Source organism: Lithobates pipiens, unplaced genomic scaffold (genome assembly GCF_037356315.1).
Source record: "Lithobates pipiens isolate NorthernLeopardFrog02 unplaced genomic scaffold, aLitPip1_a1.2 Scaffold_18, whole genome shotgun sequence".
In the NCBI taxonomy this organism is placed as follows: Eukaryota; Metazoa; Chordata; class Amphibia; order Anura; family Ranidae; genus Lithobates; species Lithobates pipiens.
Genome location: NW_027507758.1, coordinates 572,660,121 through 572,804,299, shown reverse-complemented (window position 1 = coordinate 572,804,299; position 144,179 = coordinate 572,660,121). Strand labels below are relative to the sequence as shown.

Genomic DNA, 144,179 nt, shown 5'->3' with positions numbered 1-144,179 from the left:
CCCTCAGCAACCTTCAGCACTCCATTCTGAAAATATAGCATAAAAACTTTGATATAAGCTTTGCAGTTTTTATACTAAAAATGTATTTAAATGAATTAAGTATAATAAATAAGCCTTATACATATTTTATTATATTTATTGTATACTAGTTTATTTTGTTATAGTAAATTCTTTTGCTATACTGTAATTAAGGTTCATAGTCCCCAATTTATGTCTACAGGCTATTCACACCAATTTGACGTGACAATGCATACAATAGTGTAGGTAGCATTCGCTGTTGTGCTGTGATGCTATTCATTGTAAAGCCCCATACACACTATCAGATTTTCTCCTGATGTTTTCCTTCAGATTTACCAAAAAACATATAATATGAGGTCAAACCTTAGGAGTTTCAATGTGTATGCAATCAGGCAGGCCCTTGCACTACATGGTTTTGGTAAATCCGAAGACAAAAATCAGCAGAAAATCTGATAGTGTGTATGGGGCTTAAATGACACTGAACTATAGAAAGTTTGGAGAGCATACCCAATGCTGTGCTGTGCTCACCAAACTTGCTACATGTTCAGTCTTCAGTTCCTTGTGCTGTGTTGGCAGTCCATTCAGGTGAATGGGCTGCCTTAGCCCTTGTACAGACGGTCCGACATTCCAATGGACAATGTCCGATAGGACCGTGTTTTCGGATAATCCAACAGTGTGTGGGCTCCATCGGACTGTTTCTGTCTGAGTATCCGACGGATCAAGTTTTCCAGCTGGGCTATAAAATTGTCCGACAATATGATCCGATCGGACTTTGTCCGATCATGTGTAGAGAATTCCGATCGGACAAAGTGCCACACATGCTCAGATCAAATTCCTAGACCAAAGCTATTGGCTACTAGCCTGAACGTAGTCCCGTCCTAACGAAATAACGTCATCACATTAAGTACGATCGGATTTTCTGACAACTTTGTCCGACTGTGTGTATGCAACAGTTTCGGACAAAATCCGTCAGACAAAATCCGACGGATTTGGTTGTCGGAATGTCCGACCATGTGTACAAGGGAGGAAGTAAACCCGCAACAAAAAAATGAAAAAAAAAAACCCTGCAAGAAAAAGGCATAATTAGCTGGTATGCATAGCATACAGGGGCGGACTGACCAGTCGGTCACTCGGACACCGCCCGAGGGCCCGCGGACATTAGGGGCCCGGACTCGGCATATGAGAGGCCACTTGCAGCAGGTGAATTACATGCCGCGATGCAGATGCTAACTGTGCGCTGATCCCCGCCGGCCCCTCCTTCCCCCCGTCCATCCCAGGCCAGGTGCTTGTACTGTATGCGTCGTGACATCACCTGGGACGGACGAGAAGAGTGGAGGGGCCGGCGGGGAGCAGCGCACCATTAGAAGTGTCTCAGCATCCAGTGACTCGGTGAGTGAAGCCGAGACACCAGGGCCGCCACACGTGATGCGGGGGGGGGGGGGGGCACAGACAGATGCATGGGCCCTGGGTCCCCCCATCCCACAGTGTCCTCCTGGCTGTGTGCATGTCCCCCTGTGCTGTGTAAGTGTCCTGTGTGCATGTCCCCCTGTGCTGTATAAGTGTCCTGTGTGCATGTCCCCCTGTGCTGTGTAAGTGTCCTGTGTGCATGTCCCCCTGTGTGCATGTCCCCCAGTGCTGTGTGCATGTCCCCCTGTGTGCATGTCCCCCTGTGCTGTGTACATGTCCCCCTGTGTGCATGTCCCCCTGTGCTGTGTGCATGTCCTCCTGTGTGCATGTCCTCCTGTGTGCATGTCCTCCTGTGTGCATGTCCCCCTGTGTGCATGTCCCCTGTGCTGTGTGCATGTCGCCCTGTGTGCATGTACCCCTGTGCTGTGTGCATGTCCCCCTGTGTGCATGTCCCCCTGTGTGCATGTCCCCCTGTGTGCATGTCCCCCTGTGTGCATGTCCCCCTGTGCTGTGTGCATGTCCCCCTGTGTGCATGTCCCCCTGTGCTGTGTGCATGTCCCCCTGTGTGCATGTCCCCCTGTTCTGTGTGCATGTCCTCCTGTGTGCATGTCCCCCTGTGTGCATGTCCCCCTGTGCTGTGTGCATGTCCTCCTGTATGCATGTCCCCCTGTGCTGTGTGCATGTCCCCCTGTGTGCATGTCCCCCTGTGCTGTGTAAGTGTCCTGTGTGCATGTCCTCCTGTGTGCATGTCCTCCTGTGCTGTGTGCATGTCCCCCTGTGTGCATGTCCTCCTGTGTGCGTGTCCCCCTGTGCTGTGTAAGTGTCCTGTGTGCATGTCCTCCTGTGTGCATGTCCTCCTGTGCTGTGTGCATGTCCCCCTGTGCTGTGTGCACGTCCCCCTGTGTGCATATCCCCCTGTGTGCGTGTCCTCCTGTGCTGTGTGCATGTCCCTCCTGTGTGCGTGTCCCTCCTGTGTGCGTGTCCCTCCTGTGTGCGTGTCCCTCCTGTGTGCATGTCCCCCTGTGCTGTGTGAGTGTCCCCCTGTGTGCATGTCCCCCTGTGCTGTGTGCGTGTCCCCCGTGTGCATGTCCCCCTGTGCTGTGTGCATGTGTCCCTCCTGTGTGCATGTCCCCCTGTGCTGTGTGCATGTCCCCCTGTGCTGTGTGCATGTCCCCCTGTGCTGTGTGCATGTCCCCCTGTGCTGTGTGCATGTCCCCCTGTGCTGTGTGCGTGTCCCCCTGTGTGCATGTCCCCCTGTGCTGTGTAAGTGTCCTGTGTATATGTCTCCCTGTGCTGTGTGCGTGTCCCCCTGTGCTGTGTGCGTGTCCCCCTGTGTGCGTGTCCCCCTGTGTGCATGCCCCCCTGTGCTGTGTGAATGTCCCCCTGTGCTGTGTGCGTGTCCCCCTGTGTGCATGTGTCCTCCTTTGTGCGTGTCTCCCTGTGTGCATGTCCTCCAGTGCTGTGTGAGTGTCCCCCGTGTGCATGTCTTCCTGTGCTGTGTGCATGTGTCCCCCTGTGTGCATGTCCTCCTGTGTGCGGATTCTCCCTCCAGTGTCCCACTGTGTGTGTGCATTCTCCCTCCAGTGTCCCCCCATGTGTGCGTTCTCCCTCCAGTGTCCCCCTGTGTGTGTGCTCTCCCTTCAGTGTCCCCGTGTGTGTGCTCTCCCATCAGTGTCCCTGTGTGTGTGTGCTCTCCCTCCAGTGTACCCCTGTGTGTGCTCTCCCTCCAGTGTCCCCCTGTGTGCGCGTGTCCCCCTGTGTGCATGTCTCCCTGTGTGCATGTCCCCCTGTGTTGTGTGCATGTCCCCCTGTGCTGTGTGCGTGTACCCCTGTGTGCGTGTCCCACTGTGTGTGCGCATTCTCCCTCCAGTGTCCTACTGTGTGTGTGCATTCTCCCTCCAGTGTCCCCCTGTGTGTGTGCGCATTCTCCCTCCAGTGCCCCCCTGTGTGTGCGTTCTCCCTCCAGTGTCCCCCCGTGTGTGTGCGCTCTCCCTCCAGTGTCCCCCTGTGTGTGCGCGTTCTCCCTCCAGTGTCCCCCTGTGTGTGTGCGCGTTCTCCCTCCAGTGTCCCCCTGTGTGTGTGTGTGTGTGTGCGTTCTCCCTCCAGTGTCCCCCTGTGTGTGTGCGTTCTCCCTCCAGTGTCCCCCTGTGTGTGTGCGTTCTCCCTCCAGTGTCCCCCTGTGTGTGTGCCTTCTCCCTCCAGTGTCCCCCTGTGTGTGTGTGCATTCTCCCTCCAGTGTCCCCCTGTGTGTGCGTTCTCCCTCCAGTGTCCCCCTGTGTGTGTGCGTTCTCCCTCCAATGTCCCCCTGTGTGTGTGCCTTCTCCCTCCAGTGTCCCCCTGTGTGTGTGTGCATTCTCCCTCCAGTGTCCCCCTGTGTGTGCGTTCTCCCTCCAGTGTCCCCCTGTGTGTGTGTGTGTGCGCGTTCTCCCTCCAGTGCCCCCCCCTGTGTGTGTGTGTGTGTGTGTGTGTGCATTCTCCCTCCAGTGTCCCCATGTGTGTGTGCATTCTCCCTCCAGTGTCCCCCTGTGTGTGCCTTCTCCCTCCAGTGTCCCCCTGTGTGTGTGCCTTCTCCCTCCAGTGTCCCCCTGTGTGTGTGCCTTCTCCCTCCAGTGTCCCCCTGTGTGTGTGCCTTCTCCCTCCAGTGTCCCCCTGTGTGTGTGTGTGCGTTCTCCCTCTGGTGTCCCCGTGTGTGTATGTTCTCTCTCCAGTGTTTCCCTGTGCAGGTTTGGCTTGAGTGTGGAGACCAAGGGGGCCCCATGATCTTCTATTGCCCGGGGGCCCCATGAGTTGTCAGTCCGCCCCTGATAGCATACTAGCTAATTATGTATCACTTACCTCAGATCGAAGCCCCAGATCGGTCCATGTCTCCCCCTCTGACCGCCGACATGTTGTCCCGGAGAGACTTCCGGGTATCGCGGATTAACCGGAGCAGCGATGACGTCACTCCGCGCATGTGCGCGGGAACGACACAGTACAACTGAAGCAACGGCATATAGCTCCATTACTTCAGTTGTCTTAAGTGCGCATGTGCCGCATGACGTTGGCACATGCAAATACAGGGATGTCTTCTAAACCATGCAGGTTTAGGAGATATCATTGTTAGCTATAGGTAAGCCTTACTATAGGCTTACTTATAACATAGTTGTACAACCATTTTAATGCAATGTACTCATCCCCCACAATTATAACATTTTGTACCACTTGTCCCCCTGTCCCCCTGTGCTGTGTGCGTGTACCCCTGTGTGCGTGTCCCACTGTGTGTGCGCATTCTCCCTCCAGTGTCCTACTGTGTGTGTGCATTCTCCCTCCAGTGTCCCCCTGTGTGTGTGCGCATTCTCCCTCCAGTGCCCCCCTGTGTGTGCGTTCTCCCTCCAGTGTCCCCCCGTGTGTGTGCGCTCTCCCTCCAGTGTCCCCCTGTGTGTGCGCGTTCTCCCTCCAGTGTCCCCCTGTGTGTGTGCGCGTTCTCCCTCCAGTGTCCCCCTGTGTGTGCGCGCGTTCTCCCTCCAGTGTCCCCCTTTGTGTGTGCGTTCTCCCTCCAGTGTCCCCCTGTGTGTGTGTGTGTGTGCGTTCTCCCTCCAGTGTCCCCCTGTGTGTGTGCGTTCTCCCTCCAGTGTCCCCCTGTGTGTGTGCCTTCTCCCTCCAGTGTCCCCCTGTGTGTGTGTGTGCATTCTCCCTCCAGTGTCCCCCTGTGTGTGCGTTCTCCCTCCAGTGTCCCCCTGTGTGTGTGTGTGTGCGCGTTCTCCCTCCAGTGCCCCCCCCTGTGTGTGTGTGTGTGCATTCTCCCTCCAGTGTCCCCATGTGTGTGTGCATTCTCCCTCCAGTGTCCCCCTGTGTGTGTGCCTTCTCCCTCCAGTGTCCCCCTGTGTGTGTGCCTTCTCCCTCCAGTGTCCCCCTGTGTGTGTGTGTGCGTTCTCCCTCTGGTGTCCCCGTGTGTGTATGTTCTCTCTCCAGTGTTTCCCTGTGCAGGTTTGGCTTGAGTGTGGAGACCAAGGGGGCCCCATGATCTTCTATTGCCCGGGGGCCCCATGAGTTGTCAGTCCGCCCCTGATAGCATACTAGCTAATTATGTATCACTTACCTCAGATCGAAGCCCCAGATCGGTCCATGTCTCCCCCTCTGACCGCCGACATGTTGTCCCGGAGAGACTTCCGAGTATCGCGGATTAACCGGAGCAGCGATGACGTCACTCCGCGCATGTGCGCGGGAACGACACAGTACAACTGAAGCAACGGCATATAGCTCCATTACTTCAGTTGTCTTAAGTGCGCATGTGCCGCATGACGTTGGCACATGCAAATACAGGGATGTCTTCTAAACCATGCAGGTTTAGGAGATATCATTGTTAGCTATAGGTAAGCCTTACTATAGGCTTACTTGTAACATAGTTGTACAACCATTTTAATGCAATGTACTCATCCCCCACAATTATAACATTTTGTACCACTTACCCCACCCTATTAGATTGTAAGCTTTTATGAGCAGAGCCCTCTTAATGCTCTTGTATTTTTTTTGTATTGTAACTGTACTGTCTCCCTTTAGATTGTAAAGCGCTGCACAAACCACTGGAGGTATATAAACCCTGTATTATAATAGTAATAATAATTAACACACCACAGAACAGGAGCCCTGGTGGAATTAAGCATTTGGACATTCAGTTTCCAGTTGTCAGTTATCTGAAATAGTTTAGGTTGCGATAATGCAAAGTAAGTTAAAGTAGCAGTTGAAATGTTGCTATGCAAGAACTCTTACATGATTGCACATACCTTGGTCCTGAGTCTTCAGAACCTGGAGTACTCCCAAACCTTGAGGAACACTAATATCCTTTATTCAGTCAAGAGCTGCCATAACCCCTCCTAGTTTACTCTGCTCTTTTTTTGGCATTGGCCATCCATATCCTCAATCGCAAATTAACCACTTTCAGACCGGACCAATTTGCTGGTCAAAGACCAGACCACTTTTTGCGATTCGGCACTGCGTCGCTTTAACTGACAATTGCGCGGTCGTGCGACGTGGCTCCCAAACAAAATTGACGTCCTTTTTTTTCCCTCAATTTAGGCCGATACGTATTCTTCTACATATTTTTGGTAAAAAAAATCGCAATAAGCGATTATTGATTGGTTTGCGCAAAAGTTATAGCGTTTACAAAATAGGGATAGTTTTATAGCATTTTTATTAATAATTTTTTTTTTTTTTTTTTTTTTACTAGTAATGGCGGCGATCTGCGAATTTTATTGTGACTGCGACATTGTCGGGGACCCATCGGCCATTTTTGACACATTTTTGGGACCATTGTCATTTATACAGTAATCACTGCTATATAAATGCAGTGATTCCTGTGTAAATGACACTGGCAGTGAAAGGGTTAACCTGTGGGTGGCAGTGTAGGGGTTAAGTGTTCCTAGGGGTGTGTTATTAACTGTGGGGGGGTTGGGCTTTCATTTAGTGTACACTGATCTCTGCTCCAATCACATGGAGCAGAGATCAGCGTCACTAGTTGCTAGGCAGAATGAGAAAATGTTGTTTATACAGCATTTCCTCCATTCCGCCGCTCCGTGAGACGATCGCGGGAATGCCCGCGCGATCGAGTCCGCGGGTCCCGCGACCGGACTCACGGAGGTCCCGACCAGCGCGGGAGCGCGCCGCCGGCGGCGCGCTCCCGATGGCACGGCGGCAACGAATATTGGACGTACATGTACGCCAATATGCCTGCCCGTGCCATGCTGTCGACGTACATCGTCGTGCGCTGGTCGGGAAGTGGTTAAATTTGCAAGAGTTGGGATTGGGTCAACCCCTTTTGCCCCATACACACGGCCGGATTTTCCGATAGAAAATGTTCGATGGGAGCTTTTTCCATTGCACAAAATTTGAGATCTGGTTCTCAGATTTTCTGACAACAAAATCCGTTGCCGGAAATTCCGATCGCGTATACACAATTCCCGAAGCACAAAGTTCTACTCATGCTCGGAATCAAGCAGAAGAGCCACACTGACTATTGAGCTTCAATTTTCTCGGCTCATCGTACGTCACTGTGTTCTTGATGTTCAGAATTTTGGACAACATTGTGTGACCGTGTGTATGCAAGACAAGTTATAGCCAACATCTGTCGGAAAAAATCCCATGGATTTTGTTGTTGGAATGTCCGATCAATGTCCAATGTACGGGGCATTGTAAATTTTGAGATTAATTTATTTAGAAACCCTGGGTTTAGAGGCTCTTGGGGTGCTGAATACACACGACTGAGGTATGTGGACAAGCCTTGGATTGCTACAAAACATTCCAGCTGCTAGTTTACATTATGTGAAGTGTCAAGTCCTTAAGGCCAGTTCCTTGCAATGGAAGAGACACCTCTTCAGCAGCCCATGTCTCCTACCTTCCCTGCATTCTCAGCTCTGCAGCTTCAGCCAATATCTTCAACATTCTACTCTTCTGGGAGTGTCCAATGCCTATGTCCCAACTGTATGTTTGGATCCATTCTTAAACACCCACGTTACTGCTATGTCTTGTTGTGACAGAGGGGTCAGTATGAAGAGCCACCAAATGCAGTGTGGGACACGAGAGATTGTCACCTCCAAAAGTGTTGGTTTCTGAAGAAGCTTCAGTCGACAAACCTCTTCATTAGAGCATATGTTCAGCAATGGTCTTAGCCGAAGAGGCAAGTCTTAATTTTCTCCTTTTCAGGGAACTTTGCTATGTCCCAATGGGAACACATACAGCAGTAAAAATCTGACAGAGAATGATACATTTTTGGGGATTTCTTCCACATGAAGAAACTTTCAGGAGTTGGATGTTCTAGTATTTCTGCTGCAATAATATGTAATGCCTTTTTTTGGACTCTTTTGTGCTAATTATAAGTATCATCATTTATTCAGGTGATTGCAGCAATGGTATTATTGATTCATACAGCACTTGATGTGTTCTGAGTGGAGGAGAAGTGAGCAATCTGCATTCCGCACCCTTCAGTTTGGATGGTTTTGGACCATTGCCCCCATGCCAATGTTTCTGAAGGTTACATCTGCTCTGGAATGTGCCCGGTGTGTGCCAGTGCAGCTTAAGAAAGTGTCTTTTCAGCTCAAGCGTCAATGAATGCTTATTGAAATGGTTCTTACAATACAGGAGCTTGACAGAGTCCATATAAAAGCCCACGGAGGGGTTTAGACCATGACCAGCTGAGAGATGCAACACAAAACACAGTCTGTTGTTGTAAAATCAGAATTGTCTCTTTCCCTAGAGAAACTTATAACATTTACTGAACATTTAGGTGGGGGAGAATTTTAGTCACAGTACCTTGGCACAGTACCAGTTAGTGGATTAAGACTTTATTGGGGTCATCATCAACCTCATTTACTTGTTATGTGAATGTTAGTGTTTAAAAATAGGAATAATTGTGGTTGTGTAAAGATTATGTGATATTCTTGTTCTTAAAGACATACCATCATCCCTTTATTTTAACTTACTATATTAGATAAATATAAGAATAAATAAACAAGGAAGGAAGGAAGGAAGGAAGGAGAAGAGGGTGAAATGGAGGAAGGAAGGTAAGATAGAAGAAAGCAAGAGAAGAGAGGGAGGGCGACAAATGAAAGAATAAAGGAACAGAGTTTGTAAGAAAGCAATAAAGGAAGGGAGGAGAGGGAGGAAGGAACACGAAAAGAGGATGACAGGGTGAAGAAAAGTAAGAAGGAGAAAAGAAAGGAAAGAAGAAAATAGGTACAAAGGAAAGAACAAATTAAAGTGATTGTAAAGTCTAGATTTTTTTTCCTTTAAAAATAATAAACATGTCATACTTACCTGCTCTGTGAAGTGGATTTGCACAGAGCAGCCCAGATCCTCCTCTTCTCGGGTCCATCTTCTGCTCTCCTGGCCCCTCCCTTCTGGTGAGTTCCCCTCCACAGTAAGAGGCTTGCTATGGTGACACCTGAGCCGAATCACAGCTCCCTGTGTCCATTCAGATGCAGCCCTGACCCAACCACCTCTCTCTCTCTCCTGATTGGGTAGCTGACTTTGATTGACAGCAGTGGCAGCCAATGGCGAGTCTGCTGTGTCTCAGCCAATCAGGAAGGAGAATTTCGGACAGCTGAGACACATCGCTGAACAGTGATGGACCTCAGGTAAGTGTAATGCCCTGTACACACGGTTGGACTTTCTGATGGAAAATGTGCGATCAGATCATGTTGTCGGGAAAATCCGACCGTGTGTGGGCTCCATCTGACTTTTTCGGTCGGATTTTCCGACGCACAAAGTTTGAGAGCAGGATCTAAAATTTTCTAACAACAAAATCTGATCGCATAAATTCCAATCGTGTGTAGACAATTCCGACGGACAAAGTGCCATGCATGCTCAGAATAAACTAAGAGATGAAAACTATTGGCTACTGGCCCGTTTATAGTCCCGACATACACGTTTGACGTCACCTCGTTCAGAACGATCGGATTTTCCAACAACTTTGTGTGACTGTGTGTATGCAAGACAAGTTTGGGCCAAAGTCCGTCTGAAAAAATCAGACAGATTTTGTGGTCGAAATATCCGACCGTGTGTACAGGGCATTAGAGGGGCTGAGGGGGGCTGCTGCACACAGAAACCTTATGCCTTTACAACCACTTTAAGAAAGAAAGAGAGCGAGGGAGGGAAGGAGGAAAGAAAGGAAGAAAGGAAGGATGGAGGAGGAGTGTGTGGAAGAGAGGAAGGAAGGGGTAAAAGGAAAGGAAAGAAGAGAGAGAGAGGGAGGGGGGAAGGAAAGTATGAAGGAGGAAAGGAAGAAAAGATGAGAGACAAAGGAAGGAAAGAATAAAAGAAGGGAGGAGGGAAGCAAGGAAGAAAGAACGAGAAAATGAACGGGAAGTAGGAAGGATATATCATATCAATATCATGAAATATATATAATTTTTGGCACCTGTTTCAGGGGTTGCTCCACTCAAGAAGAAATCCTCCACATATGGTGAACATCCCCTATGCTCTCCTGGTTCTGGACAAAAGTCCTTAACCACTTCAGCCCCGGAAGAATTTACCCCCTTCCTGACCAGAGCACTTTTTGCAATTCGGCACTGCGTCGATTTAACTGACAATTGCGTGGTCACGCGACGTTGCACCCAAACAAAATTGACGTCCTTTTTTTCCCACAAATAGAGCGTTCTTTTGGTGGTATTTGATCGCCTCTGCGGGTTTTCTTTTTTGCGCTATAAACAAAAAAAGAGCGACAATTTTGAAAAAAAAACATTATTTTTTATTTTTTGCTATAATAAATATCCCCCAAAAATATATAAAAAAAACATTTTTTTCCTCAGTTTAGGCCGATATGTATTTGTTCAGATCTTCTTGCAAGGTCTCCACATCCTGTGGAGAAGTTATTGCCCTGCTTAGCTTAGTATCGTCCGCAAATACAGAGATTGAACTGTTTGCCCCATCCTCCAGGTCGTTTATGAACAAATTAAATAGTATTGGTCCCAGCACAGAACCCTGTGGTATGCCACTACCCACCCCTGACCATTCCAAGTATTCCCCAATTATCACCACCCTCTGAACTCGCCCTTGTAGCCATTTTTCAATCTATGTACTCACCCTATGGTCCATGCCAACGGACCTTATTTTGTACAGTAAATGTTTATGGAGAACTGTCACATGCTTTTGCAAAATCCAGATACACTATGTCTACGGGCCTTCCTTTATATAGATGGCAGCTCACCACCTCATAGAAGGTTAATAAAATGGTTTGGCAAAAATTATTCTTCATGAATCCATGCTGATTCTTGCTAATTTGTGTAATATATATTGAAGCCAATTGACCTGTGATCGCTGTTTCCTAAATTGCCCCTTATTTTCACATCCGTGATCAGGTCTGTGTTGTTGGTAATCAGTAGATCAAATAACGCTTTGTTTCTAGTTGGTGCATCTACCATCTGACCCATAAAATTCTCCTGCAAGACATTTAGGAACTGGCGAGCCTTAGCCCTTGTACACACAGTCGGACATTCCGATGGACAGTGTCCGATAGGACCGTGTTATCGGATAATCCGACAGTGTGTGGGCTCCATCAGACTGTTTCCGTCGGAGTATCCGACAGACCAAGTTTTCCAGCAGGGCTATAAAATTTTCCGACAACATGATCCGATCGGACTTTGTCCGATCATGTGTAGAAAATTCCGATCGGACAAAGTGCCACGCATGCTCAGATCAAATTCCTAGACCAAAGCTATTGGCTACCAGCCTGAACGTAGTCCCGTCCTAACGAAATAACGTCATCACGTTAAGTACGATCGGATTTTCTGACAACTTTGTCTGACAGTGTGTATGCAACAGTTTTGGACAAAATCCGTTGGACAAAATCCGCCGGATTTAGTTGTCGGAATGTCCGACCGTGTGTACAAGGGCTAAGACGAATGCGTGGTTCTCTCCGCCCAGTCTATGTCTGTATAATTAAAATCCCCAAGTATGATAACACTTCCCATCCTTGCTGTTAATCCATGCTTAATGTGCTCTTTGTCATGTTAAATGTTTTGTTGGTTGCCATCATTTCTCTATTTGATATACAACTGCTACTGACTTGCAAGTCATTGATGATAAATTTTTATCCCTATATCTGATTGCAGTTACAAACTGTATTACTTTAAAAAAAATCAATAAAAATGTATTGAAAGAGTAAGATATGTAAGTTATAAGGCATTCTTATGCCATTGTTACTGCCTCTATGGTGCAATCTAAGGAAAGCTGTTGTTACAACTTACCACCAAGTAACATGTAGAATGAGCTACTGTCATGCTACAGGCTAGAGAGAAGAATATAGAAAGTAAGGTCTATATACTTACCACAATTGTGTATTATGTTTTGCAATAAGATGTGTCTTGTTTGACAAAATAGTTTCAGTTTCAAAATTATATTTCACTTGAGGGGAAACATCGACTGGGGGTTCTTTTATCTTTCAAGGAGCCCAACAGAGGTATATCCTCTCAACTAGGAATCTGAAACCTCTGGAGGTAGATTCCATAAAATACTGCAAAAAAAGTGAAGATGAAGCGAATAAGACATATATGTAGAATATATATATATATATATATATATATATATATATATATATATATATATATATATATATATATATTAAATTGTTGGACCAGTTCTAGAGACAGTTTGTCATATTCACATCCCTAGGAAATATTTAAGAAGAAAAAATTGGGAGAACACCACTCTACCGTAAGATGATAGGACTTTAACGGATATGTCACTGTCATTGAGATAAGCACATGCACAGTTTATCATAAAAATATAAATGTATTACAAAAAGCATAAAATATTTTTCACGTTGAACATCACACCATATGGAACCTTGACCACAATTGATACTCAATCCATAAAAACTTGAAAGATGCTTGTGCATGCAGTAAGCCGACATGTTTCGCAGAATCAAAGACTTCTTCTTCTGGGCAGCTCTACATACATCTTGATTGTCAATCAGATTTTAAAAAAAATCATTCAAGTAACGTTAGTATTATTAAATTTTTAACATGTATATATACAGTACAAGACATATATGTAGTTCTGATTAGGAGACCCTGGATGATAACACAGGTTTCCTCAATAGACGCCATGAAATTAGTGATTGTAGCCACCCAGGGACAGAAAGTGTGTTTTTTACAGTATCATCAGGTGAAAATAATGGGAAAAAATAATACAGCCTCCTCATCTAAGGACTGTTAAGCTGCAATATATTGCATTTTTTTTTTGATTCTAAACATGCTTTAATTGCTATTGAGCCCCCTGAAGAGATTTAAAACAAGTATATGGGAACAAACAAGTGTATGAGGAAAAGAGAATGAGATGAGCGTCTATGCACAAAAACATTGTCATCAGATCTAGTTATGGATAACCAATACATGCAAAATGTTCTTATTTTATTGCTGTCTGTGTCCCCATTAAAGAGATTTTTTTATTTTCTGTTGTGATGACACTCTTTACTGGGGCAGGAAATAGGTGAAAGTATCTCCAATGGGGGGGGGGGGGGGGGGACAGGTGTTTTGTTGCTTCCCTACTCTGTCCAAAACGAAGTTTTTGGCTGAAGTAGGGTTTGAAAGCTGACATCTTCAGCTGAAGGGTTGAAAATGTTCATTGTTCCATGGTCTTCTCATTTCAGTGTGAGACCACAGGATTGTCAGTAATATTGGTCTTGGCTACAGCTGGAGTCCCATCACCAGGAGGGAAGGTGCAGACGTTACGGTTCTCTGACTCATGCATTCCGCCGGGGTCTTGTTTGGCAGTGAAATAAAAGATTTTGCATCAGGATGTGAAGACAAAAGCACTTGGGGGTTTTTGCTGTCCTTTTGTTTTTATGACATCATGAGTCACCTCTTAGATTTAACCAGCTGCTGTTAGAATTCAGAATATTTCTATTTATGTTTCTGAAAGAAACGGCTTATTACTTATTAATTAAAACCAAAAAAAAAAAAACACAACTGATCTTAAAGAAAGATCATTACATATTTTCAAAATATTACTGTGACATGATTAATAGTTGTACATGCATGCTGTGCTGTATTACCCATGATATCTCATAACAGATCTGCCTTCTGGGAGATTTCTGTTTGTCAGCCAGTGCACTCAGCATCCTTAACCTGTTGGCGCCAAACGCAAGCAAATATGTGGCTCTCAACGGCCGTGCCTCGCCGCCTGAGTGGCCCCATATTTGCGTGCAACGGCACCAATAGAGCTGTACCGAGAGTGCACGCAGTCAGGTCTGTTTTTAAGGCAGGGCAAAAGGGGCAGCTGCCCTGGGCCCTGTCATTGTTGTGGGGCCCAAATCAGCTGCCTCATATTTGCCAACTACCCCAGTTTAAATTCCCTTGCCCCTTGAAGTTTTAGTCCCGTGCTGTATCCTAATATCTCAGTGTGAAATGCTGCTACTAATGCTGCCCAGCTCTGCTCTATTGTTTTGTACAAATGACTCATTTGCAGACCCTGTGTTTAGATTTAAATAACCGGCAATCATGTATATGTAAATAGCTGCATCCAGCGGCATAGATATGTAAATTAAGGCGGCATTCATATGTATATCATGCCCCCTGCAGTGAGGAGATGATGTGCTGTAATCTCTAGCAACCAATCAGGGAGCAGTATTACTGTACAGTAATCTCTAGCAACCAATTAACAAGCAGAAATCATGTGCTGTAACCTCTAGCAACTTATCAGCGAGTCATAATGTGTGCTGTAACCTCTAGGAACCAGTCAGTGAGTGGTAATGATACAATGTAACCTCTGGCAAACAAACGCAGCCGCTGCCTGATCTGATACAGTAAACTGATTTTAAGTCTAGCTGCTATTTATTGTATGTCTCAGAGCAGGTGGAGAGCAAAATTGTATGGTGGGAGGGCCCAAGAAAATGTTTGCCCCAGGTCCAATCAATATTAAAGAGGGCCCTGCACGCAATGCATGGTCCTGCGACAGTCACTGACAGCTAACGGAATCACTTTTCCAATCATGTGACTGTTGTGACAGCCAATCACGGCGGTCACATGGCCAAGAGCCCTGCCCCGCCTCCTGGAATTCTAAAGCTCTTAAAGGGGTGGTGAGAGCCAGTGCAAAGGGTTTAGAGAACAACAGCACAACGGGAAGCTTGCTATGTGTAAGGTGGAGAGATGAGCTCAAGGTTTGTACTGAACCTTGGCTGTTCGGGTGTTCTGCCATTTTGCTCATTTGGCAAGAACCAAACTTCAGATATATACAGTGTCTTGAAAAAGTATTCATACCATTCAACATTTGCTGAATTTTGTCATGTTACAACCAAAAAATGTAATTGTATTTTATTGGGATTTTATGTGATAGACCAACATAATTGGCACATAATTCTAAAGTGTAAGGAAAATTATAAACAGTTTTCATAATTAAAAAAAAATATCTGAAAAGTGTTGCATGCATTTTATAGGTTATAAAAAAAATCCCAAGCTTTGAACATCTCAGAGAGCACTGTTCAATCCATCATCCAAAATTGGAGTATGGCACAACTGCAACCCTACCAAGACATGGCCATCCACCTAAACTTACAGGCTGGGCAAGGAAAGCATTCATCAGAGAAACAGACAATTGGCCCATGGTAACTTTGAAGGAGCTGCAGAGGTCTACAGGTGGGAGAATCTGTCCACAGGACAACTATTAGTCGTGCACTTTACAAATCTGGCCTTTATGGAAGAGTAGCAAAAAGAAAGCCATTGTTGAAAGAAAGTCATAGGAAGTCACATTTGCAGTTTGCGAGAAGCCGTGTGGGGACACAGCAAACATGTGGAAGAATTGTCAGGGCTGGGCTCGGCCCTTCCTTCTCTGAGCTGGCGCTCAGCTGTCGGCTAATTGCCATTCTCATCTCTCTCCACTAGAGATGGCCTTGCGGTTCGCTCGACGGTCAGTTCGCAGTGAATTTTACTCATTCTCAATTCGCCAAACCGGCGGACTTCTGCCACTGTTCGCGGCGGCCATATTTGTTTACATTGTGAAGAACTTTGATCCATGACACATCCATCATGGGGTACAGGACAGCCAATTGAGACATTTCAGCACATGGACAATTGGACATACCCCCTACCTTATAAATAGACCTGATCTGGCGGCCATTTTACATTCTGTCTTTTGTCAGTGTAGGGAATGGACACTGTGTGGAGCAGGGACAGTCAGTCTATCACTAGCTATTACTATTAGGTCCACAAAAGTCCTTTTAAGGACTGGTATAGGTGTACAGTATATAGGGTTGTAATATACCTATAATATACTTTCTTTCAAGTATATTATGGTGCACTACTGACTGCTGTGCTGCTGAGTGCTTGCTGAACAATTCTGCAGCTGTCTTTTATCAGTGTAGGAAGGGACACTTTGGTGTTTGGAGCAGGGACAGTCTGCAAATCACTAGCTACTAGGTCCACAAGGTCCTTTTAAGGACTGGTATAGGTGTACAGTATATAGGGTTGTAAACGTATAATATACTTTCTTTCAAATATAGAAAGCATATTATACTTTACCGCTGTGCTGCTGAGCTGATTGCTGACCGATTCTGCAGCTGTCTTTTATCAGTGTAGGGACTGAGGGACAGTTTGGTGTTTGGAGCAGGGATAGTCTGCAAATCACTAGCTACTAGGTCCACAAAGGTCCCTTTAAGGACTGGTATAGGTGTACAGTATATAGGGTTGTACACGTATAATATACTTTCTTTCAAATATAGAAAGTATATTATGGTGCACTGCTGACTGCTGTGCTGCTGAATGCTGACCGATTCTGCAGCTGTCTTTTATCAGTTTAGGGACAGTTTGGTGTTTTGGAGCAGAGACAGTCTGCAAATTACTAGCTACTAGGTCCACAAAGGTCCTTTTAAAGACTGGTATAGGTGTACAGTATATAGGGTTGTACACGTATAATATATTTTCTTTCAAATATAGAAAGCATATTATACTTGACTGCTGTGCTGCTGAGCTGAGTGCTGACCGATTCTGCAGCTGTCTTTTATCAGTGTAGAGACTGAGGGACAGTCTGCAAATCACTAGCTACTAGGTCCACAAAGGTCCTTTTATAGGTGTACAGTATATAGGGTTGTACACGTATAATATATTTTCTTTCAAATATAGAAAGCATATTATACTTGACTGCTGTGCTGCTGAGCTGAGTGCTGACCGATGCTGCAGCTGTCTTTTATCAGTGTAGAGACTGAGGGACAGTCTGCAAATCACTAGCTACTAGGTCCACAAAGGTCCTTTTATAGGTGTACAGTATATAGGGTTGTACACGTATAATATACTTTCTTTCAAATATAGAAAGCATATTATAGTGCACTGCAAGCAGTGCTGCTGACCGATTCTGCAGCTGTCGTTTCTCAGTGTAGGGAGGGACAGTTTGGTTTTGGAGCAGGGACAGTCTGCAAATCACTAGCTACTAGCTAGCTACTATTAGGTCCACAAAGGTCCTTTTAAGGACTGGTATAGGTGTACTATTTGGTGTGCAGTATATAGGGGTATAATACACGTATAAAATACTTGCACATATAGAAAGCATAGTATAGTGCATTTCCACTGTGCAGCATTGTGACTGCTGAGTGGTTCTACAGCGATGCTACAAAGAGTGACAAACTCAATAAAAAAAGTATTATAACTGGTGTGATAGACCAGTGGCCCCCAAAAACGACAGATTGAAGCGGAGTGTTATATACCTTCTTCCACATACATACTGCACTTCTCTAGAGACTTTTGTCACAGGATCATTTAAAAAATGACAGGCAGAGGAAGAGGCAGGCCTTTCCGCAGGGGTGGTAGGGGTTGGGCAGGAGCAACAGGCTTGAGCCAAAGTGACTCACAGATCCGGTGACGTCACAGACATCAACGTCACCGGACTCCTCCCCCCCTTCCCCAAGTGCCTCCGTCTGCTAACGAAGGGAAGGGGGAGGAGTCCAGTGATGTCAATATCCATGACGTCACCAGACAGCCTGGACAGTGATGGTAAATATGGATGTGGTTAACTGGGATCATTCAGTGAGCTAAGTGTAGGCAAATTTGTTAACCTTCGTTTTTAACGTTATTGTAAAAAAATAAAAATAAAAAAATTAAACACTCTGGTATGTCTGTGTGACTGGCTAAAGTGATGCCTACTTGCCTACTATAAAGTGACTGACAGTCAATATACTAGATATGTTTTATAATTAAAGTTAAACTAACTTTCTACATTTTTCTTAAAGTTTAATTTAAAAAAAATGACTTACGTCAGTGCTACAGTTTGAATTTAAAACGTATTTGTGTGAACTGTGAAGTTAAGTCATGGATTGTGGAAACTAACTAGTGTCGGGTGATTGCATATAGTGCAGGCCTCAAAATTTCAGGTCCTGAGTTACGAGCCAGGCCTTAAGAGTTACTCGCCACCTGTTGCCCCAACCAAACCCTACCCTGCTAGGCCCCTAAACACGCCCTTGTAAATGATGTCATGAAATAACACTGTTAAATGTTTTATTCAGAATTAGGTTACAAAAATAAACAACAACTTCTACCTCCAACGCCTCCTGCAGTACACCTCTACCTCCATCACAGTACACCTCTACCTTCAACGATTCCTGCAGTAAACCTCTGCCTTTATCACAGTACACCTCTACCTTCAACGATTACAGGCATACTATAGACACCCCCCAGGTACGAAATTTAAAGGAATATTACACTTTTATTGTTTCACCGAAAAAACGTCAGTTTTAAAAACTTTTTTTTGCATTGATACATGTCCCCTGGGGCAGGACCCAGGTCCCCAAACACTTTTTAGGACAATAACTTGCATATTAGCCTTTAAAATTAGCACTTTAGATTTTGAACGTTTGAGTCCCATAGACTTTAATAGGGTTCTAAAGTTCACACGAAGTTTAGGTCTGTTCGCAGGTTCTGGTGCGAACTGAACCGGGGGGTGTTCGGCTCATCCTTATTTACCACTGACTAATGCAGCATTGCAATGCAAGGAGATCAGCTAAAAGTAGTTGGATCTGTATGTGCATTATAATTAATCAAAATTAGTTGATTAATTGATTTAAAAAAAACAATTAATAAAACACGAAAATTTTAATCAGTAACAGCCCTAGAAGCAATGCTAGACTAGACAAACAAATTACAAACCAGAACCAAGCAACAGATTTGCTTTATCCAGCTTTATCCAGTCAAGGCAACAGATTTTTAGACTTGGGATTTACCACTTGGGGTTGATGGTAAAGAGGTTGGCTGGGCATGTCACCCTCCAGTTGTGTTACTTATGCCGCGTACACACGATCAAATTATCCGGTGGACCAGAGTCCTCCGGACAATCCGCCCATGTGTGGCCTCCGGTAGACTTTTTCTCCCCAAAAGTCTGGCGGACTTAGAAAGAAGTTTTGGCTCGAAATTGTCCGCTGGACTCGGCAATCCGGCGGACAATCCAGCCGTCTGTGTGCTAGTCCACTGGACTTTTGAAATGAACGGACTTGCCCACACACGGAGAAAAGTCAGTTCATTTTGAACGTGGCTTCAGGTAGACGGGACGCCAAAGCATCTTGTCCCCATGTTGATGAGGACAAGGGCCTCTTCCCGACAACCCTTGCCATTGCTTGTCGGGGTCTACGGGCGGGGGGCTTTAATAAGGGGGCCCCCAGATTCCAGCCCCCTACCCTATGTGAATGAGTATGGGGTACATTGTACCCCTACCCATTCACCTGGTGAAAAAAAAGTGTACAGAAAAAAAACACAACACAGTTTTTTAAAATACTTTATTAGACAGCTCCTGGGGTCTTCTCACCTGACTCCTCCACTATCTTCTGCTCTTTTGCTAGCTCTTTTACTAGCGGAGGAGCCCGGCTTTCTCCTTTGTCACCGCCGCCGTCTTCTTCTGACTTCGGGGGTCTTGTCCCGGTCTCCGGGGGTCTTGTCACGCTCTTCGGTTCTTCTTCCCGGGCCTCTGGTTTCTTCTTCCAGCTCTTTTACTAGCATTGGCCCAGTCTTCTGTCACTGCCGTTTTTACCCATTTTGGTCTAATGAGGACCTCCAAGGCTAAAGATAGCTGACATCTTTCAATATGTTGTGGGTTGTGAGGCATAGTGGGTGTAAATATGGTGAAAGTCATTGGGCGCCAGACACTTCTTGGATGCAAAAGAGGTTTTATTTCTTTTCACAGGCCTTTTTATATATGTTGGGGGAAAGAGGGTTAGGGCCAGGACACCCTTAGATAGTTGAAAACTCAATTGGCAGACTCCAAGACTTCAACAGAAGGACAGCCATGCAGGGAAAGGCCCCAGTAAGAAGCCACATCTGCACTTGCAGGAATGCTGTCTTCTATGGTAACGGTCCTTTAACAGTTCCTAACTCAAACGTAACAGTTCTTTCAGCTCGACTACAACTGCTCCTTGTAGTTCTTCAATACTGAGCACCTGGTCTCTCACTAGACCCACTGATTCATTGACTATGAATCCCTTTAGCTTCTCCAAGGTCTGCAGTGGTATCCCTCAAGCATCACCCCTCTTCTCTGCTGGGTCCCTAGGTTGGCACTCCAGATACCTCTCAAGCTTCACCCCTGCTAACTGGCTTGGTCCCTGACTTGACACACAAGGCTGCTCTGCAAGCATCTACTCCGCTGGTTTGGTCCCTGACTTGATCACAGCCTGAAGTTTCCCGATTCTCCACCATGCCCTTTCAATGAGAATATGGTTACAGTACTTACTTCAGTCACCTGGTAAAGGCGATTGATCCCTTTGTGGCGACAGCTTCCCTTCTACGTCTGACCACTGACAGGTTCTCCGGCTGGCAGAACCGTCACTTCTGGTTGGACTGTAAGCCGCAGTCCCAACCCTGTGCTGCTCTCTCACTTCTGGATAGGCCTTCACACAGCCTAGCAGCCAGATGTCCCCGGAAAATATGTCCAATCTCCAACCTAGCAGCCGGGGGGGGGGGGGGGGGGGTATGACACACGTCCACCCAGACAGCCGTCTAGGTGGCACAGAACACAGATCACCTGACTCCACCCAAATATACAGGCTCTCCCAGCAGGCCAAGGGATTCAATTAAACCCCTGCCCATTGGCTGAGATACCCCATATACCCATACCCTGACCTTGAGTTGTCTTTCTCATATCTAGTACCATCAAGTGCCCGGCCACCTAGTGGTAGAAGAGAAAGGTACAACAAGGCCAAACTTAAGGAAAAATCAATAGATCCCTGTCAATTGACCAAGATAACTACTCTTGGCAAGTAAATTTGTCAGCAGCTCCCTGACTAAACTCCAGGGTACTACATAAATTATAACTCAACACACAGCCATTAATGTCTAAATCGCTGGCTGACAAAAGTGAGTACACCCCTAAGTGAATATGTCCAAATTGGGCCCAATGTGTCAATATTTTGTGTGGCCACCATTATTTTCCAGCACTGCCTTAACCCTCTTGGACATGGAGTTCACCAGAGCTTCACAGGTTGCCACTGGAGTCCTCTTCCACTCCTCCATGATGACATCACAGAGTTGGTGGATGTTAGAGACCTTGCACTTCTCCACCTTCCATTTGAGGATTCCCCACAGATGCTCAATAGGTTTTAGGTCTGGAGACATGCTTGGCCAGTTCCTCACCTTTACTCTCAGCTTCTTTAGCAAGGCTGTGGCTGTTTTGGGGGTGTGTTTGGGGTCATTGTCATATTGGAATACTGCCCTGCGGCCCAGTCTCCAAAAGAAGGTGATCATGCTCTGCTTCAGTATGTCACAGTACAAGTTGGCATTCATGGTTCCCTCAATAAACTGTACCTCCCCAGTGCCGGCAGCACTTATGCAGCCCCAGATCATGACACTCCCACTACCATGCTTGACTCTAGGCAAGACACACTTGTTTTTGTACTCCTCACCTGGTTGCTGATTTTAACCTCTGGATATGATGCTGAGCATGTGCACTGACCTTCTTTGGTCAACCATGGCAGGGCCTGTTCTGAGTAGAACTTGTCGTGTTAAACCGCTATATGGTCTTGGCCACCATGCTGCAGCTCAGTTTCAGGGTCTTGGCAATCTTCTTATAGCCTGGGTCATCTTTATGTAGAGCAACAATTCTAATCCTCAGAGAGTTCTTTGCCATGAGGTGGCATGTTAAGCGAGTGAGAGCAATAACACCAAATTTAACACACCTGCTCCCCATTCACACATGAGACCTTGTAACTCTAACGAGTCACATGACACCGGGGAGCGAGACCAGGAGTACCTAGCCACTCATCCCATATATGTGTGAACTTAATTGGCTGTCCTCTGTGTTGGTACACTCATTTTTTCCCTTGAACCAAGATGTTGTTAACACTAGTAACCCACTTTTTATGAAAAGGAAGTGTTGTAGAGAGACATTTTTGTGCTATAAGCCAGTGTTTCTCAACTCCAGTCCTCAAGGCGCACCAACAGGTCATGTTTTCAGGTTTTCCATTATTTTGCACAGGTGAATTAATCAGTTTCACTGCCTTAGCAATTGCCACAGCCATTTCATCTGCGGGAAATCCATAAAACATGACCTGTTGGGGCGCCTTGAGTACTGGAGTTGAGAAACACTGCTATAAGTTTCCGAACAATAAACAGAATTTCGGATGATAATAAGATATGTATTAGGTGTGTATAATTCTTCATCTAGCCAGCCTAGGAGGCAAAGTTAAGGGCCTAAAGAAGGGTAAGTTTCCATATATTGTTAATAGATCTAATAATATTTGTCCAATATCTTGTCAATTTTGGACACTTCCATAACATATGAATGAGAGTGCCATTGTCTATTTCACATCTAGGGCAAAGGGGAGTGTCTCTTATATGCAATGTATATAACTTTTGGGGAGTTCGGTAAGTACGATGTAGGATAAAAAGTTGGGTGAGCTTCTGGGATGGAGATGGAGATAGAGATGTGTGAATCAAACGTTACTTGAAAAGAATCAACAGTACAGCAGGAACAAAGTCAAATCTGGCTGTGGCATTTAAATCAGTCTCTATGGCTCTAAACACTTGAACTGAGAATTTGGAGACTGTTTTAAGATTTTGATTTTGAGCGTATATAAAAGCTATCTTTAGACTTCAAGACAGAAGCATTTGTAAGCAGGTGCTTTTGGGGTGTCATTGACTGTATTTTTGCTGTTGTATTAATTGCACTGTGCAGCTGCTATATGTAGTTAGTTCAGGCTGCACAAGAAAGGAAGGTGTTAACTGTATCTTCACTGTTTCCCAGACTTTCCAAGTCCTGCCCACTGCTGCAAGACACATAAATACCAGGGGAAGACTCAGAGCACTCTCTCTTCCACATAGGATTTACAGAGAAAGGTCTGCTGTGACATGTAGTCCATCTGAAGCATGTGGTCCCCCTGCTGGGATTCGCTCTAGACTAGGAAACTACCATTACTGGACTCTTGCTTAGTGAATTTTGGTTAACTGGAAGGTATGAACCTGGGCAGTCTGCTTTCGATAGTTAGGGCTGAATGCTCAGTAGAGTTGAATTAATTGTTCCAAGCCTGATCTGAAGTTATTCAAAGGGGTGCATGGTGGTACATGGAGTAAGAAGAACAGGGCTTGTAAAGCATCACAGAGTACAAGAGGAAAGTCACTACTAATGGTTAACTCGACAGATGAGCCAGAGCAGAAAAGTAGTTGTCACACGTAACCATGAACTGGTAAGAATATATAGCAGCTGGTCAATAAAGCGTAACAGTTAGGGGGGTCAGTGTTCTGCTTCCCTCCCTAGTGTCTGGTTCCCCAAAATCAAACAGGACCGAACCCATGGTACATCACCGGGACATCTTACCAAAGGCTGATATCCTTTACATTTAATTCATGAGGACATTTGGTATGTTTAGTCCTTTCTTGGTTGATGGTATTCTGGTTATATCCCATATGTAGGCTGACATGAGGAGGCCAGGAATAAGGAAAATAGTTTAACTAATGCCACGTACACACGACCGGACTTTTCGAAGGACTAGGTCCGACTGACTTTCGGCAGAGTTCTGACGAGTTCTGATGGACTTTCCGAATGAACAGACTTGGCCACACACAATCACATCAAAGTCCGACGGATTTGAACGTGATGACGTAAGACCGGACTAGAATAAGGAAGTTCATAGGCAGTAGACAATAGATGCCCTCGCATCGGTTTTTGTCCATCAGACTAGCATACACACAAGTGGATTTCTCGGTAGGAACTGGGTCCGGCGGATTTTCCGGTGGAAAAATTTAAAACGTGTTCTATTTCCAAAGTCCGCCAGATTTTTGGCAAGCAAAGGTCCGATGGAGCCCACACAAGAACAAATTGTCCGATGGACTCGTTCCGTCGGACCTTTGCTGTCAAAAAGTCCGGTCGTGTGTACGTGGCATTATACTTACCATCATTTTGCTTTCTGGCCTCTTCTCATGCCTGCATTCTGCCCCCCCCCCCCCAAGCGTTCTATCACAAGCCCAGATGGGAACATAACGGAGTAAAGTGGGAGAACTGATTTATTACCTAAGAAAGGGTTGTCCTGATGGGATCAAGAGGCAGAACTGACCCAATATATGTATTTATTTATTTTAACATTGAACCTGTGAGGTGCAGCAGAAGCCCCACTGTATGTGTCAATTTTTAATTTACCTGGAGTTTAAAAAAAAAAATTTTTTAGATACATAACATGTTAAAACTTAGCTTAATGACTGGGTTCACATCTACAAGTTAGGTACATCAGAACAGTCCTTCATTTCCTTAGTGCATATATAATAAGAAACTATATTTAGACACAGTACGGAAGTGTCCTGCTGAAGATGATTGTTCCTGAGAAATTGCCTCTGCGCGTTAGCAACGTGATTCACATGTTTTTTTGTACTGTACCCTTTGCCTTTGTACCATTTAATTGGTTTTGCATCTATTTGCGTAAAAGCTTCAACTCTTGAGCTAAACGTCTCTAGCCGTGAAGTATGTGCTTTCTGAGATCCATCGAGCAAAATTGCAATGGAAAGAATACATTTTGACTTTACATACATGAACAGTTTTAAAAAAATAAATAAAACAGAAATATGTTGATTGCTAATGTTAAAGAATCCGCTTTCTCAAAAGCTATTTTTTAGTTATCAGTAACTTGCAAGCTTCTTACATTCTCCTAGTGGTAAGATCTGCCACCTTGAAATTTCATTCTTTCTGATGCAGCATTTCTGATGTGTTTGACCACTTTGAATCCGAGAGTAATATTTTTTTTTTGTGATATCTCAGTTTTGCACTTTATACCTTTTGAAGTTTATAGTCTACCTAATATAGTATGCATTGGGGTTGATTTACTAAAATTGGAGAGTGAAACATCTGGTGCAGCTGTGCATCGTAGCCAATGAGCTCCTAACTTTAGTTTGTTCAATTAAGCTTTGCCAAAATAGAAAAACTGGACGCTGATTGGTTTCAACGCAGAGCTGCACCAGATTCTACACTCTCTGGTTTCAGTAAAACAACCCAATTGTTTTTTTTTTTTCAGGGCTCATAGGGCTTAAAAGTGGTATTAAACCCAAAGCCAAATATGTAAAATATGCAGCTTGCCAATCAGCTGCTAAAACCAATGGCCACTACTCCATAATCATACTAGACCTCTCTGCAGCCTTTGATACTGTTGACCATCCCCACCTCCTCAAAAAAACTCCACTCTCTTGGCCTTCAAGAATCTGCTCTCTCTTGGTTCTCCTCCTACCTATCACAGCGCTCCTTCAGTGTTAACTATAACTCTGTTTCCTCCTCTCCACTTCTTATTTCTGTAGGGATACCTCAAGGTTCTGTCCTCGGACATCTCCTCTTCTCCATTTAAACCTCCTCCCTTGGACAATTAATAAACTCCCATGGCTTCTAGTAGCATCTCTATGCTGACGACACAAATCTATCTTTCTACTCCTCACCTCATTTTTCCAGTCTCCTCTCACATTACGAACTTACTAACTGACGTATCAGCATGGATCTCACACCACTTGACTGGTCATTACAAACTTACTTACTGACATATCAGCATGGATGTCACACTATTTGACTGGTGTATGGCTGATGTAGTGTCTGCCGCCACCTACTACCACAACCCCTCTTACTGCCCAGCAATACCTTTGAAAGAAACACGCAACACTCTCTGGATTTTAAGTGGCCATCGCTGCCACTTTTTTTAACGACCATAAAAATTTTATATAAAACATATTCCATTTTATAAACCAACTTTTTTACCCAGCTTAAACTGACTGATTATGTCTCAGGTTGATGAAGGAAGGTACCGTATTTGCCAGCGTATAAGACGACCTTTTACACTTAAAAAAACTGTCCGAAAATCGGGGGTCGTCTTATACTCCGGATCAGCCCCTCCGATGCCTGCTGAGGGTTCGGTAATACTGTATGTAGCTTCGGCTACATACAGTATATACCAGTGAGCCAATCCCAGCAAGTGATGTATTCAAATGAATACAGAGCCTGCTCGGATTGGAGTAACAACCTCTGCCAATCCGAGCAGGCTACTCTGTAGCCTGCTCGGATTGGCTTTGAGAGTCAGAGAGGCGCGGGCTGATGATGATACAGCCTCTGCCAATCCAAGCAGGCTTTGTATTCATTAATAGAATACATCGCTCGCCGTGATTGGTTGCAGCAAAAGCAGGAAGAAGGATATGGCGCCAGCTCCTGCTCCAGCAAGAAGGATGGAATATCAAGCGTCGGAAACCTTGGAAGGGGGTCGTCTTATACGGTAAGTACAAGAAAAAAATGCTTAAACAACAGTAAGATTAGGGGGTCGTCTTATATGCCCAGTCGTCTTATACGCCGGCATATACGGTATATTTTTATTGCATCAGCTGTACCACCACCACTTCAGCATCCTGGCCTCTAGCCGCAGTTCCACCAGCTCAGGGACAAACTTTTACCATTTTCTCACCAGATGCAACCCAATGAATGATAGCCATGGTAGGGAAGGTACCCATACCAAGATAGGCCCAACCCGTTCCAAACCACATACTGTATTCCTTCCACCATTCCGACCTTCAAGAACCGAGACCCCAGAAACTACATATCAATGCCCTTCGCTGACAAGTGCACTCCGTCACCGCTCAAATACAGCCCATTATCATATTTAACCCCAAGGCGACTATCCAAATTTAGGACTGGCTACGATCCGACATGCCCTAAATGCGGTGATCCCCAGGCCACGTTCTACCATCTCCTTTGGTCCTGTCCTGAGCTGCAGGCTTACTGGAAACAGGTTGTTGACTTCCTCCACGACCAAATGGGCTCCCCGCTGACGCTCTGTCCCCGCCAGTGTTTGCTGGGGATTCTCCTTGTACCTGAGGAGACAAGGATTCTGACTACCTTCCTGCAGGAGACTCTATATCTTGCCAGACTGCAGATAGCCCGCACCTGATTGAGCTCAACATCCCCCACTGCCCGGCAATGGAAGGCGGCTGTTAACGCCACTCTCCCTTATAAAAAAATTGCTGTATAAGCACAGAGGCTGCCCGGGCAAGTTTGCCAAGATATGGGAGAAGTGGGTGGGGGATCCGGATACATGTACTGCCTAGTGTAACCTGTGGCTAATATGCCTCCTAAAATTATTCAGGGCCGGCCCGGCGAGCCCTGTTGACCCCTGTAGATGAAGGAGGGGTCCCCGCCCCAGGATGATGGTTTCCTGTTCCCCCCCCTCTGAACAACCTTGGGCAAGCTGTGGATTTGCCTGTGACTCCCAATCACTGAGGTCCTCTCTTCCCCCCCTCCCTGAACTCACCGCACCACTCTTGTTAATGTACTGTTAAACTTGTAGACAAAGGACTGTTTTCTCAGCCCATGCTATTGTTAACAGCTGTTTTATCCGTATATTTGGTGCATGTTGCACCCCACATGTGTTACTGTTATCCTATGTATGTTATATACTCAATAAACGTTCCTTTTAAAAAATAAAAAATAAATACAGCCCATTGTCTCCCTCCAACCCCCCATGGTGAACAACCAGCCCCTCATTGCGGACCACAAATTTGGCCACTGCTTTATTGGCCTTGATCCTGGCCTTGTTGATGCAATCTCTGTAAGAGCCCCCCTCCAAGCTGCCCTGCCAATGATATCAGACCATACTAGGACAGTTTCCAGAAAGGCCGCAAGCGAAGAAAGTCCCACTTGATGACCCGAATAAGCTCTCTTGAAGCCCTAATACTAATACTTAGGTCATTACCACCCACATGCAGTAGCAGCACATTGGGAGGCCTGTCCATCCTGGCGTACTGCTGAATTTCTGATAACACCCAGGACCACAGCATACCAGGGATCCCAATCCACCGAACCACTGCCTCTCTGCGAGGAAAACTGCCTGCCTTCCTGCCTAACCAATGCTCTCTTAGTCCCCCAGTGAACATATGAGTGGCCCAGAATCCACATCAGGCACACGAGACAAAGAGAAACCATGAACACCCCCTCCACACATACAGACTCTGATAGTTAACCCACCAGCCCAACAAGGTCACAACACACAAACACACAAACAGACAACACAGGACAAAAGATGCCTACCTTATTCCACCACCGAGAATAAACCCTGCTAAAGAGCCCCCCATAACCTTAAAGAAGTTGCGGACGTACATACAAGCAAAAGTGGTGGGATTCCCAATACACTGTAGGATCTGGATGCTCAAACTCCAACAAACTGCCTCCATGGCCGCCCGAATCCTGAAAGAATGCGAAGAATATTTCCCTTGCGAAAAACCTCCCTCCACCAAACACTTCCTGAACACTGACACAAACTGGTACCGTGGCAATGCTAAGGACCACCCTAGCCCCTTTTCCCAGCTGGTCAGGTTTTTGATTTGCAAATTAGCAACCTGACAGCATCACCCTGCACTGACATGTCCGCCACATCCAACCCCACAAGCACCGATTTGGAAGGACTAACCCACCCGCAAAGCTCAGAAAAAGGTCAAAACATAAGACGTCCTGAACAATTGAACCTCAAAGGAATGAAAACAGACACGGGAAAGAACTCCCACTAACACTTCCAGCATACCCAACAACACAGGTCACCGGGAATCCGGCCTAGACCAACCCCTCCTATAACCCCTCAGGATCATTCGCATCATAAAAGCCTTCGTAACATCCTCCATCCCCATCATTTTGAACAAAAAGGCCAGGCCTGACATCTTCCGGTTAACCCAAGCAAAAGATACCCCCTCCTCGCAGTTCTTACCTAGAAAATACAACAACACATGTAACCTATCCTCGTCGCTAAAACAACACCCAATGTTACTTACCAGATCATGCCACTCTCACCAAATCCGCTCATAGGCCTGATGACTTCCGAATGAACCCAGTTATGGTGGAAAAATGAGATCCCCAAATGACTGCGGCACGGGATTCCAAGCTACTCCGCACCCGGTGCCAAATTACAGAATCTGTCCCATTGTAGGCAAGAAAGCGCATCAACCACCTCATTCTCAACTCCAAGAACATGAACAGCAAACAAAAAAAATTCAATTGCAAACACAACAACACCAAATGACACATAAAGCGGACCACAGGCAAGGAGGAAGCTGACAATGAGTTTATGGCATGCACCACACCCATATTGTCACAGTGAAAGCGGGCCCACCGATTCCTAAATTCTGACCCACAAAGCTCCATGGCCAGCACTATCGGAAACAATTCCAAAAGCGTCAGGTTACGAATTAGATCAGACCCCCTCAATTCCTCAGGTCATGAGCCCGTACTCTGCCAGCCATGAAAGTAAGTCGCATAACCCGCCGACCCCGCCGCGTCCGTGTACAGATCCAATTCTGCTCCCGAGCCCGAGCCGAAGGCTCCATCCAGAAAGCCCTACAATTGGACTTTTCCAAAAACATATCCCACACCCTCAAGTCCTCCTGGTGCTCCCGTTGAATTCAAACAAATTGATGTGGTGCCTTGACCCCAGCAGTGGCAGCCACCAATCGCCGGCAGAACACTCACCCCATGAGACACACAAAATTGAGTTAACTCAACAAGGACTGCAACTCCCGCAACTGCACCTTGGAACGGAAAACCACCCCGGCCACTGACCCCCGAAGGTCCTCAAGCTTATCACTCGGCAACCGGCATTCCATAAAGTTTGTATAAACAATGATCCCCAAGAACTTCAACTCCTTAGTGGGACCCTCCGTCTTACCCTGCGCCATCGGAACCCCAAAAACGTGAAAGACATGTTGTAGCGTGGCCAACTATATGAGACAGGACCGATCCCCCAGAGGGCCCAACACCAAAAAATCATCCAGATAGTGTAAAATGGATCCAAGGACCGACAAGTCCTTGAGATCCATTTGAGAAAATAATTGAATATCTCAAAATATGAACAGGAAATGGCACAACCCATTGGAAAGCACTGGTCAACAAAGTAGTCCCCTTTCCAACGGCAACCAAACAGGCGAACACTGTCCGGGTGGAACAGCAACAGGCGAAAAGCTGATTCGATATCAGTCTTGGCAATCAACGCCCCCTAACAAACTTTTGAACCCACGAACCGCTTCATCAAACGATGCGTATTAGACAGTACATAGGGAGGGATCGATCGCATCATTCACCAATCCCCTTTTTGGGTGAGAAAGGTGATGGATAAGGAAAAACTGATTCGGCTCCCTCTTGGGGACAAACCCCAATGGTGAAACCCCCAGGTCCCCCACAGGCGGAACAGAAAACAAGCCCGACATCCTCCCCAATGCCACCTCCTTCCACAGTTTCTGAGAAACCACTTTGGGTTGAAAATAAGCTGACTTCAAGTTAGCCGAAACGGGGGGACACTGGCCAAAAAACTTGAAATTTGAAAGCCCTCCTTAAAACCCATCCACAAAGTTCTTGCAGCAGCCCTATTTGGATACCTACTTAGGTACGGTGCCTTTTTGTCCACCCTCACTGGTGTCTTCTTTGCTTTTTTTGAAGCACTTGGCCAAGGAATGTGAACCTCTGCACCCAGAGCACTCATGTCGGAAACAGCAGGAACCCCCGAATCTGCAGGCGCGCTCATTAAACTGCCAGCAGAATCCCTTGCGCTTTGTGGCCGATGGTGAAGAGGTAGTGGCACCCCCGGCCCCACCAGGAAAGGGGGATGGAGCGACCCTGGCCTGTGTCATGAGCTTCATCCACAAACTAATGTCTTTGTGATCCCACCGCATAGATGGTCTCACAGGATTCCGCTGCCGGAACTGCTCGTTGTAGCACAGCCATGCTATGCCCCCATAGACCCGCTGGACCCCACTGATGGAGTCCAAATAGTAAAATAATGCTGAACAATTCTCCGGTGCCCTTTCCCCTATGATGCTAGCCAATATGTTGAACGCTTGGAGCCAGTTGGTGAACGGCTGCGGAATAAGTCTATAGCAACGCTTCTCCTCTTCCTCCTTTTTGTTCTCATTAGGTTTAATCTTGTCCAGGTTAAACTTTTCCAGCGGTAGCAGCGAAAAGATCTCCATGTATTCCCCTTTCCAAATCTTTTCCCTAATCTCAGCTTTCAAATGAGACCCCAAGGGGCCCTCGTAGCACACATAAACTTCACACTGTGCAGCATCCGCCAGCCCATCCAATGACAACTCACCCAGGGGGGATACCCGTAACTTTACTCACTTGCGAGGACCCCGCTGACCCGGCGAGGACTGTGGCTGATCCATCTGATGCAGTGGGTGGCTGTTGAGCCACCTGCACCACTAGCGGCATCAAAGGCGCACCAAGACGGGCGTCCTCCCATCCCTGCTGCTGTCCAGGCCGAAACCATGAAGACCGAAGAAGCGGGGTTCCCGCCACCATTCCCCTCCCCAAAAGATCCCTGCGGCTGTATATCAATGCCATCAGCAAACAGGGCAGTAAAACATATCCAGCTCTCGCTGGCCCCTGGGCACCAACCCTCCCATTAGACCCAGGAGAGGAAAGCCCACCAACCAGAGCCCCCCACTTGTCCCTGGCCGCAGCGGCAGGCGCAGAAACAGGATCGGCCTCCACTTGCAACCCAGGAGATAAAGAGACACTAGGGACACCAGAGGCAGACAAAGACACAGGACTCACGGAGACATAGGACTTACCAGGCTACCTCGGGGAATCCATCCACACAGCCGCACATCCGGATCCCTGAAAAGGCCCCATTTGGACCACAGCCTCCATGACCTTCTCTGCATCTGACCGCTGATCCCCCTGCACTGCAGTAGATGCCGATGGGGTGGAGGGGAACGGTCAACCACGGGGGACGTCATCAGCCGATGTCCGAAGCACCACGTGGTTCTCTGTGACCAGACTCACCCGTTAAGCACTCTGCCGGCCTGCACCTGCCCCAGCTGCTTCCTCCCGCAGTGGCCAGAGCCACCCTGGAGGCAAGGCTCATGCCAGCAGCTGCTGTCCATCCATGCCAAGCCAGACCCCACCCGGCTGGCCACCAGGTGCTGAAAATGTTTGCTTTTCCTTCAATGGTAGAACATGAATGAACTTTTGAAGCTAGCTTAGGTGGAATAAAACAGAAAGCACAGACAACTGATTCTTTTAACACGCTAGAGTGTTTGTTTATGAGATGAGATAATTGTTATTAATAAACAAATACGAGGATGAGCCCATAATCGCATGTTACGACAATGTATTTGTCTGGCACCCAACAACTTTGCATTTATAAAATCAGAAAACTCATGCTTTGAAAACTCAGCCCCAGATCACTTGGGAATAGATTAAATCAACATTAGCTTGTCTCCAAATGTTGGAATCCAAACTTCTATTGCATTTTAAAATAATTTAATTAAAATAATTTAATGAAATTGTAAAGTACTTATCTTCCTCCCCTTCCAATATAAATTTTGTATTTTTTGCTTTCGTCACATATTCTGAGAAGGTCTGTGATGTTATCATTTCTAGGGAAAAAAAGATGCCCAGCCACTGGGAGGAGGGCGCTGACATTGCATCCTTGCTCTTTGCATAACCTACCAAACTATGCAGGCAGGTGTGAATGGGCTGGACAGACTGCGGGTCTCCTTACTGTTAATAAACCCATGCAGTCATTGGTGGGTGTGATAAACCAGGAATTTCCTTGCTGTCAATCAGCCATTGCAGGGATTGGTGGATGGGACCGACAATGAGTCTCCTAGCTGTTAATCAACCTTTGCAGTCATTGCTGGTGGGGCAGACCTAAAGTCTACTGGCTGCCAATCAACCCAGCAGCTCAGGTCCTCTCAATGTAGAATGAAAATTACAGATCGGTATTTACATGGCAGGTAGCCATAGATGGAGAGGCAAAAAAAAGCACCAGTCTTATGAAAATAACATCAGGGGGTGCAAGCACTAGGAATGAGAATATGAGGTAGGAATTATTCAATGGCCACTGCAAAAATTAAAAGAAGGGCCAAGAAGATAATTTCAAGGTAAGATATCACATTTGCAAAAGTGCTTTTACATTTCTGTTCATAGTTAGGCTTTATGTTGTGACTGCTGCAGATAAAAACAGAATGTTACAACTTGGCAGGGTAAGAACCTTGAAACGAGAGAGCGGATAAGCTGCAAAGTTGGACAACCAGTAGCGTCATGGAAGAATGCTGCACCTTAGAAGAACATTACAACTAGACATGAAAATGTTCCAATGGACTTAGGGAGCTCAACCTACATTTTTGAGTAGCTATAATTTTTGTCCAAGCTATCATCTTCCACAGTTGGTTTTTCTGTTTGTATTCTCCTTTGCCGGTATTCACTTCATCTTGTAAATCAGGGGTCTCCAAACATTCTAAACAAAGGGCCGGTTTACTCTCCTTCAGACTTTAGGGGGGCTGGACTGTGGCCATCGGGAGTAGAAAAAGTCCCAGCATCAGCTGGAGTAAACAATGCCCCATCTTTAGTGTCATTGGTAGGAATTGTGTCCCATCATTGGTATCATTAGGCCCCGTCGTTGGTGTCATTAGGCCCCATCGTTGGTGTCAGTTGTAGGAATAATGCCCCATCGTTGTTGTCAGTGAATTAAATAGCGCCCTAAGGGCCACATAAAAGCAAGCAATGGACCATATCTGGGCCCTGAACTGCAGTTTGTAGACCACTGTTCTAAATGATCCTGGATATAGGCCGATGTAAATTCAGGTCCCAACACTTCTCTAAGCAAACTTGGCCTCAATCACACAGTGCAGTTTTAAAGATGTGTTGCAAATGACAGAATCTTGTGACCAGAAATTTTAGTCCTACATAGCTAGCAGCACTGGCAGAAAATAATCATATAACGTAAATTGAGTGGACTTAAAGAGTACTTGTGGGTGTAAAGCTGGATATTGGTTTGGAACGTTGGTATCTCCAGGTGCCTGTGACTGAATTTAGTTTCTTTCTGAATCCGAATCCCGGGATGCCTTATAATGGAAATTGCAGACTGGGCAGGCATTCTCATTATGCATATCACCCCTCCTGCTACCTGTGCCTTTCTGTTGGCTAGTGAGGTCACCACTTGCATTTGCTGGCCAATAGGTTGGTGCAAGCTGTGGAACAGGTAAGGCAACATAGCAGCCATTCAAGCCCTCAGATATAGGAGTTCCTCCTTGGAATTTAGAGCTCTTGAGGCAGTCTTATCATTTTTAAGGCATGGGAAAGGTAAAAAAATCTGCCTTATTTTTATTTCTCTTTGTGTCCTTGTAGGATATATTATATTTACTTACCGTGTGGTCAACAGTATAGGAAGTGAGATGAAATCCTCCCAGACAGAGCCAAGACAGCATTAAAATCATTTGCGTCCAGGGGTCATTGATAAAGATAAAAAGCTTAGAAATGCACACAAGGCCGTAGCCTACCGGTTGTGTAGCTTTTCACTTGGGCATTGCTGCAGTATAACTGCCCACCCAATACTGTTTTTGGCAGTCTGGGAACCTCTTTTGCCTGCCTGTTTGTAATGCAGGCAAGATATTCACAAATACACCAAATCCAGGCCCAGTCACATACAGAAAGCCTTATGGATCAAAGTCTCAGTGCTAAGTCCAGCATAGCCACTTCATCACAACCACCAGTCAGATTTAAACCAACCGTGGAGGTTTAATCTGATTGATGATACAGAGAGAGAGAGGAGATGTACATCAATATTTTTTTAACAGTTCACTGGTTCACTGGTTTGGCTTTATTCATGACCAGACTTGTTCTTTAAATTAGAATTTTATTGTAGACTAACCTTGATCCTCACATACAGCCAGCTCTTAAGCTTGTTGATTGTATCCTGCTCTGGTGTATATGACCATAACAAGTCTATATATGGTTTTCTTCAAGAACATGTATTATTGTTATTATAGAACCATGGGAAGTAACTTAAATAGAAATTAAATGAAGTGTTACTGAGATGTATGGATGAGGACCTGGCCCATGTTTAACATATAATGAACTGTCATTTGCTGTATTCTACATTTTATACAATATTTGTGTAAACTAAATAATTGACATGAACAGGCACTATCGAATTCCAGATGTATTCTTCTGTATTTATGATGGAACTGTAGCATAATACTTAAATGTTAAAACCACATAGATCATAAAGATGAATGTCTATTTTGTAGTAAATACCTAACTTATATATTAAGAGTTTCATCTCTTCCTCTTATCTTTGACTTGCTTTGCTCCCTTCTAACCTGAAAGGGTTGTAAAGCTTTGTTTTTTTATTTTCTAAATAGGTTCCTTTAAGCGAGTGCATTGTTGGTTCACTTACCTTTTCCTTCGATTTCCCTTAACCACTTGCTTACTGGGCACTTAAACCCCCCTCAGTCCCAGACCAATTTTCAGCTTTCAGCGCTGATGCACTTTGAATGACAATTGCGCGGTCATACAACACTGTACCCAAATGAAATTTTTATCATTTTTTTCCCAAAAATAGAGCTTTCTTTTGGTGGTATTTAGTTACAGCTCGGAGTTTTATTTTTTGCTAAACAAACAAAAAAAGATGCAAAAAAAAAAAATCATGTTTTAATAGTTTGTTATAAAATTTTGCAAACGGGTCATTTTTCTCCTTCATTGAAGTGTGCTGATTAGGCGGCACTGATAGGCTGCATTGGTGGGCACTGATGGGCTGCATTGGTGGGCACTGATAGGCTGCATTGGTGGGCACTGATAGGCTGCACTGGTGGGCACTGATAGGCATAGTTAAGGCGGCACTAATAGGCACAGATAAGGGGGCACCGATGGGCACAGATAAGGCGGCACTGATGGGCAAAGATGGGCACAGATAAGCTGGCACGGATGGGTGGCACGGATAAGTGGCACGGATGGGCACTGATAGGTACCACTGATAGATGGGACTGATGGGCACTGATAGGTGGCACTGATAGGTGGCTCTGATAGGTGGCACTGCTGGGCACTGATGGGCGGCACTGCTGGGCACTGATGGGCGGCACTGCTGGGCACTGATGGGTGGCACTGGGGTGCAGCATCTTTGAGGCAGATTGTGGGCACTGTGGGTGGCACTGTGGGTGGCACTGTGGGCACTATGGGCACTGCTGGGTGGCACTGACGGGGGGCACTTACTTTTATTCAGGATGGCACTGCAGGGGGCAGATGGGCACTGGCAGGGGGCAGGTGGTCGCTTGTATTGCTGGCCGTGATCGGGACTGATGTCCCAATCACGGCCGCCGGTGATCGGCTTTTTTTTTTTCTCCTGTCAGCGCGAGGAGGAATAATAGCCGATTACTGGCTTCATTCTATCACATGATCAGCTGTCATTGGCTGACAGCTGATCACGTGATAAGGGGTCGGGATTGACCCCTTGCACGGATCGGTGATCAGGCGAGTCTCATGGACTCGCCGATCACAGAGCGCGCCGCGCGCGCCCCTCAGGGGGCGCGCAGGCCGCTCGTGCACGGGACGACGTCAATAGACGTAGTCCCGGAAAAGTAGGTCCGCGCTAATGCCGTCATTTGGCAATAGCGCGGATCCCAAGTGGTTAATAAATGTTTTTTTTTCTTTGTCTGAATTTCTCACTTCCTGTTTCTCCTCAGTAAACTTCACACCATCATCCGAGCTGGTGTTTAGTCAGCCAGAACAGCTTACTGAGGAGGAGCAGGAAGTGAAAAATTCAGACAAAGAAAACAAAGAAAAAAAACATTTAGAAGGGAAATCGAAGGAAAAGATAAGTGAACCAACAATGCACTAGCTTAAAGGAACCTATTTAGAAAATAAAAAACAAACCTTTTCAACCCCTTAAGCATTCTTCCATTTTTATTATTGCTTCCCCTCTCTTCCCTGAGTGCACTTCAGAGGCTGGTCTTCTCCTGCCATGTGATATCATATGACTAGGCCTTGTGCGACCATCAGAGGAGGAAGGACTGTGCTACTGAAGCGCTTATCATGGCACCTTGAAGATTTTGAAAGACAGCAGGACTCAAGAAGGTGAGGTCCAAAAAACACCTAAAACAGGACACAGCATAACTTTTGTCCCTGCAACAACTCAATAACTGTACATTTTATGATACCCTTTAAATTAATGTAAGGTCTCTACAATTTCACTTTAAAGAAAAAAATCTGTAAAATATAGAAAACACCTTCTAGTACGCATATGTGATCCTTCAAAAGCCATAAAGATTTTTGTTTTCTGTGGTGTTAGAATATCTACTTGATGCATATCTGGTCCCACACACTAGAAAAAAATCCATAAACCAGACTTGCAATAAGAGCGGATGCTCTTAAAGGCTAAGGAAAATTTTGAAGGCATTTTTCTCAAAGTTTCACACTCTTCCAAGGCTTCATACTTGTCTAATTCTGGTACTCTGTCTTGTTGTGGTTTACCTTCAGTTGGCTGGTCCTTTACTTTCTGGGACTTCTCCAGAAATATCAATGAAATCCCTGTGGAAGTCTATGGGTTCTATTATGCATGTGTAGGTAGTGGGAGGATGAAGTAAATCTTGTGGTTGTACACGGCCAGGCACAGCTGCAACACACTCCCAAATGCCACGCAGGCATGTGGAATGAGAGAGAGACGCCTGCGTGGCATTTGGGAGTGTGCTGCAGCTGTGCCCATATAGGTCTCCTTCCCTGGTGGCTGATCTACCCTGCTTTCTTTTCCTTGGACAACATGTACCACTTCGGACTACAGCTTTTCACATCTCAGCATCAGGTAGCACTCTGGCTTATGGTATTCACCAATAGTCTTTCCTGGTACACAGTGTAATCAGTTTTATCAGTTCCTCTTGGTGGCATAGTCCCTCATCTTTCACTATTTATCTTTTATCCTCCACTTCTTTCTGTTTGGGCTTCACTGATACTACTATATTTACAATTGCACTCACCCTGCTCTATTGTTGAGTACAGGATAGATTATACATTATGTACCAATACACATATCAATATTTTTCACAAAAGTTCTTTCATGACGGTTCTGTCAATTTCCCGATAATGATGCCCCTAGGGGGTTTTCCAGTTTTCAGTGCCACAGACAGCTCTTTTGTAAGTAACCTAGAGAATGGGGTCCCCCCAGCTCATTTTTTTTCTTCTTTTTTCTTTGACAGTGTCAGATTATATAGAAATCCATCCGTTTCATTACATATAAACACCACGTGCACGTGCCACGTGCCTGCTCCTGAAGAGTGGATCAATGCGCGAAACGCATCTAGATTTTTGGTATGTCGTGCTTTAATCCATCATGTGTTTATAAGATTATATGCAACCTCTCATTAAATCAATCATGTGGTTTTAAGATCCTACATGAATGTTTTGTAACTATGCTATTTATACGCTATTTAAATAGGTTACGTATCTACAACTTCAACTGTTATGCGTTATCAGGTTTTATATGCATGTATATACAGTATCTCACAAAAGTGAGTACAACCTCACATTTTTGTAAATATTTTATTATATCTTTTCATGTGACAACACTGAAGAAATGACACTTTGCTACACTATAAAGTAGTGAATGTACAGCTTGTATAACAGTATAAATTTGCTGTCCCCTCAAAATAACTCAACACACAGCATTGATGTCTAAACCGCTGGCAACAAAAGTGAGTACACCCCTAAGTGAAAATGTCCAAACTGGGCCCAATTAGCCATTTTCTCTCCCTGGTGTCATGTGACTCATTAGTGTTACAAGGTCTCAAGTGTGAATGGGGAGCAGGTGTGTTAAATTTGGTGTTATTGCTCTCACTCTCTCATACTGGTCACTGGAAGTTCAACATAGCACCTCATGGCAAAGAACTCTCTGAGGATCTGAAAAAAAAAGAATTGTTGCTCTACATAAAGATGGCCTAGGCCAGTGATGGTGAATCTTGGCATCCCAGATGTTTTGGAACTACATTTCCCATGATGCTCATGCACTCTACAGTGTAGTGGAGCATCATGGGAAATGTAGTTCCAAAACATCTGGGGTGCCAAGGTTCGCCATCACTGGCCTAGGCTATAGGAAGATTGCCAAGACCCTGAAACTGAGCTGCAGCACAGTGGCCAAGACCACTCAGCAGTTTAACAGGACAGGTTCCACTCAGAACAAGAAGTTGAGTGCACGTGCTCAGCGTCATATACACAGGTTGTCTCTGGGGAAATAGACGTATAAGTGCTGCCAGCATTGCTGCAGAGTAGGAATGAGATTTGAGTTTAAGTTGAACCTGGGGCATGACCCAGGTCCCCAAACACCTTTTAGGACAATAACTTGAATATTAGCCTTTAAAATTAGCACTTTTTGATTTTGAACATTCAAGTCCCGTAGACTTTAATAGGGTTCCAAAGTTCACACGAAGTTTAGGTCTGTTCGCAGGTTCTGGTGCGAACCGAACGGGGGGGGGGGGGGTGTTCGGCTCATCCTTACTGCAGAGGTTGAAGGGGTGGAGGGTCAGCCTGTCAGTGCATAGACCATACTCCGCACACTGCAAATTGGTCTGCATGGCTGTCATCCCAGAAGGAAGATGATGAACAAGAAAGCCTGCAAACAGTTTGATGAACACAAGCAGACTAAGGACATGGATTACTGGAACCATTTCCTGTGGCCTGATGAGACCAAGATATACTTATTTGGTTCAGATGGTGTGAAGCATGTGTGGCGGCAATCAGGTGAGGAGTACAAAGACAAGTGTGTCTTGCCTACAGTCAAGCATGGTGGTGGAAGTGTCATGGTCTGGGGCTGCATGAGTGCTGCTGGCACTGGGGAGCTACAGTTCATCGAGGGAACCATGAATGCCAACATGTACTTTGACATACTGAAGCAGAGCATGATTCCCCCCTCCCTTCGGAGACTGGGCCCCAGGGCAGTATTCCAACATAACGACCCCAAACACACCTCCAAGACGACAACTGCCTTGCTAAAAAAGCTGAGGGTAAAGGTGATGGACTGGCCAAGTATGTCTCCCCAGACCCAAACCCTATTGAGCATCTGTGGGGCATCCTCAAATGGAAGGTGGAGGAGCACAAGGTCTCTAACATCCACCAGCTCCGAGATGCTGTCATGGAGGAGTGGAAGAGGACTCCAGTGGCAACCTGTGAAGCTCTGGTGAACTCCATGCCCAAGAGGGTTAAGGCAGTGCTGGGAAATAATGGTGGCCACACAAAATATTGACACTTTGGGCCCAATTTGGACATTTTCACTTAGGGGTGTATTCACTTTTGTTGCCATCGGTTTAGACATTAATGGCTGTACACTCACTATTTTACATTGTACTAAAGTGTCATTTCTTCAGTGCTGTCACTGATAGAATAAAATATTTACAAAGATGTGAGGGGTGTACTCACTTTTGTGAGATACTGCATATGAATTGTACTGGGATGCTTTATATTATCATTATTATTATTATGTATTGAAATTTATACTCTGATATACTGTAATATACATTACACTTTGAGCTTTTTATTTAACTGCATGCTTCATTTAAAGTCCCACCCCCTCCTCTTTCTTCATATTGACAGAGAGGGAGGCATATGACCTTACTAGGTCACTGCCTCCAAAACCCTTCTCTTTACCAGCTATTTATTTGCTTATGATGCAAATGAGTATATTTATATATCAGTTATGTGTTTGCAGTGCCATCCTTTCTTTGCTAATCAAATATTACTGAACCCAGGATGATGCACAGCCTATTAGGTTGTATCCACAGTACCACCATGTGTTGACATAAAAATTGACATCCCCATTTGACAGTTATACCGGATCCTTTTTATTTGTGTCATCTGAGAATAAATCTATTTGGTGGGAATGGACCCACACAGGCTGAATCAGTGGCATCACTTGCAAAGAGTGTGCAGTGTATGGCCAGTTGGATACCATAATACAAAGCTGAAACTATGGGGTTGATCTACTAAAGGGAAATAGACCGTACACTTTGCAAGTGCAGTTGCACTCATTTTGCCCAGAACCTAGTGAATGTGGTGAAGCTCTGCTGATTTCCATCATCCAATCATGTGCAAGCAAAAATGCATTTGTTTTTTTTTTCCTTGCACCTGATTGGGAATTCTTTACAAAGTGAAGCTTCAGCACATTTCACTAAGCTCCGTAAAGAATGAGTGCAACTCCAAATGCACAGTCTATTTCCCTTTAGTTAATCAATACCTATATGCGCGTCACAGCTTTTTGCATACCCACATTTTAAGTTGGTTTTATGGCCTCTGCCTGGCATTAAGTGCCATGTTTTTAAATTTGATATTATTTCCAAGTCTTTTTGCCAATGCTATAATTAAAACGTCGTCTTTGATCTTTGTGAATGCACATTTTTTTTATTTTATTTAACACGCACAAACAATTATATATACATATTCTTAAAACGTTTTATAAAACAAGTTTAATTCTTACCATGTCTGATGAAAAATAAGTCTATTTTTTTCAACCATAATCAAAAGCATTTTTTTTTTTTACTTTTACACACAATTTAGCAAAAAATAAAAGCCACATAAAAAAAATACAAAAGAAAGCCCTCGAATGCTAGGAACACATGATTTTAATCATATGTTTCAGCAAAAATGAAAATACCTATGGCCTATTTAAGAATATAAAATAAAAGGCATCGATTGGCAGTTTTGCAATGCTAAAGTTTAAAAGTAAACAATGCAATCCTACGATGTACCTCATAACATAGTCAAAAAGGTAGGTTGTGCAAAAAATTCTAACATTGTGAACATAAGAACAGAAAAAATGGACCACCAGCGTTTCTTAAGGCCCGTACACACGGTCAGAAAATCTGAAGATAAATTTCATCTGATGAACGATCTGCTGATTTTATGAACGTTAGTATTCTGCTTTTGACAGCCGATTATGAACTTTCGGCATACAAAAACTGGATGTGCAGGCTTGAAAATTTTTGTCTGATGTGACCACAATGTCCGATTTTCTTTTCATTAGTACAGTTTTATGCCAAAAAGAAATCTGAAGAGCAAGACTAGGCATGCTCAGAAATGAAAGAACACATACAAAACAATTCAACACATTACGTCACTTCTGACGTTGAATTCTGTCAACAGAAAAATTTTCCGATGGTTAGTACCCTCTTCACTTTCGTCCAATAATCTGACCGTGTGTACAAGGCTTTAGTCATAAGTTGCACAGATCTTCCAGATGCATCTTGGGAAATCCGTTTCCAATTCAAGGGCAGGACAGATATGGGGAAAGATGCTCCTGGAAAGTCCAGGAAACGTCTAAGTCATGGGACACCATACACCATTTGGTCCAAGTTAAAGTATGTCATTACAATGATAAGGAAAGATAAGATATTTTCTTAAAGGGGTTTTCCAAAACTTCACAACCTGCTTACACAATAATATACAGTGGTGTGAAAAAGTGTTTGCCCCCTTCCTCATTTCCTGTTCCTTTGCATGTTTGTCACACTTAAGTGTTTCGGAACATCAAACCAATTTAAACAATAGTCAAGGACAACACAAGTAAACACAAAATGCAATTTGTAAATGAAGGTGTTTATTATTAAAGGTGAAAAAAAATCCAAACCATCATGGCCCTGTGTGAAAAAGTGATTGCCCCCCTTATTAAAACATACTATAACTGTGGTTGTCCACACCTGAGTTCAATTTCTCTAGCCACACCCAGGCCTGATTATTGCCACACCTGTTCACAATCAAGGCATCACTTAAATAGGAGCTGCTTGACACAGTAAGGTCCACCAGAAGATCCTTAAAAGCTACACATCATGCCGAGACCCAAAGAAATTCAGGAACAATTGAGAAAGAAAGTAATTGAGATCTATCAGTCTGGAAAGGGTTATAAAGCCATTTCCAAAGCTTTGGGAATCCAGCGAACCACAGTGAGAGCCATTATCCACAAATGGCGAAGACATGGAACAGTGGTGAACCTTCCCAGGAGTGGCCGGCCGCCCAAAATTACCCCAAGAGCGCAGCGACGACTCATCCAAGAGGTCACAAAAGACCCCACAACAACGTCCAAGGAACTGCAGGCCTCACTTGCCTCAGTTAAGGTCAGCGTTCATGCCTCCACCATCAGGAAAAGACTGGGCAAAAATGGCCTGCATGGCAGAGTTCCAAGGAGAAAACCACTGCTGAGCAAAAAGAACATCAAAGCTCGTCTCAATTTCTCCACAACACATCTTGATGATCCCCAAGACTTTTGGGACAACATTCTGTGGACCGATGAGACAAAAGTGGAACTCTTTGGAAGGTGTGTGTCCAAGTATATCTGGCGTAGAAGGAACACTGCATTTCATAAAAAGAACATTATACCAACAGTAAAATATGGTGGTGCTAGTGTGATGGTCTGGGGCTGTTTTGCTGCTTCAGGACCTGGAAGACTTGCCGTGATAAAAGGAACTATGAATTCTGCTGTCTACCAAGAGATCCTGAAGGAGAATGTCTGACCATCTGTTCGTGTACTCAAGCTGAAACGAACTTGGGTTCTGCAGCAGGACAATGATCCTAAACACACCAGCAAGTCCACCACCGAATGGCTGAAGAAAAACAAAATGAAGACTTTGGAGTGGCCTAGCCAAAGTCCTGACCTGAATCCTATTGAGATGTTGTGGTATGACCTTAAAAAGGCCGTTCATGCTCGAAAACCCTCTAATGTAACTGAATTAGGACAATTCTGCAAAGATGAGTGGGCCAAAATTCCTCCAGGACGCTGTAAAAGCCTCATTGCACGTTATCGCAAACGCTTGGTTGCAGTTGTTGCTGCTAAGGGTGGCCCAACCAGTTATTAGGTTTAGGGGGCAATCACTTTTTCACACAGGGCCATGATGGTTTGGATTTTTTTTCCCCTTTAATAATAAACACCTTCATTTACAAATTGCATTTTGTGTTTACTTGTGTTGTCCTTGACTATTGTTTAAATTGGTTTGATATTCCGAAACACTTAAGTGTGACAAACATGCAAAGGAACAGGAAATGAGGAAGGGGGCAAACACTTTTTCACACCACTGTAAGCTGAAAGAAATAAATACTTAATTGTTTTTTAAACAGCGACATACTAATTAAATTTCAATTACTGTTTGGCCAGCTTTATCCCTGTCTTATCCCTGTCTTTATGGTGCCACCAGAATTTTGGTTGAGAGAAAATCACTTGAAAAATGGAAGACCCCTTTAACACCCTGTACAACCGGTCGGACATTCCGACGACAAAATCTAACTTTTTTTTTTCCGACGGATTTTGGCCCAAACTTGTCTTGCATACAAACGGACGCACAAAGTTGTCGGAAAATCCGATCGTTCAGAACGAGATGACGTAAACCACGTACGACGGGACTATAAAGAGGGCAGTAGCCAATAGCTTTCATCTCGCAATTTATTCTGAACATGTGTGCCACTGCATCGGAATTGTCTACACACGATCGGATTTTGTTGTTGGAGAATTTTAGATCCAGAGCTCAAAATTTGCGTGTCGGAAATTCCGATGGAAAAAATCAGATGGAGCCCACACACGATCCGATCGCACATTTTCCATCAGAAAGTCCGACCGTAGTTTATGTATTTTATGCTGGTCGAATAAAAAAAATGTGACCCCCCCCCCTCCATGAGTCCCTTCCATGGAGCTATTGTATTCTGATAGCAAAGAGAGTTCCCCACCATCAGAATACAATGATCAATACCAGAGATTGACTTCTGTACAACCAGCTTGCCCATAGATGGATCAAAATGTGTCTGTTGCCTGCTGAAGCGGTTATATTTCGATTCTTCTATGGCTAGCTTAAGATTAACAACATTATTTAATAATAGTTTATATAATTGGATCTACACATACCGACAATTTTGCTCATTGCATGGTTATTGCTATCACAAAGTGCTGCAGGGACCAAACTGCATTTGTGCATTTACTGACTGCTATAAAACGTGATAAATTTTGAAATGAAATTCTTGCAAGTCATAAAAACTACAATCATCCACTTTCTTATCAGTACAGTCTCATAAAACTTGAAAAATGTTAATTTAATTTTAATGATTTTGTGGACCCAATTGTGTCTATTCAGTGTATCTTTATTTTCCAAGTGGGATTTACCTGACTACCAGGTTACCTAAAGGCTAAGTTAACCGTTATAGGGTTCTTTCACACTGATCAGTTATTTTTTTCTGTTTTTGGCTTAAACGATAAGTTCGCCTTTCTAAAAAAAAAATAATAATAATAAAATAAATAAATGCACATTTATTTGCAGGTAAAAAAAATGCATTTATTATTTGGTAAATAATAGGATAAGGTTGGCGCTATTTATATTCTATTATATGCATTTATTATTTATTTCTTTTTCTTTTTAGGAAACTGTAAAGCAGTGCACTTGTGATCAGCAGTCGCGGGTACAATCTCAGGCTTCTGCAAACTGTCTGTGCAGCTATCCTTCCCTACATCCTTAGGCTGCATTCCCACTTCAGCGTTTTGAATCGCGGGCAGATTTGCTGCGATTCTGCCCACGATTTGATAGCGTCCGATGTGTGAATGACAAATCGCGGGAATCACACTTGGGATTCCATTTATTTGAATGACATCTAAAATCGCGATGCGTGTCTGCGGTGATTGTCACGCAATAAATCGCGCTGCAATCAGGGCAACCCACATGGCGTGAAGCATGTTGCCCAAAAGTAGCTCCTCAACTTTTTTTAAGCGGCATGCTTCCCATGGTGTGGGTTGCCGCAATTGCAGTGCAATTCATTGCATGACAATCGCGGCAGAGCTTCACCACGATTTTAGGTGTGGCATTCCAAGTGTGAGTCCCGCAATTTGTCATTCACACATCGGCGCTTTCGCAGAATCATAGCAAATCTGCCTGCGATTCAAAACACTGAAGTGTGAATGCAACTGAATGACAGGAAGAATCAATAATCTACTAGAGTGCTCACCAGCTACCTGGTAGCTCAATTAGAACTACAAGCCATCAGCCGCAATGGCTGTCGGTACTTATAGTTCATTCATTTACAGAACTCTGTGAATGAATAATGCAGCTGTGTGGGCAGAGCCAAAAATGCACTTCCCTATTGAAATGAATGTAAAACGCACATGCGGTTGCGTTTTTTTTTTTTTAAGTCACATGTCCTTTTTTGACAGGTGCAAAATTCACCGGAAACTAGGCATAAACGCCTGTGTGTTTTTACCACGTTTTTGCAATAGAGCAGTGGGAAAGCAGCCTTAGTAACATGTTGCTATGCAGCACCTCCCCCACCCCACTCCTGACAGCGTTCAAGGGATCCTTTCTCTTCACCCACTGTCACATAAAAATAATAAATGCACATATTTTGACCTGCTAAAACATGTGCTATTATTCCTTTTTTTTTAAAGGCAAACTCATCTTTTAACCACTTGCCGACCAGCGCACAACGATATACGTCGGCACAATGGCATGGCTGCGCAGATGGGCATACAGGTAAGTCCCCTTTAAGAAGTGGCATGCTCCGTGACCATGCCTGCGAGACCCTCTGACTCGATGTCCACTGGTGTCCCGCAATCGTCTCATGGAGCGCCAGAATGGAGAGATGTCTTTGTAAACAAGGCACTTCCCTGTTCTGCCTTGAGACATGACAGAGATCTACTGCTCCCTGTCATCGGGAGCAGTGATCGATGTCATGTCAGTGGAAGCCCATCCCCCCCAGAGTTAGAATCACTCCCTAGGACACACTTAACCCCTTGATCGTCCTTAGTGTTCAACCCCTTCCCTGCCAGTGTCATTTACACAGTAATCAGTGCATTTTTATAACACTGATCGCTGAATAAATTACAATGGTCCCAAAATAGTGTCAAAAGTGTCCCATGCGTCCGCCATAATGTCACAGTCATGATAAAAATTGCAGATCGCTGCCATTACTAATAAAAAAATAATAATAATAATTAAAATGCCAAAAATCTATCCTCTATTTTGTAGACACTATAACTTTTGTGCAAACCAATCAATATACGCTTATTGCAATTAAAAAAAAAAAAAAATATGTAGAAGAATACATATCGGCCTAAACTGAGGAAAATAATTGTTTTTTTTGGGGGATATTTATTATAGCAAAAAGTAAAAAATATTGTTTTTTTTTCAAAATTGTCGCTCCTTTTTTGTTTATAGCGCAAAAAATAAAAACCGCAGAGGTGATCAAATGCCACCAAAAGAAAGCTCTATTTGTGGGGAAAAAAGGAAGTCAATTTTGTTTGGGTGTAACATCGCACGACCACGCAATTGTCAGTTAAAGAGACGCAGTGCCGTATCGTAAAAAGTGCTCTGGTCAGGAAGGGGGTAAATTCTTCCGGGGCTGAAGTGGTTAAGATCCATTTTATAGATCTAATATGATATTTGAGTGCAGCAGAGGCAGCATTGTGAGCTTAATACAGAAAGTTAGTTGGATTTCTGGGAGAATCAACAGGTATCTTTTCTGCACTTGAAGCATTTTTAAATTGACACGCGTAAAGAAATGTATATGTATTGCTGTTTTATTTGCGTGGGCGGTGGGAGTTTATAGTTAGTCATTTTAAAAGACCCTATTTGTGATATTCCCAAATCTTCTATTGATGGATCATTTTAATTCACAGGTTGGGTCATAGGTTAGCTCGCTGCAATACTTTATATGGCTAGAACTTCAGATATACAATGCAAAGCAATGAGTCAGGATTAGTGAAGGTATTTTTAAATGCTTCCATTGTGCCCCCGGCAATAAAGCTCAGTACTTCCCCTAATGTTCCAGCTCTTCAGTAAGTAACAATGGCACAGCTTCTGTTTATAGAGAAAAATAATCTTCCTAAAGGATTTCGAAATCCAGGAACATAAAATAAAAAAAGAATTGATTGCAGTTTATCAATCCTTAAATTTGATGTCTATATTTGCTTTTTCTTTTATCAGGCTAAGAACAAGTATTCTGCAAGTATGGATAAATATCTGCTTATCCCAACAAAGTTCCAGTGTCCTTGTAAGGCCCCTTACACACAGGGTGGGCTCCATTGGAGTCCTTCTGCTCAGCGGGGAAGAATCTGTCCGCTAATCCCCACTGAGCAGGTGGGTGACAGGTCTGTGCCCACTCCGCTTATGCAGAGCTGACACAGACACAGCCCGCTCTCCTTTATGAGCAGTTGGATGTAAACGGACCATTTACACCCAACGGACATCTGATCCACCAGATGGATGGGGAACGGATCCCCATCTGTCTGTTTTTAGCAGATAGGATGGATTTGAATGTTGGTGGGTGTCACCGGACACATGTCCATTGACACCCACCACTCCATAGTGGGTGTGATCGGGTTCACCTGAAAAACTGACAGGTGGAACCGATCGGTCTGCTAGTGTGAAAGGGACCTGTCTGTATACTCAACTGAGATCTTAAAGTGATACTAAGCCCTTGTTCACACTGGATTGATTTGTCCAGTGGTGGCTGCTCCATTAGGGGCGTGGGGGTGCTGCCCCCCAATCCATGCGCCCGGCCCCTAATCTACATGCATGGTGCCGGACGCATGGATTTCAATGTTCATTTTTTTTTAAGCACATGATTAGAGCCTGAGGCTCTAATTTGCTTAAAAAAAGGGTGGGGTCAGGGCGAAGAGCACTGCGCCCTGAGCCCACCCAGTTGTGTGAAAATAGCAAATTAATAATCGCTATTGTCTTCCTGCTTCTCCTCCTGGCCAATCAGGAAGCGGGTCTTAAGACCTGATTGGCCAAGAGGAGAAGCGACCATATTGGCCGCCGAGGAGGAGATGCAGGAGGAAGCTGCTGAAGCTGCCCACAACCTGGATGGGGTAAGTGCAGGGCTGGTGGGCGGACGGGCGGCCAGACAGGACAAATCCCATTATAAGTCGCATTCTATTGCCTGCAATGGCACCGTTTCAATCTGTGCGATGCCGACTTTGTGGCGCGACTTCAATAGACATGAAGCTGCACAGATGTCTATCAATTAGCGCCTGAAATCGATGTAATGAACATGATCTATAGTCCAAAAACCGGAGGGTGGCCTAGAGTGGCAATGCTACTCCTCCATAGATACAGTGTAGTGAGCGTTGTCATCCTAGGACAGCAAGTGTGTTACTGTGACATCATCACAGAAAAATAAAAGGAAAAAAGTCTGAAAAAAAGGGAAAGCAGGGGGGCAGGCAGGGAAAACCAGATATTTTAGGCAAATGTAGCAACACAAAGAATACAGGATACATGTTGAATACAAGTACATGGTACAACAGACACATATTAGGAATATGAAATGTTGGGGTAACATATTCTTTAACCCTTGTCGCTTAAAAAATTGTTTCTTATTACTACAATTGCTCCCTCCATTCTACTGTACATACTATTGCATGACCAAAGTCTATCCCAAGAGATTGTCGGTGGCAGTCAGCCAGTTGGGATCTCTGCCACTATGGGAGACAGTTCTGTTTGACTTTTCATAATTATAAGCTTTACCTATTTCAGTTAGTGGGTTGTCAGTTGTGCATCCTTCTGATTTTGGAGGACTGCTGAGCATTGCATTATTTTTCCATTGACTGTACATGACTATTTTGCAGTATGGATATACAGCAGCTTATAAATAATATTTGGAGTACCTGTACTAAATTCAAGTTTCACTTACAGCAGTGGAGAAATGACACTAATGGGGACCCTGACGTAGGGGGACTTTGATGAACAGCTTCAGATGATAAACAGAGATGAAACAAATCTCCCTATAGAAGTTTTACATGCATATCTGCTGTCTTCAACTTGCTATATTCTTTAGAAATTCACATCGTGTTAGAGATCTTCTCTTCCTGTGAAGTCTGGGCACACAGCCAAGACAGCTGATTGGAGGAAAGGCACACGCCCCCACTCCGCAGAGGCAGAGACTCTCATAGCTGTTCTGTGAATAGTTTAGCTGTTTGATAATCTATTTATAGAAACCTCCCGGACACAAATTTCAACTTGGTTTTATCTCAGTTGACAGAGCTTTTTAGAAGTTATCATGCTGATAACAGATGAACTGAGCAGGAGAAAGCCACAGGACTTAGTGCTTTGGAGAGAGATAAGAAAACACTGCAGATATATGTGTCCAGCTTAAATTTCATGAATCGGGTTCACATCCACTTTAATGTAAGGGGGAACTCTAATGGGTACCCTGATGTAGGGATGGGGATTCTGACATAAGGGGGGGGGGGGCTCTAACGGGGATGTGGCCCTGAAAAGTTTGGAGACTGCTCTATATTATGGAGAAACTATTGGGGCCTGTGTCAATGGGTTTTTGTTTCCATCAAAACGTGTCTCCATAAGCAAATCTGTGGGGATGCAAACGAAACTTGGAGCAGGTTAAATGTAGGTCAGAAGGAGCTCAACTGCAGGTAAAATGCACCTGCAATGAATTCTGAAGGATCTCAGAAGTGTCTCAAACTGATGCAAAAGCAAGCTGACCAACAGGGGCGTAACTATAGGGGGTGCAGCAGTTGCGACCGCAACCGGGCCCTGTGATGCAGGAGGCCCATGCAGCCCCCTCTACATATGGCCGGCAGCAGCATAGGCAGCTAGGGGTACCAGTGCACCATGCACACGTGTGGCTGGGGGTGGAGGGTGACTAGCAGAGCTCCATGTTATCGAACTGGCTGCTCTTTAGTTGTGCATTCCCCGCATGACCTGTGTCCTCGGCTGGCTCCTCAGAGTACCCCTCTCCTGCTCCATGCATTGCCGCTCAGTCCGATGTCTGTTCTCCCCAGCCAGAGTTCCGCCCCCCCCTGAGTCCGGCCCACACTGCACTGCATACTTCTCCCAGGTAAACTTTAAGCACACAGATGCAGTGCAGCCTTATGAGAGCCGGCTCCTGGAGAATGCTGCAGGCTTGTCTGCCAGCCCCCCTCCTCCCCCGTCATACACAGATGATGAAAGGTCTTTCTGGGAGATATGCTGATCGCCCGTCCAGCACACTGGATGGAGCCCAGGCCAACATGGATGAGTGCACGGCCTACAGCTTAGTCATGGTGAGTGAGAGGACCCCATCCCCCACACACCATTACATACCCCCTCCATCTCCTCCTGGGGACAGGGACCCCTTCTCACGTGGGGACAGGGACCCCCACCTTCCCTGGGGACAGGTACCCCTTCTCTCCTGGGTGCATTAATTTCATCTGCCCTGGAGAAAAGGACCTCATCTCTTCTGGGGACGGGGACCCCATCCTGCCTAGGGACAGTCCCCCAATGGGGCACCTAAAAAAATAATAATAATAAAAAAAAAACTACTGATACCAGTGGTGGAACTACAGGGCTCACAAAGGTCATACCTGTGACCACGCCCTGGAGTTCCACCGCCGGACTCGGAGGAAAGGGCCCTGGCCATGAAGGCCTGAAGTCAGCCTTCATGGTTTCTTGCATTGGGGCCCTGAAGGTTCTAGTTACGCCACTGCTGACCAACAACAAAAAGTCAATTGACGCGCAGGCCTTCAGAAGCATAAAAATACATGTTAGAGAGGGCAGAGGCAGAATCTGAGTTGTGGTCCTCAACCATAACTTTTTTGTGGTTGAACTAGATGGACTTGTGTCTTTTTTCAACCTGACTAACTGTGTAACTATGTAACCATAGCTCCAAAAAGCTATTGGGAGATTTGAACCACCAATATCCACCGAAAACAAACATATCACTTCGAGTTGGACTGACCCCTGGCAACTGAGCTTGTGTGAAATGAAACTCTCTTTTAAATTCAAGTTGTCCTTGTTTCAAAATGATGCTCTTTTACTTTTAAAGGTATAGGTGATATGCTCTCCTATAAAACACAAGGTATTTCCAATACTTTCAATAAGCCATTAAGGTTACAATCCTTTTCCCCATCGTGCTATGGAACTCCATCCATTTACGTGTCCTATCTTAATATTTATAACAGTAGATATGCACATGAAAGGTCCTCTTGAATAATTATGAACAACTGATTGTCCAGTTTGGTCAGTTTGGATTTGGGTTCACTGCCATGCATTGCTACATACTATGTGTCACTGGACACAGTGTCAAGATATGTGATTGGCTGGTGTTTATATAAGGCAGCAAAATATTATATCTGTGTTACTTTAGGAGCCACTGGAGATCTTCCCAATGATCTAGCAGAGGGAGAACCTCCGAGAATTGATATTCATTTTGGTAACTCCAATAAGTTTCAGAGGAGTAGAGAGGCCAAAAGAGGACATCATGGGGAAGTCACAGAGCAGATCTGATAGCTCATCCCTCTCTTCCAGTTCATAGGTGGCATCATTCAACATCCTCCGATGAAGGTGACACGTCTGCTCGATCTTTAGCTTGTTGATGTCGCTTCGCAGCCTCATGAGCTGTCTGGCCAACTGCTGGTCCTGGAGACGCATTTCCGTCTAAAGTACAAGACAACAAAAATGATCTTCATTAAAAGCAAGCAGAAGCATCTGAGGACCAACACAACAATATGATGAAGGACTAGCAACCAATGGCCCTCCTCTTTAAAGCAACCATGACCGTGTTATCTACAAAAACAGGAGGTTAACAGACCACTGGATTTCTGGCAGATCAACAGGTATTCTAAGTACCTTCAGTGGGAGACAAAAAGTTTGCGCTTACTGCATTCGGCAGAAAACAACCAAGATGCAGGTTGAGGGACCACCAGCTGTTAAGCTTAAAAACTAAATTAATGTTTCAGCTGGTTCGGTTTTTGAGATATTAGAATTCAAATTCAGATTACGTAACATCACGTCCCGCCCACTTTGCACCCAATGTTTTTAAATTTAAAAACAAAGACAGCATTCATTTGCACTGCATCTGTGCCGATTTGTGCTGCAAAAACGAACGTATGTGCTGCTTTGGTTTCAGCGATATTGCGCATTATATCTGATGAAACCTCTCCCACTTTTCACCACGTTATTACATTTTAAAAACAATTATAGTTTGTGCTGATTTGTATCACAAAAAACAAACTTTTGCTCAGTTTATGAGATATTGGACATGCAACGTTAGATTAAGTAATGTAAAGCCCCGTGCCCACTTTGCACTATGTTATTACATTAAAAAATTGTCAGTGTCATTAATGCCCCGTATACACGATCGGACTATCCGGCGGACTTGGTCTGGTGGACAATCCGCCCGTGTGTGGGCTCCAGCGGACCTTTTTTCCCAAAAGTCCAGAGGACTTAGAAAGAAGTTTTGACTCAAAATTGTCTGCAGGACTCGGCAGTCTGGTGGACAATCCGCCCATCTGTGTGCTAGTCCGCCGGACTTTTGAAATGAACGGTCTTGCCCACACACGAAGAAAAGTCCATTCATTTTGAACGCGGCTCCAGGTAGACAGGACTAGCGAAGGAGGTCAATGTCACCACCTTTATCGGCGAGATTGACACTTCGCTAACCACGTCACCTGGTATGGACTTAAAGGGGAATCCCTATGCAAAAAAAAAAGCGTGGGGGTCCCCCCAAAGTCCATAGCAGACCCTTATCCGAGCACGCAGCCCGGCCGGTCAGGAAAGGGGGTGGGGACGAGTGAGCGCCCCCCCCCCCCCAAGCCGTACCAGGCCGCGTGCCCTCAACATGGGGGGTGCTTTGGGGAAGGGGGGGTCCTGCGGACCTAGTCCGCCGGAAAAGTCCGGTCGTGTGTGGGCAAGTCCGCTCGTTCGGAAAGTCCAGTGGACCTCCGCTGCAAAGTCCGGCGGTTTGTCCGATCGTGTGTACGGGGCATAAGAACTATCTTCATCGTATATAAAAAACAAAGAGTCCTGGAAGTTATGGTTTGGTCCCCAAAGAGCCCTGATCTCATAGAGTCTGTCTGAGATTACAGAGACAGAAAGATTTGAGGCAGCCTACATCTACAGAAGATCTGTGGTTAGTTCTCCAAGAAGTTTGGAACAACCTACCTGCCGAGTTCCTTCAAAAACTGTGTGCAAGTGTACCTAGAAGAATTGATGTTATTTTGAAGGCAAAGGTTGGTCACACCAAATATTGATTTGATTTGGATTTCTCTTCTGTTCATTTACTTTCCATTTTATTAATTGATAAAAAAAAACTTAATAAACTATTAACACTTCTATTTCTGAAAGTATTCTTCATTCACAGCGTTTCTTCACACGTGTCTAACATTTTTGCACAGTAGTGCATATATAATAAAACAACTTTGTTGGAGTTTGGCTTTTCCCTAAACAAACTATTTTCTCATGCCTTAAGTTGAATTGCAATTTTTAGGGTGGTGTTTTAAGTGGAAGATAATCCTCTCCTTGGCCTGTACCCAGACATTCCCCATATGAACAGAAGATGTGACAGTTCCATTCTTTGCGGGAAGGTCTGACTTGTGTTGCAAAGACCTTTCTTGGATCATCTAGACTTTGACATCAGATGCTGTTTCTTCTAAAGAGATAGCAGAGAGCAGATTGCTGGATCCCCATCAATACAACAAACGTTGTCTGGAAAACCTTGCCAAGAAACCAGACCAAGGGAGGCAGCTGCACATAGAGCGCTCTGTTTACAAACTGACAGTGCGATTCATTAAAGGAGGAAAGTACAGCCCCGACTTTGCTAAAAAAAAAATAACGGGGCACCTGTATCATGAGTGCCTTTGTCTGCTGTAACTCCAGAGCAAAAGTAAAACCATTCACTAGACTGCTAAAGCTGTTCGAGAATCAAGGACATTGCCAAAGTTAGGAGGTCTATTTACTTCCAAGTTAAAGTGTATCTAAACACCAGAACAATTGTTTTGCATCTTACCAGCCCTTATATTTGATGGGTGCATTCGTTTTCTTTTTTTACGACTTTTTTTTTGCTTTATTTTCATCTGGTAATCCTGTCAGTAACACACTTTCTGCCCCAACGTGACAAAGTTCCCTCACTGCTCTCTACCTATCGAAAAGCTCCATTGTCACCCTAGGGCAGAAACGCTATATCCTGGCCGAAGCCGACAAGGCCTAGGCCTAAGGCAGCACTTTGCAAGGGGGCAGCACGGAAAGAGTCCCCGCCAGCTTGCGCTACACTGTAATACCCAGTACACGTGATCGGACATTCCGACAACAAAATCCCAGGTTTTTTTTTTACGAAGGATGTTGGCTCAAACTTGTCTTGCATACACACGGTCACACAAAGTTGGTCGGAAATTCCGAACACCAAGAACGCGGTGACGTACAACACGTACGACGAGCTGAGAAAAATGAAGTTCAATAGCCAGTGTGGCTCTTCTGCTTGATGCCGAGCATGCGTAGAACTTTGTGCGTCGGAATTGTGTACGCACGATCGGAATTTGCGCAAACGGTTGTCGGAAAAAATTTGAGAACCAGATCTCAAATTTTGTGACGGAAATTCCGATGGAAAATGTAGCCTACACATGGTCGAAATTTCCGACAACAAGCTCCAATCGCACATTTTACGCCGGAAAGTCTGACCATGTGTATGCGGCATTAGTGTAGAACCAGTCTTATGGGGTGGACCGGGCTGAGAGGCAAATTAGTCTAGAGCCCCCATAAAGCGGCCGCACTGTTTCCGGTATGCGGGCGGATGGCATTCCGCAACTGGGGGGGGGGGGGGGAGGGCGCCGATTCTAATTTTGACTGTCCTCACATCCTGGACCACAAACCTTTCTCACGGTGCTATATATTTTTTGCTGCACCATTGGCATGGTTCTATCTTCTTAGTCCTCTCCATAAAATTATCAGAAATATGTGCTTAAAGTAGAACTATAGGCAACACTTTTTTCATTTTGGACAGAGTAAGGGAGGGTTATAACCTCTGTCAGTTTATTTTTTACCATCCCTTTCCCATTTCAGAAGTTTCCCTTCACTTCCTGCCCCATAGCCAAACAGGAAGTGAGAGGATCCAGATCTCAAATTTTGTGTAACGGAAATTTCAATAGAAAATGTCCGATGGAGCCTACACACGGTCGGAATTTCCAACAAAAAGCTCCCATCGATCATTTTCTGTCGGAAAATCCGACCATCACTGTACTAATGACACTGGCAGGGAATGGGGTTAACATTAGGGGCGATCAAAGGGTTAAGTATGCTCCTAGGGAGTGCTTTCTAACTGTGTGGGGGAGGGCTTAACTGGAGGAAAATAAAGATCCTGTGTTTCTGCTTAGCAGAAACACAAGATCTTCATCTTCCTCTCTGACAGAATTGTGGTCTGCCTTGTTTACTCCTGTCAACGATCAGTGGGTTCCAGCAGACATCACGTGGGTCGCCAGAGGTGCGCCTACGCCCCAAACCCAGAAGAACAGACAGTGTACAGGTATGTTGTTTCGAGCAGCCGGGCTGCCCTGCCGCAGTAAATGTGCGGTCGGAAAGCAGTTAACATTTCTTAGCTTAACGCATTCTCTGCATTTAGGTTAAAAAAAATTTCCTACAGCAGTGTTGCCCCCTCACCTTCCCCCTGTGGTACAGACGGGCAGAATATTGGCTGGCATCGGCTGGTTCAATAGAAACACCAGCCTGCCTGACAGAAGCTGGCCTAACAGGCAGCTTCTATCGAATTAGGGTTGCCACCTGTCCAAGATTCACCCGCACAGTTTGGGTTTGGAATCATGTGTCCGGGTCTCAGACTGCCTGAAACCCGGACATATTATTCAGACTGGACTAGGGCTTCCCAGCAGGGTTGCTGGCTGCAGTTGTCTAAGCTGAGAGTGGCTGTTACACTCTCTTTCATACTGCCCAAAGCCAGCACTAACAATCCCCCCACAAATAACATACAGATGGGAGAGGAGAGAGGGCTCAATCTACACCTCTTCCTCCCGGCCCTACCCCTCTGTGTCTGCCCACACTTCTTATGCCCTGTACACATGACTGTTTTTTCCATCAGAATAAACTCTGACAATCTTTCCGACAGAGTTCCGCTGAAACGGACTTGCCTACACATGATCACACCAGAGTCTGCTTGTTTAGAACGCGATGACGTATGACGGGACTAGAAAAAGGAGCCAATAGCTGCCCTTGCATCGTTTTTGGTCCATCGGAACAGCATACAGACGAAAAGATTTTCCCGGTAGGAATTGATTCTGTCGGAAAGATTTAAAACATGTTCTATTTCTAGGTCCGTCAGAATTTTTGAAAAAAAAAGTCTGCTGAAGCCCACACTCGATCGGAATATCCGATGAAATGATTCCATCTGACTTTTGTCCGGTTGTGTGTACGCAGCATTAGAAAAGGAAAGTGTGGGCTGGAAATGTGAAGTTCAGTAGCCTCATATACATCTGGATGAGAGGTGCTGACTGCCAAGTGGTGAGTGAGCTCACCATCCATCCCTGTCTGTGACTGAAGTCTGCCCCTTCTCTCTCCTGCCTCTGAGTGAGTACACTAAGGTAAATCAGGGTTCTCAGAGCACCCCTTACATCACAGTTCCCCTTTACACCAGAGGCCACAGTGTTTCCCCTTACATCAGATTCCTCTCTGTACATCAGAGTTCTCAGAGTTCTCCCTTACATCAGAGTTCCCAGAGTTCTCCCTTACATCAGAGTCCCCAGAGCTCTCCCTTACATCAGAGTTCCCAGAGTTCTCCATTACATCAGAGTCCCCAGAGTTCTCCCTTACATCAGAGTCCCCAGAGCTCTCCCTTACATCAGAGTTCCCAGAGTTCTCCATTACATCAGAGTCCCCAGAGTTCTCCCTTACATCAGAGTTCCCAGAGTTCTCCATTACATCAGAGTCCCCAGAGTTCTCCCTTACATCAGAGTTCCCACAGTTCTCCATTACATCAGAGTCCCCACAGTTCTCCCTTACATCAGAGTCCCCACAGTTCTCCATTACATCAGAGTCCCCACAGTTCTCCATTACATCAGAGTCCCCACAGTTCTCCCTTACATCAGAGTCTGCACACTCCCCCCTTACAGTGAAAGAGAACGCTACGGATTCAGATGTAAAAGGGGAACTCTGTGGATTCAGATGTAAAATGGGAACTGTGTGGCCTCAGATGTAAAGGGGGAACTCTTGTGATTAACGTCATATGACTAGAAATGTTATTTAATAGCAAAATATATGTATAGTTTATACTAAATAAAAGATTTCTGTGCGCCACTAAAGTGTTCAGATTTGACTTGAAGAAAAGGTGAAACCCTATATTGAATGGACATGCTGGATTTTGTATTTGGGATTCCTGTGCTTCATATGAGTTGCCAAGACTTGTGACAGGTTCACTTTAGCGTTCCTAATTCAGAGAGGACAGCTCTGCCTCTGTCTGGTGGTTTTTATAGGTTTGGCTTAATAAATTTCACAAGAAGTGGCATTTTATGTGTTGTGTCTGCAGTTTATAGGAGCCGTTCCTAAGTAACAACTGGAATTCTGTCCACCTAGACATCTTCCAACGTACGTTCAGCGAGAATTTCTAAATTACAAACAACTAGACAGTAAAAATAACCTCAATGTCATTTTTAAAGGTTTAAAGCTGAGCTCCAGGCAAACAGCTAAATACACACATGAAATACATATAAGGAAGCTGATTTTTTAACCACCTGAAGATTTGTATTTGTCCGTGAAGTCCTGAGATTTACACAGCTCTGCCATACAGCACAGCCCTGTCTGGCAAAACAAACTGATTTTTAACTGCTGCATTTAAAGAGGAGCTGCACAAAAAAAAAAAATATTAAAAGCCAGCAGCTACTAATATTGCAGCTGCTGACTTTTAATAATATCACACTTACCTGTCCCAGGTTCCAGCGATGTCGGCGGCAGATGACGAGCGATCACTCGTCTCGCTGCAGCCACCGCCGCCATCCTCTGTCAGGGAATCGGGAAGTGAAGCAAGAGGGCTTCACTGCCCGGTTCCCTACTGCGCATGCGCGAGTCGCGCTGCGCTGGTTCCCCGCTGTGTCTCTGGGAACTGTGTGTTTCCCAGAACACAACGGGGGGGCGGAGCCATGCGGCGGTGGGCGGAGCCATGCGGCGGTGGGCGGAGCCATGCGGCGGTCTGGCCGGAAGTGGGTGCAGTTACCTGGATTATCCAGGTAACTGCACCCCCCTCCCCCCCGAAAGGTGCCGATTGTGGCACCGGAGGGGGGAGGGATAATACTAGCGGAACTTCCCCTTTAGGGTGAAGAACCGCTTTAAATGAGAAGTACAGCAAAAGCTTGCTTGTGGATTACAGAAGTACAGTTCTTTCTGCACTCCTGTGGCCCATAATCAGCAGACAGTGGGCTGACGTCACAGTGCGGGTCCAGGCTCTGGAAATATTGCAACCATATGGTCTGGATCTGCCCACATGCCTTGATCAGTACCCAGCTCAGCCTCTCAGTGGGGTCTTATCCTTTCCTGGCCTGTGATTTCTCAATAACCTTTCCTTCACTCTGCTCTCTCCGCCTATCAGTATCCTCCATGCACTTCAGCACAACTCTTTGTTTTTTTTTATTGCTTCTCCCTCTCCCTCTATGGGCTCTGCCCTACATTGCCTGCAAGAGGCTGGTACCAGGTTAAACTCAGGTACTTACGCTGCTTGCAATAAAATAAAATAAAATATATTTAAATTGTTATTAAATCCACAACAGTAAAATCAGTCTGTATATGCCAGGTATATGCAATTAGCGGACCTCCAGCTGTTGCAAAAGTCCCATAATGCCTCTGCCTCTGGGTATCGTGCTTGTGGCTGTCAGTCTTGCTATGCCTCATGGGACTTGTAGTTCTACAGGGTTAGAACGTCCAACAATGTTTTTATCGTTGTCTGTGCCTTCCTGTCCCAGCGCCAATTACTTCTGCGGATGTCACAAGGACAGGATGTATGGGAATATCCCTCCTCCAAACAGAAATAGAAACCTCTCCATTCAAACCTAATAAAATGTGCCCGGAGTCATCCTTTAACATGGGCCCATTGAATCAGTCGTGCTTTTTTCTTGTTAATCATCTTTTCAGCTTGTGAAGCAATCTTTCTCTTTTCTACATTATTAATAGAACCTCATAACCATTAACAGCAGGAATAGAACAGCAGGGAATATTGGCTTGATTTAGTCTAATTGAAAATACATAATTCATAAATGGACAGAAATGATGTATAGTGGTATTATAATGACATGGTATAGCTAGGTGTTTACTGGACTGGCTGGTAAAAATAAAGCTTATTACCAATATGTTAATAATATGAAATGTATTATAAGGTTTTCTTTTTAGTGGTTTTTTGATTGTTTTTCAGGGGTTGGGTATGGCCCCTTAGTTCCAGTGATGGGAACTCTTAAGGCGTCAGCATACCAAGACATTTTGGACAATTTAATGCTTTCATTTTGTGGGAACAGTTTGGGGGTGACCCCTTCCTGTTCCAACATGACTGCGCACCAGTGCACAAAGCAAGGTCCATAAAGACATGGATGAGCTAGTTTGGGGTGGAGGAACTTGCCTGGCCTGCACAGAGTCCAGACCAGGGGCAGCCCATCCACTGTGGGCACTCAGGCGCCCCCACCCTATCCATGCTCCGTCATCCTCCCTATCCATGCGTCCGGCCCCTTTCAGTCGTGTGCATGAATTACAGCAGAGGTTTTTTTTTTTGAAGCACCTGATTAGAGCCAGAGGCTTCAAAATAGGGTCGGCTCGGGACACAGAGCATTGCGTCTGGAGCCCATATAGTTGTGTTGCAACAGCGAATGAATATTCGCTGTTTCAACACTGATCCTCCTCCCAGCCAATCGGGAAGTGGGTCTGATACCCATCACTCGATTGGCTGAAAGGACAGGTGATTTTATTGGACGCCTAGGAGGAGGGGAGGAGATGCATGGCGGAAGCGAGGAGGAGAAGAGCCGCTGGCCAATGGCTGGATGCCTGATCTCCGCTGCTGCTTGGTGCCGATCCCCGCCGCTCCTCGAAAGCCCGATCCCAGATGCTGTTTCTCGAATGCCTGCCGATGCCCGATCCCTGCCGATGCTTGCCACTTAGATGGGGTAAGTGCCAGTGGGCTGCCTGGTACAGCAGGGGGGGGGGGGGGGGGAATGGGGAGGGTTTGCCACCATCCCCTAACAAAAAACCACCAGCCGGCACTGGTCCTGACCTCAACCCAATAAAACACCTTTGGGATGAATTCAAGCGGAGACTGCAAACCAGGCCTTCTCATCCAACATCAGTGCCTGACCTCACAATGGTCAAACATTCCCATAGACACTCCTAAACCTTGTGGACAGCCTTCCCAGAAGAGTTGAAGCTATTATAGCTGCAAACGGTGAACCAACTCAATATTGAACCCTACAGGCTAAGAATGGGATGCCATTAAAGTTCATGTGCGTGTAAAGGCAGGCGTCCCAATACTTTTGTTAATATAGTGTATATATATATACAGTATATATTTAATAAGAAAATTGTATGTTGGCAGGCACCAAAGATGCTTGCACAAACCTTTCATTAATTTAAAGCACAAGTCATAAAACTGGATACATTGCCAACATGAATGAAAATGCACTCTAAGGTGTCTGAACTTATCTTTCAAAAGCTTGCTGCGATTCTCGGGCGACTGGAAACCCTTGATACTCTAATAAGTAAATGTCAACTTTGATTGCTGGCATGCCCCCCAGCCTCTGCCACCACTGACAATATAGTGTAGATGTGAACAAGCCCTAAAGGTGCACCCAAGATTAAATACTCAATTGAGCTGCTCAGGTGACATTTTAGAGGCAGCAAAAAGTAATTTTGCATCAAATTCAATTTTCACTTAAAACTGTATGAAACCGCAAACTAAAAATGTATTATATTTCAGCTTACCAATAAAAGAATTCCCCCATCACAGATCCCCCCCAATCACACAATCACCCCATCACAGAGCTCTCCAATCACACAATCACCCCATCACAGAGCTCTCCAATCACACAATCCCCCCATCACAGAGAACCTCCAATCACACAATCCCCCCCATCACACCCTCCAATCACACAATCCCCCCATCACAGAGCCCTCCAATCACACAATCCCCCCATCACAGAGCCCCCCATCACTCAATCCCCCCATCACAGAGCCCCCCCAATCACACGATTTCCCAATCACAGACCCCTCCAATCAGACAATCCCCCATCACAGATCCCCCAATCACACAATTGCCCCATCACAGAGCCCTCCATTCACACAATCTGACCATCAGAGAGCCTCCCCGACACACAATTCCTCCATCACAGAACCCTTAATCACACAATCCCCCATCACAAAGCCCCCCAATAAGAGAATTCCCCTATCACAGATCCCCCAATAACACAATCACCCCATCTCAGAGCCCTCCAATCACACAATCCCCCCATCACAGACCCCTCCAATCAGACAATCCCCCATCACAGATCCCCCAATCCCCCAATGGACCCATCACAGATCCCGCCAAGCACACAACCCCCCCCCCCCCATTACAGACCCCTCCAATCACACAGTTCCCCCATCACAGAGTCCCCCAATCACACAATTCCCCCATCAAAGACCCCTCCAATCACACAATCCCCATCACAGTGCCCTCCAATCACACAATCCGCCCCATCACAGATCCCTTCAATCACACAATTCCCCCATCACAGACCCCTCCAATAACACAGTTCCACCATCACAGTGTCCCCCAATCACACAGTCCCCATGATCATTTATCCTCCCATTCACACAGTCACCTCATCATATCAGAGCCCTGCCTTTAGTCTCCAGCATAACAGCTAAGGGCAGGAGAAGAAGGTGTGGAGAAGGTGGACATCCATCCTCTCCTGAATGCTGGTAATGGCCCTGCATGCTACCTGCCCTGGATAAGTGTAATGAGCTGCTACTGAGTAGGTGGGCCAGCCAAACGCTATAGCAATGAATGACTTTGTGCATCACGGCCCTGGAGCATCATTAGTTGATAAGGTGCTGGTGGACTGCCCACCCATGCCATGGCAACCTACAACGCTGATCCAGGGCAAACTAGGTCTCCTACTCATGGAACCATTGGAAAAGAAATGGCACCCCGCTTAAGAAAAACATTTACTTTTCCATGATATCTATGGAAGTAGTAATGGTTGTCACACAGGCTGGACTTCAAACAGGTCTCAGTTCATCTATATTACAGCTATAGTATATCTACTGTATATTACATGATGGATTAATTAAAGTAGTCGTTTACAAAAAGGCATAACATTGTTAGGTCTTCCAGTGTATTGTTACACCCCACAGGAAGTGACAAGGACGCTGCATTCTCGGCAAGGTTAACGGGTATTTTCCGTACTTGCAGACAATGCACTTGGCCTGAAAATGAAGAAACTGAGCCGCCACATCTACACTGGTAAGTTACAAAATGTTATATTTCTTGGGAGGGTTCAGATACATTTTAAACACACTTGAATTGATAGATATGAACCTTTCGTAAAGGCAATTATTATATTGGATGATCGTATTGTTATTTGTATGGCCAGCATAACAAGAGCAAAGCCTTCTTGCATTACTTTAGAAAATTGCCGACAATCTCAATATATACAACCCACTGGAATGGCGCAATACATAGCACAAACACCTTCAGTGCACACAGACATGTCATTAAAAAAAAAGTTAAATACTGGCTTATGCAAGGCTTAATAAGCTTTGTGCTAACAAACTGGTTTTACTTTGTAATACAGTATCATAAATGTTTACTTCGGCTGCTGAGTTGCTGGCTTATTTTCAAAAGACGTGGGAAAAATTTGACAAGCCATTTTTAGTAACCACTATTTACACAACTTAAAATCGTAATTTGAGAATAATTTGCGATGCAAAATGTAAACAGGGTGTAAGGTTCATTGTTCTGATCAATATTATGGATTGTTCATATGAAATTCAACCAAACTAATGTGCAAAGTATGTGACAATGCCCTTCATAAGCAATGTCATCTTCTCATTTCCAGCAATAGACAATTGATTTATCCATTACATTTCTTACTGGTGTTTCACTAAATAAGAAAAACACTTACCAGCTCCTTCCTTAGCCAGGTAAGGGCTTCATCAATACTGTCAAAGCCATGTATTTTCTTTGACTCCAGAGAGTTCTGCTTTGGGGTACCCAAGCTTTTTTGAACCTGTTTAATCTCTAGTGGTTGGAATGTGCCGGCATCACCTTGGCTGGTTTCCGGAACTTCTTGTTCCAAGGGAGCTTCTGGGTTCTTCCATGGTTGATCCTCAAGCTTTGCCCTCCATTCTAGGTAAGATGGCCTGCGAGTTTCTAACCTCAGCTTCTCTGTCAGGGCCTTCAAGTTCCTTAGATGGTCGTCACCTGGTGGGATGGAGCTGCTCTCTGCTTCGTCGTCAGCTTCCTCCACCTGGATCTTTGGTAATGACATGACTATAATTCTCACAAAGCCCAGTGGTGAGAAGAATTAGTTATACGGTCCTCATGGTGCTTCTGGCTGGTCTCACCAACCATCTGTTTCTCCCAATTTGAAATATCTATTGCCGACTCATAAACGTGACTGTAACACCTAAAATAACAAATCATCAAGTGATTTAATTAAAGCATAACTCATTCAGAAAAGAAAATTACACACATGACAGAACAATAATCATACAGTGATTAGAGCAAGACAATTAATGCTACACTGTTTCTCATTTTAAGATAAACAGAATTATATGAAATAAATACAAGGTAGTCAACGTGCAATGACATGTTTGATATGTTACAGACACAACCTGGAAAGGGATAGAGTTGCTGGAGTATTCTGATGAGCAATGGGTACTTTTTTTATTTTTTTATGTCTCCACAGTAATAAATATTATTATTATTATTATTATTAATAATAATAATAATAATAACGATTTATATATATATATATATATATATATATATATATTATCTTTTATATTTTATATATATATATGTATGTATATATATATATATATATATATATATATATATATATATATATATATATATATATAGATATATATATATTTTTTATATTTAAATTTATATATATATATATATATATATATATATATATATATATATATATATATATATATATATAGTATACTGTTGAGATTCCACTCTCAGGTGGGGCAATGTGAAAACTCAATAAATCAGAAATGCATTGTAGGCGAAGGTATGAATATCAAGTTATCGAGTTTCTAAAAAAACATATGAAGCGCTAATAGTCTCCCATGATACACTATGTCACCAAAAGTATTGGGACACCCACACATGAACTTTAATGGCATTCCAGTCTTAGTCTGTAGGGTTCAATATTGAGTTGACCCACCCTTTGCATCTATAACAGATTTGACTCTTCTGGGAAGGTCCATAAAGACATGGATGAGTGAGTTTGGGGTGGAGGAACTTGATTGGTCTGCATAGAGTCCTAACCTCAACCCGATAGAACACCAGGCCTTCTCATCCACTTCAGTGTCTGACCTCGCAAATGTGCTTCTGGAAAAATGCGCTTCTGGGAAAATTGTAAAACTTTCTCATCGACACACTTCTAAGCCTTGTGAACAGCCTTCCCAGAAGAGTTGAAGCTGTTATAGCTAAAGGGTGGGCCAACTCAATATTGAACCCTACGGACTAAGATTGGGATGCCATTAAAGTTCATGTGCTTGTAAAGGCAAGCATCTCAATGCTTTTGGTAATATAGTATATATATATACAGTATATGTTTAGTGAGAAAATTGTGTGTTGGCAGGCATCAAAGATGCTTGCACAAACCTTTAATTAATTTATAGTACAAGTCATAAAACTGGATACATTGCCAACATGAATGAAAATGCACTCTAAGGTGTCTGAACTTATCTTTCAACAGCTTGCTGCATTTCTCAGAAGACTGGAAACCCTTGATACTCTAATAAGTAAATGTCAACTTTTAGTGCTGGCATGCCCCCCCAGCCTCTGTCACCACTCCCTCTGCTGCATCCGCCAGGAAAAATACCTTCTGGGTGTAGATGAGCGTATAGTTTACTCCCTTTGGACAGCGTTTGAGTCTTGTAACAAAGCCCTGAGCACTGTCACATGGGAGGGAGGGAGTGATGTCACTGCTTCTCCTCATGGCCAACATTACCCAACACTGGAGATGTCATGGAGGAAAGAGCACTGGTAAATCGAGTTAAGGGGTCAGGGAGGCACCCTTTACTATTCTGGGTGAAAGTTAGAGTGTCTCTTTAAACATAATAAGGGACTTCAGCAACCAATAGTGAGTTCCAAGAGGTACGCCCAAAGTATTTAACTTTGTTTTATTTATTTTTTAGAACATCCAGTTTTTGTGGCGCCCGAGGCACAAAAAAAGTTGCTGGAACCTTAGAACACCTGAATTGCATTGATGCTTCTCTTTATCCAGCTCTTAATCCTGACAGGTTTACTTTGGCAGCAAAATTATGGCCATTTTAAAGACCTTCCAGTGCAACTGCCGAGTATGAACGTTCCATACAATGAACAGAGTTTGCAGACACATGAGTCAGACCCAGCAGTAAAGATTTTGAATGGCGGCTGTGCAGTGATGTCGAAGCTACACAGTGGAGAAAATCTGGTCGTACATGGCTCAAAACTTAGCCAGTTCCTGCAGAACTGGTGGTCCTGACAACACCACCTGGCTCATCTAAAGCTGATTTAACTGACTTAGCCAGGTGGGAAATTATTGGCTAAAAATTGACTATCGGATGGGCAGCTGCAAGTGTGACTATCTACAATAGTTGGCACTGGAAATTCCTCAACCAATATTGTTTAGTGTGGATGGAGAAATCTATGCAAGTATTGCTAGCCTTAATATTAGATTTGGCGGGGAGGTTAAAGATGGTCATCACATCCCAATTACTGTAACTGCACTAAAGTGCAGTTATACTTTAGGCTTGTACTTATGTTAAATATTGGTCTCCTGAAGATGCCAGCACTGGAATTTCCATGACTGTCACCCATGCTCCAGGAAGTACAGTAGATGCTGCCCATGGTTGCCTGCACAGAGATGGCACCAGCCTTCTGGGACGAAAGGGAGATAAAGGCAATGTGAGAAGTATTGTGATCTCTGTAGGAGGTAATAAATACCTGGAAGTGTTACACTTGCAATCACTTATGGCCCATACATACCATCAGAAAATCGTATGAAAAATACTGATTTTTTTTTGGACAAGCACGAAAATTGTTCTTGTATGATACCAGATCGTACGATTTTCGTTTAATTCCCAAATAGCAAGAATAACTTGCCACAAATGTGTGGCAGTGTTGAACCTTAATGCCGTGTACACACGATTGGACTTTCCGACGGGAAATGTTGGATGTGAGCTTGTTGGCTGAAAGTCCGACCATGTGTACGCTCCATCAGACAATTGTTGTCGGACTTTCCGCCAACAAATATTGCCTCGTGGGTTCTCAAATTTTCTGCCAACAAAACTTTGTTGTTGGACTTTCCGATTGTGTGTGCACAAGTACGTCGCACAAAAGTTCACGCATGCTCAGAATCAAGTACGAGCCGGGAGCGCTCGGTCTTGTAAAACTAGCATTCGTAATGGAGATATCACATGACTATTCAACGTGCTTTTTATCAGCTCGCTGTACGTCTTGTACGTTACTACCTTTGTAATTGTTGGTCAACATTTGTTTGAACATGTGTATGCAAGACAAGTTGGAGCCAACAACCTTCGAACAAAAATCCACAGTTTTGTTATCAGAAAGTCCGATCGTGTGTACGGGGCATAAGTCTATTAACTTGTTGCACATTTTCAACGGCAAGTTGTACACTTGAATAACACTTGAAGCTCTGAAGTTACTGAAGTTCTAGTTAACAGTTTTCCAATTTTCAGCAAATTTACATGGCAAGTCTCTAGCGAGAGCAAAGTTGCAGCGGTGAATCTACAGCAAGAGCTCTGTAGGTCTACAGCAGGAGTAGGGAACCTCGGCTCTCCAGCTGTTTTGAAACTACAAATCCCATCATGCCTCTGCCTCTAGGAGTCAGGTATGTGATTGTTAGGGTCTTGCAATGTCTCATGGGACTTGTAGTTTCAAAACAGCTGGAGAGCCAAGGTTCCCTACCCCTGGTCTACAGCATGAAAATTTAGTCACAGTGACCCCTGTGGTGGGATGACTATTACACAACATAACTGAACCAGAACTTGCAGCAGACTTGCAGAATGTTTGCAAAGAAAGTGGATCTGGAGTCATACAATGTGGACTAATTGCAATTGTGCAACAAACTTGTGAAGCCTGGCATGTCTAGCAATAGCTTAGAAAGTCATTTTCAAGCTTGCAACACATTTGCTTGTTATCTGGGTCAGTACAGTCGTCGTTCAAAAATAGAAAAATACAATAAAAATACACTATAACACTATATCACTTCCCAATTTTTATTCTGTCGTGTGAGAATTTTCATAACTTTAGTAGACTCATTTTCAATATGAGATTAGCATGCAAAAAAAAAAAAACAGATAAACTCATGTGTACCAGGCATTAGCAAGTATGCATTTCACATAGATAAATACACCAGCCTTCAAGAGTGACAACAAATGTATGCACTATCAGTACTGTACTTGAGATAAACAGGTTTACACAAGGAGGACTTAGTAATTATAAGATGTTTTAAAAAACATGAAGAATGTGGAGAACACCTATTCTATACGGTTTGCTTTCATCCTGGAACACATGTCCATACAGTTTATTTTCCATAAGACATTGGGTAAACATGACAATGTGTGAAGAAAGACTTGACCAAGTTAATCATTATAGCACAGTACATTTGCTTACATATATTTTCCACCAGTGCCACTTCATACCAAACACACCAAACACACAAATAACAGTCAAAGTTCAATAGAGGAATTTAGAAGGCATTTTGAAATCATAACCGAGGAGGAGATAACTGAGATTGAGCCTGGCTCGTGAGTTTCCAGGTATTGGCCCATCTTTCATTTTTTGATTATTTATTATTATACCAGATTTTTATAGTGCCAACAGTTTGCGCCATCAATATAACGGGGGACAGTACAATTACAATGCAGTTCAATACAGAGGAAATAGGAGGGCCCTGCTCATGGAGCTTACAATCTAAAGGGAATGGGAGGTGGTACAAAAGGTAATAGCTGCAAGGGATTATCTGATGGAGATGTCTCGGGTACAGTTCTTAGGTGGAGTTCAGGTAGGCTTCCCTGAATAAGTGAGTTTTCAAGGAATGCCTTAAGGCGGACTGGGTAGGAGCTGACTGGGCATACTGCGGTAAGGAGTTCCAGAGGATGGGAGAGGTTCTGGAGAAGTCTTGGTGGTGAGCATAGGTGGAAGTAACAAGGGAGCTAAAAAGCAGGAGGACTTAGAAGCATTGGTGAGGACGATTTGGGCAATATCTGCAGATAAGGTTGGTGATGTAGCTGGGGGAGATGTTGTGGCTGGCTTTGTATGTTGTGGTTAGTATTTAGAATTTTATACGGTGGGGTAGGGGAAGCCAGTAATACCATGGACAGAGAGGAGCAGCAGTCACAGATCTGTTAGTAACGTGTATTAGCCTAGCTAGCAGCAGCATTCATAATAGACTGAAGGGGGGGTAGCCCGTGTAGAGGTAGGTCAGTGAGGAGGAAGTTGCAGGAGTCAAGGCGGAATATAACCAAGGAGTGAATAAGTTGCTTTGTGGTGTCATTAGTCAGGCCGGGGCAAATTCTAGAAATATTGCAGAGGTTAAGGCATCAAGATTTAGCCAGTGATTGGATGTGGGGGCCAAATGAGAGGTCAGAATTTAAAACTGCATCCAGTACCCTGGCATGTGTGGAGGGACCAAATTTTGTGCTGTTGGAAAAGAAGAAAGGTAACAGCTCTCTCTGCAGGGACAACTCAATCCATACACAAGGTCCTCTCACAGGTGCCGAGACTCGATGTATCCCAACACACTCCAAAACAGTATTAAGAAGAGCCAGCAACACTGTAATCCTTGAAGTGTCGTTTATTGGTACATCAGAGTGACAATAAAACAATAAAACTGACGCGTTTCGGCAATGTTGATCTGTTGAGCTGTTGATCTCAATGGTAAAGTCATGGAGAGACGGTGAGGGGGGGGGGGGGGGTGGATTGGGAAGGAGGAAATATTGCAAGCTTGGTTTTAGAAAGATTGAGTATTTCCAATAATATAGACAAAGCAGTATTGATTCAAGTATATAAAAATGTATGTGATGGTGAAGAATCTGATAGAACAGACCCTAGAGGGTACATATTCTTGAGAATATAATAAAATGTTAAACAAAATGTTAAACAAAATTAAAAATAAATTAAAAAAAACAAAAATAAAAGATACTTGTGAGAAACATTTTCACTTGTGCGTTAAAGGAGTTGTAACCCCTCTTTTTTCTTTTTTTTTAAATAACAAACATATCATACTTACCTCCACTGTGCAGTTTGTTTTGCACAGAGCGGCCCTGATCATCGTCTTCTGGGGTCCCCCAATGGCACTCTCGGCTCCTCCCCGCACCGGTAAACTCCCTAGGAGAAGCGATCTCCCTGGAGGTTACCTTGTGGGCGTGCTCCCGAGTCCAGCATTTGCATCCACAGACACAGAGTGATGAACTCGGCCCCGCCCCCCTGGTGCCTGCATCATTGGATTTGATTGACAGCAGCGAGAGCCAATGGCTGCACTGCTATCAATCTATCCAATCAGGAGTCGAGAATCCAGGAGGAGAGGTACAGCACGTCTCTGCCAAGGGAACGGACAGGCTCAGGTGAGTAAAACGGGGGGGCTGGACGGGTGGTCAGTGTCAGAAGTTTTTTCACCTTGATGCATAGGATGCATTAAGGTGAAAAAACACGAAGGTTTACATCCCCTTTAAAGATTAATTCTAGGTATGGATATTATATACATGGTCCAGTTACAAAGCATTTTATGAATGGTACCCGTGCCATGCAGTCAACTACAAGCTTTAACCAGACACTGATAGAAGTCACGAGACTGCTATATACTGCTGATGAGAAAAGGTATATAGCAGTTTATATTTACTAAAACTATTGCATTTCTATGTTCTGTGTACTGTGGGAGATCAGATATAGTGATGTAGGGTCATGGGTTTAGTAACACTATAAGTAAAAGATCGACTTGCGCATTCCTAAGTACACAAAGGAAGCATTATATGGATGTGCAGAGAAAAATAAGACTGTATATTCTACATTGAATATCAGTGTGTGCTTGGATTCAGGGAAGATCCACATCTGTGTTTAGCAAACACTTTTACCTCTCCCAGTCTAATGAGAACCTCCAAGGCCAAAGACAGCTGACATCCTTCAATATGTGTTGGGTTGTGAGGCATAGTGGGTGCAAAGATGGTGAAAGTCACTGGGTGCCAGACAGGTTTTATTTCTTTTAACAGTCCTTTTTATATTTTGCAAGGGAAAGAGGGTTAGGGCCAGGACACCCTTGAGTAGTTACAATTTCAATTGACAGACTCCGAGACTTCAATGGGAGGACAGCTGTACAGGGAAAGGCCCCAGCAAGGTGCCACTTTTGCACGTGCAGGTTTGCCATCTCCTATGGCAACAGTATCTAACAGTTCCTAACAGTTCCTAATACAAAGTTCAACAGTTTTACAGGTTCACTACAATGTCCACTTGCAGCTCTTCAGGCCCTTGAGCTCATAGACTCTCACTGAACTCTCTGATTCATTAACTCTGGATCCTGTGAGCACCTCAAGGCTTTTGTGGTAGTATCTCCCTCAAGCATCACCCACGTTTCCCTGCTGGGTCCCTAGCTTGGCACGCCATATAACTTTCAAGCTTCAACCCTGCTAACCGGCTCGGTCCCTAGCTTGACACACAAGGCTGCTCTGCAAGCATCACCTCCTCTGGTTGGGTCCCTAACTTGATCACCGCCTGAAGTTTCCCAATTCTCCATTCTGCCTGTTTGGTGAGAATACTGCTCCGGCACTTGCTTCAGTTACTCACTGTGGTCCCTGGTGAAGGTGGTTGGTCCCTTAGTGGTCACAGCTTCCCTTCTACCTGCGACCACTGACAGGTTCTCTGACCAGCAGAGCCAGCACTTTTGGTTGGACTGAAAGCTGCAGTCCCAACCCTGCGCTGCCCTCTTATTTCTAAATAGGCCCTCACACAGCCTGGCAGCCAGATGCCCCCGGGATGGGCCCAATCTCCAGCCTAGCAGCCTGGGGCGTACGACACACGACTACCCAAACAGCAAAATATATAGGTTCTCCCAGCAGACTAAGCCCCTGTACACAGGGTCAGAGATTTCGACAACCAAATCCGTCGGATTTTGCCCGTCGGATCTTGTCCGAAACTGTTGCATACACACGGTCGGACTAAGTTGTCGAAAAATCCGATCATTCAGAACGTGATGACGTAATTTTGTTACGATGGGACTACGTTCAGGCTAGTAGCCAATAGCTTTGATGTAGGAATTTGATCTGAGCATGCGTCGAACTTGGTCCGATCAAAATTCTCTACACATGATCGGAGTATGTCCGATCAAACCAGTTGGTCGGAAAATATTTCCAACAAGTTGGAAAATTGGGTCCGACGGATATTCCGATGGAATCAGTCCGATGCATACCACACAAAGTCGGATTATACGACAACACGGTCCGATCGGACACATTCCGACGGATTCTCCGACCGTGTGTACAAGGGCTAAGAGATTCAAGAAAACTGAAATATCGCATATACCCATAACTCGACCTTGAAATGTCCTTCTCACGCCTAATGCCACCAAGTGCCAGGCCACCTAGTGGCAGAAGAGAAAAATACAACAAGGCCAAACTTAGTGAGAAATCAATGGATCTCTAACAACTATCTACAGTAGCTACTCCTGGCAAGGAATTTGATGAGGAGCTCCTTCACTAGACCTCATATGCATTGTTCGTTACATGCATTGACACATTGGGGTGCCATTCCTTTTGAATGGCACCCTAACACTCTAAGGCACATGCCATACAATTTTGTATCACGCCTAATTTTTTTCTATTATTTCCATTGGCTACCTTAATGTTAACATGCAACGTAATGCGTAATATTGCACCTGCATCAACGCACCACACAAATGTAAATGGACCTTCAGGATCCGCATCGCTGCCTCAGGAATGATTTATCACTGTTCTTGTTAATTTTGGTGGAACAGTCTGGAAAATCTGCTTTGCCTGACTGCGATGGGTTAACATGATAAAAATCAATTGTAAAAAGAGCCCCTTCTCTAAGTCCCATTTGTCCTTTACTAAAAGCTCTGCGTTGTGCGATCAGCTTTCAGCGGTACAATAACAATGTGTGCTGAGAAGACCCCGCATTCTCCCTTTTTCCCTGTACAGAATGAAGCGCTCAATCTTTTATCTGCTCCGCAGTAAGGAGAGGACAGTCTGTCTCGTCTCCACATACAACGCTGTGGGAATTATCTCGGCACAATGACGAGAAAATGTTGGGGAGGTTCACAGATCCTTTGAATTAGAACAGATAAAAATAGACGGTACAGGTAAAGACACTTCACACACATTAGTCACTTTGTAGTGAGTTCCATATAGAATGAAGGACAGGGGAATGACCTTATCAAGTCTGGGCGTCACACCCAAACCTACTGTTCTGCTCTGGAATTTAAAGTTACCATAGAACTTTTTTTTACGGGACATATGTGATCAGCTGATTGCAAATATTTATCAACATGTGACACTTTGTAAATCGTTATATTTGTTAGATATACATTTGAAAAAAATCAACTTAACCACTTACCGACAGGCCTATAGTAGATTTACTGCTACAGGGCAGCCGTAGCTAATCACTAACAGCAGCGTCGTGTGAGTGCACCCCCTACCCAGAAGTGTAGATTCATGCATATACATTATATATACACATATATGAACCATATTGTCAAAAGTATTGGGACAACGGCCTTTACATGCACGTGAACTTTAATGGCATCCCAGTCTTAGTCTGTAGGGTTCAATATTGAGTTACATAGTAGGTAAGGTTGAATAAAGACAATAGTCCATCCAGTTCAACCTGTGTAGATGTACGTGTGTGTCAGTATCTATAATTATTTTCCATATCCCTGTATGTTATGCTCTTTAAGATGCACATCCAAGAGTCTTTTAAAAATATCAATACTCCCCGCGGACACCACCAAATGTGGAAGAGAGTTCCACATCCTTATAATAGATCTTTGGTTCCTTTTAAATGCCATTGTTATGCATATAAGATTAGATTAGTGAGAACCAAGCAAAACATACTTATTTGGTCTCTCTGCTCTCTATCCTATTGGCTCATTTGCATATGAAAAGCCCTTACTCATTGATATGCTGTTTCCATGACTACTATTAGTATATAACCCTACCTTCGTCACCCAGTATCCATACCCTTGAAAAAGTCACATGTGGTGTGACGTAACGTGTAGGGAGGAGCCAGGTGACGTCACTTCCGGTTATGGCTGTGACCGGAAGCTCCTGTGTTTGGCAAATGTTTTTGCTGTTGCCGTTTTAAACTGTTATGATACTTTATATTTTTAAATAAAACAAACTATTTTTAACTTCTACACCATGGAGGCTCTTCTCTTCTACCCTATGGTCTTGAAGACAATGTTTTAGAGGATCTGGTCGTGGATTCTATGGAGAAACAGCCTTGATATTGCAGTGATCATTTGTCCAGGATATACCCACGGAGGAGGAAAAAAACATATTGGTATTATACATCTGTTGATGCATGACTAGACCCATTTGGGGTCTATCTTTAAGGTGAGAGGCTAGAACATACAGGGTGTGGGATAGGAGAAGGATATCTACAAGCGGTCATATTTTATCTACATATGTGGGGGTTGGGGTAGACATGGAGTCATAAATACTCCTGCAGAGGCACCATCCCCTAAGAATATGCAACTGTGTTTCCAAAAAAGAGTTTAGAACAGAGCGGGACTTTGATTGTGCCTCAGAGCAGTATAATAAAAAATATACACATACTTGAATTTATAGAAAAATATACAAACTTTATTCATCTGCCATACGGCAGTAACTTTTTAGAATAAATAAGTTAAAATGAGTTACAGTCTTGGAATTTCGAGGTCAGGGTGTGCCAGTCCCAGACATAAATAGAGAGGATATGGCCTACGTGTTTCACGGACAGTTCTGCTTCGTCAGGGCCTTGAGAGTAGCAGCACAGTGGATATCACATGAATTCCATAAACTGTGGTTGGAAGACACCGGCTCAGAGGGACATGGGTTTGGCCTTTGTGCCCGTGGGGACACTCCACCGCACCCCGACGGAGGAAAAATGGCAGAGGGAGAACCCCCAAAGTACATGTTGTAATTTACAAATACTCCTGATGGAAAAATTGAGGATGCACTCAATACCAGCTGATCAGGTAAATTGGATTTAGAGAAGATGGAATGTGTACAAAAAGACTTTAAAGAAAAGTCTGTAGGTTAAGCCTTTGGGAGAGAATCAGTGATATTTCAGATAGCTGTTTCTCCGCCACGTCCCTCGCATAAAAGAAGGTGAGCCGCCACTGGTGGACATCGAGTCCGCAGAACCCAGGGGCATGCTCACACAGCGCGCATGCCCACTACCCCACGATTTAAAGGGGATGTACAGGTATGACCATTTGCACAGCCGTGCCATTGTGCTGGCTTACATCGTCGTATGCTGGTCAGCAAGAGGTTATGCATGCTAAAATTCTGCCGGCTTTGGTAGCTGCAGCTTGACATTGCATGTTATTGCTCAGTCTATTTTCTACTAGGACCCCCAGATCTTTCCCCATCTTTTACTCCCCGAGAGGTTCTCCCCCTAGTGAGTAGTTTGCGTTTAGGTTTTTTGCTCCCAAGTGCATTCATTTACATTTCACCACATTAAACCTCATTTGCCATGTAGTTGGCCACTCCATTATTTTGTTCAGGTCTTTTTGTAAAATTTCTATATCCCGATATGAAGTTATTGCCCTGCTTATTTTTGTGTCCTCCACAAAAACTGAGATTGAGCTATTTATCCTGTTTTCTATATTATTTATGAATAAATTAAACAGAATTGGCACCAAGACAGAGTCTTGGGGTACCCCAATTACCATTCCAGACCAGTCTGAGTATACACGTTATTTATCACAATGGCCCACTCTTAAAGGGCCATTTTTATTTTTTTTATGACAATTGTTTTTATTTTTTTAATTGCATTTTAGTGTAAATATGAGATCTGAGGTCTTTTTGACCCCAGATCTCATATTTAAGAGTTCCTGTCATGCTTTTTTTCTATTACAAGGGATGTTTACCTTTCTTGTAATAGGAATAAAAGTGACACTTTTTTTTTTAATATATATATAACAGTGTAAAAATAAATAAAATATGACATTTTTATACATTTTTTTAAACGTGCCCCGTCCCGCCGAGCTCGCGCGTAAGAAGCGAACACATACGTGAGTAGCGCCCGCATATGAAAACGGTGTTCAAACCACACATGTGAGGTATCGCCGTGATCGGTAGAGCGAGAGCAATAATTCTAGCCCTAGACCTCCTCTGTAACTTAAAACATACAACCTGTAGAATTGTTTAAATGTCACCTATGGAGTTTTTCTTGGGTAAAAGTTAGTAGCCATTCCACAAGCAGGTGCAATGTTGAAGCGTGACATGTTGAGTATCAATTTACTCGGCGTAACATTATCTTTCACAATATAAAAGATTGGGCTAACTTTACTGTTGTCTTATTTTTTTTAATTAAAAAAAAAATATATATATATATATATATATATATATATATATATATATATATATATATTTTTTTTTTTTTTTTTTCTTAGATGAATTGCTGCATAAAACCCCTGATGAGTGGAACCTAGTGAGACCCATGAAACGTGTAGAGATCCATAGATGCTACAATACATTTACTCATTTACAGAACAGTTGTGCATTTTATAGTGATATCTTCATTATTATTTATATACGTATAGTGTCTCATCATATATGGATCTTTTTAATGCTAATGTTTATACAACTCTTTGCATAGCTATATTACATATTTTTGACTTGTTTTTGTATACCATGAATTTGTAATAAAGTATCAATTGTTTCCCAGTTGTGCCTAGTCTGTGACCCACCTCATTCAAAGTCCCATGACCACTCCTTTTTGTCTTTATATGTATAAGGGATCCTATCAATTTACTAATGCCAGCAGCATAAGGATTACAAATAGTCAATGCTGATTGAGAGAGTGAAGTTCCACTTTAAAAAAATTAAGGCTTAAAATCACTGGGCACATTGGAGAACACTGAAATCAGCAAAAGCTCATAGAGCTCTGAATCAGCTGAGGGAATGTTGGTCCTCTGCAGAGAGACCACTGCTTCTACTTGTAGAGCAAGGGACCTTCTTTGCAGCATACTGGCAGGGGATGGGCTTTTCTACTCAGGTTGTGGCTTTTGTTTTGATACACCTGGAATGTATCCAAACTGAAAATTCAAATGGGCATTAAAGCTAATGGGCAGTAAAGCTCATTTCCAGGCAGCCATAAAAGATAAAAATAATGCATGTATTTATTGATATGTATTTTACTACCCAGAAGGGACAGGCCTACTACCAGCAGCATGTCAATTAATGACAGACTGAATTATGAAGTGGCTCTATGATGTTCTGAGCAGTACTCGTGTACAGGCCACATGCTTACAGTGTCATAGGTCCTGAAAGCAGACTTTTTGCAGCCGCTGCATATTTCAGTCTGTCATTAATGATAACAGGCAGCTTACTGTGGGCTGTACACTGTGCCTGTCCCTCCCGGGCACTGGAATACACTGAGACTTTACACTTAAGGCCGGGACAGAGGTAGGGGCAAAAGGGACATGTGCCCTGGGTCGCAGTTTTGATATGTGGGGGAGCTTCGATTGCTACGTTCTTCGTTTTTTTCCTTCGAGGTACATTTTTTGCTTCCAGTGACACCACTGACACCGGGACATTTTTTCCTTCCAGGGAAACCATTGACATGAAGACATTTTTCTTTCAGTTTCATTACCACTGCAGTGACATTTTTTCCTTTCATTGACACCACTGATCTAGGGACATTTTTCCTCTTAGCAACATCACTGACACAGGGCCATTTTTTCCTTCCATAGACAAAACTGACACATGGAAATTTTTTCCTTCCAGAGACAAAACTCACACAGGGACATTTTTTTCTTTCTTTCAGTGACACCACCTGTAGCACCCTCTATCTTTAGGTAGGTGCTAGTGTAGTGGGTTTTTGTGTATACTGCCAGTGCAGGTAAATTTAGGCAGGCCCAGCTGTGAGCTAGGCCTGTTTGTTTTGATCTGGCGGCAGGGGAGTGGTTTTAGTGTAGCAGCAGGTCAGGTGACTGACATGTGCCTCGGCTCTTGGGTCCCTCCTCTTTTTCCAGGGAGAAGGTTCTGGAAAAGGGGCAGGGCAGAGAGCTGGAGTGACATGGGGTGCATGTGGGAGCCCTAACCAATCCCCAATTAGGATTGGCAGGGGGCAGGCCTCCTATATATACCCATGGTCAGCCTGCTGTGGGAGGAGTTTTCGGGTGGATGAACTGAATGATGCAGTGTTAGACTGTCATGGTCTGAGGGAACCCCCTTGGGGGGGTGTACCCATCGATCCCAACTGTCCCTGATTTTGAGGGACCCTCCCTTATTTGGAGTAATGTCCCTCTTTCCTCCTAATTTGTCCCTCATTTTGGTCTGATCTATATAGAATGACTTTTTATGTTTCAAAAAATGTTTCCCAGAGCTAAACCTTTTATCCAATTTCTAAATTGCTGCATTAAAAGCCAATATAATGGAATAGTAGTGGTATAAAAAAAAAGCATTGTGGATTTAATTAACCTTTTTTTTGATTAATTCTCCTTTAAGGGGGTGTGGCAGGAGGCGTGTCCTATGCCTACATATGTTTGTTAGTAGGTGTCCCTCATTCCTATCTTAAAATGTTGGGCGGTATGGTGTATATCAGATTGGGAGCTGGGTGGGAGCCTCTCTCTATACAGTCATTACGAGGTGTCCTGGAACAGGAGCAGGAAAGAGGACAGTTGGGAGCACTGCCAGGCAAGTCATTCAGGAGGGATCCATGCTGGGGTTCAGTGAGTGAAAAGCACAGTGGAAAGCTCTGGAAGAGACATGCCAGGAGTTGGATGTGGTGCCAGAGGGAGAGGCTGTTGTGTTGAAGTCAAGTCGTTGCAGCCAGAAGGGCTGGCAAGATTTGCATTGGACGTGCTGGGATCTCACGGCGACATTTTTTCCTTCCAGGGACACCATTGATGCATGGGCATTTCTTTCATTCACACCACCACAGGGACATTTTTTTCTTTTCAATTACACTTCCAACCCAGGGAATTTTTTTTACTTCTAGTGACACCACTGGCAAAGACACATTTTTTTCCTTCCGTTGACACCACTTTCGTAGGGATATTTTTCCTTTCACAGAGTCCGGACACAGGGGCATTTTTCCTTCCAGTGATACCACGATTGTAGGGACATTTTTCCTTTCACTGACTCCACAGACACAGGGACCTTTTTTTTCTTCTAGTGACACCACTGATACAGTGATTTTATTTCTTCCAGTGACACCACCATTGCAGGGACCTTTTTCCTTACAGTGACATCACTGTTGCAGGCATATTTTTTCCTTCCAGAGATACCACCATCACAGGGCCATTCTTTTCCCCACTAAAGCTGGTGCAGTGACATTTTTACTGTTAGCAACCCCGACTTTTTTCCCCTTCCAGTGACACCGCCAACACAGAATTTTTTTTTTTTGCTTTCCAGTGACTCCTCCTATTCAGAGGCATTTTTCCTTTCCAGCGTCAGTACCATCGCAGGGATATTTTTGTCTTCCAGTGACACCACTCTCTTATGCTGCATACACATGAACGGACTTTCCGCCTGACTAGGTCCGACGGCCTTCCCAACTGACTTTTGGCGGAGTTCCGACGGACTTTTGGCGGAGTTCTGACGGACTTGCCCACACACGAACAGACTAAGTCCTTTTGAAAGTCCATTCATTTTGAACGTGATGACGTACGTCAGGACTAAAAAAGGAATTTCAATAGCCAGTAGCCAATAGCTTCCCTTGCGTAGTATTTGGTCCGTTGGACCAGCATACAGACAAGCGGTTTTCCAAATAGGATTTGTGTTCGCCGGACAGATTTGAAACATGTTCTATTTCTAGGTCCGTCTGATTTTTTTAAAATTAAAAACGATCGGATTAGCCCACACACAATCAGAATGTCCAACGGATTGATTCCATCGGACCTAGTCTGCCGAAAAGTCTGGTCGTGTTTACGCGACATTATGGACACTTTTTCCTTACGGAGACACCACTGAAATGTTTTTCCTTCCAGTGACACCACCCATGCAGGGACATTTTTTGCCTTCACCGTGGTTAGCCATATATCTGTGCAACGATATTCAAGAAGGTAGGGTTGAGCAGTTGGCCATCTTCAGCCTTGGCAGTAGAAGGCCTTTTCCTGGAACTCTTTACACTGTATGGGCAAGAGGCCCAATAAAGAGGATTATCACCATGATCATCATGCTATCATAGTACAAGTAGACCATCAAAATTTTCCTGGAAACGTTGTATCTGAAGTGAAGGATCCGTGTGATATGGTCAGTGTAGCTGTGAGCCTTGCCTAGAGGAGTCTGCAGTGATGCATGGCATGCATTCATAGAAGCAAACATTCCACAAAGCAATGTGCACAAAGGGTCCCGGGTTTGCATTGTTCCGGCTGTCATGCACAGTAAAGCAGGGCATACACATTCATTTTTTTTTTTTTTTTTATGTTCAACCAGCGGATTGAACACTGCAGACAGTTTTCTAATAATGAACAGAGCAGAAAATCATTAAGTCGGTTTTACTGAAAGATTTAAAAGTGTTCACACAATAAATTGTACGCAGATTAACTTCAATTATCCAATTATGTGAAAAAATGTCCTGCTTACCTATTTCCTCTGCACATGATTGGATGATTGAAGGGAAAATTCACACAATTTATTGCGTGAACATTCTTTTATTCTTTGGTAAATCAGCCTTATTGTGTCCAAGAGGGAAATGAGGAGGCGGAGGTATGGGAGTCTAGTAATGCTACCTGCAGCTGAGATCATCTGTCAAAAACCACCTTTAATATTTACAGCAGAGCGACATGTCTGCACCCGCACAGTCCAGACACCGGCTGCACCGACTAGGTGTGTTCATGGAAACAGAAGTCTTCAAGGGAATGTATCATTTATGACTATATACATTGTATGTATACTGTATATTCATTCCAAATGAGATATGACACCTTACAATGTATCTATACTCAAAAAAAAATTTTTGTATGATGATTGGATAGAGTGGGGAAGAATTAGAACTCCTGTTATATTTTATTGCCGTCAGATGCTCCATCGGAGGAATTCCTTCACCTTCTTTCTGGTATAAAAGTAAGGCTCCATTCACACTTGTGCGACTTGTCATGCAACTTTCGACATCAAAGTGGCATGACAAGTCGTTTCCCATGTTTTCCAATGACAACCATTCATACAGTGCCTTGAAAAAGTATTCCCATCCCTTGAAATTTTCAAAATGTTGTCATATTACAACCAAAAATGTAAATGTATACTATTGATAGACCAATACAAAGTGGCACATAATTGTGAAGTGAAAGGAAAATGATAAATGGTTTTCAAACTTTCTTTACAAATATATATCTGAAAAGTGTGGTGTGCATTTGTATTCAACCCTCTTTACTCTGATGACCTAATCTAGTGGAACCAATTGCCTTCAGAAGTCACCTAATTAGTAAATAGAATCCACCTGTGTGTAATTTAATCTCAGTATAAATGCAGCTGTTCTGTGAAGCCCTTGGAGGTTTGTTAGAGAACCTTAGTGAACAAAAAACAGCATCATGAAGACCAAGGAATACATCAGGCAGGTCAGGGATAAAGTTGTGGAGAAGTTTAAAGCAGAGTCAGGTTATAAAAAAATATCCCAAGCTGTGAACATCTCATGGAGCACTGTTCAAATCGATCATTGAAAAATGGAAAGAGTATGGCACAACTGCAAACCTAACAAGACATGGCCGTCCACCTAAACTGACAGACCGGGCAAGGAGAGCATTAATCAGAGAAGCAGCCAAGAGGCCCATGGTAACTCTGGAGAGATCCACAGCTCAGGTGGGAGAATCTGTCCACAGGACAACTATTAGTCGTGCACTCCACAAATCTGGCATTTATGGAAGAGTGGCAAGAAGAAAGCCATTGTTGAAAGAAAGCCATAAGAAGTCCTTCTTGCATTTTCCGAGAACCCATGTGGGGACCACAGCAAACATCCGGAAGAAGGTGTTCTGGTCAGATGAGACCAAAATTGAATGTTTTGGCCTAAAAGCAAAATGCTTTGTGGCGAGAAAACTAACACTGTACATTACCTTGAACACACCATCCCCACCGTGAAACATGGTGGTGGTAGCATCATGCTGTGAGGTTGCTTTTCTTCAGCAGGGACAGGGAAGCTGGTCAGAATTGATGGGATGATGGATGGAGCCAAATACAGGGCAATCTTCTGTCTACAAAAGACTTGAGACTGGGGTGGAGGTTCAACTTGCAGCAGGACAATGACCCTAAACATACAGCCAGAGCTACAATGAAATGGTTTAGATCAAATCATATTCATGTTTTAGAATGGCCCAGTCAAATTCCAGACCTAAATTCAATTGAGAATCTGTGGCAAGACTGCTGTTCACAGACACTCTCCATCCAATCTGGTAGAGACATCCCCAAAAAGACTTGCAGCTGTAATTGCAGTCATAGGTGGTTCTACAAAGGATTGACTCAGGGGGGGGTGAATACAAATGCACACCACAATTTCACATATTTATTTGTAAAAGAAATTGAAAACGATTTATCATTTTCCTTTCACTACACAATTATGTGCCACTTGGTCTTGGTCTATCACATAAAATCCCCATAAAATACATTTACGTATATATATATACACATGCACACATGGCATAGACATAATGGATGCATATATATTAGCTTGGCAGCACATGAGAAGCAATGAATATTGATAAAATGGTATAAATACAAATATGTAAACATGTTATAGAAACGGCATTTGGCAATAGGATGAATAATATCAACCTTGAGCATGATTAATTGTAGATATAATACAATATATTTCCTATTAACAGGCATTGGTACGCCATATGCGACAGAGCTGCTGTAAAAAAAAAAAAAAAAAAAGATACACATACACATTAATAGTTACATAGTACTCAATGAATTTTGAATGTATAAAGGTTATATATGGGCCAGTATATAGGTCATTAGCCAGACTTGACTAAGCACTCCATGGAAGCAACGTTTTAAATTTTTTTACATATACATTTTTTTCAGAACACTATATTTGCAATCATCCCCACAACATGTGGAATGTGTTGTGGTGATTGAGTATGCTATGTGGATGTTTTCTTGGCCGGGGTGGGGTTCCTTGCCTCAGCTTCCGAAACAGACAACCATTTTGGGGTCCCATCTTCCTTGATGCTAGCCAAGCACAGTGCTTTAGCCGACCTGTGAGTATAAATCCCTTTCTCCCCATGAGATTTTTTTCTCCCCTTACGGGTAGAATACATTACCTAATACTACATATCCATTTGTATTTACAGTTTATTTCTGTATCCAACTCCTGATTATTGGCATATAGTCATGAAACGCGTCGAGTTTCCATGGGGTGCTCAGTCAAGTCTGGCTCATGACCTATTCACTGGCCCATATATACCTTTTATATATTCAAAATTCACTGAGTACTATGTAACTATTAATGTGTATTTTTTTTTTTTACAGCAGCTCTGTTGCATATGGTGTACCAATGCCTGTTAATAAGAAATATATTGGATTATATCTACAATTAATCATGCTCAAGATTGATATTATTCATCTTATTGCCAAATGCCATTTCTATGACATGTTTACATATTTGTATTTATACCATTTTATCAATATTCATTACTACTCATGTGCTGCCAAGCTGACATATATATCTATTATGTTCATGCCATGTGTGCATGTGTATGCATATATATGAAAATACTTTTTTACTTGTTTCATACTATTGTCACAACAAATAAATCATGTTTACTAACCACTCTACCTCCACAAGTCAATTGACTTGAAAGTACTTAGGTGATGAAGCACAGAAGAGGAAGACCCATCACCTTCACCCGATCAAACAGCCTCTTACCAAAAAAATTGACCCTCCCAAAGGAAAGGTCAAATAGCGCAGTTAGATTATCAAAAGGATCCTACAGTGTCGATGGTCCTCCTGTTTCCTCCCACAACAGCACTCCCTCAAAGTCTGTGTATATATATATATCCGTATGGAGACCAGGAGCAATTGTCTCATCAATGGTGGGGTAATTGTAGGTTAAAGGGGGGACCCATGAGTTTTCTCAGTTGGTAGGTTCGAGCCATAGGGTCTTTTGGAAGGCGTGAGGTGCAGGTGTTGATTAGGGGGAGTGCTCCTGGGGTCCATGTGTGCCTTTTTAAAGAATTTTCAACTAGCGGTCAGGGGTAGGAGGGAGGTTAGAGTAGATAAGGGAGGTAGGGGTGGGGTAAGGGAGTGGGAAGAGATCAGGGTAATTAGGGGTGGGCAGGGCTGTGTAGAATATAGTTGGACCCAAGGGTCAGGTTAGTCAGCTGGTGTCATGATGCAGATGTAGAGGGAGTAGCAAAAGGTCCAACCGGCCTTCAACCGTGGAGGCCGAGCATCCAGGGCATAGGGAAGGAGGGTACAGCCTCTTCAGCTGATATGGAGTAATCACTAGAGCTTGTGTGAAGTTAAAAAAGGGAAACAGCTGACAGTTGAGGAGGGGGTTCTTCAGTCCATGGAGTCCTCTTGAGCCGGTGTATGTGAATTGAAGCATCCCGGCTTATGGGTTCCTGGGGGTTGCTGGAGTCAGGAGAGCAGTGGACCTTCTGTGGAGAGCGGGATGCAGAGCGGCGTCTGAAGTTTTCGGGTGGTGGGTCGGTCGGGAGCAGATGAAGGTCATTTAAAGTGTAACTCCAGTTTTGTTAATAAAAAAACATTCCCCTCTGGGTGATCTATGTACATTGAAAGGATTATAACTAACATTGTTGCAGATTCCTACCTTTTGTTATTCTGAAGAAATCCTTGTGTGTTTGCCTGTGCCTCTGTTCGGAGTGGGTCTAATGGGAGTGGTTTCATAATTAACTGTCAGGTGTGCAGTTAGAAAGCACTAATGAGGAAATGTGCTGGACCTGCATACCTTTAGATGTTTGTATTGAAAGTATCTCTCCAAAAATGACATTTTTGTTGCAGGGGATGCCTGAAATCTGACTTGTATTTTAGGCAGACTTCTGGGAAAATTGGTGAGCCAATCACACAAGCAGGAAAATGTGTTTCTGGGGAGTGGTCAGTACACACTCTGTGTACAGAACAACTCCAGGTAGCCATACTGCACTGCATTTTCAGAAAAATACATTAACTGCAGATTGAAAAGGAAAGGTAATTTTTAGTAACATTCAATTACAATATGATTGGTGTCACAATTATTTGTGCTATATTATTTTTTCTTTATTTTCTATTTTTCCCTTTAAGGTTGCTTGAAAGTCTCCCGTGGACCGGCATGTATAATGGGTTCCGTGGAAAGAGAAGTAGCCACACTTACAGCGTGTAGAGGATATATATGCATCACAGGTGTGTTGTATATATATTTATACATTGTATTCAGTTTAGCTAGATCTGTTCCTGTTATTCTCTTCATAATATACTGACAGGCAGGGAGCTGCAGTATTTTCACTTAGTGTACTGTGTCCTTTGCACAGTGTGCACCTAAAACTTTACCTGAATACAATTGCCGGCGTTCTCATACAAATACAGGCAGGGAGCTGCAGTATTTTGTTTTAGTGTCCTTTGCACAGTGTGCACCTAAAGCTTTACCTGAATACAATTGCCAGCGTTCTTATACAAATACAGACAGGGAGCTGCAGTATTTTGTTTTAGTGTCCTTTGCACAGTGTGCACCTAAAGCTTTACCTGAATACAATTGCTGGCGTTCTCATACAAATACAGGCAGGGAGCTGCAGTATTTTGTTTTAGTGTCCTTTGCACAGTGTGCACCTAAAGCTTTACCTGAATACAATTGCCGGCGTTCTCATACAAATACAGGCAGGGAGCTGCAGTATTTTGTTTTAGTGTCCTATGCACAGTGTGCACCTAAAGCTTTACCTGAATACAATTGCCAGCGTTCTCATACAAATAGACATTTTTTGGCTGGAGCTACACTTTAAAAATGTACCAGTTCAAAATTGCAAACAGATTCTACTTAACAACAAACCTACAGTCCCTGTCTTGTATGTACCGCCTGTATACTGCTGTTCAGAGTATATAGGGCCTGGGGGCCCCACGCCTTTCCTTTTAATTTGGGTGCGGTGTTCCGCTTAATATACATACAAGACCCAAAGGGCTTGGTAATGGACTGGGGGGGGGGGGGTACCCATGCCGTTTATCTCACTGATTTTCATCCATAGTGCCGGGACCAGACATTACATTAAAGCCGCAAGCAGTTTTAAATTACTTTTATTCCTTTAAAAATGTCATTTTGTGCAGGGACCGGTCTAAGCACGGGAAACACACACCACTTCACAGGCGTACTATAGACACCCCCCAGGTATGATATTTAAAGGAATATTTCACTTTTTTTTCACTTTAAGCATCATTAAAATCAGTGCTCCCGAAAAAACTGCAGTTTTTAAAACTTTTTTTTGCATTGATGCATGTCCCCTGTGGCAGGTCCCGGGTCCCCAAACCCTTTTTAGGACAATAACTTGCATATTAGCCTTTAAAATTAGCACTTTTGATTTCAAACTTTCGAGTTCCATAGACTTTAACGGAGGGGTCTAAAGTTTGCGCAAACTTTCGGTCCGTTCACAGGTTCTGGTGCAAACCGAACCTGGGAGTGTTCGGCTCATCCCTAGTCCTGGCGATGTCCACACTGCCAATTGTATTCTTCTCTGGATACTCCTGTGCCAGGTCGTGTAGCACGACACCCAGATATGGTCGGCATTCCAAATTGCCACCATCCTGATCTTTAAAATGACATAACTCTTCAAGAGAGTTGTTTTTCCCTTGATCTCTCCGGTAATTAAATTATTACAGTAATTAGAAAACTGACTGGGTTTAAGGCTTGTGAAATTGTGCTGAGTGACAGTTTGCTAAACACATAAAGATTAGATTATGACTATTCATTGTACAATGGCTTAATTATGTTCAGCATGTACTTACAGGTAACCACACCCAGGCAGATCCCCCTGCTTATCAAGGTATGATAGAGGCTGAAGCAGAACATCACTGCAATGTCGGGGGGATCCCATTTAAATATTTTACAACAGGATAAAAGAAAAAACATACTTAATACTGTATATTAAGGATTATATGACAACTCCAATAAGAAGAACTTATACTTCACTGTTTAGATTAACATTTCGGTGGTAGAGAGTACCAAGAGGACCTCATGTGATGGTCTACATTTAAAAAGCAGTGATAAGACTGGTGGCAGGAAGATAGATATGGTGTCGCTGTAGTGGCAGGGGTATGTTCATCATCACTTTGGCAAAGCAGGATAGCACATACTTTAGCGTCTAACATCAACACTATGTGCTATGGTCAATTAGCTGCGGTCAGTTTATGTGCAGCCAGAATTCCACACGAATACGAACCCTGGACGCACATTGTGCAAGGTCATTCAGAGGCTCTATTTTCATGTAACTGCAGAGGCAGTGACAGCCATTGGTTTGTAGAGAGTTGACTGATTTGTGTTTTATTTTTTTGAATTATTATATTTTTGTATTATTAGTATTATTAATAATAATACTATTATTTATTATTATTTTATTTTGTAATATTATTTTATTTGCATTTTATAATTGATATTGTACTGGTTGATTTGTACAGAGCCATTGATTTGTTCTGATTTGTATATGTGCTTGGGTGGAACTTTAATTTGTGTTACACTTTTTAATCTTTTCTCTAAACTTTATTTTTTTAATTTTTTTCATCACAAGGTCCCCTATGTGATTTTTTTTGGTGTCAGATTCCCTTTAATGAGGCATCAGGCATCTAAAAAAAAAGAACCTCAGACTTTTGTCCGAAGACGTGTGCCTGGATTTTGTCTTGCATATAAACGGCAAGGAATTGTCGGCCAACAAACATGAACGTAGTGACGTACTATGTGGTTTTTCAGCTCTTTAGCACCACCCTTTGGGCTCCTTCTGCTAATTTTGTGTTAGAAGAAGTTTAGTGAGTGCTGATTTGTGCTTTTCATGTCACGCTGTTCATTTATCGATTTTCAGTTTGCGCTTTTCATTTCGTGCTTTTCTGTTCATTTCTGAATGTTTCTGAGCGGCCGTTCGTCAACCAGACATGTTGCGGAATCGGAGGAGATAACGTGTTATTTATTTTTGGCCTTGGAGTTATTGCTTTGACCCGAGTCCAGTCCAGGAACAAGAGAAGGAGGAGGAGTTCTTGGACCAAAAATTGGTTGCTTTATTAATCGTGACCAATTATGTCATATGCCTTTGCTGCAGCAGCTCCAGGAGAATAATCCGGATGATTTTCGGAATTATCTCCAGATGATGGACCCCTGCTTTCACCAACTCTTGCTATTGTTGACCCCCTATATTAAGAAGCAAGACACATGCATGAGGCTTTTATTTTTTGATTGAATAATAATGATTTTATTTGTTATATTTTCTATATCTTTGGATGCATAGAATGCACTTTTTGGTTAAGTTCTATTGGCAGATAGCATGTCTAATTTTTTATTTATTTTTTATTTTTTTAATGCACAATAAAATAGTGTAGAATAATACTTGGCTATGTGTTTTACTTCAAATAATAGTTTGGGAGTAGGCAGTTACATTTTAAAAGATACAATGTAAAATTTACAAGCGGCACCAACATAGTTCTATCTTTGATCTTTAAATCTACGGGATAATGGTGTTGTGGTAACTTGCCCAAATAAAAAAAGCATAATAATATTATTCTTGATATCACTAGAAAAAAGAGCCTTTGGAAATTAGTTTGCATTAACTCCATTTGTATCACCAGCAAAGCAGCTTCATTATTATCCCATTAAAGAAGAAGAGAATGTGCGCTACATTTCGAGATTTCATAATTTGCCGCGTCACGAATGTTAACTCTTCATTACGAACGCTAGTTTACAAGATCGACCGCTTCTGGCTCGTCCTTGCTTCCGAGCATGCGTGTTTGTACTTTGGAATTTTGTCTGACGGACTTGTGTGCACACACTCAGTGTAATCCGACAACACAAATTTGTCTGTGGAAAATTATAAAACGTGCTAGTCAAAATTTGTTGGTGGAAAGTCCAACAACAATTGTGCGATGGAGCATACACACGGTCGGATTTACCACCAACAGCCTGTCATCGAACATTTCCCGTCGGAAAGTCTGATCGCATGTATGCAGCTTAAGTGTAATTTAACTGCAGCAGGGAAAAATCAGGTCTCCTGCCCTTCCAGAGATGGCTGTGCTGTGTGGCAGAGCCGTGTAAATCTCACAATTGGAATGACCTTCATCAGGTAAAACAGATGCCTTATATGTATTTCGTCTTTGTATCTAGCCGTTGACATGGAGTCAAGTTTTCACATTTATTTTCCCCAATAGGCAATCAAGTAGACGGTCACATACAACATCACACAGAGGATGCAATTGTCAAAAAAGTCTCCCTTGCACAGCTGGGACTTCCTCACTCCCTCCACCACCGCTCTGGGAGAAACACATTTATACTCTAGTGGGGTCTTCTAGGGCTATAGATACAAAAGACGTCCTGGGCCATCCGGAATGCTGTATGTATTCATAGCACCATTAAATGTTTCAGCCCGGTGGAAGAGGAATCTGATTATGATTGGTCTTATTATTGTTCGTACCCCCAGGGCTAAACACTAAGCCCTCTTCTACAATTCAGTCCTATAGAGAACGCACCATGCCCATTAACATTTCAATACCCTCCCAAGAACACAGGGGCCTGTTGTAAAATTTACTATTATCCCAGGCTTGGTGAGAAATCGTCTCATAAATGGAGAGCCCATCCCACCTCCAGGGTGGAAAAAAATTCCCTGAATTCCTTCGGGGGATGTTTAAAGACAAGTCTCAAATTTGTATCGTTACAATTTAACAGTCATTGAGGTTCATTTCAATATGTTACATTGGAAACAAAAACGCCTACAAACAGGGATTAGTTGACGAGCAATAAAAAATATATTGCCATTGAAGTTAAAGTTAAACTTCCAGATGCTCTCAGTTTTAATCTGGAAGTTTGAGAAAAAACCTTTTTCCATACCTTGTAACCTGTGCAAGAAAATAGTTTTTAGATGTAGCTGTTACGTCATAGTTTCTCACCTTATACTACCTCTATGTCCAGCCATCAAGAGGAGGGATCTGTGAGGTGCCAATCAAGTGCGGCAAGTTGGAGTGTGATTAGGACTTGCTAGTACAAACTTCCATCTTGCTTGAAACTTGTTTAAAGTGAGATGACCAGATGTCCCTAGTTTCTTGATTTGAGAAGGTTGTCCCAAGTACCAAGTGTCATTGATTTGGTCTCCAGAGTAAATATCTCATCCCAGTTTCAAATATGGCGTATTCAGAACAGGGGTGCCTAGCAAAATTTTTATTTTTTTTAAAATCTGTGGTGGTGGTGCAAAAACTTAAAATGGAAAAACCATTAAGTGAACAAAAAACATGCATATGAATCACACGCTAAAAATCACACTTAAGGGTATGCTTTTGTCCACCCCCGAAAGGGGTAGGATCTGTACCCTAATCCCCTGGGGCTCAAGGTTTCTGACAGGGACAAAGGTTTTCCATGGTCTGCCTAGCCAAAAGGCCTGGCGGACCCCATTCTTCTAGGTCAGCCGAAGCCGACCATCGAATACTTGGTCGAGGGTCTCTCCCGAAGAGAAGAGATCCCACTAGGGGCAGGGGAGGAAGGAACCTGAGGGCCACACATCCTCTCCCTAGACATCAGGGCAAGCCTGAGGACTCACACCCTTCATCCAGTGAGAGAACGCACACAAAAGTGAAAGAAGTAATAAACAGTGGGAGCAAAATAAATAAAATAAATAAGTGGCCATGCAATAGTACACTGGCCGGGACCTGAGGCCTGGAAGGCAAAAATTGCCCCGGACTTAGCCAAAAGGCCCAGCTTTAAAAGGGCAAAAAATAAGCATTTGGTGACTGTGACCATGTGCCTGTTCACACAGTGGGGTCCCACACCCAAGTGTTACTAGAAGCACCCCTAGGGCGACCACTCCCAGGGGGCACAAACACCACGGACTCTCTTTCTTCCCAGCCAATGGCCAGACAAGGTTCATCGTTCAAATCAGGAGGTACTGGGCTCTTCCAGCTTTCTCGAGGGGTATTACTCTCGTGCCCCAACTGCCCGTGAGCAACCCCTGATTCCTGTCCCAGCTGGTACTAACCATCCAAGCCCCCATCACTCCAGCAGAAGTACACAGCCACCCCTCCAGCCCTTGTGTTTTGATTGCTGCCTGCAGGTGTAGGGTAGGGTACGTGCATTACCTCCTGTCTTTTTATGATGTCAGTGCCTACTTCTGTTGGTCACCTGGCATCATGTGGTTGACTTTCCCTGCTTTCTGCACTCTGTGCAATATGCACTCTTGATCTACAGCAGAATGGGCTCAGGTCTTATTTAACCACAACCCCTTTAAGCCCCTCCCACTGTCAGAACAATTTGGTCAAGCCCACCTTTTACTGCAGCATGCTTTGTGTGCTGCTATTAGCCCCACTCTTGCCCCACCACTGTCCAAACCCATTCAAAGTTGATATGGCCAGTAGGGTGTGGGATTTTGAAAATCTGGTCACCTTAGTTTAAAGGGTGGGCTTACCTTAATCAAAAATACCCCACGTAGTCCCTAAATACCTGTCAGGTTTCCGTTGTAGTGAGTCCTTGTACAATGCCAAACCAGGGTTCCCGCGGGGGACAGAGTCTAAGCCTCAGCCTGGTTCTTCACCAGGGCCGATGCAAGGATTTTTGTCTACATAGGTGAGGGTTCATTTTGCCCCCCCTCCCCCCATCCTCCAGCTACCCCACCCTGGTACTACAAGCCCACCCCCCATCCTCCAGCTATCTCACACTGCCCGGTACTGCCCATGCAGAGCTGCACTTTCCAGTTTCAGTAAACCTCCCCCTATATAAATACCATTTGTAAGCAACCAGCTGAGTAGCAGAAGAGACAATGATTGCTGACCAGTTACTATCTTGCAATCTTTATTTACTGCACTATACATCCAGCCCTTTCTGTCATGAAATAAGAAATACTGTGCTATTCAAGTATGTCTTTAACAATTATTGGCCTTATGAACATTTATTTATGGCCCATCTACTTTGTTGCATTGAGTTATGCCTCACGTTTATTTCCCTTGCATTAAGGTTTCCTATTCAAATAAAATGGGCTACAAATGCACCTTAACACAACTAAAAATGCACATTACCATTTTTTTCTAACTCAGTGTTGTGGCACACTACAACGCAGGTTTTATTAAGATAAATAACAAACGTAGAGTACCCATGCTTAGGATATTGGCTAGGTTGCTGCCTCCCCGAAAAAAGAACTCCCCAGGAGGGGAGGTCCAAAAATGAAGTGAGTAAGTAAATGGGGTGAGTGGCGCTACCTGAGATTGATAGGTATATAAAACCAATCTCTCTATATAAACTCTATTTACCTTAAAGAGGAAGTAAACCCCTTCAAACCACTTTGACCTACAGGTAAGCCTAGATTACGGCTTACCTGTAGGTCCAAGCAATATCTCCTAAACCTATATGGTTTAGGAGATATTTGCCCGAAAATGGGCACCGCTGTCTATGGCGCATGCGCCGTAGACAATGGCGCGCAGGCGCACTAAATGCGGCAAATCCAAGAATGGATTTGCCTAATTTGTCGACTCCCGTGCGCATGCGCGGGAGTGACGTCATCGCGGCCTCGCCGAATGGCAGAGGCGGAGCTGCGAGACGCGACTCCCGTGCGCATGCGCGGGAGTGACGTCATCGCGGCTTCACCGCTGTCATTGGTCGGAGCTGCGAGACGCCACCAGCAAGATGGATGCGGCGGACTACAGGGATCAGCGGCGACTTCGCTGGCTCCTGTGTCAGGTAAGTGACACATAATGAGCTACTATGCGATGCATAGTAGTCCATTATGCTTTACCTTTGCAGGGAAAAAAAGAGGAAGTAAACCCATCAGGGTTTACTTCCTCTTTAATTAGGTTTAAACTAGAGGATGTATATGGATTCATATTAAAAAATGTAAAGGCGTCTACAGGATAAGTTAAATTAGTAAAAAACCTTTTATAAAGTGCTAAGTGCTACAGGTGGAGTAAATAGATAAAATCCTGTGTGTTTGTGTCTCTCCCTGCGCAAATGTGGCAAGAGAGTCCTCGCGATTCCAGCCAAAATAAGTGCAACAAAAATATAATATGTGTATAGTAGCTTAACCACCTCAATACAGGGCACTTACACCCCCTTCCTACCCAGACCAATTTTCAGCTTTCAGCGCTCTCACAGTTTGAATGACTTAATTAGTGAGTCATACAACACTGTACCCATATGAAACTTGTGTCCTTTTTTCACACAAATAGAGCTTTCTTTTGGTGGTATTTAATCACTAGTGGGTTTTTTTATTTTTTGTGCTATAAATAAAAAAAGACATACATTTTGTGAAAAAATTCCTTTTTCTTTGTTTCTGTCATAAAATTTTGCTAATTAGTAACAAGTCAGGAAAGCACAAATACCCCCCAAATGACCGCTTTTTAGAAATAAGACATTCCAAGGTATTAAGTAAATAGCACGGTGAGTTTTTTTAAGTTGTCATTTTTTCCCACAATTCTTTGCAAAATGAATTTTTTTTAAAATTTATTTTATCTTTTTTTTACAAAATTGTCATATTATCAGGTTAATTCCCACACACAGCATATGCATACAACAAATTACACCACAAAATACATTCTGCTACTCTTCCTGAGTATGGCGATACCACATGTGTGAGACTTTTACACAGCCTGGCCACATACAGAGGACCAACACTGAAGTAGCACCTTCAGGAGTTCTGCGAGCATAAATGACATATCTCATTTCTCAACCACCTATTACAACTTTGAAGAGCCTGAAGCACCAGGACAATGGAACGGCCCACAAAATGACCCCATTTTGCAAAGCAAACACCCCAACGTATAATCTATGAGGCATAATGAGTCTTTTGAACGGTTCATTTTTTTCCAGAAGTTTTTGGAAAATGTGGAGAAAAAATGAAAACCATTTTTTTTTACACAAAGTTGTCCATTTATAAGATATTTCTAACACATAGCATGTATATAGCAAAAATTACACCCCAAAATACATTCTGCTACTCTTCCCGAGTATGGCAATACCACATATGTGAGACTTTTACACAGCCTGGCCACATACAGAGGACCAACATTGAAGTAGTACCTTCAGGCGTTCTAGGAGCATAAATTACACATCTCATTTCATTCCTTCCTATCACACTTTTGAAGGTCCTGGGCTTCAAAAGCCCTCTACTTTAAACCTAATCAAGGTAAATCATGTTAAGATAAATGATACCACAGTGCAGCAATGCATGTTATGGGCATTAAAGTGGTTGTAAACCCTTACAAACCACTTTGACCTACAGGTAAGCCTAGATTAAGGCTTACCTGTAGGTCCAAGAAATATCTCCTAAACCTATACGGTTTAGGAGATATTTACCTGAAGACAGCCACCGCTGATTACGGCGCATGCACCGTAGACAGCGGCGCGCAGGCGCACTGGGTAAGCCGCAGATCGCGGCGATATGCCGCAAGTGTCTGCTCCCGTGCGCATGCCCGGGAGTGACGTCATCGCTGCTCCAGCGAATCACAGCGCCGGAGCAGCTAGACCCACCAAGAAGATGGACGCTCGGAACTACAGGAGACAGCGGTGACTTCGCTGGCTCCTGTGTCAGGTAAGTGACACATAATGGACTACTATGCGATGCATAGTAGTCCATTATGCTTTACCTTTGCAGGGAATGAAAGAGGAAGTAAACCCATCAGGGTTTACTTCCTCTTTAAGGATGATCTCCGGCGTGTTCTCACAGTCCATGTACAGAGCCCGCCAGGAAGTTGGCACTGTGCTGCACCAACCACAAGCAGTGAGACATTTCCCGATCTCTGCAGCCGCGCATCAGGACAATGTCTCACTGCATGTGATTAGCGCAGCGCAGTGCCAACTTCCCGCCGGGCTCTGCACGTGGGCTGTGCGAACACGCCGGAGTTTATCCTTAATGGGCATTATCACACATGCTGCTAATGCATGTGTTACTGCGATGCAGACGTTTTAATGGGTCCTTGAAGAAAGATACACTATATTGTCAAAATTATTGGGACTCCTGTCTTTACACGCACATGAAATTTAATGGCATCCCAGTCTTAGTCGGTCGGGGTTTCAATATTGAGTTGGCCCACCCTTTGCACCTATATGAGCTTCAACTCTTCTGGGAAGGTGTGTCTTTGGGAATGTTAACCATTCTTCCAGAAGTACATTTCTGAGGTCAGGCACTGATGTTGGACTAGCTCTGGCTCGCAGTCTCTGCTCTAATTCATACCAAAGATGTTCTATCGGGTTGAGGTTAAAACTCTGTGCAGGCCAGTCAAGTTCCTCCACCCCAAACTTGCTCATCCATGTCTTTATGGACCTTGCTTTGTGCACTGGTCCAAATTATTTGGTGGAGGGGGGATTATGATGTGGGGCTGTTTTGCAGAGGTTGGGCTTGGCCCCTTAGTTCCAGTAAGGTTTCAGCATAACAAGACATTTTGGATAATTTCATGCTCCAAACTTTGTGGGAACAGTTTGGGGATGGCCCTTTCCTGTTCCAACATGACTGCACTGCACACCAGTGCACAAAGCAAGGTCCATAAAGATCAGCACAGGGGTAATCAGCACTGTCCAGACAGGGGGAATGAAAACTCCTACAAGCTTTAACCAGACACTAATAGAAGTCACAAGTCTGCTATATACTGCTGATGAAAAAAGGTATTTTAGCAGTTTATATTTACTAAAATAATTGCATGTCCATGTTTTGTGTACTGTGGGAGAGCAGATATAGTGAATGCAGGGTACTGGGTTTAGTAACACGTTCATTGTTTTTCATTATGCTGCCTCCCTGTGGCCAGTGCATTAACTTAACTCATTTTATGTAATCCTTCCCTTTTGTATCATGTAACTTCCTTCTTTCCTCATTGTGAGTTTCTCTATAGTTCCTGCAAGAGGCAGGGAAAGAAATATTCCTTTTGACCTTCAGACATTGCAAATATCAACATCTACTGTATTATATGTTTGGTGAGTTTAGATCTGATGGAGATTGTCTGCAGCAATTGTCTCTACTAAGACCAAGCACAGAGGTCTCAGGAAGGGGTATGTCACTATTACAATTGGAGTAAGACTAGCATCTGTGTATTTATTAATATATCAATCTATAAATCTATGTTGTGTTTTTTTTTGTTTTTTTTTTAACCCCTTGCTTACAGGGCACTTAAACCACCCTCCTGTCCAGACCAATTTTCAGCTTTCAGCGCTGTCATTTTGAATGACAATTGTGCGGTCATACAACACTGTACCCAAATGACATTTTTATCATTTTTTTCCCACAAATAGAGTTTTCTTTTGGTGGTATTTGATCACCTCTGCGGTTTTTATTTTTTGTTAAAAAAATTGAAACAGACCGAATTTAAATTTTTTTTTTTTTTTTTTAATATTTTGTTATAAAATTTTGTAAACAGGTCATTTTTTTCCTTCATTGATGTACGCTGATGAGGCGGCAGTGATGGGCACCGATAGGTGGCAGTGATGGGCACTGATGGGTGGCAGTGATGGGCACTGATTTCTTACACTGATAGGCAGCACTGCTAGGTGGCACTGATTGGCACCACTGTTGGGCATTGATAGGTGGCACTTGTGGGCATTGATAGGTGGCACTTGTTAACATTGATAGGTGGCACTGGTGGACACTATAGGCACAATTACAGGTGGCACTGGCAGGGGGTACTAAATGGCACAGAGGAGGCAGATGTGCCTCCTTCCTCTTCGGGACCGATGTCCATTTAACATAAGCCGGTGATTGGATTTTTTGACAGCATGAGGAGAAAGAAAAAACGATCACCGAGCTTTTGTTTACATCATGTGATCAGCTGTCATTGGCTGACAGCTGATCACATGGTAAGGGGCCAGAACCAGCCCCTTACTAGGATTGGTGATCAGCTGACTCTCTGTGACTCGGTGATCACAGCGCGCTCCCTGCACACCCTGTGCAGGGAGCATGCACAGGGCAGGACGCCCTATGACAGCCTCCCGGAAATTGAGGTCCGCGCTGTAGCCATCATTCGGCTATGGCCCGGACCTCAAGTGGTTAATCTAAGCAGTGTATTTACTGAAATATAACCCAACGTTGGCCTCTTGCAGTCCCTGTACAGCTGAGCTGGAGTGTACGGGCAAGAAGTAGTCAATCAATTCATGTCGATAGAAAGAGAGATGAGAGTGACAGAGACGTAAATGTTTATCCTGAGCTGCTTCTCCTTTTACTATCCAATCACCAGTTGGGGGTGGGTCCAGGTTGACCTGACCAGAAGAAATTGAATGATGCTGGCCATCAGACTGAAAACTTCTAGTGGTCGAAAAAAGTACTGCAGGAGAAATCTCTAGGTTTTTAGACTGAATATTGCCTCCTGTATTGAATTGTATTGTAACTGAACTGTCTGCCCTCGTGTTGCAAAGTGCTGTGCAAACTGTTGGCGCTATATAAATCCTGTATAATAATAATAATATTAGCGTAAATGCTGATTTTTCTGTTTTATCTTTTAGTGGGCTAGTCTTGTTTATCTTATTTTGGGCTAGAGATCTACGTTAAAGTCCAAGTAAAGTCAAAACTTGAAATCAGTTTTTGATGGGGTTTTATGGGGTTAGATCCCTTGTCAGGTTTCCATTGCTCTCTGTGTCCCCAATAGGGAGATTGATATTCTGATACTTGGTGCAGAAAGTGTGCTAAAATATACAGACTAAGCTTCCTGAGATATTTAAGGATTTAAAAAAGTATAAGGGGACAAATATTTTTAATAATTAAAGGCCAACCCCAGGCTTACCTCTCACGCCCCCTGCACCCTTACTCTATTTTTTGCTTTTTATTTCCAGTCATTAAAATTTACAGAAGTTTTCCCCATAGTGCACTTTTGCTACTTTTATATTGCAATTTACTTGTTAGAGCTCCTGCACACAGTTACTTTATTAAACCCAATACAGCATAACATTTATTTATCTGTGGGGTTTATTTTGCAGAACAGATGTCAGTTTTAACTTAGAAGATTTTTACAGACTCACCCCCCCCCCCCGCGCCCCCCTTCATGGTGGCCATGCAACTCTTTACATAAATTACATTTTTGAGATTTTTTTCCCACAAATAGAGATTTCTTTTGGTGGTATTTGATCACCACTGCGGTTTTTATTTTCTGCTCTTTTTTTTTTTTTTTTAAATAAAAAAAGAAAATTTTGAAAAACAAACAATATGTTTTTACTTTCTGCTATAAAACATATCCGATTTTTTTTTCTCTTTAAACGCACTGTATATAACTGGTTTCTAAGCAGGGGGAAGCCGCCCGCCGCATCCTTAACAACCGATCAGTCAGTTGTCAGCCAAATGTAAAAAAAAAAAAATGGCATTGGGCCCCCCCCCGGTGCATACCAGGTTCCCCCCATGCCAAAAATGTTTTTAAAAATGGCGTGGGGTCCCCCTCAAGAATCCATACTAGACCCTTATCTGAGCATGCCGCCTGGTAGGTCAGGAAAGGGAGGGGGCAATCGAGCGCCCCCCCCTCCTGAACCATACCAGGACGCATGCCCTCAACCCCAAAGAGCCACCTTCTCCTGGAACCTGAAGCTGTCTTTCTCCATTGTGATGTCCCCGCTGTCCAGCACCTCTTATATAGGCATGGGGCATGGCCATCCAATGATGCCGCCCGGAGAGCCTGATGTACCCAATACCCATTAAAACGGGGGGGGGGGAAGGATCTGGGGGCCCCCTTGTTAATGGGGGCTTCCAGATTCCGGGGCGGGATCTGGGGGCCCCCTTGTTAATGGGGGCTTCCAGATTCCGATAAGCCCCTTGTCTGCAGACCCCTGACAACCACCAGCCAGGGTTGTCAGGTAGAGGCCCTTGTCCTAATCAACATGGGGGTAAGGTATTTTGGGGTGGAGGGGGGGGAACAAAGCCCCCCCACCCCAAAGGACCTCCCCCCAGGTTGAGGGCATGCAGTCTGGTATGGTTCAGGGGGCGCTTGCTCATCCTCTCCCTTTCCTGACCTACTGGGCGGTATGCTCAGATAAGGGTCTGGTATGGATTTACATTTTTTTTTTGGTGTGGGGTGTCCCCTCCAAATCCATGCTTGACCCGAAGGGCCTGGTATGGACCTGGGGGGAACCCCACACCATTTTTTTGACAAATTTTTTTGCCGCCAATTTTTTATTTTTTTTTAAATTAGCTTTCAGTGGGGAAGCCCGCTGACAGCTGTTGACTCATCAGTTGTTAAAGCGGTAGTAAACCCGCTAATGTTTTTTTTTTTTTTTACCACCTGCAAAGCAAAAGGCATAATGAGGCATCCCCTTGTGCGCATGCGCCGCTGCAGTCAGCGGCGCATACCGAGGGGAATATCTCCTAAACCGTACAGGTTTAGGAGATATTTTTTTTACCTACAGGTAAGCCTTATTATAGGCTTTCCTGTAGGTAAAAGTAAAAAAAAAGAGTATACAACCACTTTAAGGATGTGGCGGCCGGCTTTCCGACCCCCTGCTTAGAAACCAACTAGATACGGTGTTAAAATCAAAAACACAACACCAAAGGGGAAGTGCCGCAAACGCCACACAACCACATGTGATGCACATGGTTTCTATGCGTTTGTTGGCAAAAATTAGGTTTAAAGAGGCAGTGAGGTGTCACATGGCTTCCTCATTGGCTGTCAGTGCCCTGGAGCGTTATCTGAGCAGGCTGCAGGGGGAAGGGAGATTCAGAGGCATATCTAAATCTACCCTTATAGAAAATGATTGGCCATCATAGTAGTATTGTAGAGATAAAGTATTTCAGACCCATAAACTCCAGAGATCATTTACCTAGATAAGTAGTCACTAGTGATGGACGAACTTCCGACGGGACGTTTCGCGAACGCGAAACGCGAACGGACACAAACGTTCGCGAAAACGACCGTTCGCCGCGGGCTCCATTGACTTCAATGGGAGGCGAATTTCGCAAACCTTTAGGTCGAATTTGCGGCCACGGGGTAATTATTAGGGGGTAGCACGTAGTCCCACCACCTGGACAATAGCATAATACATGTATGAGGTGAATTTGGGATCGATAACTACAAGCATTTTTTTTTTATTTGGGAAATTGTTCTGACAATTCAGGACTATGGAGCTAATGAAGGCAATGGAGGAGAGGGAAGGTCAGGGACCAGGGTAGGCAAACAAGAGGGTGCAGGAGATACAGAGCACTGACAGCAGCACCGTAATACAGAGCACTGACATCAGCACCGTGACATACAGCGCTGACAGCAGCTCCGTGACATACAGCGCTGACAGCAGCTCCGTGACATACAGCGCTGACAGCAGCTCCGTGACATACAGCGCTGACAGCAGCTCCGTGACATACAGCGCTGACAGCAGCTCCGTGACATACAGCGCTGACAGCAGCACCGTGACATACAGCGCTGACAGCAGCTCCGTGACATACAGCGCTGACAGCAGCTCCGTGACATACAGCGCTGACAGCAGCTCCGTGACATACAGCACTGACAGCAGCTCCGTGACATACAGCGCTGACAGCAGCTCCGTGACATACAGCGCTGACAGCAGCACCGTGACATACAGCGCTGACAGCAGCTCCGTGACATACAGCGCTGACAGCAGCTCCGTGACATACAGCGCTGACAGCAGCTCCGTGACATACAGCGCTGACAGCAGCTCCGTGACATACAGCGCTGACAGCAGCTCCGTGACATACAGCGCTGACAGCAGCTCCGTGACATACAGCGCTGACAGCAGCTCCGTGACATACAGCGCTGACAGCAGCTCCGTGACATACAGCGCTGACAGCAGCTCCGTGACATACAGCGCTGACAGCAGCTCCGTGACATACAGCGCTGACAGCAGCACCGTAAGCAGCCCCAGGAGGAAGTCAGCACAGCACAGGGATGGTGTGATCCCCTCATAATAAGAACCCCCAGGAGGAAGTCAGCACAGCACAGGGATGGTGGGAGCCCCTCATAATAAGAACACCCAGGAGGAAGTCAGCACAGCACAGGGATGGTGGGAACCCCTCATAATAAGCAGCCCCAGTAGAAATATGACACCGCTCAACCTCTTCAAAGAGGAGGGTAGGGGCATATAGTACGGTGTGCTTTTTTGGGTCAGGGAAGTGAGCCAAATGAATTAAGAAGGTCTGTGTGCTTGATTCCAAAAATTGTTTATAGACATATACATGGTCTACTGATCACATGTGTTGAATTCCTCCGAGATCCATGCCTCATTCATTTTTAGAAATGTGAGGTAGTTAACACTGTGGTGAGCTAGGCGAGTACGCTTATCGGTCACAATCCCCCCTGCTGCGCTGAACGTCCTTTCGGACAGGACACTGGATGAGGGGCAAGCCAACAGTTCGATTGCAAATTGGGCAAGCTCTGGCCAGAGGTCAAGCCTGCCCACCCAGTAGTCTAGGGGTTCATCACTCCTCAGAGCGTCCACATCGGCCGTTAACCCAATGTAGTCGGACACCTGACGGTCTAGGCGTTCCCTGATGCTGGATCCGGATGACACCTGTCGATGGGTCGGCTGAAAGAATGACCTCATATCCGAAGTCACCAACACATCTTCAAACCGGCCTCTTCTTGCAGGCGCTGTTGGATTGGTACCCGCAAATCCTTCTCTGGGAGTGGGAATTGCTCCTCTGCCAGCGCACGCAAAAGCAGAATGCAGCATTTCTCGAAGCAAGGCCTGGAAGTGCTGCATTCTGACAGCCCTCTGCGACGGCGGTAACATTTCCGCCATTTTGTGTTTGTACCGGGGGTCTAAGTACGTTGCCACCCAGTACTGGTCCTTGACCCTCATGCTTTTTATACGGGGGTCCCTATTAAAACACTGGAGCATGAAGGCCCCCATTTGCACTAAAGTGGAAGCGGTGTGGTGGCCTGGCTCCTGCTCATCATCCAGGATAATGTCGTCCTCTTCATTCTCCTCTCCCCATCCTCGCACAACAGGGATCCCAGAAAGGTTTAAAGCATGCTCTTCTTGCTCCTGCTCATCCGCCCCGGCACCATCCTCCTCTGACTCCTCATCAGACTCCTGTTGTTGACTTGTCTCAGATAGAGTAGCCCCCCCTGGGAATTCATCCAGCATTGCGACTTCCTCATCTTCCCGCTCCTGCTCCTCCACAGCCTGATCAATGACACGACGCAATGCACGCTCCAGAAAGAAGGCATAAGGTACCATGTCACTGATGGCGCCATGGCTGCGACTGACCAGTTTGGTGATCTCCTCAAATGGCCGCAGAAGTCTGCATGTGTCGCGCATGAGCAGCCACTGGCGCGGTGAAAAAAAACCCAGCTCCCCAGAACCGTTTCTTTCGCAGAGTTCATACAGGTAGACGTTAACTGCACGTTTCTGCTGGAGCAGCCTATCAAGCATATAGAAGGTTGAGTTCCATCGCGTCGGGCAATCGCAAATAAGACGTCTGACCGGCAGATGGTGTCGCCGCTGAATGTCAGCAAGGCGAGCCATGGCCGTGTAAGATCTTCTGAAATGGGCCGAGATTTTCCTTGCCTGCCGCAAGATGTCCTGGACCCCAGGGTATTTGACAAGGAATCGCTGCACGACCAAGTTTAAGACGTGTGCCATGCACGGCACGTGCGTGATTTTGCCCTGTTTCAATGCGCTAAGCAGATTGGCACCGTTGTCACACACCACTTTACCAACTGTCAAATTGAGCGGTGTTAGCCACTCATCTGCCTGTGAACGCAAAGCTGAAAGGAGTGCCGGGCCAGTGTGGCTCTTTGCTTCCAGGCACAACAGACGCAGCACGGCATGGCAACGTCTCACCTGGCATGTGGAATAGGTTCTGGGGAGCTTGGGCGGTGCAGTGGAAGAGACGCTAGCAGCGGAAAAGGAGGAGGCAGCTGAGGAGGAGAGGGAGGAGGATGGAGTAGGAGGAGGAGAAGAAGAGTCAGGCCTGCATGCAATCCGTGGCGGTAAAACCAAATCTACACGGGTGCCACGGGTTACATGCTTGACGGCCGTCAGAAGGTTCACCCAGTGGGCAGTAAAACTGATATACCTTCCCTGCCCGTGTTTGCTAGACCACGTGTCTGTGGTCAGATGTATCTTGGCACCGACACTGTGTGCCAGAGATACATTCACTTGCCGCTGAACATGGCCATATAGCTCTGGGATGCCCTTCTCTGAGAAATACTTCCTTCCTGGGACCTTCCATTGTGGTGTTCCAATGGCCACAAATTTGCGAAAGGCCTCCGAGTCCACCAGTTTATATGGCAGTAGTTGGCGGGCTATGAGTTCTGACAAGCCAGCCGCCAACCGTTGGGCAAGAGGGTTATCCGGCGTCATCATTTTTTTACGCTCAAACATTAGGCCCACGGAAGCCTGCCTTTTTGCAGAAAAATGTGAGCTTGGCGTGATGGAAGGTGGAGTGGAGGACAATTGTGAGGAGAGAGGAGAAGGAGAAGTAGAAGACGAGGCTGGACGGTGAGAGCCTGCAGTGTGGCTTTGTGTGTTCCGTTGCTCCCACTGGGCTCGGTGATGGCTGCTCATGTGCCTTCTTAAGGCGGTCGTCCCTAGGTGAGTATTGGGCTTACCGCGACTAACGCGTTGACTGCAAAGATTGCAGATGGCAACGCTATTGTCAGCAGCGGACACGTTAAAAAAAGCCCACACTGCGGAGCCATGTGCCGGTGTCCTGGGAGCGCCAGATGTGACCGTACATGGTCGATGACTCGCTCCTGATACATTTGCAGTCTGCTTTGTCCCTGCTGTGCAATGTAAGTCATTGCTGCTTCTCCTCCCTATCTGCTGGTCCATATCTCCCTCTGAACTCCCCTCCTCTTCCTCTCTTGTGGGCACCCACGTGACATCACTAGACACGTCATCATCAACGTCACCTTCCCCACCGCTATAAGTAGAGTAGGCAGCAACACCGGGGACCAACCTCCTCCTTGGGCTGATCTGGGTACTGGCGTCAGACTGCTGAGTAGCGCTTGTTGCTACCTCCTCTTCCTGATCCAATACCAAGAGTGGCTGCGCATCAGAAATGTCCTCTTGATATGGATCGGAAAATAATTCCAGTGACTCAAGCGGAAGGTATGTGGTGGTGGTGGTGGTGGTCGTGTTGTTGGTGGTAGTGTCTTTGGGGGTGCACATAGCAGAGAGTGAAGAAGAGGGTGCAGATCGAGAGGATGAGGAGGGTGCAGAAGAGTAAGGCTGAGCGAGCCACTCAACCAAGTCTGGTGCATCCTTTAAAGTAATTGAACGCACCTTCTGCAACTTCCCACTTTGGCTCAAGCCTGTTGCTCCTGCCCTACCCCTACCACCCCTGCGGAAGGGCCTGCCTCTTCCTCTGCATGTCATTTTTTAAATGACCCTGTGACAAAACTCTTAGTCCCTATACCGCTGAAGGACTGCTGCAGTATAGGTGAGCGGTCAGCAGTGGTGCACGTCAACCCTATCTATTGTGGACCTATAGCGGTCCTTACAGAACAGCAGACTGTACCGCACTCAAGCCTATGTACCGTAGCACCCTATACCAAGTTACCAGTCCTTATAAGAACTTTTGTGGACCAAGCAGGTTGTGTATTAGTGTTTAGCAGACTGTACGTCAGTCCCTATACCGCTGAAGGACTGCTGCAGTATAGGGCAGCGGTCAGCAGTGGTGCACGTCAACCCTATCTATTGTGGACCGATAGCGGTCCTTACAGAACAGCAGACTGTACCGCACTCAAGCCTATGTACCGTAGCACCCTATACCAAGTTACCAGTCCTTATAAGAACTTTTGTGGACCAAGCAGGTTGTGTATTAGTGTTTAGCAGACTGTACGTCAGTCCCTATACCGCTGAAGGACTGCTGCAGTATAGGGCAGCGGTCAGCAGTGGTGCACGTCAACCCTATCTATTGTGGACCGATAGCGGTCCTTACAGAACAGCAGACTGTACCGCACTCAAGCCTATGTACCGTAGCACCCTATACCAAGTTACCAGTCCTTATAAGAACTTTTGTGGAACAAGCAGGTTGTGTGTTAGTGATTAGCAGACTGTACGTCAGTCCCTATACCAATGAAGGACTGCTGCAGTATAGGGCAGCGGTCAGCAGTAGTGCACGGCAACCCTATGTATTGTGGACCGATAGCGGTCCTTACAGAACAGCAGACTGTACTGCACTCAGGCCTATGTACCGTAGCACCCTATACCAAGTTACCAGTCCTTATAAAAACTTTTGTGGACCAAGCAGGTTGTGTGTTAGTGTTTAGCAGACTGTGCGTCAGTCCCTATACCGCTGAAGGACTGCTGCAGTATAGGGCAGCGGTCAGCAGTAGTGCACGGCAACCCTATGTATTGTGGACCGATAGCGGTCCTTACAGAACAGCAGACTGTAACGCACTCAGGCCTATGTACCGTAGCACCCTATACCAAGTTACCAGTCCTTATAAGAACTTTTGTGGAACAAGCAGGTTGTGTGTTAGTGATTAGCAGACTGTACGTCAGTCCCTATACCAATGAAGGACTGCTGCAGTATAGGGCAGCGGTCAGCAGTAGTGCACGGCAACCCTATGTATTGTGGACCGATAGCGGTCCTTACAGAACAGCAGACTGTAACGCACTCAGGCCTATGTACCGTAGCACCCTATACCAAGTTACCAGTCCTTATAAAAACTTTTGTGGACCAAGCAGGTTGTGTGTTAGTGTTTAGCAGACTGTGCGTCAGTCCCTATACCGCTGAAGGACTGCTGCAGTATAGGGCAGCGGTCAGCAGTAGTGCACGGCAACCCTATGTATTGTGGACCGATAGCGGTCCTTACAGAACAGCAGACTGTAACGCACTCAGGCCTATGTACCGTAGCACCCTATACCAAGTTACCAGTCCTTATAAGAACTTTTGTGGACCAAGCAGGTTGTGTGTTAGTGATTAGCAGACTGTACGTCAGTCCCTATACCAATGAAGGACTGCTGCAGTATAGGGCAGCGGTCAGCAGTAGTGCACGGCAACCCTATGTATTGTGGACCGATAGCGGTCCTTACAGAACAGCAGACTGTAACGCACTCAGGCCTATGTACCGTAGCACCCTATACCAAGTTACCAGTCCTTATAAGAACTTTTGTGGAACAAGCAGGTTGTGTGTTAGTGATTAGCAGACTGTACGTCAGTCCCTATACCAATGAAGGACTGCTGCAGTATAGGGCAGCGGTCAGCAGTAGTGCACGGCAACCCTATGTATTGTGGACCGATAGCGGTCCTTACAGAACAGCAGACTGTAACGCACTCAGGCCTATGTACCGTAGCACCCTATACCAAGTTACCAGTCCTTATAAGAACTTTTGTGGACCAAGCAGGTTGTGTGTTAGTGATTAGCAGACTGTACGTCAGTCCCTATACCAATGAAGGACTGCTGCAGTATAGGGCAGCGGTCAGCAGTAGTGCACGGCAACCCTATGTATTGTGGACCGATAGCGGTCCTTACAGAACAGCAGACTGTAACGCACTCAGGCCTATGTACCGTAGCACCCTATACCAAGTTACCAGTCCTTATAAGAACTTTTGTGGAACAAGCAGGTTGTGTGTTAGTGATTAGCAGACTGTACGTCAGTCCCTATACCAATGAAGGACTGCTGCAGTATAGGGCAGCGGTCAGCAGTAGTGCACGGCAACCCTATGTATTGTGGACCGATAGCGGTCCTTACAGAACAGCAGACTGTACCGCACCCAAGCCTATGTACCGTAGCACCCTAGACAGACCAAGTTACCAGTCCTGATAAAGAGCTTTGTGGAACAAGTGAGTTGTGAATGATTAGCAGACTGCAGCAGAAGGGCAGCAGTCAAGTATAATATTCTTTCTATATTTGGAAGAAAGAATATTATACGTGTACAAGCCTATTACCGTACCACTGATACCAGTCCTGAAAAGAACCTTTGTGGAACTAATAGTAACAGCAAGTCTTTAAAATTATCCTCACTGCCTGACACACTGCTTCCTGCCTGTCCCTATACAAATTGGCAAAAAAGAGTAGGCTGGAACGATTAGCTGGAACAGCTCTTTTGTGGACCTGATAGTAACAGCTAATGATGATGATGATGATGATGATGAAGAAAGACTAATCTGGCTGAGCTGTCCCTAAAATAGCAGCATACAGCGCTCTGTCCCTTTATCTAAACTGACAAAAGAAACTCAGGCTGCTGACCTAACACCTATACCAGTCCTGAAAAGAACTTTTGTGTACCAAATAGCTAGCGTTTTCTCTGTCCCTACTCCACACAGGATCCTTTCCCTACAGTGACAGAAGAAAGAATGTAAAATGGCCACCGGATCGGGTGTATTTATAGGTTAGGGGGAATGTCCAAGTGTCCATGAGCTGTCATGTCTCAATTGGTTGTCCTGTAACACATGATAAACGTGTCACGAAAGGTTAAAGTTCTTGTATACATTAAACACGTAAGTCCGCCGGGGCGAACGACGGAAAAAGGCGTTCGAACCCGCGGACGGCGAAAGTCGGAAATTCGCCGCGAAACGACCGCCGGGCGAACCGTTCGGCCATCACTAGTAGTCACAGTATATCTGTCTGGGGTTGGTTCACACCCTCTGATCATATACCAATAAACAGCTACATATAAACTTTACCCTGAGCAGTCACTTTACAGTCTCAACATTTCTCTTTTTTTTTTTAAAGGACAGAAAACCTAAATCACCATGTGCTTCATATGAAAGAGTTATAACATAGATAGTCCTCCCTTACATCGAGCTCCCCATCAGAGTCCCACTTTACATCAGGGTCCCCATCAGAGTGCCCCCCTTACATCGAGGTCCCCATCAGAGTCCCCCCTTACATCAGGGTCCCCATCAGAGTCCCCCCTTACATCAGGGTCCCCATCAGATTCCCCCTTACCTCACGGTCCCCACAGTCCCACTTACCTCAAGGTCCCCATCAGAGTCCCCCCTTACATCATGGTCCCTATCAGAGTCCCTCACCTTACATCGAGTCCCAATCAGAGTCCCACCTTACATCAGGGGCCCCATCAGAGTCCCCCCTTACATCAGGGTCCCCATCAGAGTTCCCCCTTGCATTGAGGTCCCCATCAGAGTTAAACCTTACATCATAGTCCCCATCAGAGTCCCCCCTTACATCGTGATCCCCATCAGAGTCCTAACTTACATTAGGATCCCCATCAGAGTCTCCCCTTACATCAGGGTCCCCATCACAGTCCACCCCCTTACATCAAGGTCCCAATCAGAGTCCCCTCTTACCTCAAGGTCCCCATCAGAGTCCCCCCCTTACATTGAGGTCCCCATCAGAGTCCTACCTTACCTCTAGGGCCCTATAAGAGTCCCCCCTTACATCAGGGCCCCCATCAGAGTCCCCCCTTACATTAAGATCCCCATCAGAGTCCCACCTTACATTAGGGTCCCTATTAGAGTCCCCCCTTACATCAGGGTCCCCATCGGAGTCTCCCCTTACCACAAGGTCCCCAGAGTCCCACTTACCTCAAGGTCCCCATCAGAGTCCCCCCTTACATCAGGGTCCGCATCAGAGTCCCCCTTACATTAGGGTCCCCATCAGAGTTCCACCTTACATTAGGGTTCCCATCAGAGTCTCCCCCGTACATTGAGGTCCCCATCAGAATCCCCCCTTATATCAGGGTCCACATCAGATTCCCCCCTTACCTCAAGGTCCCCAGAATCCCACTTACCTCAAGGTCCCCATAAGAGTCCCCCCTTACATCAGGGTCCCCATCAGAGTCCCCCCTTACATTAGGGTCCCCATCAGAGTTCCACCTTACATTAGGGTTCCCATCAGAGCCCCCCTTACCTCAAGGTCCCCATCAGAGTCCCCCCTTACATATCAGGGTCCCCATCAGAGTCCCCCCCCCTTACATCAAGGTCCCCATCAGTGTCCCCCCTTACATTGAGGTCCCCATTGGAATCCCCCCACCCCCCGCTTACATCTCTAGCCATCTCTCTCCCTCTCTCTATCAATTCATCTATCTGATCTATCTGTCTTTCTAGGTATGTATCTGTCTCTCACCATCTCTCTTGATTTGCGCTCATTTAAAAAATATCTTTAGAAATAAAAATATATGTTTTAAAAATATTTCAATAAAATAGTTGACAATAGTTTTTTTTTTTTTTTTTTTTTACAAAATACATTGTTTAGTAAATATGATCTAGACAAGGCCCAGCATTGGCATCAGGCTGTTGATATTTAAATGTAGACAAATCTGATTTGTTCATGTCTGGTGATGTTTCTCGGAGGGTCATTTAGCGGCTTTGCTCATCTCTCATACTCTCCATTGAGATTCCTTCCCCTTCACCATTAAAATAGACCCCATCCCAATAGCCAAAACATGAACATTCTGTATATTCATCTCATCTTTATGGATCTGCAGCTTTTATTCAAATAAAACCTGGTGATCCTGCCATAAAGGACCTTGTCTCAGGCATGGTGCGTCATTGTCACCATCAACAATGTGCGGCCAACACTTGAGCAAATCAATGCAATAGATAGGCAGTGGCTGAAAAGTCTGCAGGAGATCAGCAGCACTGAGATGCAAAAAAAAAAAAAGAAAAAAAAGAAAAAAAATGACAATTATTTATCATATATAGTGGTTAGCAAACTAAATGTTATGCAGGTTTGGATCTACTGCTGTGGCCGCTGCATGTGAATGGCACAGAATATTTTACAGAAGGTAACATAAAGATATACAGAGTTGCATAAATCTCTATAAATTTCTATGACGAAAATTCCCTAAAAAGAAAAATGTTATATATATATATATATATATATATATATATATATATATATATATATATAAATTTTAAAAAAAGACAATTATCTATCATATATAGTGGTTAGAAAACTAAATGTTATGCAGGTTTGGATCTACTGCTGTGGCTGCTGCATGTGAATGTCACAGAATATTTTACAGAACATAAAGATATACAGAGATACATAAATATCTATAAATTTCTATGATGAAAATTCCCCCCCAAAAATATTTTTTTTTTAAATGGCAATTATTTATCATATATAGTGGTTATAATATTTTACAGAAGGCAACATAAAGATATACAGAGATACATAAATATCTATAAATTTCTACGATGAAAATTCCCCCCCCCCCCAAAAAAAATAAAAAAATAAAAAATAAAAATTATATAATTTATTATATATATAAAATTGAAAAAAAAGACAATTATTTATCATATATAGTGGTTAGCAAACTACATTTTATGCAGGTTTGGATCTACTGCTGTGGCCGCTGCATGTGAATGTCACGGAATATTTTATAGAAAGGCGACATAAAGATATACAGAGATACATAAATATCTATAAATTTCTATGACGAACATTCGCCCAAAAAATATATAAAATAAAAATAAAAGATCCATAGATACAATAATAGCATGCATGCTACAGGTTGATCATGCTTCCAGAGACTTGATAAATAGAAGTACCTGGTAGGTGATTCCAGTCTCCAGCATCTGCACAAATAATAAGTATGTTGGGTGGACAGATCCTTGAAGGGGAACTGTCAGTCAGTCAATCAGAGAACACAATAGATAATAGTTGTGGAGTTATGTCCACAGAATACAGAATTGCATTAAAGGAAGCGAGTCTGCTACCTCTCTGTGTCTCGGCTGGCTTTCATTGCCACAGTACGAGCAGCCTTGTCCTTTAAGTGTCAGATAGCCCCTCCCACTCTGTCTGACAGGACACGCCCACTCTTAAGTAAATAAGAGCAGCTAATCTGCCTCTGTGCCATTCTGAATAGAGACATTGCTGCACTCAACATCTTACGTAGAGACGTTGTAGCCGATGAAACCTGATTTACCATCAATGAAGAGATCAGTGAAAAGAAAAGAAAAATTACATTTTAATAAAAGGAGCCGTCTTCTAACCAGTTAAAGGGCCACTTTTTTAACAATTTTTCTCCTTTTCATCTCTACAGCCGAGGCCAAAAGTTTTGAGAATGACACAGATATGAATTTTCACAAAGTCTGCTGCTTTGGCGTTTTTAGATCTTTTTGTCAGATGTTACTATGGTATGCTGAAGTATAATTACAAGCATTTCGGTGTCAAAAGTTTTTATTGACAATTATATGAAGTTTATGCAAAGAGTCAACATTTGCAGTGTTGACCCTTCTTTTTGAAGACCTCTGCAATTCTCCCTGGAATGCTATCAATCAACTTCTGGGCCACATCCTGATTGATGGCACACTGTTCTTGCTTAACCACTTGACCACTGGGCACTTAAACACCCTTAATAACCAGACCAATTTTCAGCTTTCGGTGCTCTCACATTTTGAATGACAATTACTCAGTCATGCAACACTGTACCCATATGAAATGTTTGTCCTTTTTTTTCCACACAAATATAGCTTTCTTTTGGTGGTATTTAATCACCGCTGGGTTTTTTATTTTTTGTGCTATAAAAGAAAAAAGACAGAAAATTCTGTAAAAAAATGAATTTTTCTTCGTTTCTGTTATAAAATTTAGCAGATTAGTAATTTTTTCTTCATAAATTTTGGCCAAAATTTATACTACTACATATCTTTGGTAAAAATAAGTACAAATTGGTGGATATTATTTGGTCTTTGTGAAAGTTATAGAGCACACAAGCTGTGGTGCCAATATCTGAAAATTGATCACACCTGAAGTACTGATGGCCTATTTCAATTCTTGAGACCCTAACATGCCAGAAAAGTACAAATACCCCCCAAAATTACCCCTTTTTGGAAAGAAGACATTCCAAGGTATTTAGTAAGAGGCATGATGAGTTTTTTGAAGTTGTCATTTTTTCCTACAATTCTTTTCAAAATCAAGATTTCTTTTCCTTTTTTTTTTCACAAAATTGTCATATTATCAGGTTATTTCTCACACACAGCATATGCATACCACAAATTACACCCCAAAGCACATTCTGCTATTACTCCCGAGTACGGCGATACCACATATGTGAGACTTTTACACAGCGTGGTCACATACAGAGGCCCAACATGCAGGGAGCGCCATCAGGCGTTCTGGAGCACCCAGGACAATTCTGCCATTTCTCTCCTACATGTAAAAATCATCATTTATTTGCTAGAAAATTAAATAGAACCCCAAAACATTATATATGTTTTTTTAGCAAACACCCTAGAGAATACAATGGTGGTTGTTGGTTTTATCACGCACGTTATTTGCGCAGCAATTTTTCGAACGTGTTTAAAAAAAAAAAAAAAACAGTTTTATGCTTAAAAAAAAAAAAACAGTAAAATTAGCCCAATGTTTTTGCATAATGTGAAAGATGAAGTTACGCCAAGTAAATAGATACCTAACATGTCACCCTTCAAAATTGCACACGCTCGTGGAATGGCGCCAAACGTCGCTACTTAAAAATCCCCATAGGCGACGCTTTTAATTTTATTACTGGTTACATGTTTTGAGTCTCGCTCTAACGTTCGTAGTGATACCTCACATGTGTGGTTTGAACACCGTTTTCATATGTGGGCGGGACTTACGTATGTGTTCGCTTCTGCATGCGAGCACATTGGGACAGGGAAGCTTTAATTATTTTTTTTTTTATTGTTCATTTTACTTTATTTATTTTAGTTTGACATTTTTTTCCCCAAAAGTAAATTTTTTGATCACTTTTATTCCTATTACAAGGAATGTAAACATCCCTTGTAATAGGAATATGGCATGACAGGTCCTCTTTACAGTGAGATATGGGGTCAATAAGACCCCACATCTCACCTCTAGGCTGGGAAGCCTGAAATAAAAATAAAAACAAATGGCAGAGTATTGGCAGGATATTGCAGAGTATTGGCAGGGTATTGCAGAGTATTGCAGATTATTGCTGGGTATTGCAGATTATTGCTGGGTATTGCAGAGTTTTGGCAGGGTATTGCAGAGTATTAGCAGGGTATTGCAGAGTATTGCAGGATATTGCAGAGTATTGGCAGGGTATTGCAGGGTATTGCAAAGTATTGGCAGGGTATTGGGTATTGCAGGGTATTGCAGAGTATTGCAGGGTATTGGCAGGGTATTGCAGAGTATTGCAGGGTATTGCAGAGTATTAGCAGGGTATTGGGTATTGCAGAGTATTGGCAGGGTATTGCAGAGTATTGCAGGTTATTGCAGAGTATTGGCAGGGTATTCGGTATTGCAGAGTATTGGCAGGGTATTGCAGGGTATTGCAGAGTATTGGGTATTGCAGAGTATTGCTGGGTATGGCAGAGTATTGCAGGGTATTGCAGAGTATTGCAGAATATTGCAGGGTATTGTGTATTGCACAGTATTGGCAGGGTATTGCAGAGTATTGCAGGGTATTGCAAAGTATTGGCAGGGTATTGGGTATTGCAGAGTATTGGCAGGGTATTTCAGGGTATTGCAGAGTATTGGGTATTGCAGAGTATTGCTGGGTATTGCAGAGTATTGGCAGGGTGTTGGGTATTGCAGAGTATTGCAGGGTATTGCAGAGTATTGGTAGGGCATTGGGTATTGCAGAGTATTGCAGGGTATTGCAGAGTATTGGCAGGGTATTGAGTATTGCAGAGTATTGCTGGGTATTGCAGAGTATTGCTCGGTATTGCAGAGTATTGGCAGGGAATTGCAGGGTTAATTTTCGGTGAGCAGCAATGTGGGCACTGCAGATCCAGCCCACAGCACTGCTGACACCAATCTCTTCCCCCTCCGATCGGTAAAGAGAGGGGAGGGAGGAACCGGTGTCACAACATGACGCGGGTTTGTTTACAAGTGATCGATCTGTCATTTGACGGAGCGATCACGTGGTAAACGGCCGCGATGAGGGGCTGTTTACCGTGGGCCGTGATACGCTGGGTCTTGTGGACCCGGCGGTCACAGATGCTCTCGAGTGCAGACGTCATATGATGGCCTCTCAGAGTTAAACAACGCCCTGTAGCCGTCATTCGGCTATGGGCTGGTTGTTAAGTGGATAATTAATGCTTAGTTTGTTAGAATTTGTGGGGTTTTTGTTCATCTCAAGTTCTCAATGGAATTAAGGTCTGGGGAGTTTCCTGGCCATGGACCCATAATTTCAATGTTTTGTTCCTCAAGCCACTTACTTATCACTTATGTCTTATGGCAAAGTGCTCCATCATGCTGGAAATAGCATTGTTCCACACCAAACTGTTCTTGGATGGTGGGGAGAAGTTGCTCTTAGAGGTTGTTTTTGAACCATTCCTTATTCATGGCTGAGTTCTTAGGCAAAATTGTGAGTGAGTAAGCACATTCCCTTAGCTGAGAACCAACCCCACAAATGAATGATCTCAGGATGCTTTACTGTTGGCATGACACAGGACTGATGGTAGCGATCACCTTTTCTTCTCCAGACAAGGGTTTTCCCAGATGCCCCAAACAATCAGAAAGGGGATTCATCAGAGAAAATGACTTTACCCCAGTCACCAGCAGTCCAATCCCTGTACCTTTTGCAGAATATCAGTCTGTCTCTGATGTTTTATCTGGAGAGAAGTGGCTTCTTTGCTGCCCTTCTTGACACCAGGCCATCCTTCAAAAGTCTTCTCCTCACTGTGCATGTAGATGCCCTCACACCTGCCTGCTGCCATTCCTGAGCAAGCTCTGCTCTGGTGGTGCCCCGATCCTGAAGCTGAATCAACTGTAGGAGACGGTCCTGGCGCTTGCTGGACTTTCTTGGATGCCCTGAAGTCTTCTTCACAAATGAAGTGGAAATGTTTACTTACTTAACTTAATTTTCGTGGCAAAGAGGGACTTTGCAATCTATCGAAATTCATCTGATCCCTCCTCATAACATTCTGGAGTATATGCAAATTGCCATCATAAAAACTGAGGCAGCAGATTTTGTGAAAATTAATATTTGTGTCATTCTCAAAACTTTTGGCCATGGGTGTAGGTCTAGGTATTAAGAACAGGTATACTGATAAGGATTTCTGACACTCAGTTACAGCATGCTTGTTCCATATTTGTGACTCCAAACTAAACTAATATTAGGCAGTGCCTAAGGTGGTATCAAGCCCAAAAATGTAATATATTGCACCTTATCAATCATTAGATGTGGTGGCTGCATTTGTTTTATTTTTTGTAGATTTTTTTTCCCCCTCTGTTTTCACCCGGTGATTTGGCCAGTGGCGCACCTCCTGTATCAGAGTACCTGCACTCTAGTGTGGAGGTGAGTGTTAAAGCAGTATTAAACCCAAAACCAAAAATCTAATATATTGCACCTTACCGATCATTAGATGTGGTGGCTGCATTAGTTAACTTTTTTTTGGCTTTTTTCCCCTCTGTTCTCACCTGGTGATCTGACCAGTAACACACCTCCTGTATTAGAGTGCCTACACTCTGGATGAGGGAGCACAGGGGGCACAGCACACAGCAGCAGTGTCAGTTTGGGGGGGGGGGGGCTAGTATTAAATGTACTATCAGATTTAAATACACTTATGACACATACACACGACCGGACTTTTTGACAGCAAAGGTCAGACGGAGCGAGTCCGTCGGACAATTCGATAGTGTGTGGGCTCCATCGGACCTTTGCTTGCCAAAAATCCGGCGGACTTTAGAAATAGCACATGTTTTACATTTTCCCACTGGAACTCCGCCGGACCGAGAAATCCGTTCGTGTGTGTGCTAATCCGACAGACAAAAACCGACGCTAGGGCAGCTATTGGCTACTGGCTATGAACTTCCTTATTCTAGTCCGGTCATACATCATCATGTTCCAATCCGTCGGACTTTGGTGTGATTGTGTGTGTCCAAGTCTGTTCATTCGGAAAGTCCATCGTAACTCCGCCGAAGTCCGTCGGAAAGACCGTCGGACCTAGTCCCTCTAAAAGTCTGGTCGTGTGTACGCGGCATAACAAACTGAAGCCAAACTCCAGCTAATACTTTATAACCAGTTATAGTAAACAGTTTTTACATTTCCTATCTTTTTATTAAAGTTTTGACCATTTTAACCACTTGACCACTGGGCACTTAAACACCCTTAATAACCAGACCAATTTTCAGCTTTCGGTGCTCTCGCATTTTGAATGACAATTACTCAGTCATGCAACACTGGACCTATATGAAATTTTTGTCCTTTTTTTCACACAAATAGAGCTTTCTTTTGGTGGTATTTAATCACCGCTGGGTTTTTTATTTTTTGTGCTATAAAAGAAAAAAATACAGAAAATTCTGTAAAAAAACGAATTTTTCTTTGTTTCTGTTAGAAAATTTAGCAGATTAGTAATTTTTTCTTCATAAATTTTGGCCAAAATTTATACTACTACATATCTTTGGTAAAAATAAGTACAAATTGGTGGATATTATTTGGTCTTTGTGAAAGTTATAGAGTCCACAAGCTATGGTGCCAATATCTGAAAATTGATCACACCTGAAGTACTGACGGCCTATTTCAATTCTTGAGACCCTAACATGCCAGAAAAGTACAAATACCCCCCAAATGACCCCTTTTTGGAAAGAAGACATTCCAAGGTATTTAGTAAGAGGCATGATGAGTTTTTTGAAGTTGTCATTTTTTCCCACAATTCTTTGCAAAATCAAGATTCTTTTTACTTTTTTTTTTTTTTTCACAAAATTGTCATATTATCAGGTTATTTCTCACACACAGCTTATGCATACCACAAATTACACCCCAAAACACATTCTGCTATTACTCCCGAGTATGGTGATACCACATGTGTGAGACTTTTACACAGCGTGGCCACATACAGAGGCCCAACATGCATGGAGCACCATCAGGTGTTCTGGAGCACCCAGGACAATTCTGACATTTCTCTCCTACATGTAAAAATCATCATTTATTTGCTAGAAAATTACATAGAACTCCAAAACATTATATATGTTTTTTTAGCAAACACCCTGGAGAATACAATGGTGGTCTTTGCAACTTTTTATCTCGCACGGTATTTGCGCAGTAATTTTTCGAATGCTTTTTTTTGGAAAAAAAACAGTTTTGTGCTTAAAAAAAAAAAAACACAGTAAAGTTAGCCCAATTTTTGCATAATGTGAAAGATGAAGTTACGCTGAGTAAATAGATACCTAATATGTCACTCTTCAAAATTGCACACGCTCGTGGAATGGCGGCAAACGTCGCTACTTAAAAATCCCCATAGGCGACGATTTACATTTTTTTTACTGGTTATATGTTTTGAGTTACAGAGGAGGTCTAGGGCTAGAATTATTTCTCTCGCTCTAACGTTCGCAGCGATACCTCACATGTGTGGTTTGAACACCGTTTTCATATGTGGGCGGGACTTACGCATGCGTTCGCTTCTGCATGCGAGCACATGGGGACAGGGGCGCTTTAAAAAAAACATTTTTTTTATTGTTCATTTTACTTTATTTATTTTAGTTTGACATTTTTTTCCCCAAAAATAATTTTTTTGATCACTTTTATTCCTATTACAAGGAATGTAAACATCCCTTGTAATAGGAATATGGCATGACAGGTCCTCTTTACAGTGAGATGTGGGGTCAATAAGACCCCGCATCTCACCTCTAAGCTGGGAAGCCTGAAAAAAAAAAAAAGATTCTGGCTTTGATCGTATTAGCGATTCGGTAGAAGCACCGGAGGGCGGAGGGCGGCGGGAGATGTCTATGGCTGGGTATTGCAGGGTATCACCGACTATGGCTGGGTATCTCAGAGCATGGTGTTGCAGAGTACTGCGTTGCAGAGCATTGCAGGGTATTGGCGGGTGTTGCAGAGCATTGCAGAGTGTTGCAGGGTATTGGCGGGTGTTGCAGAGCATTGCAGAGTGTTGCAGGGTATCGGCGGGGGTTGCAGAGCATTGCAGAGTGTTGCAGGGTATCGGCGGGGGTTGCAGAGCATTGCAGAGTGTTGCAGGGTATTGGCGGGTGTTGCAGAGTGTTGCAGAGTGTTGCAGGGTATTGCAGAGCGTTGCGGAGTGTTGCAGGGCATTGCGGAGTGTTGCAGGGCATTGCAGAGTGTTGCAGGGCATTGCGGAGTGTTGCAGGGCATTGCGGAGTGTTGCAGGGCATTGCGGAGTGTTGCAGGGCATTGCGGAGTGTTGCAGGGCATTGCGGAGTGTTGCAGGGCATTGCGGAGTGTTGCAGGGCATTGCGGAGTGTTGCAGGGCAATGCAGAGTGTTGCAGGGCAATGCAGAGTGTTGCAGGGCAATGCAGAGTGTTGCAGGGCAATGCAGAGTGTTGCAGGGCAATGCAGAGTGTTGCAGGGCAATGCAGAGTGTTGCAGGGCAATGCAGAGTATTTGCAGGGCATTGCAGAGTATTTGCAGGGAATTGCAGAGTATTTGCAGGGAATTGCAGAGTAATGCAGAGTATTTGCAGGGAATTGCAGAGTAATGCAGAGTATTTGCAGGGAATTGCAGAGTAATGCAGAGTATTTGCAGGGAATTGCAGAGTAATGCAGAGTATTTGCAGGGAATTGAGGGGTTAATTTTCGGTGAGCAGCGATGTGGGCATTGCAGAGTGTTGCAGGGTATTGGCGGGTGTTGCAGAGTGTTGCAGAGTGTTGCAGGGTATTGCAGAGCGTTGCGGAGTGTTGCAGGGCATTGCGGAGTGTTGCAGGGCATTGCGGAGTGTTGCAGGGCATTGCGGAGTGTTGCAGGGCATTGCGGAGTGTTGCAGGGCATTGCGGAGTGTTGCAGGGCATTGCGGAGTGTTGCAGGGCAATGCAGAGTGTTGCAGGGCAATGCAGAGTGTTGCAGGGCAATGCAGAGTGTTGCAGGGCAATGCAGAGTGTTGCAGGGCAATGCAGAGTGTTGCAGGGCAATGCAGAGTATTTGCAGGGCATTGCAGAGTATTTGCAGGGAATTGCAGAGTATTTGCAGGGAATTGCAGAGTAATGCAGAGTATTTGCAGGGAATTGCAGAGTAATGCAGAGTATTTGCAGGGAATTGCAGAGTAATGCAGAGTATTTGCAGGGAATTGCAGAGTAATGCAGAGTATTTGCAGGGAATTGAGGGGTTAATTTTCGGTGAGCAGCGATGTGGGCACTGCAGATGCAGCCCACATCGCTGCTGACACCGATCTCTTCCCCCTCCGCTGTACCGATCGGTACAGAGAGGGGGAGGGAGGAACCGGCGTCATAACATGACGCCGGCTTGTTTACAAGTGATCACTCCGTCATTTGACGGAGCGATCACGTGGTAAACGGCCGCGATGAGCGGCCGTTTACCGTGATTCGTGATGCGCCGGGTCCACTGGACCCAGCGGTCACGGATGCTCTCGTGTGCGCGCCCCAGGGGGCGCGCGAGAGCAGAATTCTGGGAGGCCGTTAATTAACGGCCTCTCAGAGTTAAACAACCGCCCTGATGCCGTTAATCGGCAATGGGCGGTTGTTAAGTGGTTAAGAAAGAATTAAAGCAGTTCTGCACTCATAATAAAACATTTGCCCATTCTGTTGCCTCTAGTTCATATATTTGATAATGCCACCTGTTTTTTTTTTTTGATTCACCTACCTTTTGTAATCCGTAGTAGTTTATTTTCATCCCCTGCGGCGATGGGCGGTCTCTTGCGGGGATCAGCATCATTTCCTGCTGAAGCCCGCACTGTCTCCTGGGATCTCGTTCAAGTAATCCCAGGAGACATTGCGGCTAATGCACCCGACATCTCGCGAGATTTCGGCTAATACAGCCGACATCTCGCGAGATTTCGGCTAATACAGCCGACATCTCGCGTGATTTCGGTTATTACAGCTGAGATCTCGCGAGATCTCGGCTGTAATAACCGAAATCACGCGAGATGTCGGCTGTATTAACCGAAATCTCGCGAGATGCCGGGTGCATTAGCCGCAATGTCTCCTGGGATTACTTGAACGAGATCCCAGGAGACAGTGCGGGCTTCAGCAGGAAATGATGCTGATCCCCGCAAGAGACCGCCCATCGCCGCAGGGGATGAAAATAAACTACTACGGATTACAAAAGGTAGGTGAATCAAAAAAAAAAAACAGGTGGCATTATCAAATATATGAACTAGAGGCAACAGAATGGGCAAATGTTTTATTATGAGTGCAGAACCGCTTTAAATTACCACGCATTATTGATTTGATTTGATATGGGATTTGTATTGCGCCGAATGCGCTCCATTAGGAGCGCGTCTAGGCGCACATAGACCCTAAAATCAAGTTGAGATTTCCAATAGAACGTTAAAAAAAGGAGCCTTGGGTGCACAATATGAAAGAGGTAAAGTAAAACAGAGAGAAACCGGGGACGGGGGAGGAAAAAGAGCATACAAAATCCTTGTTTTTTGCATAGTTGCTATTCTTCATCAGATTATCCGTAGGCCTGGATAAAGAGGAGGGTTTTTAAACCCTTCCTGAAACTAAGGAGGACCTTATGCCGCGTACACACGAGCGAACTTTCCGACGGACTTTCGGCGGAGTTCCAACAGACTTTCCGAATGAACGGACTTGGCCACACACAATTACACCAAAGTCCAACGGATTCAAACGTGATGACGTACGACCGGACTAGAATAAGGAAGTTCATAGCCAGTAGCCAATAGCTGCTCTAGCATTGGTTTTGATCCGACTAGCATACACACGAGTGGATTTCTTGATAGGAACTGGGTCCAGCGGAGTTCCGGCGAAAAAATTTGATTCGCTCTGTCGGACCTTTGCTGTGGAAAAGTCCGGTCGTGTGTACACAGCATTAGAGACGCTGGAAGGGAGTTCCACAGTTCATTGCCCTTTGTAACCAAGTAAATTTTAGTCTGCTGATTGTCGGTTCTGTGAGAAGTAAGTTAGCCGATCAGAGTGGTCTTGACGGTACATAGTGAGAGGCAATGTACAAGGCCCTGTACGAGAGTTAGCCAGTTTTCGTGCAAGATTTTCCGGAGTCTCTGTATATAAAAGTTGGAGTTTTTGATACAGAGTTTAGCGTGAGGTATAAATGACAGGCAGGAATCAAAAATGATACCTAGGTTCCTGACCTGTTTTGCTGGCGTTGGGATGGGGCAGAATGAAGTGGGCCAGGCCAAGTGAAAGTTGGTGATTGATTGAAGGCCCACCAGCATCACCTCGGTCTTTGCTTCATTAAGGCTTTGCTTGTTATCGGCCATCCATTTTTGTATGCGAAGGAGTCCATTTCTCAGTTGCAGGTGCATATTTGGCCCATCGTCAGCCAGAATCTGCGTGTCATCTGCATAGATCTGGCATGCTAGTTTGTGTGTAGCAATAATGTCAGCGAGTGGGCGCATATAGCAGTTGAATAGCAGGGGTGCCAATGCCGAGCCCTGCGGGACTCCATAGAGAAGTGGTTCCATTGGCGAGCTGCATCATTCATCCGCAATTGATGGGTCCTGTCCGTGAAAAAGGAGTTGATCCAACGGAGGACAGTGCCACTACATCCAAAAAGGTATTTCATACGGTCTGCCAGAATTTGATGATCGATAGTGTCAAAGGCTGCGGAGAGGTCGAGCAGCACCAAGGCTGCTGACCCCCCCACATCTTTTACTCTTAACAAGCGTTCGCGTATATCGAGTGCGGACAGTTCAGTGCCACGTCCCGGCCTAAATCCCGACTGGGAGTCATGGAACAGGTCATTACCCTCGAAGAAGCTTTGCATTTGTTGAAAGACGACCTGCTCCAGGATCTTCGCCAGAAAGGGAAGAAGAGATATAGGTCTAAAATTAGTGAGCAATGAAGGGTCAAGTGTACTCTTCTTCAACAAGGGGGAGACAATGGCATGCTTCAGCTGTGTTGGAATGACCCCTATTTTTAAAGATAGATTCACTATCCTTGATCTTTCATCTCTGTAGCTGCAAGAGAGCTTGTTGCCTATAGAGATTTTTAAGTACCGTCATTTATCGCCCTTCCACAAGCATGCACAATTTCGAAAATGAATGACATGTTAGGTTTCTATTTACTCGATGTAACATCATCTTTCACAATATACCAAAAATATACAAAAAAAATGGGCTAACTTTACTTTTTTTTTTTTTTTAAATTCATGAAAGTATTTTTTCCCCAAAAAATGCGTTTGAATGACTGCTGTGCAAATGAAGTGTGACATAAAATATTGTAACGACCGTCATTTTACTCTCTAGTGTGTCTGCTAAAAAAAAAAAAATACAGTATATAATGTTTGGGGGTTCTGAGTAATTTTCTAGAAAAAAAAATACAAATTTAAACTTGTAAACAACAAATTTCAGAAAAAGGCCTGGTCCTTAAAGGGGTTGTAAACCCTTGTGTTTTTTCACCTTAATACATCCTATGCGTTAAGGTTAAAAAACTTCTGGCAATGACCGACCCCCCAGCCCCCCCCCCCCCCCAAATTTTACTTACCTGAGCCCTGGAATTCACTCCACGGAGACGCGCTGTCCCTCTCTACACGGGGTCCCGGCTCTTGATTGGATAGATTGATAGCAGAGCAGTCATTGGTTCCCGCTGCTGTCAATCAAATACAATGACACGGGTGCCGGGGGCGGCGCCAAGTTCAGCATTCGTGTCTATGAACACAAATGCTGGACTCGTGAGCGAGCCCGCAAGGTAACCCCCTCGGGAGAGCGCTTCTCCTAGGGGGGTATCTGATGTTGGGAGGAGCCGCTGGGGGACCACAGTCGAGGTTTGGGGCCACTCTGTGTTTCCAAACGAGCTGCACAGTGGAGGTAAATATGATGTATTTGTTATTAAAAAAAAAAAAAAAGAGCCTTTACAATCACTTTAACTAGATAACAACAACAAAAGTGCCATGTGCACACTTATATAATGTATTTTATTGATTACTGGTTTTCTATTTAAAAAATAAATAAGAGATTACTCATATGAAGGGTTTTTGTTTTGTTTGAGCTATACGAGTCATTCTGGGACATGTGATCATCTGTGGATTGCCACTTAAACCACAATGCATTGGAGGTGGAAATAGATCTGGTGTTGGATGACCTACCTAGAAGTTGGAGGACACATTCTGGTCAGTACTGTTTCCATAGGTGGGGAGGGCCCCATCACAGTGCAGAGTGACACAGTCTGGATATTATTAATACAAAGAAGAACTTGTAGGATTCACTGGAGTCATTTATTACATATATTTGTTTCTACTGCAACAGCTTATTGGTGGCACACCTTGGACTGCTATATACATTGTTTCTTTATTGGAGGTTTGATATTAGTTTGTGACACGTTTAAAAAGAAAAAAAAAGTTGCATAGCTGTTTGCCCACCAAAACTGCCGGGACATTCATTCTATTCAAATTAGGTAAAATATTCTATTTCCTCTACAGGTTAAATGTTATACATTTATTAAAACGGTTGGGAAAATACTGCATTATGGCCACTAGATGGCGCTGTTGATCATAAGAAATAAATACATTTTTTTCTATAAATGAATAACATTCCACCTGTAGAGGAAATAATCTGAGACCATTTAATTTTGCCTTGAATTGCTGTGCAGCTTTTTAGTACACCACATTGTATTTGTTATTTTAGCTCTGTCTATTATTAGATTTCATTATTTACTATTGAGGTAGGCTGCTCACATTGGGCTATTGTTTTTGGGGTTAGTTGCACAATGTTGGGGTTATATTGTGACTCAAAGGTACTGAAGAAAGTCTCAGCTGGGTAATTTGCATTTTTAATGAGCTCCTCAATAGACATGTCATTGAAATTAGTAGCTAGTAATATTATAAGGTGGTTAATGTTCGTGTTGTCGTTTTTATGCATTGATTTTACATATAAAATGTTGCCAAAATAAATAGTATAATGTGTATATGGTAAATTCAGCTGATCTGTGCTATGGAGTCTTTAATTAATTAAAGACATTGTTTTAGATCTTAAAAAATTGCAAATTACATTCAGTAATAATATAACACACAATAATAATATAACACAATAATACATATATTAGATTGTAAGCTCTTCCGAGCAGGGTCCTCTTAATCCTCTTGTATTTTATTATATTGTAACTGTATTGTCTCCTTTTATATTGTAAAGTGCTGCGTAAATTGCTGGCGCTATATAAATCCTGAATAATAATAATAATAATAATAACACACAGTAATAATATAACAAAGTAATAAATATAACACACAGTAATAATGTAACACAGTCATAAATATAACACACAGTAATAATATAACACAGTCATAAATATAACACACAGTAATAATGTAACACAGTCATAAATATAACACACACAGTAATAATGTAACACAGTCATAAATATAACACACAGTAATAATGTAACACAGTCATAAATATAACACACAGTAATAATATAACACAGTCATAAATATAACACACAGTGATAATATACCACACAGTAATGCAGAACTGACCCCAGTGTTTCTCACATTCAAACACCAGTAAAAAGTAACAGTATGTTTAAAGGGTACCTCCACTTTCGTGGGGGAAAAAAATAGCAAATAAAAAAAAAACAACAACATAGTATATACAATTGCAACAGCAGTCATATTATAACTGAATGTTATTAAAAATGACCTTTCCTTTTCAATCTGCAGTGCTTTCATTTTCTGTCGAATGCAATGCAATATGGCTATCTGGCGGTGTTCTGTACACAGATGATGTACAGAATGCCCCCTAAAAAACACAAATTTCCTGCTTGCATGATTGGCTCACTGATTTTCCCAGAAGTCTGCACTAAGATACAAAATCTATTTTGTGCATCCCCTGCAACAACAATTAATTTTTGGTTAGATATTACCAAAGGAAATCACGTCTAAAGGGATGCAGACCCTGCAATTGTCATTATTAGAGCCCTGCAGGTGCAGCAGATGATTGATAATTACAAAACCACTCCTATACAGATGCACATGGACACAGACAAACAAACAGCTATATATCCAGAGTATTAAAAGGTAGCAATCAGCAACAAAAAGTGTTAAAATCCTTGCAATGTACATAGATCACTTAGGGAAATATTTTTTCGCTTTAAGGGCTTTTTACATATATGAGTATCTAGCAATGCATGTTCGTGATATTATGGTTCCACGTTGGTAATTTGAAGCATTTTATTCTTCTTTTACAATTCTTTTTTTTTTAATTATATGAAAAGAATACCTCCTGCTCCCCCATGTGAACTGGAAAAGGGGTCACCTGAATAAATTGCATAGACAGAATTCAAATAAAGGATCGCATTTGTATTTTAAAATTTGTATTCTAACTGTGTATAATGGCTCTTCAGAGTTCTGATAGCTCTTCAGATGTACTCTGTTTTCTGTTTAGCTCAGTCCTTTACCTTGGGTCCCCTTCACACTTATGTGCTGAAGTAACTTGCAATGTGTTACTGCAGGGAATGGTAAAGCACAACACTCCTTTATTTAGAAGGCATTCCAGGGCACAGTACAGAAGGTGCTGAAGGACCTACAGAGCACCACAATGCGTATTTTGTGTTAAAAAAAAATAAAGGGTGCAGGTCTATGTTCTATTATCACACGAAAGCAACCCATTCAAAATGCCTGGACTGCTGTAACACAACACACGTTATGATGAAAAAAATACCACATAATATTAGAACAAGTTGAGTTCCCTACTAGATTGAGACTGATGACTTCTTTTAACTTGATGACCCCAAATGTGGCTAGGAACCCATGATATTCTGGTGGGGGGTGCAGGCCAACACAACCCCCACACGAGCTGGGGTCTTCATGTTACTCCCAACTCCCCTTCCACTACCCCAACTTTACTCTTAAACCTCCCCACTCTCCTTACCCCTCTCTGCCCTTCCCTTCTACCCTTGTTCACTCCGATACCCTCCCTTCTAACCCAACGTAGGTTTTCTTCCTTCCTACCTTCTACAGTGGCAGACCTCCAGGGGTACAGAGAGACATGGCAAGACCACTGTGTGATGGATACCTACCTAGGCACTATATTTCATGCCGCGTACACACAATCGGAAATTTCGGCCAGCAAAAGACAGATCATCAGAAAATGTGAACGTGTGTATGCTTCATCGCAATTTAGCTGGCCGAATTCCCGACAGAATAAATTTGATAGCATGTTCTCAATTTTTCCGATAGAAAAACTTTCTATCAGAAATTCCAATCGTGTGTATGCAATGTCGACGTGCAAAAAATCATGCATGCTCAGATTCAACTACGAGAACAAAGCTATTGGCTACTAGGTGTAGCGTCGGCTCCTGAAGAGCACCTGCTATGTGTTTTTCAAATTCAAGGTTACACCTGAACTGTAGTTTGGGTTGGGTACAATTGTCTAAATTGGGACCTCAGCATCAGTCTGACTGGACTATGAGATGTTCAGCCTGGCCACAGGGGCACTGTCTCTTCTGGCAGGCATGGAACTATGGTCTGGTTGGGTGCTTAAGTTACTCTCTCACTCGGAGCCCGCCCAGTGGGAGTAGCGATCTTGCTGTGCTTTCTGGGAGAAGGTATTTAAGATGCGGATGTCACGTGGTTCGGGGTTCCAGTCCAGAAGGATGTACTGACTTCATGGTCCTGGTCCTCCTGACCAGCCCCCAGGAAGGCTATGGCCTGCGGATCCACCCGATCTTGTTGTCTCGGGGCTGGCTAGCCCGAGGCAAGGAAACTAAAGGAGGATTCTGTGGTGTTTGGGTGCCGTCTCCGGTTTGGGAGAGACCCAGTGACTTCACGCTATCCAGGGGAGGACTCTTCAGAAGAAGGCCACATACGGGTTGGTTTCTTAGCCTGGAGGAGCTGAAGTACCCAAGAGAATCTGGTCTTGTGGATATTGCCAAGCTGGCTGAAAGATCCAGGTATCACACGAGTGTTCTACAAGTTTAGTTTTTCTACGTGTTCTACAACACGTACATCTGTGGCAGAGATTTATCCTTGTATGTTCTACAACAACGTCTGTGGCAGAGACTTGTTCTTGAGTAAGCACCTTGTTGGCTGCTAGGCCTTGTGAGAGAGGGACTATCCAACTTGAGTGAACATCCAGTTGTGAATGGCTATTCTCTGGATGCAGTCAAAGTAAGCAACTTCTTCAATATTGACTTTGACACTAAGAGTACCTGAACTTCCTTTCCAACCCTCTGATCCCATTTTAAGAGACTGTTCATTATCTACATGTTTGCAAATTAAATCCATTTAAGTGGATCTGTCGTCACACTCTCAAGTTACTGGGCCATCTACCACGGGACACCCCTAGACGTGAAGTGAGCAAAAAGAAGGTAACGGTAAGCCCAATCTAACCAGCAGCTCCTTTGGGGGTTAGTGCTACATAGGTATTCAACTTCCCTTTTAGGATAAAACACCTTTGGGATGAATTAGAGCTGAGACTGCTAGCCAAGCCTTCTCATCCAACATCAGTGCCTGACCTCACAAATGCACTTCTGGAAGAATGGTCAAACGTTACCATACACACTCCTAAACCTTGTGGACCCCCAAACCCCCAAACATTATCCTTTTTGTTTTTAGCAGATACCCTAGAGAATAAAATGGAGATCGTTGCAATACTTTGTCACACCATATTTGCACAGCAATTTTTGGGGGAAAAAATACACTTTTTTGAATTAAAGAATAAGAAAGCAGTAAAATTAGCCCAATCTTTTTCTATGATGTGAAAGAGAATGTTACGTCGAGTAAATCGATATCTGACGCTCGTGGAATGGCGACAAACTTTGGCACTTAAAAATCTCCCTAGACGACGTTTAAAATGTCTGTGCCCATCAGTGCTGCCTTATTGGTGCCTATCAGTGCCGCCTTATCTATACCTATCAGTGCCCACCAGTGCCGCCTCATCAGTGCATATCAATGAAGGAGAAAAATTGCCAGTTTTCAAAATTTTATAACAAGCTACGAAACGTGATTTTTTTTCCCCCCCAAATTTTCCATTTTTTTTGTTTGTCTAGCAAAAAATAAAAACCCCAGCTGTGATTAAATACCACCAAAATAAAACTCTATTTGTGTGAAAAAATTGATAAAAATGTACTTTGAGTACAGAGTAGCATGCCCAAGAAATTGTCATTCAAAGTGCGACAGCTGAAAATTGGTCTGGGCAGGAGGAGGGTTTAAGTGCCCAGTAAGCAAGTGCATAGTCTGGGCATAGGTTCGCTAAGCTACCTATCACCAGCCAGCTTTTTCTTTTCTTTTTTTTCATATTTTGATGTGTGAAAACAGGGGGGGTCTATCATCTTCAACTAGACAGGCCCTGTCCAGTAGCCAGCAAAGGTACAGCTTGCAATCAAAATCTGCATACAAGATCAGCAATCTCTCATGTACATCCATTATTACAAACTATCACTATGAACTGTTTCCCATCCAATGCACACCAACTGGAATTTCAAATCAGGCTTACATTGGGATAGACAGCAATGGCTGATAAAAACAGAAAGAAGCCAGAGATCAGAGAGCTGTATTGAGTGACTTTTTATTTTAGAATAAGGTTAACCCAAACACATACCAAACCTTGGCAGCCCCATGTATCACATACCTGTTATGTATCTGAGATAGGGAAGAGACATGTCTCAGCTAAATTCACACCCTTGTCACAGCCCCATCATATAATTCCTAAAAAAAAGATTGTGGAGCTATGACGCCAGAAACGAAGATGAATTATTTAGTAGTAAAACATAATGTATTATCAGTAAACACACATTGTGAGTTATTATCCACTTGAGTGCCCAGCTATTTTTCCCTATAACACATTTCAGTCCCGCTGTTATTCATAAAAAAATTTTTTTTGCCAATGTGTCAGTTTGACACTTTATTTTTGTAGTCTACCCTAATGTATCAAACATAATTTTTCTTGGGACAGGTAGAGCTTTAATTTGATAGCAGATGTGGCTACATATATTTGTATTTTCTAGGTTTTAATTAGAAATAAATAGGGAAAAATATGTAAAAATTTTATTTTCCTTTCATTTTTTTAAATACATTTTTACATAATAAGAGCAGCCCCAGGTATACATATACCCCAAAATATGAAAGCGTCGAAGTCTGCTGTTTCACCCCTTGCAGACTATCCCATGCACAACGTGATCCAGAATTTCCAGGTAGGGGGGGGCGCGTGCACCCATCACCCCATCATAATACATTTCAGTCCCCCTGTTTGTTTGTTTTTCTGGCGATGTCTCAGTTTCACACTTTATTTTTGTAGTCTACCCTAACATATAAAACATAATTTTTCTTGGGACAGACAGAGCTTTGATTTCATAGTAGATTTGGCTACATATATTTTCTTATTTTCTAGGTTTTAACCACTTCAGCCCCGGACCATTTTACTGGTCAAAGACCAGACCACTTTTTGCGATTCGGCACTGCGTCGTTTTAACTGACAATTGCACGGTCATGCGACGTGGCTCCCAAACAAAATTGACGTCCTTTTCTCCCCACAAATAGAGCTTTCTTTTGGTGGTATTTGATCACCCCTGCGGTTTTTATTTTTTGCGCTATAAACAAAAATAGAGCGACAATTTTGAAAAAAAAACGCATTATTTTTTACTTTTTGTTCTAATAAATATCCCCCAAAAATATATAAAAAAAATGTTTCCCCTCATTTTAGGCCGATACGTATTCTTCTACATATTTTTGGTAAAAAAAAAATCGCAATAAGCGATTATTGATTGGTTTGCGCAAAAGTTATAGCGTTTACAAAATAGGAGATAGTTTTATGGCATTTTTATTAATAATTTTTTTTTACTAGTAATGGCGGCGATCAGCGATTTTTAGTGTGAATGCGACATTATGGCGGACACATCGGACATTTTTGACACATTTTTGGGACCATTGTCATTTATACAGCAATCACTGCTATATAAATGCAGTGATTCCTGTGTAAATGACACTGGCAGTGAAGGGGTTAACCAGTGGGTGGCAGTGTAGGGGTTAAGTGTTCCTAGTGGTGTGTTACTAACTGTTGGGGGCTGGGCTTTAATTTAGTGAACACTGATCTCTGCTCCAATCACATGGAGCAGAGATCAGCGTCACTAGTTGCTAGGCAGAATGGGGAGATGCTGTTTACAACGGCATTTCCTCATTCAGCCGCCCCGTGAGACGATTGCGGGTATGCCAGCGGCAATCGAGTTCGCACGACCCGCAACCAGACTCGCGGGGGTCCCAACCAGCAATTGACTAATTTCGATTAATTATAACGCACATACAGATCCAACTACTTTTAGCTGATTTAGCACTGTTGTTATGGCAACGGCTGAAGCTGGACATAGCGAGGCATGGCTAGGACGTTACACGTCATAAACTCAGCCTCACCGTGCCCATAATCGCAGCCTCACCATCCCCATAATCGCAGCCTCACCATCCCCATAATCGCAGCCTCACCATCCCCATAATCGCAGCCTCACCATCCCCATAATCGCAGCCTCACCGTGCCCATAATCGCAGCCTCACCGTGCCCATAATGCTGTCTTACCGTGCACATAATTTCAGCCTCACGTGCCCATAATCGCAGCCTCGCCGTGTCTATAATGCAGCCTCACCGTGCCCATAATCTCAGCCTCACCGTGCCCATAATTGCAGCCCCACCGTGCCCTTAATGTTGTCTCACCTTGCCCATAATTGCAGCCTCGCAGTGCCTATAATGGCAGTCTCGCCGTGCCCATAATGCAGTCTCACCGTGCCCATAATCGCAGCCTCACTGTAGTCAGTGCCTGTGCCTGGATTACATAGTCTGCGGGCATCTTCCACTGTGCATCTCGGAGCTGAGTGTCAAAACTTTGGCTGCGCTGTGAGAAAAGTCCTGCCCTCCTCCTAGATCAGCTTGTGTGATAGACAGAAAACTGCGTCTATCACACGTGCTTATCTAGGAGGAGGGTGGGACTTTTCTCACAGCGCGGCCAAAGTTTTCACACTCAGCCCGGAGACACACAGCGGGAGATGCCCGCAGACTGTGTATGACGTATAGTGGAGGAGGAGGAGGGAGCAGAGCGCTGCACTGCAGCCACAGCTTGGCCCAATCAGCCCCAGGGCAGGCAACCTACCGATAAAAAGAATTTTGATTGATCAAAAAAATGTACGGTTAATCAGGGAATTAATCGCTAAACCCTAATTTTTACATAATAAGAGCAGCCCCCGATATACATATACCCCAAAAATATGGAAGCCTCAAAGTCTGCTGTTTGCCACTTGCAGACTATCCCATGCACATATACAACGATGGGACAGCCGCTCTGTGCTAGATCAGGTACATGTACGTGATTCAGAATTTCCAGGTAGGGGGGCGCATGCACCCACTGCCCCATCATAACACATTTCAGTCCCCCTGGTTTTTTTCTGGCGAGGTCTCAGTTTGACACTTTATTTTTGTAGTCTACCCTAACATATAAAACATAATTTTTCTTGGGACAGGTAGAGCTTTAATTTGATAGCAGATTTGGCTATATATTTTTTCTTATTTTCTATGTGTTAATTAGAGAGAAATATTGAAAAATTTGTAAAAATTTTATTTTCCTCTAATTTATTTTAAAACTATTTTTACATAATAAGAGCAGCCCTAGATATACATATACCCCAAAATATCGAAGCATCAAAGTCTGCTGTTTCACCACTTGTGAACCGTCCCAAAAACATATACAGCAACGGGACGGCCGCTCTACGCTGGATCGCGTGCGTGATCCAGAATTTCCAGGTAGGGGGCACGTGCAACCTCGCCCCATTTGTGATGTGATTCAGTATAGCACAATTCAGACAGCTGTTCCCAGTCAATGATTGGCCTAACGAATCACAGTACAGAGCCCCGTGTTTACCAACAACACAGGATTCTGTACATGGAGCAGTGATGTGGCTGTATTTGCAGGGAGAAAAATCAGCCAGATCGATTAGCAAAAGCAGCGCACATTACAGATTGTTAGGCACACAGTTAACCCTTTACTTGCCCCTAGATATTAAACCCTTCCCAGCCAGTGCCATTAGTAAAGTGTCAGTGTATAGTATTAGCATTGATCACTGTATTAGTGTCACTGGTGACATTAGTGTCAATTAGTCAGTACCACCGCAGTGTCAGTTAGTGTCAAATTGACCGCTGCATTATCACAGTCCTACTATATATACTGATCACCACCATTATTAGTGTAAAAAAAAATCCAGTATACGGTATCTCACAAAAGTGAGTACACCCCTCACATTTTTGTAAATATTTTATTCTATCTTTTCATGTGACAACACTGAGGAAATGACACTTTGCTACAATGTAAAGTAGAGTGTACAGCTTGTATAACAGTGTAAATTTGCTGTCCCCTCAAAATTACTCAACACACAGCCATTAATGTCTAAACCGCTGGCAATAATATTGTATCATTATTATTATTAATATTATTCTTTTTTTATTTGCATTATTCATTTTATATATATATACAGTGGTGTGAAAAAGTGTTTGCCCCCTTCCTCATTTCCTGTTCCGTTGCATGTTTGTCACACTTAAGTGTTTCGGAACATCAAACCAATTTAAACAATAGTCAAGGACAACACAAGTAAACACAAAATGCAATTTGTAAATGAAGGTGTTTATTATTAAAGGTGAAAAAAAAATCCAAACCATCATGGCCCTGTGTGAAAAAAGTGATTGCCCCCCTTGTTAAAACATACTATAACTGTGGTTGTCCACACCTGAGTTCAATTTCTCTAGCCACACCCAGGCCTGATTATTGCCACACCTGTTCACAATCAAGACATCACTTAAATAGGAGCTGCTTGACACAGTAAGGTCCACCAGAAGATCCTTAAAAGCTACACATCATGCCGAGACCCAAAGAAATTCAGGAACAATTGAGAAAGAAAGTAATTGAGATCTATCAGTCTGGAAAGGGTTATAAAGCCATTTCCAAAGCTTTGGGAATCCAGCGAACCACAGTGAGAGCCATTATCCACAAATGGCGAAGACATGGAACAGTGGTGAACCTTCCCAGGAGTGGCCGGCCGCCCAAAATGACCCCAAGAGCGCAGCGACGACTCATCCAAGAGGTCACAAAAGACCCCACAACAACGTCCAAGGAACTGCAGGCCTCACTTGCCTCAGTTAAGGTCAGCGTTCATGCCTCCACCATCAGGAAAAGACTGGGCAAAAATGGCCTGCATGGCAGAGTTCCAAGGAGAAAACCACTGCTGAGCAAAAAGAACATCAAAGCTCGTCTCAATTTCTCCACAACACATCTTGATGATCCCCAAGACTTTTGGGACAACATTCTGTGGACCGATGAGAAAAAAGTGGAACTCTTTGGAAGGTGTGTGTCCAAGTATATCTGGCGTAGAAGGAACACTGCATTTCATAAAAAGAACATTATACCAACAGTAAAATATGGTGGTGGTAGTGTGATGGTCTGGGGCTGTTTTGCTGCTTCAGGACCTGGAAGACTTGCCGTGATAAAAGAAACTATGAATTCTGCTGTCTACCAAGAGATCCTGAAGGAGAATGTCCGACCATCTGTTCGTGTACTCAAGCTGAAACGAACTTGGGTTCTGCAGCAGGACAATGATCCTAAACACACCAGCAAGTCCACCACCGAATGGCTGAAGAAAAACAAAATGAAGACTTTGGAGTGGCCTAGCCAAAGTCCTGACCTGAATCCTATTGAGATGTTGTGGTATGACCTTAAAAAGGCCGTTCATGCTCGAAAACCCTCTAATGTAACTGAATTAGGACAATTCTGCAAAGATGAGTGGGCCAAAATTCCTCCAGGACGCTGTAAAAGCCTCATTGCACGTTATCGCAAACGCTTGGTTGCAGTTGTTGCTGCTAAGGGTGGCCCAACCAGTAATTAGGTTTAGGGGGCAATCACTTTTTCACACAGGGCCATGATGGTTTGGATTTTTTTTCACCTTTAATAATAAACACCTTCATTTACAAATTGCATTTTGTGTTTACTTGTGTTGTCCTTGACTATTGTTTAAATTGGTTTGATGTTCCGAAACACTTAAGTGTGACAAACATGCAAAGGAACAGGAAATGAGGAAGGGGGCAAACACTTTTTCACACCACTGTATATATATATATATTTATTTATTTATTATGATAACACTATATTATATAAATTATTATTATTATATTAATATTGACAATATTGCTAATATCATTAGTAAGTAAGATGATTGCCATTTTACTACAATCTTCATTTTTTTTTAACCAATGTTATTAACAATGTAGAATCCTTTTATTTTGAACTATTTTATTTAAAATAGTTATTTTTATGTATTTTAAATTTTTATGTTGCATTTTACCTCTGTTGAAGTGAGCAGAGTTACAGCTCCCAAAAGGTGTTTGCTCTATAAATATTTTATCAATAATAAACTTGTATCTGGACTTGAGTGTAGTGCAACTCTAAATTCACCAGGTGATAATATACAAATACCCACACACATACTGTATATATATATATATATATATATATATATATATATATATTTTATATGCACATATTAAATAAATTAATAAATAAATATATATATATATATATATGTAGAGTTCTAGACTTTTGATGTCTGTCTGTGAGTAATGTCTGAGCGCTGACTCAGCACCAGGAACGTTCTCTATTACACCTCTGTATACAGAGCACACAATGGAGGATTTACTGTATTTGCCTTCTAAGTAAGCCGGGCTCTTTCATGTTAGTGGAGACCTAAACGTGTTTTATTGATCCAAGCCAGAAGCACACAGGAAGCCAAACTGAATGCGTGCCACAATATTACTGTGTTAGGTTATAATTAGCCTTATAATGGGCTTTCAAAGCAAAACAGGTGCAGCATACCTTCATAGATGGCTTTTCTTAAAGGATCTTCAGATCCACACAGCTGGCAAAAGCACAAAGTCACAGCGGACAGAACTAGTAACATACTGTAAATCATCAAAAAATTAACGTACTAAAGCTAAACTGGTTCAAGTAGTCAGAAAGTGCGATAGAGGTCATAACCTCCAAGGAGCACCATCCCAAGGAGAGTTCTACCAATCTGCACTCATTCATACCAACCAAATGAAAGGATCAGGTGGTGGACATGGATGCTCGTGGTGCTGTAATAGAGAGCTGTTATCAGATAGGATGGATGATAAAATATTTTTTCTGCACTGCATGCAATATTTAATGGGGAACTCCAGGCAAAACAGTACTTATTCAATTATACATAAGTGTAGCACCCTCTAGGTAAGTAGGTGCTAGATATAATAGTTTGTAGGATATTTAAATTTAGGCAGGGCTGGCTGGCAGCCTGGCCTGTTTGTTTTGATCTGATCTGGGCTGGGAGTGGCTCAGGTTAGCAGCTGGTGACTCACAGGCAGCATCTCTAAGACCACCCCCTTTTTTCTAGAGTTTGCTGGAAAGATCTGGAAAGAGAGGAGAGGTGGAGCTGCCTGGGGTGTTTTAGGGAGTCCTGACCAATCCCAAACCTGGATTGGCAGGGGGCAGGCCTCCTTAAAGTGATTGTAAAGGCTTATTTTTTTTTTTATATAAAAAAAACATGTTATACTTACCTCCTTTGTGCAGTTGGTTGTGCACAGAGCAGCCTGGATCCTCCTCTTCTCGGGTCCCTCTTTGCTGTTCCTAGCCTCTCCCTCCTTTGATTGCCCATCAGCCAGAAGCTTGCTACAGGGGGCACCCAAGCCGAGTCAAAGCTCTGTGTATCCATTCAGACACAAAGCCCCGACCTGGCCACGCCACCTCTCTCAAGACTATGTCGTGTGCAGCCACAGAAGTCCCGGAAGGCCGGAGAGGTCCTAGAATCATGCCTGAAAGGCGGGGGAAAAGGGTCTGAGCCTGGTGACTCCCCAGCGTGACTCCCCAGCGTGAGTTCCCACGATGCGTGTGTCCTGTCAGGGAAAGGAAAGCCCAAGGAACTGCCAAGGTTTTCCAGGTTCCAGCAGAAGATGCAGTGCAAAGTTGCTCTGGAGTGGGGTCTGGACTATCCTTATGTCCCTCCCGAGACCATGGAGTTTGTCCAGAGCTCCTGGGTAGAGTGGGAGGATAATTGTGCTGAGACCTGGGCCCTGTTTTGAGGACATTTGACGTGAATGGTGTCTGGGAAGAGCAATTTATAAAGACTGGGTTCTCATCGTGAAGGCAGGACAGTCTACGAAGAGCCACTTAGCCTCCATCATGGAGGAAGGGGGAGGTAGGAAGAGACTGCTTGAGGTTAGCAGAATGTGTCCTTTCTTCTTGACTTTCTGCAGGATCAGACCAGCTTGCCACCCTGTGTTGTGCTCAATGAATGCACCCTTTTCCATTGTAGGAACACAGAGAGTGAGGTCTGATTCATAACGATCTCATAGGAACCTGTTTGCCTGGGGAGGGGCCCCTCCCATCAGGAATTCCCAAGAGAACTGTTGCCTCTTAAATATTAAATGTTTTTCCCCTTAATGTTCTGTCAGCAGGTTATAACCCCCTCCTGACAGAATCACAGGTGAAAATTTATTTTGAAGTGCCCCGTGTGCTTTTTGTTGTTGTTATTTCTGTTGGCAGATTTAACGTTCAAATAGTTTATTCTTTTTGCAATAAAAAGTACAAAGAAAACTTTAATAATGGCAATGTAGACAGTATACATTAGGCCAACGATACATTTCTTATGAATGGAATGCGAGTCGAACCAAAGACCGAAATGGTCAAGTAAACCTGCTACGGTCTCGGGAACTTGTCAAAGAGCCCAGGCCCAGGTTTTAGAAAAGGATCAGAGACCCGGAGGTACCAACCTAGCACCCCTATCGGGAGATTGCTGTACCAGGCTAGACAACACCCCCCCCCCCCGAGCTCCCAAAGAATACCCACTTCATCTGCAAACCTGGAGCGTGTCCAAAATGATGAAGGTACGGGGACCTGGTATGAGAGCCTCTGAATGTGGTCCCTTTGACCACATTACCAAACGACAAAAGTGGCTACCAAATTAGTCTGGCTGAGTATTGTGGCCTTGTTACAATTGTAATAACAATAAAAATAACAGCAGAGAAATAAGAGAGGGAGAAGAAAGAGAGGGGAAAAGCCATAACAGATAATGCCTGAGACATGAGGCAGACAGGGGAGGGTGGTTAGAGACAGGGCAGGAGAGGGGATATCTAGGGAGGAGGTAGAGCCAGTCGACGGGACATATTATCAAGCACAGTCGAATAGTGGTTAATTGGGCGGAAGGCCTGGGCGAAGTGTAATGCCCACGTGTTGGGCCCATGGTTCCCATATGGATTCAACCTTTCTCTACAGTCGAGCAATATGCTTGTCAGTTTTTCCTGGGTCATGACCCATGAGATCTTGTTTTTCGAGGCCCGAAAGGAAACTCTGGGCTGTTTCCATGCCTTGGATATGGTCACCTTGGCACCCAACAAAATTAAGTGAATAAAGGTGCTAGTAAATTTGTGAGTCTGGGGAATGGAGGCATTAATGAGGGCCACCACAGGGGTTCTTGGGACCTGAAGACCCGTCACCTTATATATCAAATTAAATATCCTCTTTCCAGAAAGGTCTAATTTTGACACATTCCCACCAAATGTGGGCCATAGTGCCTACCATTTCACAGCCTCTGAAGCAGAGGGGATTAGCGGAAGGGAACATATGAGCTAATTTGGCAGGGGTAAGGTACCACCTAGTCATCACTTTGAGATTGGCCTCGATTAGGGAGACATTTTTAATCCCCTTGTAAGCTCTAGAATAGGAAGAGAACCAGGTCTCCAAATCCCAATGCATTTTAAAGTCTTTTTCCCAAGCCGTCATGAAAGAGGCCTTGCAGTCCTTCTGGGCTAGTGTCTGATAGATAACAGAGATGCAGCCTCTCTGATCCGTGGCCTGTCCGCACCATAACCCATAGTCGGTGAAACGCGGGGGGCTAGGTTTTCCTTTCCAGATTTTATGGAGAAAATGTTGAATCTGATTAAACCTAAAGTGTTTCGTGGGTGGGATCTCAAGCCGCCGCTTGCAGAATTTTAGAGTGATGGGACCGGAGGCCGTGAAGAAGTGTCCTATTCGATACAACCCCTTGTCCAGCCACCACTTAAAGGATTTGATGTCTCTCCCTGGAGTGAAGTCCAGGTTGTTGAAAATGTGAGCTAGGGGGTGGAAGTCAGACTAGGGAAGTTTTGGTTTTTAGTCTGTCCCAGAGGGAGAGGGATTGTGAGAGGATAGGAGAGAGTATGGGGGGGGATGATCCTTGGCGGGGGTCCAGAGAAAGAAGTCTAATGTGTATGTAGGGGCAGCCTGTCTCTCTATTTGTATCCAATCAGGTTTTTCTGATTTGGAGTATATGGTGGACAGTTGGGCGAGGCGAGCAGCTTGGAAATACCAAAGCAGTTTTGGCAAGCCTAGCCCACCTTTCTTCTTAGGTCTTAAGAGTGTATCACGGGGTAACCTGTAGCCTGCTCCACCCCAAATGAACTGCGTCACCTTCTTCTGTAGAGATTGAAGGTGTTCTGTCCTGATGTTAATCGGAATAGCTCTAAATAGGTAAAGCAGCCTAGGAAGGAATGTCATTTTAATGGAGTGAATTTTACCAAGCAGGATAAGTCGCCCTTGGCCCAAATTTTCAGGTCTGATTTCAGCGTCTTATAGGTATTTGGGAAATTGGCTGAGTATAGCTGTTCTTCTGTTGGCAGATTTATAACTCCCTCCTGACAGAAATTTTGTAAAGTGTATGGAGAGCAGAGGTGGAGCTGCCTGGGGTGTTTTAGGGAGCCCTGGAAATCCCCAACCTGGATTGGCAGGGCGCAGGCCTCCTTAAATACCCAGAGTCAGCCCAGCTGGGGAGGAGTTGTTGGGGTGGAAGAGCTGGAGATGGAGTGCTAGGCTGTTGGGGGCTTGAGGGAGCTCTCCAGTCTGGGGGGGGGGGGGGTGCCTGGGCTCGGGTGCGGACGGGACCCTCATACAAACCACAGGAGTGTCCTGGACAGGAAGCACAGGAGGAGGAGGAGAGGATAGCAGGAGAGAGCACTGCTGGGCAAGTCTTCAGGGAGAGGAACAACTGGTCGCAGCTGGGAGGGCCGGTGAATGACATTCACTGGCCTGAGAGGACTGGGAGGATGCAGTATGTGAAGGGTGCAGAACCATCAGTGTGGATTGTGTTGTCATGAGCAGTGGAGAAGGGCAACTGCAGTCAGGAGGGCTGACAGGGCCTGAAGATGGGTTACTGGGCTCAGTAGTCGCATGTAGGACAGCTAGCACCAGAGACATTGTATTTTATTGCTACACTATAGGGGCCCATGGTCCCTGACTGCAAAGGACGATTACTAGTGCCTGGCTGAGCCAGTGTCAGGCCCAACCACTTTGTGCTAGCTGCGCCTGAAGATTAGAGAGGAAGCGATGTGTAGGAGGAGAAATGGAGTGTATATACTGAACTGTATATAGTTGCCTCAAGAAAGTTCTACCAATTCCATTGGGGATCCCATACTTCCCTTACCCCATCCAAGTTCAATCCCTTAATAAAACATAAAAACAAAGTGCATGGACTGTTCTATGTTTCTGAATGTCTGAGAGGTGAATGCCGGGCTGGGCAGGGTGACAGATGGAACATAACACTTAGCAGCCCTTACGGGGATATCGCTACTTAAGATCGCTTACTTTTTCGGGTTCATCGTTGCAAGAACAAACAACGTTCTCCAAACCTTTGGACCTGCAGGAGGCCATAAAGTATTCCTTAAGCACTGCCTTTTCCTTCTAGGTTCCTCATGCCTTAGTAAGACAACATTTCTAGCGTATGGCAGCTAAACTCCAGCGTATATATGAAGAAAGCATAATTGGGGACATTTAAAAAAATAAAATAATTAATAATAATAATAATAAATAATAAAACCTAGAAGCTGATTGGTTACTATGCACAGCTGCACAAGATTCTGTGTGCACCAGGTTTAGTAAATCTCCCCCACATAATCTAGATATGATTAAGCTACTTCATTGTCCAGTCACAGGCTGAGTAAGATGCTGGACCAGATTGAATTGCTTGAAGAGGAAGTAAACCCTGATGGGTTGTACTTCCTTATTGTTTCCCTGCAAAGTAAAAGCATAATGGGCTACTATGCATCGCATAGTAGCCCATTATGTGTCACTTACCGTACCTGAAACTGAAGCCTACAATGTCACCGATGTCCCCTCTTCCATGAAGCATCCATCTTCCTTCTGGGTATTGCAAACTCTGGTGCTGCGATTGGCCGGAGCCGTGATGACGTCATTCCCGTACAGGAGCCGCCAATCATGGCACGATCTCCTTTAGAAACGGCGCGCTCGCCATTTCTAAAGGAGTCTAAAGTGCACCAGCACCGTTGTCTACGGCGCATGTGCCGTAGACATCAGCACTCATCTCATTTATAAATATCTCCTAAACCGTGGAGGTTTGGGAGATATTTCAAGTACCTACAGGTAAGCCTTAATCTAGGCTTACCTGTAGGTAAAAGTGGTTGTAACGGGTTTATAACCACTTTAACTGCAGTGCGGATTGCAAGAAAGTCACAGACCTGGCTGTGCCTTCTGACAGGGGTGCCTGATTGTAAGACTGGCTGAACTGGATCAGCTATATTTATTACAGCTGTAAAGAATTGCTTAATATATCTTTGTCTTATTGCAAAAGGTTGAGATTTGTGGTTGTTCCAATAATGGCTAATTCCTGATGAAAGCCTCTAGCCACTTCGCTAGTGAATTGATAGTAATGTTATTGAGAATAGTTATGTCACCAATCCCTAATGAAGTGACGGTGAAACCACTAACACATATTGGAATGATACTAATCTCCACAACCCCTAATGGAATTTAATTGAGGTCCCCCATTCACGAGTAAACTGATACTGATGTCACTAAACACAAGGGACTGATGTTGATGCCACCAATTAGTTACCAACCACTAGTTAAGTGACACTAATGTCACCAATCCCTAGAGAACTGACAGTGATGTCACCAACCACTAGTAAACTGATACCAATGTCTCAATTCATAGTGAACTGACAGTGATGTTGCCAACTAAAGCTACACCAGTGATGTAACCAACTACTAATGAACTGATACAGATCTTACCAATCCATAGTGAATTGACAGTGATGTCGCTAACCTCTGATGAACTGATATTGATATCACCAATCTATAGTGAATTGACAGTGACGTTACCAAGTAGTGTAACAACAGTGATGTCACCAACCACGAGTGAACTGGTATTGATGTCACCAATCCCTTGTCAACTCATAGAGGTATCTCCAATATCTAGTCAACTGACAAAGAACCCCCTAACCTTTGGACCTGTAGCAGGGAATAAAGTCCTTTCTCAAGCCATGTTGTCACAAATCCCTATTGAATTGATAATTATTTCATCAATCTTCAGTGAACTGATAGCAATTTCATCAATCCCTGCTGAACAATTAGTAAGGTTACTCATTGTTAATTAAATAATAAGTACATCACCAGCCCTTTTGACCTGATGGTGATGTCACCAGCCTCTTTTGACCTGATGGTGATGTCACCAGCCTCTTGTGAACTGATAGTGATGTCACTAGTTCCTAGTGGACTAACAGTGATATCACTAGTCCTTTGTAATTCCCTAGTACAGCCATTCTCGAGTTGGGTTCCTCCAGAGAAGGTTTTCTCAAGGGTTCCTCCAGATGTTGCTGGAGGTTCCTTGAGCGGTGAGCAAGTTCTGTCTCTCAGATAAGTTCCCACTGACACCATTGATCTTCTTAGCTATTATCAGGGGGTCATTCTTCCCAATGGCAACAAGTTGCATTCTTCCCTCTAACCATCACACTAATGTAGCATGAGTTGTAGATAAAGTATTTTTTTAGCAGGGGTTCTCTGGGACTAGAAAGTTATTTCAAGGGTCCCTCCATGTTGAAAAGATTTTTAAAAAAGCTGCTCCAGAGGTTGCTAAAAGTCCCTTGAGCTGTGGCTGCTTAACTTGCCATCTGATGGTACCTGGATATATCCAGATCCAACTCCACTTGGCAGAGAAATCTTTTTAGCTATCACAGAGGTGGTAGTTGGACCCACCACCGTAAGGGGGACTTTCTTCCCAATGACTGCCCATGTAAGGTGCATTTTCCCACTGACACTCAATTAATTGATTTTAGCAGGAATAGCCCAAGACAAAAAACAAAACAAAACGAATGTAAGGGTTCGTCTAAAAGAGCTAAAAGGTTAATAATGGCTAACCTAGTGAATATATGGACCACATTCTTTATATTAGAAGCTATTCCTGTACAGTAGCACAACACATGTTATTTTATAAAGCAAGAGTGACATCCAAAGCTTGGTAACCTATATCAACCATATAGTACCGTATCTGTCACAGAGCTGACCACAATGAGGTGCTAGGTGATTGGTGTCTCTGTGCACTTTGAACATTACGGCTGCTCTGTTCGTGAATACTATCTATGACGATTACTATAACAATGCATGAATTGGCCTCTATGGCTGTCATACATATGCATGGAGTAAACAGGCCAGACAACACATACTAGAAAGGGTCAGACAGGGAGACTCACCAAACCAGTCTTAGCTTCTGTTTCTTGTGGTCTTCTTGCTGAACAGATGTTACTGTCTGCATCTCCTCCCAACCTGCAGGTCATTCTGCATACTGGCTGCTGTGTCTTGTCTGCATTCACTCTGGGCTGTGCCTCCCCATTTTCTCTGTCCCTCTCTTTTTTTTTTTTCCTTTTTTTCCCAATGACTTTTTTGTTGCGTCAGGACAGTTGCCAGGAGACGACAGAGCTATTCCAGCGCAGCTTCTCTCTCCTTTTCATCCACAGGGCTGAGGACACATCTAGGCTACCTTCCTGCAGGGGCAGGGGATGCAAGGGTCCTATGGACCGCCATGTTTGCTTCTCTGTCTTAAAGAAGAACTCAAATCTACGCAAACGCTCTTCTCTAAATCCATATATCAAGGAGTTTTGATATCTAAATATTAACCAGTTCGGCTCCTAGAGCAATTTTTTTTTTTTTTCGTTTTTGGCACTCATGTAAAAATCTGAATTTTTGGCTATAAAATTATTCAAAACCTCCCCAGAACATTATACATTTTCAGAAAACAGAAAACATGAAGAATAAAAAGATAATAGTTCTCATTTTTTTATTTTGCACAATATATGTTTATCAAATGCATATTATCAGTAAAAAATAAGCACACACAAAATAATACCCCATAGTTTATTAAAACATAAAAGATAGGGTTTCATTGAGTAAATAGGTGCCAAACATGTCATGCCTTAAAATAGCTTGCGCCCGGGATATCACAAAAAATGATAGTACCCAAAAATCTCCATAGGCAATACTTAAAAAGCCTTTACTGCTCATCATTTTAGAGGTAACTGTGAGCTATGGTGCTGCACTTATTTCTCTCACTCCGGCATTCGTGGTGATACCTCCAATGTGTGGTGCGTACACATTACATACACATGTGCACGCCTTTGCCTTTGTAGGTGTGTGCAGGGCAAAGGAGATTGCATTGAATTTTTTGTTTGTGTAGCACCCTGGTAGTAGGCAGGGTTGCTAACAAATTTAGCTTGCTAGGTGGTAACTAGCCTGGCTGATTGATAGGGGATTCACTGGCTTTTCCCTAACTCTGGATTTGATGCATCTCTCTCTCCTGTCACTAGGTGGCATTGTTGCCTGTGGCATTAGAATGACCAGGGCATTGTGAATTCAGACTAGGAGTGCATGGATTGTCTCAGTCAATTGGCAGGGGTTTCTTTAGTCCCTTGGCCTGCTGGAAGAGCCTATTTATTTGGGAGGAGTCAGGTGATCGGGGGGTTGTCTGGGTGGTCGCATGTCACAAGGCTCTGGCCTGCTAGGCCAGAAGCCTAAGGCCTATCCTGGGAGCACCTGGCTGCTAGGCTGTCTGAGGCCTATCCAGGTTAATTGAGAGAAGCAGCGCAGGGTTGGGGCTGGAAGCCCAACCAAGCTGCAGAGGTTCAACCGGACGGGGGAACTGGATCATTGCCAGCGGTGAGGGAGAAGCACTTGTCTCAAGGGACAATCACTCCTGTCACCAGGGGCAAGTGATGATCAAGGCCAGAGGTAAAGGGAGGAATAGTTGCCAGCAAGGGACAACCATTCATGTTATCAGAGGTCAGTGAATAGAAGTCTGAAGAAGTACCAGAGCAGCCTTTTCACCAGCCA

General features: G+C 44.0%; 1 protein-coding gene across 2 annotated transcripts; it reads right to left on the bottom strand.

The window, feature by feature from the left end:
* Positions 1–49,287: 49,287 nt before the first annotated feature.
* Positions 49,288–142,800, bottom strand: FAM167A (family with sequence similarity 167 member A). 2 transcript variants are annotated; one of them, XM_077489038.1, is made up of 3 exons: positions 142,547–142,800; positions 63,974–64,477; positions 49,288–52,502 (listed from the first exon to the last, which is right to left on the bottom strand). In XM_077489038.1, exons 2-3 carry the CDS (start codon positions 64,337–64,339, stop codon positions 52,239–52,241), a joined length of 630 nt encoding a protein of 209 aa, XP_077345164.1. In that variant the 5' UTR covers positions 64,340–64,477; positions 142,547–142,800; the 3' UTR covers positions 49,288–52,238. The 2 variants fall into 2 exon arrangements, with proteins under 2 accessions (XP_077345164.1, XP_077345163.1); XM_077489037.1 differs by lacking the exon at positions 142,547–142,800 and adding an exon at positions 110,740–110,937.
* Positions 142,801–144,179: the final 1,379 nt, after the last annotated feature.

What these genes read in the sequence shown, in the direction of transcription:
- FAM167A (XM_077489038.1), bottom strand. Translation starts at nt 64,339, where the DNA reads ATGTCATTACCAAAGATCCAGGTGGAGGAAGCTGACGACGAAGCAGAG. An exon ending in CCTGGCTAAGGAAGGAGCTG is followed by an intron (nt 52,503 to 63,973) that starts GTAAGTGTTTTT and finishes CTTGTACTTTAG; the next exon opens with ACGGAAATGCGTCTCCAGGA.